This window comes from Adiantum capillus-veneris, chromosome 13 (assembly GCF_014529385.1).
Source record: "Adiantum capillus-veneris isolate H3 chromosome 13, ASM1452938v2, whole genome shotgun sequence".
In the NCBI taxonomy this organism is placed as follows: Eukaryota; Viridiplantae; Streptophyta; class Polypodiopsida; order Polypodiales; family Pteridaceae; genus Adiantum; species Adiantum capillus-veneris.
In genome coordinates, this window is record NC_140943.1 from 63950578 (window position 1) to 64076989 (window position 126412).

At 44.7% G+C, this 126412-nt stretch overlaps 1 protein-coding gene across 3 annotated transcripts; it reads left to right on the top strand.

Moving 5' to 3' along the window:
• The first annotated feature begins 28824 nt into the window (after nucleotides 1-28824).
• Nucleotides 28825-102909, top strand: LOC147444145 (golgin). 3 transcript variants are annotated; one of them, XM_086526861.1, is made up of 14 exons: nucleotides 28825-29035; nucleotides 29117-29159; nucleotides 77311-77437; nucleotides 77597-77632; nucleotides 83379-83480; nucleotides 83565-83651; nucleotides 83760-84299; nucleotides 86419-86835; nucleotides 101382-101446; nucleotides 101598-101688; nucleotides 101773-101852; nucleotides 101958-102034; nucleotides 102113-102308; nucleotides 102405-102909. In XM_086526861.1, the coding sequence occupies exons 3-14, from the start codon at nucleotides 77375-77377 to the stop codon at nucleotides 102457-102459; spliced, it is 1809 nt and encodes a 602-aa protein (XP_086382987.1). In that variant the 5' UTR covers nucleotides 28825-29035; nucleotides 29117-29159; nucleotides 77311-77374; the 3' UTR covers nucleotides 102460-102909. The 3 variants fall into 3 exon arrangements, 2 of the variants coding, with proteins under 2 accessions (XP_086382987.1, XP_086382986.1); XM_086526860.1 differs by having other exon boundaries at nucleotides 77381-77437; XR_015190029.1 differs by lacking the exons at nucleotides 102113-102308; nucleotides 102405-102909 and having other exon boundaries at nucleotides 77381-77437; nucleotides 101792-101852; nucleotides 101958-102033.
• Nucleotides 102910-126412: the final 23503 nt, after the last annotated feature.

Genomic DNA, 126412 nt, shown 5'->3' on the forward strand with positions numbered 1-126412 from the left:
TTGCAACTGTTTGCTGCCTCTAGACTCCATGGTATAGATCAGCTGATGTAAGTGTAAGAGTATCAAAAACACAACTTGAGTGTCACACTAGAAATATATAGTGCAAAAATGACACCCTAATCCTCCGAAATGACAAAACTCTTGCTCATCCATTAACGTCGATGTATCGATGTGTACTTCACTGGGAAGATCTGTGCAATCATAAGAACAATCACCCAAGGAATGCCAATAGTTGGGTCCTACCCAAAATCTGACAATGGCTCTTAGCCAACCTGTGTGTGGCTTCTAACTATTACGAAAATTAGTGTTCAATCTATAAACCGATGAAAACTAATGTGAATGGCATCATGGCCAATTTCTAACTGAGAGTTAGAGCACCTTGGCTCATATTGACTCCGAAACAAAACATGTATCAAAAGCTTCTTAGAAAGTTTTCATTATTCTTGAGAGAAATAAGAAAAAGAGAGAGAAGAAGAACATGCTGGGCTGAGGAAGTTTTAGAGTGTGTACCCAAGCTATGTGCTCTTACACATCTTATGCCTAAATTGCAGCTTATCAGATAAGCATTCCACAGTTTTCCGGTATGACTCTCGCATTGAGAGAGGTAACTGAAAAACAGAAAACTCATTGCGACCCACCTACCATGCAGGGGTCGTGATTTAGGACGACTTAGCATTGGCACTTTGCCCATACAATAAATCCTTGATTTAGGTTCCTGTTAGTGTTGGTGTGTGTTGATAGCAACCAACAAGCATATTAAACAATCCATCCTTACTCTGTCCTTGACAGAGTTGCGAGTGTGATAGTGGAAGCGTAATGCATGAAGTGGTAGAATTGAATCCACCTACTAGCATGGGTTGCATGCAGAATTGTAAGCCCTTGCGGAGAGTGATGGCCTCAACCGTGAGAACCAAACCATAAGTGCCTTGCACAGTGTAGACTGGTAGGGATTCTTAAGTGTCTTGCACAGTTTAGACTGGTAGGGATGCTATGAGGAGATATTCCAATGGTTGACAAGCATGAAAAATGAAGCACATCTTAACATAGTTTTAGGGTTAAGATGTCTTTAACTTGTGAAGGTCGAATCCGACTCATAGCCAATTCGAACGAGCAAGAGAGATTTGTCACGTGTATCATATACACTCTCATATGGCATGCATACCCTTACGGTATGCAATGAAATATCATGCAAGCATGGTTAAATACCTTCCAAGTTGGTATGCTCATAGCATATTCCAAACATGCAAAGTCTCGATACAAAATTCAGTAATTATGAAAGCCGTGCTTCACATAACTACTTCTGTGCTCATAGCAAACAGATATTCTTGTCAATTTACAGAGCAAAAGAAAGTTGACCTTGTCGAGCATTTTTTGATAATTGACCTTGTTGAATTGGCCCCATGTACTGAAAAGCAGAAAAACTTGCAAAATATGTATTGTGTACCTGCTTGGCTTGATTACGTTGTCCTTGACCTATATGTAGATATGGACCCCTCCTTCTGGAATCCTTGCTTCCCCCAAGTCAGAGACCATGCCTGCCATGCCCTTACTTGTTCGGTAAGTTTGCCTTGTTGGAGCCTTGTTCCGTTGTGAAAACATGATGGAAACACCATCGTGTAGCTTATGACGGTGGTATACCGAAAGGAATTCCCACCAATTGTGGCGTTGTCGAGCAAAATGCCATACCCAAGGCATATAAACATTTACTGTTATGACACAAACAAATCGTAAAAAAATTAGTCGGCTATGCCAACATCTATATCGTACCAATTGCAGGCATGGCCTGTACTTTCCTGAATGCAATTGGATGACAGTACCAATTGGTAGCAACCTCGAGATCATTAACCATTCGCTAACCATTCGTGCATGTTTTGCCTGAAACTTGAGTCAAATACAAAAATTGTAAACCATATTGAGATGCGTACCTCCCTTGCATACCTTGCATGTTTCTTGCCTCTTGCGGAGTGTTGTGGAAAATGCGTCAGTGGCTACTACTTTGTATTCAAGAAATCCGCTGCAACCGAGATTCACACTCACTTGATAAGTGTTGTGAATTTCTATGGTTGGCAAAAAATTCTGCATGTTGAAGATCCGTACTGCTCCGTCCCCCTACGGTGGCTTGGTATGGTGCCGTGCAGCGTAAACGAAGAGGTGAAAAGGGGGGGTGAGCCGGTGGGTACCCTCCCTTAGTTTTTTTTTTGTAATTTCCCAAGGCCAAAGGCCTTAGGGCTTTTCTGTGTGAAAACAAAAAAAATCTCTGAGATGATGGCGTTCTCTGCCGCCTGCGCAAGGAAAAAAATGATGACCATGCGATGCAGAGCCTAAACTCGGGGCGGCCATAGACTCGAACCAGATGGAGCAGGGTAGGGCGAACCCATGGAGCCCATCTGCGACGCTTTTGGAGGTGGCCGACCTGCCTCGCTTCCCTCTGCTAGGGGTGCTTGCACACGGCTCTTGTCTTCGTCGTCCCCGCTTGTCAAGAGCTTATGCGCACCGTGTGCCTCGTCCCGCTAATGTGAACACCACGGCTTGCATGATATGCAAGACCATGCATGCCACGGCTTGCTACTGAAATCGAGAGAGAGAGAGAGAGAGAGAGAGAGAGAGAGAGAGAGAGAGAGAGAGAGAGAGAGAGAGAGAGAGAGAGAGAGAGAGAGAGAGAATGGGAGAGAAGAGCATGCTTCTTCCCCTTCTCCATGGCTGCTCCCTCCCTGAGCTCTGATACCAGTGAAAGGGCAAGGGAACTGGAACATGCTAATCTCCACCCAGCCATGCCCTATATAGGCCCTTGGCCTGCTAAATATAGGGACCCCCTTGACTGCATGTCCATCCTGGCCCTTGGCCGTGACTGGTCCTACCCTTGTCCTTACACTCTTAGTCTATTCATGTCATCTCATGAATTAGGTGCTTGATAGCTAGGCCATGCCTACTTGCTACCCACCCAAAAACTTCATCAATATTGGTTGCACCTTGTGCATAAAGCCAAGTGATGTAAAGTGCCAACTGTTGTATACATATACAATGGTCAAGCCAATCTAGCAGCCTCAATTCTTTTTTAACAGAGTAGCTGATGTTATACCAAAAGCGTAAACAATGATTTAATGGAATGAAGCCCACGTAACTTTCAGGTACTTACCTATTTTTTGTAACCACCGCCCTTGGTACTAGAAGTCGTAGCATTCTATGATATGATTGTCGACATTGGAATCAGCTGATAACTATGGCTGTCAATGTGCTTCGTCTACTTATTTTTCTTGACAAGCTGTAAATGGTTTGGAGTGACTATCCACCCAATGCATACAAAGCATATACATAGATATGGAGCCGTGTTCGTGGAAGCCTTTCTTTTTTCCCTTCGCTTGATAGCACAAAGAGGACATATCAAAAGAGATATTGATCAACAAGATCTATGGCCCAATTTGACTTACGCCCTTGCTGTAACTCAATGCAAGCCATGCTTGCCTTACATGTTTTGCAAACTGGAAAATAACAATGCATCATGGGATGTAGAAACCCAATTTTGCAAACTTCGAACATACTGCAAATGCATAATTCCTATGCATGTGCAATTGTAAAAGTAATGATCATTCCTATTCACAAATCCATGTAGACGAATGGAAATTGCTAAATCTACTCACAACCTTGTTTTGTAACGACGAACAAGCCAGGTTTTAGAAGCTTATGTACACCCCTTGGGTGGTAATCCTTGCAGAAACAATTCAAAATTGAAATTGAAATTAGAAAATGTGTACTTGGAGTTTCGTTGGATGCACCAATATTCCTCCCAATACACCAAAAAAACCCCAACAAATACCTTGAAGAATCCGACCCGATTGTGTCATACACAATTTATAAAAAATATTTGACTCTATTCCCCAAATCCTTCATCGAAGTGACAGCTTGTAGTGTACCTAAAAACGAGTTCAAAAATCAACTTGAATTCTCTACCGCGGCTGCAATCTTGCCATGCCAACATCTTTTCCGACTATGCATGCCAAGCCCTTAACCCCTCTTTGTAGAGATGCTACTTGATGGTCATTGCTCATGCAATTTGGTGCATGTTGACACTTTGAAATGTCATAATATTGGACCATCAAAGGCCTTGTAGCTCATGTTGTGCCTTGCCGAAATGACAAGACTAGTTGCCTTGCTGAAGCTCTTCGACAACATATCTCGTAGGGTGGAATTTTCCTAGTGGGATAGGCCCCTTAGGATGGCCTTAGGGCACCCATTGAACTCAAAACATAAAAAACAATGTGAATATGTACTAGTGGGCAATGGGGCCGGCTATAGGTCATGCAGGGGAAAGAAAGAGTCTAACACAATATGCTCTACAGACGTCATCCGTGCGCGCTTAAGAAGCGAAAAAGTTATACCGAGGCAGTGCGAGCACAATGAGCCTACCTGCATGTAGTTTGATGTTCGTCAACCACGGCCTCCCTTCCCTCCTAAGTGGCCACGCCCGCGGTTCCTTCGCCCTCTATCGAGCCCAAGCTTTATGAGAGAGATTTCCTTTGACACCATGTTGAGATGTTTCTTCGAGAGCAATATCCTTCTTACTCATGGATTCAAGCCTCCATGAATGTTTGTCCGAGAGAGCAACCACGCGAGAGAGAGAGAGAGAGAGAGAGAGAGAGAGAGAGAGAGAGAGAGAGAGAGAGAGAGAGAGAGAGAGAGAGAGAGAGAGAGAGAGACCATTCTTGAGAGATATTGAGAGTTCATGCACTACGCCTTCCATGCCGCCATTCCCTACCTCCATGGTTGCCCTGACCCACCTTGCTCTGATACCAATCTAAGGAGACTGTGAACTAATGCATGCAACTCGCCACCCAACCATGCTATATAGAGGCCCTTGGCATGTCAAATATAGTCCCCTGAATCACATCAGCATCCCGGCCCTTGGCCTACTACCCAGACCTACCTTAAGTCTGACAGAAATCTTCAATAACAATGCCAAGAGAAGGACTTGTCTCTGAATTCTCTTTGAAAATTCCATGAATAACAATGCTGTTGGAATGTTGCTCCCGTTCCTTCAACTCCTCTACATCCACATTCTCAACATTCTTTGTTTGGGCCATTACTTGCATGAGAGAGGTCTTAGGAACCACATTGCTACCACATACATCAACCCAAAACTTGTTTGTGCATATATTTTTTATGTCACATACATCGCAACTCATGGTGTCAAATTTCTCCTCTTTCAATACATAGCCACACTCTATTTTGCTCATGTGATCCTTCAAAGCATTCAAGTCCACGAGAGGACATTTACATTCTTTGTCTTGCTCTGTTAGTTGTATCAAATGTGTTCTATATCTCAAATATTATTTTGAGATTCTCATTTAGAACCCTTAGCGTGCCATTCTCCATTACAACTTCTCGGTAAGTCTTCACCTTGCTTATTTACAATTTGTTGCAACGATACCAAGTATGCCATAATCATGGTTTTTGATATTGTTGGAGTGGTTGTGTTGCTATCTCCATCTTTAGGAGATTTTGGATCATTTTCTACAATGGTTGTCGACCTTGCTGAAGAAGAAGAATCCTTGCAAGTGCCGAAAGACATTGTATGCAAAAGAAGAGATAAAAGTCATCTTTTTTAAACATCTTCACTCCAAAAATGTTGCTGCAAAAAAGCCTTTCATTGCTCAATTTTCTTTTTCAAACATCAATGCGTAAAGGCCGCTGTGCTCTTTGATTAAGGCCATAGATCACTTGAATCGGAGTTCAAATGAAGAAGTTATGATCAAAAGAGTGAACTGCTATCTACTAAGTCAAAAACGGCTCTGTGTGTGTGTGTGTGTGTGTGTGTGTGTGTGTGTGTGTGAGAGAGAGAGAGAGAGAGAGAGAGAGAGACAGAGAGAGAGACCTTTGAATGTATGTGTGTGGAGCGTATTCCAACACCCAAAGCACACCTTTAATCTTCATTCTCCTATTTCCTCCAAGTTCAAAACCATCCAATTCTCCAATCTTAAACCCTTTAACCTTTATTGATTCCTCCCTGTAAACTCTAAATGGGGTGTAGCTATACTAGTGGTGGAAAATTCGACTTTCTATTTGTTACTTTGGCAGATAATAGGGCTAGAAATAAGTTAATGTAACCTTTTTGGAATGCCACTAATGCTGTGTTATAAGGAGGGGGGGGGGGGGAGAGAGAGAGAGAGAGAGAGAGAGAGAGAGAGAGAGAGAGAGAGAGAGAGAGAGAGAGAGAGAGAGAGAGAGAGAACCATTGCCTCCTATTGGAATACAAAGACACCCATATAGACGCATGTGCATTAATCACATTGTTCAACTCAACCTATTGCAGAAACCCTACTTGTGCTACAGAGGAGACTACTACTCTCTATGTCTGCGCACGTACACACACACACAGATCTAAACAAAACAGGAACAATCCGTCCAAAATTTGTAAGAGTGTATTTTGGGTATTTCTAGAAATTGGTTTGGAATTTTCACAAAACACATGGGCATTTTGTTTGTACTTATGGTTAAACATTTGTTAGAGTGTATTTTGGGTATTTTTAGAAATTGGTTTGGACATTCCACAAAATACATGGGTATCTTGTTTGTATTTATAGTTAAATAGATAACTTGTTAGAAATAGGTAAATACAGTAGATGAGTACTAATTACTTCATTAGCGTAGGAGCCAATTTCAAAAATCTGGCCTCTCCGTAAGCTACTTGGCAGAGCTTTTGAAACAGCAGGATTCATTTAATCGTTTAATATAGCTCACACCACGTCACACGCTTTTCGTACTCAGAACGTGCTAAGCAACGCCTCCCTTAATCCAAGAACCTCTCTCTAGTGGAAGCAATAACGATGCAGTTCTAGCAACTGATGGGCAAGCAACTCCTCCTACATCCTCATGGGCCAGAAAGCTCTTCAGATGCAATCACCTATGCATCCATCTTGAAGGTCTACGCAACTGGATGCGAAGGCAATTCTCTAGATGCATTTTGCACCTTGAAGACCTATATCCTTCCACAAGACGTTGACATGGATGAGAGTATGTATGCTCGATATGTATGTATGCTCAATAACGATGCAATACTAGCAACTGATGGGCAAGCAACTCCTCCTACATCCTCATGGGCCAGAAAGCTCTATTGTGTTTTCAGTCCTCTCTCCAGATGCAATCACCCATGCATCCATCTTGAAGGTCTACGCAACCGGATGCGAAGGCAAGTCTCCAAATGCATCTTGCACCTTGAAGGCCTATACCCTTCCACAAAATATTGACATGGATGAGAGTATGTATGCTTGATATGTATGTCGAATGTGATGCCCTCACCAAAGCACGTAAGTTCTTGATGGGCATCCTTTCTGGGATGTCTCTTGTAGTGCTTTGATTGCAGGGTATACTCAACATGGCTGTGGCAAGGAAGCTTTGGGTTCTTTTCAGAAGATTCGAAGCATAGACCTGCAAGCACTTTAAAAGCCTCCCCCGGATGAGATAATTCATGATGAGAGTGCTATAGTCAAGGGTTGTTCAAAAAGTTCAAGATACAATGCCTAGCATTGTCTTGGGCAATATGTATGCCAGTTTTCGTGTGCTTGAGAAAGCAAGAAAACTACTTGAGAAGCTTTTGTCTAGAATGTCGTCTCTTGGAATGTACTGATTGAGGGATATGCCCAACAACCACCCAGCCACCAAGCTCTCGACTGTTTTCAGCAAGTGCAAAGCAAAGGCCTCCCGCAACCACATAAGCGTGCATCTTGAAAGAACACAAGACGCTGGTTTGGGCTTAAAAATTTACTCTGATATTGTTAGTAAGGGGCTGTTGCAAAAAAGTACCATGCTTGGCAATGCCTTGGTCGATATGTATGCCAGATGTGGTGCTCCTGTGTGAGATGACGTCTTTTGGAACGTACTGATTGCAGGATATGCCCAACAACGGTCGGGCCAACAAGCTCTGGACTGTTTTCAGCATGTGCAAAGCGAAGGCCTTTGTCCAGTCGCCGTCACCTACGTGTGCATCTTGCAAGTATCTCACTCTATGCAAATTGCTCTCGAAAAGAGATGGCGTGCTTGGCACTGCCTTGGTCAATATGTATGAAAAGTGTGGGACACTTCAGCAAGGGTTGTTTAATTTGTCGTGCTTGGGAATGCCTTGGTCAATACGTATGCTGAATGTGGTGCACTTCAGAAAGCACAAAATGAGCTTGAGGAGCTTATTGCCCCAGTGCATTGATTGCGGGATAAGCGCATCAGTAGCCGGGCCAGAAATCTCTCGGCTCCTTTCAGAGGATCCGAAGTGAGGGCCTCTCTCTAGAAGCAATCACAAACACGTGCGTCTTGAAGCCATGTGTGTGTACGCAAGATGCAAATATGGGCTTAAAATTTCGCTCTAATATTGTTAGTAAAGGGTTGTGGCAGAAACTTGTCGGGCCTGGCAATGCCTTGGTTGATATGTACGCCAAATGTGGTGCTCCTGTGCAGGATGTCGTCTTTTGGAATGCACTGATCGCAGGATATGCTCGACAAGGCCATGAAGCTATGTGTTGTTTTGAACAGGTGCGAAGCAAGGGCCTTTCGGCAGATGCTATTATCTACATATGCATCTTGTAGGCATGTGGCTCGATGCAAGATGAAGGCATATGTATGTACACAAGATGCCAATGTGGGTCTCTCTCCATATGGTATCACCTAGTGTCCACATTGCAGGCATGTGTCTCTATGCAAGAGGCTGATATGGGCACAAAAAATCAGCTTTTTATAGTTGTTCAAAGGCTGTTGAAAAAAGATGTCGCGCTTGGCACAATCTTGGTCGATAAGTATGACACGTGTGTTGCGCTTTAGAAAAGTGACGGCTTCTCACCAATCAAAGTCCTTGGAGTTCTTTTATATCCAGTTAGTAAGGGCAGGTGATGAAGCTCGAAAAGCTGTAGGCTATTTTCATCTTTCTATCTGCAGTGTGGACTCCTTGAATGCACTCAATGTAGGATGTGCACAAGAAGAGCAAGGCCAATGAGCGATACAAGAAAGAAGTGCTTGTCTTTGCCTGGGACTATGTGTACGTCACATATGGTGATCTTCAGAACACACGAAAAGCGCTCGAGGAGCTTCCTATGCGGAACGCCACCTCTTCAAACGCACTGATTGTAGGATGTGCCGCACATCAGCGGTGCAAGTAAGCTCTTGACTATTTTCAGCTGATGTGAAGGGACCATCTCTCCACATGAAGCGAGCGCATCTCTATGGATGCAGCATCTTGAAGGCATGTCACAATTTGCGACAAGCAGAAATGGGAAAAAGCCCTCAACTATTTTGAACAGATGCAGGATACATGCAACAAGAGCATGGCCAGAAAGATTTTGACTGTTTTCAGCAGATGCAAAGCGAGGGCCTCTCTCTAGATGCAATCACATATGTTGCTGTGGGATGTTGTCTTTTGGAATGCACTGATTGCAGGATATGCCTGACAAGGGTTGGGCATGGAAGCTGTCAAGGCTAGGGACTTGCTACGCGCCGTGTGCGAGCCACAAGGCTCCTAGCACACAGTCATACAATAGACAAGCTCACAAGGAAGAATGGTGTGTCACTCACCTTCCTGCGTAGTTGCGAATGAAGGATTCCCGCGCCGCGAAGAAGAGGGAGACGCCGCTACGCCGCGCTCAACCGCCTCGCCGCCGTCGTGCCGCCGCAACGCTCGATCACACACACACTCTCACACTCTCTCTCTCTCTCACAGACACACACGTACACACACACACACACACAAGGAGATGGTGAAGGAGAAGGTGGAGATGGAGCAAGAGCGGCTTCTATTGCACAATGAGAGAATGAGTAAAAATTAGGTTTAGTGGCTTTTATATGAGCTCACCCCATTCACACTTGGGCGCCCATACTTAGCCAACTAACTCCTTGAATATTCCAGTTAGAGTGCGCCTGTCATCGGCGATCACCCTTACCCTGCTCCTATTGGTCCGACAAGCCCGGTACCTAACTCTAAACAATACAACGTTTATAGATCATAGGGTGTCCGTGTGCCGTGAGGGTTAACATGCCCCCCTTCTTGATGTAGATTCCGTCCTCGGAAGCTATCCAGTTGAAGCTCGTTCGTCGAGATGGAAGAGCAGTCGACATGGATGTGCGTAGCCTTTTCAATCACTGCAAAATCAAACAACATTGCCACAGTAATTGCATTCTCATATACAATTAAAAATCATATGCAATTTTAGACAGACAAATTGATTGGTAACAGAATTTTAGACAATTTGTCAGCAATAAACATTAAATTGCAATATAATCAAATGCATAAACAGATGTAAAGGTAAAAAATTAAACAAGTCCGGGGTCGCTAATTTAACGGTCAAAAGGCACTAGAGCTCGACTATTAATACCATGGGTAACTTCTCAATTTTTTTCTGGTCAATTAAGTTGTTTAATCGCGAGAGCCAAGTATTTGATGTTCGAGGGCTGACTAGAGGCTATACCTAGAAGACCTTGTAGTTAAGCTACGATAAAAGGAATTTCTCATGAAATCATCGCCTGACTGATTACCTTTTCTTTGACCCCCCAAAGTCTTTTCACATTGATTCAATTTTGATATGTGTGCTTATTTTGTATGCCTTGGGTTTTTTTCTTTTCAAGGAAAAGCGCCCACACTGGGAACCTCTAGGGCTCTAGTACCATAGGCGATACATGTGAGTGAAGTACCAATTTAAGCAGGGATTTCTCTTCCAGCTTAAAATTTTACATTGTGGCACTTTGATTTTTTGTTTGTTCATTTTCAGCATTTTAATTTTGTAACTTTGGGGGGTCATATAACACTGTTACCCTCCCCAGGCTCATCACATTAGTAAACTCCCTTTATAATACTTAAGCTAAAGGTCAATAGGGTTAAGCCCACTAGAAAGCCCTAGTACATTTCACACAATGCTGCCTAAATCGGATTAAGAACCTAAGTAACCATTGCTTATTAGGAAGGCATTCCCCATGGTATTAAGAGAAGATTTCTAATACCTAGCTTGGTCAAACTAGCTTAGTCGGACTGCTTGATTTTTAAACCTAGACAAGTGATTATGACAAAACATTACATTGAATTAAATGTTTGATACTAAGCAAATGTGCTGAATATTATGCTACCAATCACAATCAAAGCAGACAAACATGGATTGCAAAAAGATAAGGGCAATGCTAGATTTTTTAGAGCGTGTCGTGGAATGGGCCGTTTGTTAGCTCGAAACGAGCGTATCGCTAGGAGGGACGCGCTGTGCTTTACAGCCCACCGTTTGGTTCTATTTTGCTCCAGAAAAGCCCGAAACAGTCTTTTCCTAGCTGGGGAACTAGGCTCCAAATAGCAAGTCCTAGTGTGCAATGAAGGAGAGGAGAGTGTAGGACTTATCCCACATTCCTCACTCCCTCCTTGTGAGTCTAGCCTATATATATAGGAGTGAGACTACCCTATATCATAAGACAGAGACAGAGCCTGTGCCTGGGATTGGGATTGGGATTGGGATTGGGACAAATGATCCCGATCCCGATCTCACTTTTATACAAACCAACCCGTCCGTTTTTATAACCTTCCCCTCACTCACGTTTTTATTTTTTGAATTTTATTATTATTATTATTATTATTATTATTATATTTTTTGTGGATATTATTTGGTACGCGTTTTGGTGCGCGTTGACCTACCTACTGACCTGCTAATCAGTGGTTCACCTATTTACTGTCTCACCTACCTACTGACCTGCTAATCAGTGGTTCACCTAATTACTAACCTACTTAATTAACTAACTGTGCACAAACCAGAAAACAAAGAAAATGCAGAAAATCGAAACTCGACAGAACTGTGCAGTGCAAACCAGAAAATGCAAAAAACGCAGAAACGCAAGAAATGCTAACTGTGTAAGCTGAAATCTGAGCTTAATAGAACTAGCAAAACAGAGCTTAACAGAACACAAAAAACTTGAATGCAGTCAACAACATTGTGTCTTTCTCTACTGTTTTTGCATAACAACAATAATCAAACTTAAGCCGCGCCTTTCCTACATAAAAAAATAGCTTCAATACAATTTACACGTCGCCATTGGAGCTTCACGCGCAGTAGCTCCCCGGCAGCGGCGCCAAAAATGTCAAGGCTAGGGACTTGCTACGCGCCGTGTGCGAGCCACAAGGCTCCTAGCACACAGTCATACAACAGACAAGCTCACAAGGAAGAATGGTGTGTCACTCACCTTCCTGCGTAGTTGCGAATGAAGGATTCCCGCGCCGCGAAGAAGAGGGAGATGCCGCTATGCCGCGCTCAACCGCCTCGCCGCCGTCGTGCCGCCGTAACGCTCGATCACATACACACTCTCACTCTCTCTCTCTCTCTCTCTCTCTCTCTCTCTCTCTCTCTCTCTCTCTCTCTCTCTCTCTCTCTCTCTCTCGCTCTCTCGTACACACACACACAAGGAGATGGTGAAGGAGAAGGTGGAGATGGAGCAAGAGCGGCTTCTATTGCACAATGAGAGAATGAGTAAAAATTAGGTTTAGTGGCTTTTATATGAGCTCACCCCATTCACACTTGGGCGCCCATACTTAGCCAACTAACTCCTTGAATATTCCAGTTAGAGTTCGCCTGTCATCGGCGATCACCCTTACCCTGTTCCTATTGGTCCGACAAGCCCGATACCTGACTCTAAACAATACAACGTTTATAGATCATAGGGTGTCCGTGTGCCGTGAGGGTTAACAGAAGCTCTGGCTATTTTCAATAGGTGTGAAGCAAGGGCAATTCTCTATGTGTGCATCTTGAAGGCATGTGGTTGATGACATGTATGCGAGATGTGGTGATTACAGGAAACACAAAACGTGCGTGAGGAGGTCTCTTGGAGCGCATGGATACATGCAACAAGAGCAGGGTTAGAAAGCTCAGATATGCTTATCGCAAGGGTATTAGAATCCACGATGTGATTGCTAGTCAGGGGTGCAACATGTTGGTTGCAAGATATGCCCAATATGCCTATCGCAAGGGTATCAGAATCCACGATGTGATTGCTAGTCGGGGGCTGTTAGCAGTACGATGTCATGCTTAGCGGTGGTTGATCAATATTGTGGTTCCCTTTTACGAAACATAATGCTTGGCACTAACCTGGTGAACATGTATGCCAAATGTGGCAAGGCCACGGAGCCCTGGGCTAGGCTCTTTCCAACAGATGCAAAGCGAGGGCATCTCTCTAGATGCAATCACCTATGATTTTGCCTTGAAGGCATGCGGCACTACCTTGATGTCCGGAATGTCATCTCTACCAGGAAGCTCTTGCTGGCTGTTTTCATAATGCAAAGCAAGGACATTTCTCCTGATGTAATCACTTATGCTTGCATCTTGAAAGCATGTGGCACTACATAGAAGCAATGATCATGTATGCGAGATGTGGTGTACTTGAGAAAAAACCAAAAAGTGCTTAAGGAGCTTCATGTCCAAAATGTTGCCTCTTGGAATACACTAATTGCAGAATGTGCGCAACAAGAGCTTGGCAAAAGCCTCTAAGCTATTATCAGCTGATGTAAATCAAGTGTATCTCTCCAAATTCAGTCACTTATACTTTCGTCTTGAAGCGAAGGGATGTTCTGTCTCTAATCGCAATCACCTACGCTTCCACCTGGAAGGCTTGTGGCCTTATACAAGATCTTTGAATGGGTGAAAGAATTCATGATGTGGTTGCAATTCAAGGGCTGTTGTAGAAACATTCAGGAAATGCTTTGATCCATATGTATTCTAGATGAGGTGTCTGTATTAAAGGACAAAACCAATGAGATTTCTATGCAAAATCTCGTCTTCATAGTGCGTTGATTGTTGAATATGAGATAAATGGCTCTAGCAAGGTGGCTTTGGGCTATCTTATCCATATGCAAAGACCCACTTCTTCCTAAAGTTTCTCCACCCAAATAGTCACAAGCCTATCTCCTTCATCCTCCATGGGATGTCATCTCTTGCATCAGCGGGTTAATGTCCAACATCGTTGATGCAAGGTGCATTGATGTAGACATTCAATCGCGCGGTGAGTAAGCATTACCATTTTGTAATTTTTGACATTTTTGACACTGCGAACGCAGTCCATGAACACACTGAAAATTGCACGCTGCCGTGGGAATGGCATATTCCCTTGTATTATAAAAATCGGGGAGGACTGTGCAAACTCCCCAATGCAAGGAAACTTGCATGTTTTGTTTTTTTTAAAACATAAAAATTAATAACATTGACAACTTGTATGATTATGAACATTGAGCTTGACAAACCTCTAATCCTGCTCGTGGTTTCCTGCAAAGTACCCCTCTGAAGCACTACAATCGATATCTCATTCTTGCAAGGTACACCTCTAAACCACAGCAATCGGTAGCCTCTCTCTCTCTCTCTCTCTCTCTCTCTCTCTCTCTCTCTCTCTCTCTCTCTCTCATCCTTTCGTAAATTTTTTCACTTGAGAAGTATTGAAATGGCATACATAGTTTCCAATATTTTGCTCAATCTTTTTTTTTTATTACCAAAACTCACAATTGTGAGTGAATTATATTGAACAACCCAAAAAATTACAAGGTCTTGTCATGCTCTTGTTGAGCCATGACATCATCCAGGGACTATAATTACATCGGCTATCACGGCAGCCACCCCCACCACCCCGACGCATCCTCCTCGATACACAAGGTCAAAAAACTTGTCCTTATGAAATATTTTATTTACCGATGGCCAAGATTTTCCCCCGCCCTAGGCATTCCATCTGCTGACAACAAGGCACAAGTAGTCCTAGACCAATCCTCTGAGTGTTGCTTCCCCCCGAGCGTCCATATTAGCACTTTGCTTTCTTGGGTAATTTCTGCGAAGCTTGCCACCTCCAAAACTCCTTCAAACACACGGCGGTTCCTTGTCTGCCATACATTATGTAAGAAGAAGTATCTGACGATTTGAGTGCTGACGAGGAGGGCAGGACTTCCTGTATTCTTGCCTCCAAGGAACAGGTCAGTCTTAAAGAAACTAATTTTCCATGTTCTTTCTACCCACTTGCATATTTTCCCTGTGAGGCCTTTGATAGTTGGGCAGTCCATGAATAGGTGGGCCAGATCTTCACTAGCCATCCTGCACCCCAATCATCAATCTGATCCAATCCCTCTCTCCTGAATCTTCACTCCCGTCGGTAGAGCACCCCAAATTACCTTCCATAGAAAGACCTTCATGTGTTGTGGAACCTTTGTCTTCCATATGTTCTCCATTACTTGCTCCCACCTTTCCTCCGGCCATTGCTTTTTCCATAGCTTGTTAAGGGGGCTAGACCAATTCTTCTTATGCATCATTGCCTGATATATGCTTTTAGGATGGGGTTTCCATAAGAGACTGCTTCCGGGCCATTTCCAAGAATTCCAATCAAACTCCGAATCACAGATTGGCATCACTAAATTGTCAAGCTCCTTCATCACTTTGTGGACAAACAATACCTCCAAGCTATTAAGCTGGTACTGGATAACCAAAAGGTCAATGGTTTTCCAACTCTTGTTGCCACTGTCCCAGAAGTGCCCAAGTCGCTTCAGACCCTTGTTATTCAGTTTCCTGGCTGTCTCAATCCAATAGGGAGTTTGTGGCAGATCTACAACTTTGGACAGCCAGGGGGACCAATGCAAAATGGAGTTCTTGAAGTATCCGACTTCTTCCCCCCACTTTAAGACTCCTGCTGCTCTATTGCATTTTCTTATCAATTCTCCCGAGTTGCCCCCCAGTCTTAAGGTAGACCACTCCGGGGCTAATAGTTTGTCATGAACCTCCACTCCTCTCCACTTTCCACCCTCCGAGCCAATTTTAGCTGCTTCTATCATATCTCTGACCATGATAGCCCAAACTTGATCCTGTTTAGCCAAGGAAACAACAAACTTGGTGCAACAAGCTTTTGCATGGGCCACAGGGTTGAGAATTCCGAGGCCTCCTTGATTCACTGATCGAGCAACTGATTCCCACCGGGCCCATTGCCATGGTCTGGAGGATTTCGTGTTGTTTTTCCATAAAAACCTTTTAACTGGTTTTAAGAACTCTTTCCAGTGACACTTAGCCATCTTGAGGAGCGGGCTAGTGAAGGCAATATAAGGAATCATAAAGGCATTCATCACTTTTATCCGACTTGGGAATGGGAGAAGAGCATACTCCCACCTACTCATTTTTGTTTTGATTTTTTCAAGCACCCACTCAAATCTTTGCTTGTGAGTTACGTCCACCCCCAAGGGGGTTCCCAGATGCCTGAAGATATTCCCTTTTGTGACAATCTCCCCCGACCAGACACAAGGGTCAAATGACTCATTTACCGATATGGAGATCAGCCTTGACTTCTCTACATTACACTGGGACCCGCAAGCTATTGAGAATATGTACAATCTCAAGAGCTTTTCTGATGACCCGTGGGCACACCTTCAAGAAGAGGAGAGAATCATCTGCAAAAAGTTTTGCTAGGAGTTGGCTATTTTCTGGCAAAGCAAGGCCTTGTACCTCCCCTCGTTCCACACTAGCTTCGAGCGTCGTGATTAAAGGATGTGATCGTATGGCGAAAAGTAGGGGGGGCCAGAGGGCATCCCTGCTTAATAGACCTTTTGACCTCAAAAGAGCCCACAATTCTATCTTTGAACAGGAGCTCTGACTGGCTTCCAGCCCCCAGTACGCGTACCAACCGACATGGGCGAGGCCCAAAGCCTAGAGCTTCCATGACAGCTTCTATATATGTCCATGTTATTTTGTCATAAGCCTTATCCAGGTCCAACTGTAGCAGAATGCACTCCTGCTTTGTGACAGTTGCGTATTCGATGCCCACCATTGCTGCCAAGATGTTATCATAAATCAACCTTCCTTTTATGAACCCATGTTGATGGGGAGAGATGATCTTGTTTAGTACGGGGGCTAGTCTGAGGGCTACTGCTTTAGCTATAATTTTGTAGGCCACCAACATCATCGTTATAGGGCGCCAATGTTTTAGTTGAGAACAACAGATCTATTTTGGGATGGGTTTGATAAGCCCTCTCTTTACACTTACCTCCAACGACCCTTCGACCATAACTTTATTGGCCAATCTTGTGATTGGGGCCTTGAGATCATCCCAAAATTCTCTATAGAATTCCACCGTCATCCCATCCCAACCAGGGGACTTTTCCTTGCCAAGGGCTTGCAATGCTAGTGAACATTCGTCTTCAGAGAATGCCCGTTCCAAGCAATTAGCTTCTGAGTGGGAAATTTCCTTCTTCACACTCTGCAGTACGGTCCCTTTGGCTTCTTCCACTTATTGGGACTGGATCTCTGGCCGTCCAATGATTTGACTAAGATAGCTCAACATCATAGCAGCCATCTCATCCTGGTTATGAACTGTACTTGTCCCTTTCTCATCATAGAGCAAGCAGACGTGGCCCCGGCTCTTCTTGATTTTTAAATCTCTAAAAAACTGAGTTTGATTGGAGGCTTCAGGTTGAAGGGAAGTCTCCCTCGAGCGAAGCCTTGCCTTTCTGATATCTTCTAACTTCTCATTAGCAAGGTTAGATTTGGCTTCGAGCCATCATTTGTGCTCCTCCTCAGTAGCATGCCCATTGGCTTGTATGGAGGTAAGCAATTGTACCTCCGCTGTAAGATGCGGAAGGTGTACCTCCCTAGCTTTCTTGAATCGGGGGCCTGAGGTTTTGATTGCTTTCTGGATGCTCCGAGAAAAAAGGTCCTACGCATTGTGCTTGTTGAGGTCGACATCTTTTTTGAGCTTACCCAGTGCTTTCTTGGTTAGATTCCTGAAAAGAGGGTCTTTGAATAGGTGTGCCCCTGTTACTAACAGTTTTTTCTCACCTCTTGGGGTCTGCTCCTCCTCTTTATTCTTCTTTAAATGTATGTGCAGATGAATGTGATCCACAGGCTTTGCTGGGACTACCTTCATCTCCATCAACGACGGTATCCAGTCAGCTTGGTGTGAGCAATAGCATTTGTCCAGCCTGGAGGCAGTGCAGGCATACTGGAGGCTTGTGTAGGTGAAACCAGATGTGCTATTCCATGGGCCGACTTCCCATAAGTTGATCATCGCCCACTTTTCACACAAACTTTGCCATTTAGACCTTTCCGAGACAGCCAACATACTAGAGGATCCTGTTCTATCCCTTCTCTTTTCTACCATATTGAAGTCGCCAACCAACAGCCACTCCCCTTCAATAGGAGTATCTCTAAGATGCATCCACAGTTTAGCTCTTTCTTTTGCATTGCAAGGGCCGTACACATTCACAATGGTGAAGGGATGCCCTTCCCGTCTGTTTCTAATCCCCAAGATTCTGCCGGATGGGTGGTTAAGAACCAACTTTGGCTCCAATTCTTTGTCCGCAATGCTGAGGACGCCACTGAAACCGTGACTTCCTTCTCCATAGAATACCAGTTTCTTTCCTAGCACCTGTTTTCTCTTGCTATGGGCATCTTAGTGGTGTTCTTGGATGGCCCAGCAGTTGGCTGTCTTCTCCTTTTTTATTTCCTCCCAGAAAAGGGTACTCTTCTTACGAGTTTTCAACCCCTTTACATTCCACGATTGGATAGTGAGAGACTCCATCATTAATGAGGGGCTCATTGGGACAGAGGAACAAATTCTTCAGCATCCGAATCATTATCCCCCCCCCCCCCCCCCTCCTTGATCACAGGAGAATCAGGGGTTTTAAGTCAAGGGATTTCTTTTCTTGCAGTACTACAAATGGATTGTGTAGTGGGACAGTGAACCCCCCTCCTTTCGAAGGGGTGGAGAATGAATTAGATCCTTTCACCTCAAGTGTTCTCACGGATTGCAGCACTTTGGAGTCTCTTGCCACTGCCTTCACTCTTCTTGCTCTTTTCAGAACAGGGACTTGGACAGCTGTCACCGTTTTCATTGTCATAAATTTGGGGGTAGCAGCGGGAGTAATGACCCTACTATTATTGTCTGCACCTTCAGAAGTTCGTTGTATGAGAATCGATTCTTCCACAATCTTATCGTGCATCTTAATATCCATTTTGTCACATACCATACCTCTGTCATCCTTCTTTGCATTTACCCCTTCGTTAATGCCTCCTTGCTTCTCCAGCCCTTCCATAGGGGATTCCATTTTACTGGGGGCCTGCGCTGCTGGAGTTGCAGTATCATTAGACTTCAAGGGGCAGTCCTTGGTGAAGTGTCCAAAGTTGTTGCATTCAAAACATGCCCCAAAGTATGTTCCAAAGTTTAGCCGAATAGTAACTAGCCCTGCTCCGACATTGATAACCATGCTCTTAGGTGGCGTTTTAGACACATCCCAGCCTATACAAACCATGTTTGAGGTTCTGCCAAACCCTCTCTTGCTAGGTATAAATAAGGGAGTGCCCAATTGGCTAGCAAGCATCCTGAGATTTTTCCACAGCCAGCTAGGCAGACCCACAAGTTCAACCTAGACCGGATGAAACCCTTGTAAAGATTCACCTGAGTCGAACACTGGCTCCCAAGGCACCACACAAACTGTAGTCCTATTAAATACTAGGGGCCCTTTTTCAAGGATCTTTTCCACATCGGAGGCCTCTTTGAATCTCACCGAGCAGAATCCTTTAGCTAGGTAACAAGTACTTTCAACTACTCCTCCATGACAAAGAATTTGAGGGCCTTGAAGCCATTGAATCATCTCATACCTGTTCGGGATTCTTCCACTGAACCCAAATACAAGCGTTAGCTTAGCTTCACTACAAGAGGTTGTGTGCTCTTGTGACGCTTATAGCGACGAAAATACACTGGGTTTTTTAAACCCCCGGCGTCGCTAAAAGTGTCGCTATTAGCGTCTATAAGAGAACGTTGCTATAGTAATCGCTATTGACGTCACTATATAGAGACGCATATAGTGACGCTTATAGTGACGCTGCAGGGCCATAGATAGCGACGCTGCAGGGCCTAATATAGCGACGCCCATAGCGACGCCCGAGATTAAAATTTTTTGGGGGCAGGGCATTGGATGCCTTGCCACCCATCAACCATATTGAATGTTTCATTGGTCTATTTACCTTTGAAAAAAAGTGCAAAGCTAAATATAGACCCAAAATAGTCACCCACAAGACAATATAATCATTAACTCCAACATCCATAGTACCTATTTTTTGCAAAATAAAGATACAAAAATGACAAGCGTGAATCGATGGAAGTAAATAAATGACAATTGTACACAGCAGCAAAATCACTTGATTGTTAATCATTGCAAATGTAATAGTTACAAACCATTGTCATTATTTAAAAAATATACATGGTTTTCAAAAATACATAGTTACATGGTCTCATGATACATAAGCTAGGACAAAAAGAAACTAATGCTATCTAGCTATGGCTAAACTGACGTCGTCTAATCAGACGTCTCATAGCGTCCAAGCGGCGTATCTGTCGGATTCTGCAAAAAAAAAACAATAAGATAGCCCATTGTAAGTATAAACATATAGCGAGCGACGTTTATAAAACAATACAATAAATAGAAAAGAATAAACCCTAATACTAACCATGCCGCCGCGAGAAGTCAGGATGTCTATAAGGGCGTTTAAGCCCTTCCTGCCTGCGTACTCACGCTTGTACGGAGTGGGATCACGTCCTGTAAACGAACACTGTCAAAACATACAAAGAATCCATTATGTTAGAATTTCAAATCCCATAAACCCTAAACTATCGAACATAGATGAGAAAACACTTACAAAATCGGCCTCAAATGATGCCCACCCGCCGCTCCCCAAGTGGTGCGAGCTCCCTGCCTCTACTCGCGCTCTGGCTGCCTCCTTTTGTTGCTTCCACTTGTCGGGATTCTCGTGCGCTTCTTTCTTTGCATGCTTCCAATCTTCTTTGGCCAGCCAATCTGGTCTGTTCCATCCATGCTTGATTGCTTTTTGCACTTCGGAACGCTTATGCTTGCAGTATTCGCGCATTCGAACCTTCATCACATCTTCATTGAAGCGGTCATCCCGTGTTGGAACGGGAAACTCGTCATGAAGCATGCTGATGACTCTGTCTTTTAATTCATTCGGTACTTCACTCCAGGTGTTTAGTATGTAGTGTCTAAACACCTGAGAGCAAAGACCGTGCATGCGCGAAATCACCTTCTTGCTGTCATCATCCAAGATGATGCCGCCGCTGAAGTCGACGGGGTAAGGCAAGCCCTCTCGCCGCTGAAGCGTGAACCTGGGTGTCTTGACAGGGGTCTCTAGCGGCGTGTCAATGGGGGTACGGATGTCAGGTGTCTCCACTGGAGTCTAAGCCCCGAAGCGAGGAGTGTCCAATGGAGTGACTCCTTGAGGAGTAGCTAGTGGTGTGTAGCTGTGGGGAACGACACTCAGCCGCGCAAAACCTGGTGTCGATGGCGATGCCGTGGCTGGTGTCGGGACGAGCAAAGAAGGGGAGGGTAAAGAGCCTCGTCGAACACGAGGCGGTGTTGAAGCATCGGTGGCGCCACCCCCACAACAACCGCCACCGCCACCACTAGAGCGTCGGTGCCTAGACGAGTGTGAAGATCGTCTCGTCGACACCGAAGCTTCGGAGCGCACTGAGGACTCCGAAACAGAGGGAGATGCGGATGGAGTAGGAATGCGCGATGGTGCGCCAGAGCGATGACGCTCCACGTACCACTGTCTCTGTTGGGGTGACAAAGAAGAAAGAAACTCGTCATCATCCATACCTACATTAAACACACTAACATTTAAACTTAATATTGAATGAATGGAGTAGAAAACATGGACAAGTAGAGAGAGAGAGAGAGAGAGAGAGAGAGAGAGAGAGAGAGAGAGAGGAGGAGGTGCTTGTCGTCTCTGCTAATGAGCACATACCTAGAGCATACGTACCTGGAGTGGACGCAAAGACCATTAAATACAATGACGCAATGACGCATATAAATACAATGACGCAATGATGCAAATACTTAAAGAGCCGGAGAATTGTACAAGAACTTGAATGTGAATGTAGCTTTGGAATGTTCAAAGGCTAGTAGCAACAGAAAGCGTTCTTCTTCTATTCAACTTGAGTGATGAAAGAGGCAAGTGCATAACTCTGAATTTACAAAACGGAGCCATCTTGTTCAAATACAATATTTATGGCTTTAAGAGATCTCTCTCTCATCCTCGCATAGCTCAGCATAACTTCTTATATCTATATAGAGCTCTCTGTTTAAACAAATGTCCTCTGTTTCATTTTGTAGATCCTCTGCATGCACCCCATAGAGAGTAGCAGCTTGATGTTCGTCTGGCACCACCTCCATGGCTTCTGACTGGGCATCTTCTCCGATCTCCTCCATTGATGCCGCTGTGATTGGCACATGGTAGCCTTCATACGTCCGTGCACTACGAGGGGCTACCTCTATGACGTACCACCAGTTTGATGCAGACTTTGTGGGATGAAATATCACCTGCCAGAGCCACATAACTTACATGAGAGCTTCGAAGCACATAAATTCTAAAACACACGTTAACTATTTACATACTTACTTGTTCACAATGCTCGGGTAGTACGAAAGTGTCTCTTAGGTCAGTCCATTTCTTAGTTGAATCCACCTCAAGAAAACCAGACTCTCCTCTACGTACAGTAGCGTTGCGACCCTCCATGATTATCTTGAACCATTGCACGTCGAACAAGTTGACAAAAAATCCTCTATAATCGATCCTCAAAATCTCTTGGAGCGTGCCGAAGTAAGTGAGTTCCGCCACCACAGGATCTGCATCAGAGGACCGTCATCGACTAGACTATTCAAATTTTGCCATGATTCCACAATCTTGAGTAAAACGTTTTTTGTCAATCCGTTCCACCCTAAAATGTTGACCTTTACACCATGCTGCTGTGTATGACGTATACTACAACCAACAAAGATTATGAGTGGCCGTTCAAACATCTAGAAAGTTACTAGTCATACATTGCAAACTTACCTTGGTCGCGCAACCCCTAGAGTACTCCCACTCTTCCTCAGTCACTTCTTCACCGCACTGTTGTGCGCTTTTCAGTTGGTTGTGCAACCATCTTAAGCTCATGAATGTTAGTAGGCTCTCCAGACCCGTCGGATAGTGCATCGGTGGTCGTCTTCCCCGTCTCCACTCAATTCTTGCCCTTTATCGCTCTTGCTTTGCATCCTCATATTGTGAGATCCACTTCTGCATGACTGGATTGTGAAGCATGCAAAATCGGTTGATTTTAGCCTCTAGATCTTCCGTCATCTTCTTCTCAACACCGAGATTGCACATGACAATTCCAGATATGCGCTCATCATCTATGGTTCGCCATAGCGTGTCCCGGGCTTTATCAAATCCGTCTAGCCACTCTCCAATGTACACTAGGGACTCTGATACCAGCCAACCTTCTGCCATACTACCCTCCGGACGTGCCTTCTGACGCACATATCCCTTGAGCGTTTTCATGAAACGTTCTAAAAAGAACATCCATCTAGAATGTACTGTGCCGGCTATTTCCACCTCATCAACTATGTGAACAAGAAGATGCACCTGAATGGTTAGCATGGTAGTAGGAAAATGTTTCTCAAGCATACACACAACCTCCGCAGCGTTTAGTTTGGCGAATGGTATGGAGTCTACGTTGATCTCCTTTTGTGAGATCCATTGTACTAACTTCACAAGTTTGTAGATTGTGTTACGGACGTCAAGAGACAGACATCCCTCAATGGAAACCAGTAAAATAAACTGCAAAACATGTGCAACAATGATATTAAAGTACGTCCACACACGAATTTGTTACACAATTCTCACTATGATATACTCCACTATGAACATACCTGACACATTTTATACCAGTCGTGTGACTTCAAACCGGTAAGCTTTCCTTCTTTACTAAAACACGTTCGGAGCGAGTGCATTACGCCAGTGGGAGTCCGCAAAGATCGAATGGTCTCTTTTACTTTGCGTTCTTGGGCTCCTGTGAAAATCCATGGTGCTTTAGGGAGTTTTATCGATCCATCGGACGCTGTTTGTGGCCAATATTGCTCCATACAATCCACATTTCTAAGGTCAACTCTGGCTCCCAAAGTATCTTTCTTGCTGGTCAGATGGTCCCATAGTAGATTACCCACATTCTTGAATATGTGCATTGGATCAAGCAAGTGATTGATCATGAGTCGGGGCCAGTATGGTAACTCGTACCATAGAGATAGTCTCTTCATCCCTGGGGGCAATCCGTCATCACACATCTCCTTCTGCTCTAACCATGCTTGTGCAGACATCCTCGGTGGCTCTCTTCCCAAAAAGCCGTCGTGTAACACATGATTCTTTGGAAGATACGCTTGATGACCTTCGTAGATTTGCTTCTTTAGTGAGGGCGCCCTATGTGCATTCAGTCTAGGTCCACATGTGACACATGCTCTGTATCCGCTTGTTTGAAGCCCTGCATGTATACACATGATAATAGATCAATTTGAGAAAAATCAAGATTTGCAGTGTCTGAGTGAGGAGTGTAAATAGATCACCTGAGCATTCTGTTAGTCCGGGATAGTCATGCATGGTCCACATTTGAATGCCTCTGATCAAAGCTTTCCGTCGACCTGTGTGTCGGCTCATATCCACCACCTCTATGCCAATCCACTATTGTTGTAGCTCTTCCAATAGTGGACGAAGATACACATCCATATTCTTCACTTTATATCGCCCCGGCACAATCAAGCTTAGCCATAGGTGCCCCTTCTTCGTAGTCAACCACGGGGGAATGTTGTAGTTGACGATGACAACGGGCCATACACTGTAAGATGTTGATCTTTGACCAAATGGATTTACGCCATCCATAGCCAGGCCTAAGCGCAAATTTCGATCTTCCTTGGCAAAATTCATCCATGTTCCATCTATATGTTTCCAGGCTGCACAATCTGCAAGAATCCGTAGCACACCATCCGAAGATTTATTCTCCTCATGCCATGATGCTAGGGCGGCCATGGACTTACATTCGAAGAAATGCTTGATGCAAGGAAGCAGAGGAAAATGTCGCAAAACCTTTTGTGGAATTTTTGTTCCGTGGAGATCTACTCGATATCTTTCGGAATCACATTTCGGACACTTCTCCATGTCTATGTATTCCCCTCTGAAAAGAATGCAGTCATTAGGACAAGCGTGGATCGAATTGTAATCCATCCCCAAGTTTCGCAAAATCTTTCTTGCTTCCTCTCGAGAATCTGGCATCACATTATCAACTGGTAGTATGTGCTCTTTGAGCAATCTATATACAACATAAAAATACGGTACAATTGTGTAAAAATCTATCAGATCATTATACATTTAGAGTTTTATTAAAGTAAACTAATTGTAATAGATCACCTGAAAAGTGCTGTGACGCTAGTGTCACTCCATCCAAACTTTGTCTGCATGTTGAGAAGAACCAGGAGCGCTTTCAATCTAAACACACGTGCTCCATTATACAATGGCGTATCGGCTTCACTTTTCATATCATCATAGACAAGCCTTTCTGAATCCATGATCGTCTCAATCATTTCATCAATTTCGGGCTCAAACATTGTCTCGTTGGGAATGTGGTCTGCATGATCATCCCCCGAGCTGTGTGAGGCTACATCTTGTGGCCTCACATATGCTGCTTGACCAAAGCGCCTGCGAACACGTCTATTGGGTTGCAAGATTGCTGCCTATTGGCCAGCGTCAGAGTCCGACGAGTTATAATTGGCAACAACTCGATCTATAATAGATGGATCGAACTCGTCAAATTCGCAAACGTGCTGCAAAGAAACGCGTCTTGTCCGTCGCACAGCATGCTTGCAATGGTTACAAGGACATAAGATCCTCGTTGAGAGATAGGTGTTTCGGTTGGACGGCCCCACATCCTCGTCACTACTCATAATGAGGGCAAAAATCTTATAACCTAGACAACAAATTTAATCTTCTATTGACATTTAGAATCTTATCTCTCTCTCTCTCTCTCTCTCTCTCTCTCTCTCTCTCTCTCTCTCTCTCTTTGTTCACACTGTAAACTACCTCACATTCTCTAGTCATGTCCAATCCGCGCACACCTCGGTCTAGAGGTGCACGGAGATCAGAACCACCGGGTTATAATCTCGTCTTTATTGGTCAATGCCTATATTTGTGGGTACAAGAAATCTACACACCCACGTCTACATGATACTGCATGTAGTGGACAAAACCCCTTTGCCTCTTCTCTAGCTGTAGCATTTCACATCATCTTAACATCTTTTCATAGCAGATCTTTGTTTGTAGCATGCAGGTACGTCATTCTTGCAATGTAGCTGATGTCTGCTCAAGGTACTTAATTCTTATTCTAGATTTGACGGGATGTGCGTGGTGTGTGTGTGACCCTTGAAATCGTCATCTTGCATCACTAATTTCTGTGTATGCTCAATTTGCTCTTCCATTAGCTGAACATGACGGCTTATTGTATGGTAGCAGCAGTCGAACATGCAGGTGGAATTGCTAGTCCGCATGGAGTGTCGAGGCTGTGAGCGCAGGAAATTTTCTCGCCATTTTCTCGCCATTTCTTCTAACCTTATCTTAAACGATTTCCTCGCCATTTCTCCTAACCTTAATTAAATAACCTAAATCTAATTTAATATAACAACCCTAAACCTAAATTAATAAACCTAAATCTAATCTAAAATAACATAAATTTAAATCTAACGTAAATAAACCTAAATCTAATCAAACATAAATCTAACTAAAAATAAACCTAAATCTAATCTAATTTAACTTAAATAAACATAAATCTAATTTAACGAAAGTCTACATCTAACCTAATCTTTAACGTCTTTTGGGATAGTTTCCTACGACGTTAAAACTCTCTTCTCTTTGTGTGTGTGTGTGTGTGTGTGTGTGTGTGTGTGTGTGTGTGTGTGTGTGCCAATTAAAAGAGAAAAATGGTATAACCTTTCTATCACCCAAGTGTGGTAGATTGGTTATGCCATTTTCCTCTTGAATAACAAATCTTGGTTTCAACTCCTCGTTGGCTAGATTTTTAGGTCTCTTTAATTAGTTTCCTACGACGTTAAATTAAACTCTCTTCTTTTCGGGTGTGTGTGCACGCCAATAAAAAAAAGAGAAAAATGGTATAACTTTTCTATCACCGAAGTGCGATAGATTGGTTATGCCATTTCTCTTATGAATAACATGTCTTGAGTTCAACTCCTGTCGACTAGATCTTTAAGGTCTCTTGGGATACTTTCCTACGATGTTAAGACTCTCTTCTTCTTCTTCTTCTCTCTCTCTCTCTCTCTCTCTGTCTCTCTTTGTTTTATCTCTCTCTCTCTCTCTCTCTCTTTTCCTCTCTCAATGTGTGTGCATTTTTTGATTATTCATGTATGTGTGCGTTTTTTTGGTTTATGCATGCTCTCTCTCTCAATGTGTGTGTGCTTTCTTTGATTATACATGTGTGTGTGCACATTTTTGGTTTATGCATGCTCTCTCTCTCTTTTCCTCTCTCAATGTGTGTGTGCTTTCTTTGTGTATGCATGTGTGTGCGTTTTTTTTTAATGCTTGTGCTCTCTCTCTCTCTCTCTCTCTCTCGCTCTATCTCTCTCTCTCAAAAACACAATGTGTGTGTGTGTGTGTGTGTGTGTGTGTGTGTGTGTGTGAAAGAGAGGGAGAGAGAAAGAGGGGAAGGGACCATGAGAGTGAGGAGAGGGAAGGAGCATACCTGGCTCTCCTTCCTCTCCTCGTGTGTGTGTGTGTGTGTGTGAGAGAGAGAGAGAGAGAGAGAGAGAGAAGGAGAGAGAGAAAGAGGGGAAGGGAACATGAGAGTGAGGAGAGGGAAGGAGCATACCTGGCTCTCCTTCCTCTCCTCGTGTGTGTGTGTGTGTGTGTGTGTGTGTGTGTGTGTGTGGAGAAGAAAGAGAGAGAGAGGGAGAGCGTTACCTTGCTTGCTTGAGCGCGCGTCGAAAACTCACATCTGAGATTTGAGTTTTCGAACGCTCTCGGTTATTTTTTTAGCCCTGTCGGCGTCGTTATATGCGTCGCTATGTTACAGGTAAATATAGCGTCGCTATGAGCGTCGCTATGTTACAGGTAACATAGCGACGCTCATAGCGACGCCGTGCATTTTCATGTTTAAGCGTCGCAGTATGAGTGTCGCTAATGTTAAGCATAGCTTGTAGTGCTTGACTGGCTAACTGTTTTTTGATAATTGCTAGAGGAATCGCTACAGTAATAGCCTCGACAACCTCCACCTGTTGGGGCAAAGACTTTTTCAAAGCGGAAAAGACCCGATCTGCCAACCCGTCTTCCACTAGCCCACTGCAATCTGTTTGGAGCTAGTTCTTTTGTTGGTGTTAGGGCCGGATTCAATCATTTTGTTGACTTCCTTAAGCTCTTGCTGAAGTCTAGCTCTTGTATTCTGCAGTTTTTCGATATCTCCTTCACTCGACAACCCTTCTGCTGAGTCTTTTCCACAATCCTTAGAGTTAGGCCCCTTGAGTATGCTGGCAAACGAGATGCCTGGCCTACTGCTCTTGACGCCTTATTTATGTTCGTGCAGATGGGACCCTGAGGAACCCCGTCTTTGAGGGTTTTAACCTCGAATTTGAACCCTTGAGTTGAGCCCACTTTCTCTCTTATTTCCTTAGAAGGCACTTTTCCAATCGATACCGGTTTGTTCTCTTTCATGGTTGAAGCCTTTGGCGAATTGGGGCTCGATATTTCTACGTCATATAACGGTTTCAAAACCGAACCGTCGTCTTCATCCATTGACACTGCTAACTCCATTTCGGGTAATTTGCTCGCCGTTAACATCTGTGAAAATTTATATCTTCGTCGCCTACTAAAACGTCGGGTTCCATTACAAAGTGGCTCACAAAAAGAAAGAGCAATAATCTCCCCTTCCAACCGCAATAAAGAGTGGTAGGCTTAAGTTCCAAAAGAGAATAATATCTCAAGACTAAGGTCACCTAAATCAAACCAAACATTGCTAACTAAGCACTCTAGTTAGAGAGTAGAGCCCCGTGGGTGTCGTCGCGACAATTCGGAGACCGCTTGCAAGACCACCATCTGCAAATGCACACATCTCACTTCCTCATGGATAGGGGCACCTCCTCTACATGAGAGTCTTGCTCTGGAGGCATGAACGAAAGGTAACGACAAATGTGTACCCGATGGAATGAAAGGTAACGGCATGAACTACTTGCAGAGAAATACAACAAGCTTTGTTCACATCAAAATTGCTCATGTCCCTTCTCACTTTGCAGGTGTTTTATTGGGAACCTGAAATCAATACTTGACGCTTTTCTGGTAATCATCTGTTTCCCACCTTGTGACAAATTGGGGGCATTGTTTTGTAGTGAATTACCAGCAAGAATTTCATTTCTTTTCCTAGGTCATGGTGGTTCGGATTGATCAAATGTTTCTTGTAACACATGACCAAAATTTATGAAAGCCCAATGACTATTTTGCAACATCTCCAGTTTTATGCATATTATGATATGAAGTACATGTAGGTATGGTTCTAATTCATGATGCCAACATATGCCTCTGGCAATCACTTCATAGTTGATGGCAATGATCTGAAAAAGGAATCAATTTTTTAAAGTTTGTTGAATGGACAGCGAGCGAGCGCTAACACTACATTGACGTCAGCTTCATGTGAAATTAAAGAAGAATATCAAGCGATAGAAAAAACTTAAGTTAGAAAGATTAAACCTTAAGTTAGAAAAGCTGAATATTGAAGAGAAAGGGACCTTTCTTCTTTGCTTATCAGTTGTGCATTAACCTTGTTAAGCGTAGCTGCTTTGATGCCCATTGAGGTTTTGAATCTCACTATCTATTAGAGACATGGCACTGTCAAAATAGCAGAATGTGGACGCGTACACGCGAGACACTTGCAGCAACAGATATTCCCCCCCCCCCCCCCACACACACACACACACACACACACACACACAGATTGCTCCAATTAACTCGGACTAAACCGATACAAAGTGATAGTCTGAGGGGCCCTTATATACTTCTCATAGAAAATTGCTGAACTTGATCCAAATAAATCATGTCAAATACATAAATTAAATAACTTATAAATAGGCTAAAAACTGGGCAGTTTCACTTGAGATGCATAATTTTAACATCTCTTCTACAACTCATAGTGGACTGAAGTTGGTGAAATAGTTTAAGCAAGGAGCGACCATGGACACCCAACCCAATGTTACAGGCTTGGACACTCCAAGTGAGAAATCAATAGCAACGCACGAACAAAAATTACAAAATCATTGAACTTGAATAGAGAGAGAGAGAGAGAGAGAGAGAGAGAGAGAGAGAGAGAGAGAGAGAGAGAGAGAGAGAGAGAGAGAGAGAGAGAGAGAGAGAGAGAGAGTGTGTCAACGTGGCACGGTGGAGTTCCGAGCCAAGACGCACTGGCCCCAAAGACTGGTGTCCCTTCCGGTATTTCTTTATTATTGCTTTGCAAAGGTAAGACTCCTGAGGGTCCAACTCTCTCCAAGACTGTGCATCTAGATTCTCTCCAAAGAGTGGCCCTCAAGACACTTACAAACTTACAAGGGATGCCCAGTAGGAGCCCCAAAATTTTCATCCAAAAGCACTTAAGCCCAAAAGCTTCTGCCCTCAAAAAGCATGTGCAAAAACTGCCAATTGCCCGCGTCATTCACAAAATTCCATATAGCAGTGCCACATCAGCCTGTTAGCACAAATCACGGAATTTTTTGCTAGTCCTTACGCATTGCATTATTAGGGTTTAGGCCCCTCAGCCATAATCTTCAAGTTGGTAGGGGTTAGAGTTTTTAACTTTAATCCTATGGTCCTCTCAGCCACACTTTCTGGGTTCAACTCCTCTTGTCCTCTCGGCTAGTTCTTTTCAGTTGGGCCACGTCATCACTTTGTGACATTCCCCCTCTTCAAAGAATTGTAATCGCCCTTGATTACACTTGCAAAACAGGCGAAGGACAAAAACTTTCTTCAATAGACACCGATTCTATGTACCCAATGCCCATGCACTAGACTCCATAAATCCAACACTTTTACAAAGACATCAGTCGCTAATCACTCACAATTCTGTCGAGGGTCTCAGATACAAATCATGATCATTGTAACCTATTTAGCAGTCACATCCAAACCATGCTGATCTTTTCACGTTGTCTTGATGTGATGGGTTTTAGGGTTTGGGTTTCTGTGTCGAGGTCATAGACGCATCAATAAATGCGCGTTTGGCCCGCCCGAGACTCACTTCCCCTAGAAAGGTGGTCCATGCCAATCTCTTGGTCAAAACCGGAATCCTCTGTGCCATGATTAGTTCTCTATGTGTAATTTGCATCTAAAGACATCTGCATGGTGCTAGGAACATTTGTGTGACCTTAGGGTCTTGAACTAATTTGATTGAGTTTTGCAGAAATCGGCCGAGAGACCTAAAGGTTAGTAGAGAAGAAGAAACTGAAGAAATTCCAACTTATAAATACCCGCCGAATGGCCAAAAGTAATAAAGGGCTAGGAATTAATAATCCTAACCCTACCAACTTATGGAGCACTAGTCAAGGGGCGCAAAACCCAAAATGTTGAAATCTTGAACTCTGGGTTGGATTTTCATAAATCGCGTTGACTGCCATGTGGCACTGTTGTACGGATTTCCGCGACTTGCGCTGGCTACTGTGGACAGATTTTGGCGCTTGCTTTTGAGAGTAGATGCTTTTACAATCAAGTACTTTTGGGGCCCTACTTTTGGGCATCCCTTGTAAGTTTATAAGGTGCCCAAAGGGCCACTTCTCAGAGAGCATCCGGACGCATATTTTGGAGAGAGTTGGATCCTCCGGATTTGTACTCTGTGAAGCGTAATAATACCAATGTAAGGTGCATCAGAAGTGAATGTTGAACTTTGCTCAAGATGAGTGCTCCGAACTGTGCTCAAGGATTCCTTTTACTTACGGAAGAGAGAGCCTTCCGTTCCTTTACTGAGAGAGTGCAAATGATTGCGGTACGGAGTCTGACCGGTGAAAATGCAAAACGCTGATGCTAATGGGGTACTTGTCGCCGGGAATCTGCAAACGCTGATGGTAGTCTGTAAATGCAAAAAGCTAGGCTGATCTGTTGTCTGTTGCAAAAATGCTAGGGAATCTGCTAACGCCGGGCTGATCTGCAACTGCAAAACGCTGGGGCTGATCTGCAATGGCTGAAAAACCCTGGCTTTTCTTGATGGCTGAAAACGCTAAGTTGTTTCGCCGGGGTCTTGCTGGGAAGGTGCACTACCAGGCACTTGGTCCCTGCTGCCTCTTCTGCCAGAAAGTGCTAGCGCTAGGTTTTCTTATATATATCCTTAGCCAATTTGCCCTACCCAGTTTCCCAACAAAGTCACTTATTAATAATAAGTGAAAAATGGCTAAAATAGGAAAAATAGGTTCTGTGCACTGTAAAATGCTCCTGATGGAATCTGATGGTAATGCTGATGATCATGCTATGTGCAACCAGAGGATATGCATCTACTCTAAGTGCCTGGACATGCACGACTTGCGAACAGACTCACAAAGGTGCCAGAACACTTCCTAAGCTAACTGAACCCTTGTCATGAAGTAGCTTGTCCACATACACATATGGTTAGATGTGCACGTGACAAAAGAAATACTGAAAGGGGCGTTAGTCTTGGCTCGAAACTCCGCCATGTCGTGTCAATTATTGTTTCTCTCTTTTTTCAGTTGTTTTGAAGTACTAAAAGTGTTTGTCACGAGCTTGGGCACCCCAAGTCGAGAATCTGGCATGACACACGAGAGAATCACTTAAAATACTTCACAACTTTAAAATCACAGTTCAATTTGGTTGACACATCTCGACGTAGTTTTGTGCCAAGAGAGATTGACCCCAAAGACTGTACCCCTTTCGGTATTTCTTTTATATTAATGCTTGAGCAAAGTACAACTGCCGAAGGGGTCCTCTGCTCTTAAGACTCTGCGTCCAGATGCTCTGAAGAGTGAGGCCCCTAAGGGTCCTTTTATTCTTACAAGGGATGCCAAAAGCAGAGCCCCAAAAGCAGTTAAACTCAAAAGCAAACTGTCCCAAAAGCAACTGATCGTCAAAAACTACCAAAAAGCACCAGCTTATATTGCGGAAATCCGTACAGGCTGCCACGTCATGAGCCAGCATAAAAGCCGGGTTTTCGTACCGTGCCACGTCAGCCTACCGTATGGTCCTGCCACGCCATCTGTCACGTTGGCGTGCCGTACTCATCTTCCACGTCATCTGCCATGTGCGGGCAGTACTGCTACGTCACCATTTTGTGACGTACCCCGCTCTTGAAAGAATTGTAATCGTCCTTGATTACGCCTGCAAAATCAGACATAAGCCATAAACGAGTTCAGTAGACATTGACTCTTAAGTTTTTCTAAAATCTGTTCTGGAACGAGTATCTCCTTGCCCCGTTTTATTTCCAATCTGTCAACCAATTTCATTCTTGGGCCTTCTTGGGGCACCTTGCAACAATATGTCCTTGTTCTCCACATTCAAAACATTTTCCTGCTTTGAAATATTCCTCTCTCTTTTCTTCTGTCAGTCGCTGTTCTTCTGTCAGCCGAGATCGTATCTCTTTGTCGTCTGTTTTTGTTCTGACTTTTTGAAGGTTCATCTGGTCGGTAAGTCAAGTTACCTGAATGTATAGCATATAGACTCAGACTTCTTTTCAAGACAGTAGTCTCGGATCTCTAGGAATTCCACAGCAGAACCGTTTAATCTGTTCCTTAAAACTGATCTTCTTAAAGGATGAGGCAAGTAAGAAGACATCCCAAAATCTCTTACAAAAAGAATCCAAAGATTCTATCATGACCATCCATATATGGTTCTAGTCAGTAATTACGTCTCGTTCGTATTCTTGTGTGAGCCATGAAGAAATAAAGAGTTTCTTAAATTTCAACCACTTTGTCGGTGCTTGTTTCCTTAACAAAAGTGTGGACAACCATGTCCGTGCATTGCCTTTCAAAAAGGATGATGCTCGTTTGATCTTGGAGTGCTCTGTATAGCGGCCTCTAGAAAATGCTATATCAAACTATTGGATGAAGGCTAAAGCCTTGGGAGCATCTCGAAACCTTGGAAAGTACTCAAACTTTACTGCCTGTCCTCCCTCTTTGAATTCTTTGGCCTTTTTGCCCTTGTCGTCGAGGACATCATACTGATTGGCTCTGGAAAAGTGCTTCCTTTTTGCATAAAACATGTGATCTTTCCTTTGTTTCTTACCCTTTCTGTCCTCATCACTTGAGTCAGAAGAAGATGAGCTGTCAGAAGAAGATGAGGACGAACTGGACAATCCTTCGAAGCGTACATGCTTCTTGTCGTAGAAATGAAAGCATGATATTACACTTTTAGATCTTATTTACGATTTTTCATTAAAAAAAAAACTCTGCACAATAGTAAATTGAGAGAAAAATGCAAGAAAATTGACATAGCACTATGGACCAGAAAATGGGCTGGTCCCCCCCTTAGAAGGAGATTTCTGTTAATTTTTGATAATTACAAGCGCATAAATTCAACACAGCATACACTGCTGCTGTCCCCGTCACTACTCTGATGCGTAAGAGCACATAAATTCATAAGCCTAGCGGCTGAAATTTTCATACTTGTAGCCGTGAATGGCTAATTCTACTTTGTACTTGAGGTTTCCTTTGCACTGCCCTTAACTGTTCTCATGCGCTTCGTGACCTCTTGTGAGCTCTTCATGGACCGGGAGCAGCAATTCGTTGGAGAGAGAGAGAGGACTCTGCGCGGGTGGAAACTGTTGCAAAGGGCCCCCAATTGCTAGCGCTTGTCACGATTGTGACTATGTTACATTATTACATCTACTCCTAGTTGCAGATACGCAAAGTGCCATGCCAAGGAGAACCCTACGCTTGGATGGTGACGACCCTTCGCTCAAGAGACGTGGGAACGCCCCCTAGCCCCCGTTCCGGCGTTCTGGGGGGCAGTTCCCTTCCCTAACGTTCCGAAACATCCCGGAACGTCTAACGTTCCAGGTGGCCAGTGCAAACCGGAATGGCCGTTCCGGAACGTTCCGGAACGCCCCCGGAATGTTCCGGAATGCCCCTGGAACGGCCAACGGCTACAAACAAATTTGGCAAAAATTGGAAAAATTGAAGTAAATGTTTGGGCTTCTTTTTGAAGTGTGCAAGGCCTCAAGGACTCGTAAAATGCACCCCCCTCCCCCTTTCTCTCCACAAGCTAATCCTCAAGGGTCAAGCTCTCTCCCTCTCACACTCTCAAGATCTGTCCCTCTCAAGACTCACTCTCTCAAGGCTCAAGGCTTCAAGCCTTCAAGCTCTCTTCCTCTCCCTCCCACTCTCTCAAATCTCTCCCTCTCCCTCTCACTCTCTCGAGTCTCTCCCTCTCACTCTCTCAAGCTCTCTCTCTCTCTCTCATCTTCATCTAGTCATAGCAAGGTTGAATGGTCTTCAAAATGAGTTTTTTGTGAGTATTAGAGTCAAAGCACTCTAATACTCCTTGTGTTTAAACACAAGGAGCTAAAAAATGCACTATTTGGGTGTTTTTTAACCTCCCGTTCCGCGCCGTTCTCGTTCCGGACCCCTAGCCATTCCCCCGTTCCGCGGGGATCCCGTCGCCGTTCCCGTTCCGCATTCCGGGTAACTATGGCCTCTTCGCCAAAAGCCACACTCCTTCGACGATTGGTCACACCCCTTCGTTCTACGGTTGCGACTCTTCGTCCAATGGTTGCAGCTCTTCGCCGAAAGGATGTGTCTTTACGTCTAATGTCATGTCTCTTCACCATGAGACGTGTCTTTTCATTTGTGTCTCTCCGTCTACGTAAGGAGCCTATTGTATTCAATTTTCAAGGATTCATTCAAGCAATTAAACACACATTCAGTCTCTTGAGTCTTAGTTTGATCTTAAGTATGAAGTTTAAGTCTTAATTATAGGATTAGCACCACTAATTCACACAGTGGTATCAGAGAAAATTTTTTCCCAGGACCCAAAGGTTGTGAACCTCTCACCCTCATCGCTACGCGCTAATTCTTTTCCTGGAGTTGTATAAAAGCAGCAGAACGGTGGTACGCACACCCAAACGAGCATGAAGTACCTTAAATTTATTCTTGCTCCAATTCTATAACTACAAGACAACAATATGGCCGTGTGTGTGGCTTACCTGATGAATTTTGGGATCGTTTGTGCTGGTGCCCCTTCACGTGCCCTTTCACTGGGATATACCCCTTTGTTGGTGTCCCTTCGTGTAACAAGGTATTGAACCAGCAGGCAGCCATCAACTCTCCGAGGATCACACCCCTGCCCAAGCGATGTGTCTTTTCGTAGCGGGTTCGTGCCCTTTCACTTGAACAGAGACCACTCTTGGCTCTCCCCTTGCTGCTGGCTGCCACCCACTAACTAGATGAGAGCACCTTTTCGCGGGAAAATTCCTTCACGAAACGACACGAGCAAGCGCATCATTTCCCAAAGCGCACCCTTTCACCAAGCGGCAGAATCTTCTTGGGCTGGCCTTGATTTTTTTTACGCTGGGCAGAGTTTACGATGGTAGCCAGTAAGTTCTATGGTATTAAAATTGACCTCGATTTAAATAATTGAGTGGCCGAACAATCCCCATAATTTACCCAAATTTTTTAAAACCCATGTGAACTCACTCTTATATCAATTAAAACCCCCAAGTAAAATAACTTAACCAAAAGAAAAAAAAACTCACCAAATCAAAGTGAACTCTAGCATTCGTTTACAGTGGGCATCACCCTCTCTTCCACTCTCCCACGTTGGCCTTGTGTGCGCTTTGCGCCCGCGAAACTTTTTGTCGTCATAGCCGAAGATGACTTCCATATTCCGGTCCCATTTCTCTTGTCCATAGACGAGATTCCTGAAGAAATGTTGCCGGAATGTGAAGTGCGTCATATCTGATACTCCAGAACTTGAGATTATTACCCGACCCCAGAGCCGGATAGAACTTGCATCTGTTCCAGAGTTCCCTTTGAGGCGTAACCATGCTGAATTCTCAAGACGGAGGTGGTCAATCTGACGACGCTCTTACTCTTATCAACGAGCAGATGGCCACACTTTCCACAAGCGTCGCATCACTACACACTCGTTTGGATCAGATGTAGACGCAAAACACTTCCCGGAATCGTCCTATAACTTCTCGGACTACACATGCTGATTCAACACCTTCGTCTGAAGCTTCAGTGGACGAACCGAACGAACCAGATCCAACTGAAGAGGTAGACATGTTAGGGAATAATGTTTATAAAGGCATTTTAAGCCTTGACTCCAAGGGCCCAAATGTGAATACCCCTTTGACCCTTAGGTCACTTACTCATAATAAAGAGAGAGCCCCAAAACTCAAAAACGAGCTCTTCTCCCAAAAATCGTACGCTACTCTCTCTCTCTCTCTCTCTCTCTCTCTCTCTCTCTCTCTCTCCCCACGCCTGCTCTTGCTTCATGCTCCTCTCTTCTTCTCCATTGCCATCACAAGAGGCACCAAGTAGGCTTCTTCTTCACCTCCCCCACACGTGGTATCAAAGCCTAGGGTTTCCCAGAAGAGCCATCTCGAGAGCACAGATCAGAATTTCGATTTTACTCGTTGCACGCAGGGATTTCTGCCAATTTGCCTCAAACTTGTCGCGAAGGAGTCTCCTCATTGTGTAGAACAGACCCACGGTGAATTAGGGTTTCGAAAACTGGCGAACAGCAGTCAATTTTCGCTGAAATTGACCAAATTCGACGTCAATTCGACACAAATTCAGTAGGGCGAGTCTCACAGGTCATTCTTACAGGCATTTCCACTAGTACTGGTCTGAAAATTCAGCAAAACAGGTGTTTACAGTCTGAATTTTGCCCTAAAACAGTGAATTTCAGCAAGCAATAGATGTATTACACCTTGTGGAAACCTTTGGTAAGGGTTTGGCAGTGAATGTAAGCCGTTGTGGACTGATTTTCACTGAAAATCGGTTGCTGTTTTTCTGGTACAGCAGGCTGTTTTTGGCCTATTTGCGCACATTTGGGCGTGTTTAAGTCGCCAAATCAGGGTCTTAGCATTTGCACTCACTTGGGATGGCTTCAAGCAGTGAAAGTGGCAATCTTTTGCACATTCGGAAGCTTGAAGGGGCCCCATAGCTTTGTGATATGGAAGAAGCAATGTTATAATGTGATGCTGCAAAAGAAACATGCAAAACCGATTAAAGTGCAGGGACAAAAACCTATTGACATGTCGGATGAGGAATGGGAGGAAGTGGACGAGTTAGCTCGTTCCACGATTATGCTTTCAATGTCTGATAGCTTATTGTTCAATGTTGAGAACGAAAAGTCAGCTTGGGGCATGTGGAAGAGATTGGATGATTTGTATGCACAGCAGAGTGCGGCTAGTAAGGTTTACTGGCTTAAGAAGCTTATGGATCTCCGTATGAAGGAGGGCACGCAAATGTCGGTGCACCTCAATGAGTTCAACTCAATTTTCAGCCAACTGTCAAGTCTGAAATTTGAGATTGACGACGAGTTCAAAGCCACTTTTCTGCTATGCACATTGCCCGAGAGTTGGGATATTTTTTGGACAGCTCTAAGTAGCTCGAGTGTAACACTTACATATACGGATGTAGAGAGTTCTCTCCTCATGGAAGAGATTTTCCCAATGTCCTTCGTTACGAGACAAAGATAAGGACATAGTTGCAGATTCCAAGTCTGAAGACGAATATGCTCTTTTTGATTCTTTATTGGATGATGATATGCCAATTGCAAGTCATGAAGTCGCAGTTTTTGAAGATGATTCTGAAGAATTTTGGGATTCATTATTGAAAGATGATTACAGTCTTCATCCAAAATCCTTTCCAGTGATTAGCAAAGTTACCCTATTTGAAGAGTGCCTTGAGAAGATTTCCTCTTTACCAAATATTTTGCAGTTATTGAAAAATCTTAAACCAGAAATCTTACATCGCATGAAGGATTTTGAAGATCAACCTCTTGTTGCAACCAACCTGATTATGCCAGATTCCTCTAAAAAGTCTTTGAACAATTCAATGACATGGGATTTAGCAATCAAAGAAAAAAGGTTTCGCAAGAAGCAAAGGTTCAAGACAAAGGTTTCAAATAACTCAAAGATTGAAGATTTTCGGAGATTCAATGCTTTTCCGGAGTTCTATCAACATCAGAAGTCATTTTTTTGACATGGGCTCTCATTTTAAATGGGAGGGAATGTCACGATTGTGACTATGTTACAATATTACATCTACTCCTAGTTGCAGATACACAAAGTGTCGTGCCAAGGAGAACCCCTACGCTTGGATGGTAACGACCCTTCGCTCAAGAGACGTGCCTCTTCACCAAAAGCCACACTCCTTTGACGACTGGTCACACCCCTTCGCTCTACGGTTGCGACTCTTCATCCAATGGTTGCAGCTCTTAGCCGAAAGGATGTGTCTTTACGTCTAAAGTCATGTCTCTTCACCATGAGACGTGTCTTTTCAATTGTGTCTCTCCGTCTCCTATTGTAAGGTGCAACGGAAATGAATGTTGAACTTTGCTCAAGATAAGTGCTCCGAAGTGTGCTCAAGGTTCCTTTTACTTACGGAAGGGAGAGCCTTCCGTTCCTTTAGTGAGAGAGTGCAATGGACACAAAAAAAGTGGATGAACACTGTGAATGAAGGTGTATGAGACTGAGAGATAGAGAGAAGAATACGACACCAGAAAATTGTCAAACCCTCCTCCGAAGGCCCCGCTCTCTATGGCGAGAGCGGTCTACTTATGATTGCACAAATCTCTACAATGCTTGGACTTGCCGACGATGTCGACGACGATGAGACGGGCTTAAATCTGAAAATGCTAGTGGTTGAAATCTGCATCAGATGCTGAAATCTGCGTTTTCCGGGCTGAATCTGCAAACTTCACGGGATCTGACCGTGTAGCGATGATCTGTTGCGGGAAGGTGAGATCTATGAGGTTTGGGGGTTCTATTGCGATGTCTGACTGCTGAAAACTGAAAACGCTGGTCCTAGGGCTGAATCTGTCGCGATGAAATTGCAAAATGCTGAGGCGGATCTGCAAACAAAAAATGCTAGGCTGAATTCTGCTTCTTGCGGTGGAAATCTGCTAACGCTTGGAATCTGCTGTCTTCTTGGGAATCTGCTAACGCTAGGGTTGATCTACTGTCTACTTTCGTCGGGAATTTGCAAGTGCAAAAACGCTGGCTGATCTGATGCAAAAACTCTAGGCCTTCTGGTGAGTGAAAACGCTAGAGTTGTTGCAGGGGGGGAGAAGTCTTGCTGAGAAGTTTCCTGATGAACACCGGGTTCATGCTGCATCTTCTGACAAAAAGTACTAGCGCTAGGTTTCTATATATACTTGCTTAGTAAAATTGCCCTACCTAGTTTCCAACAAAAGTCACTTAAAAATAATAAATGAAAAATGTCAAAAATAGGGAAATTAGGTCTATGCATTGTAAAAATGCTCCTGATGGGTTCTGATGGATTCTGATGGTAATGCTGATGATCATGCTGTGTGCAACCACAGGATATGCATCTATTCTAAGTGTCTGGAAATGCACGGTCTGCAAACAAACTCACAAAAATGCCAGATCACTTCCTATTCTAGACTTACTTGACTGAACTGAACCCTCGTCATGCTGTAGCTTGTCCACGGATACATAGGGTTGGGTGTGTTAGAGTTTCATACTTTTCTGAAGTCCTGGTTGAAGCCCCGCTTCAAACTCGCGCGTCTTCTTTGCATCAGAAATTTTCATGAGGGAGTGACTTAAAGGAGGACCGCACAAAATTTGTCAACGTAGCCTGACACAGCTTCATGCTCTCTTTGGGAGAGCCAATCCCATTCTTTCTTCACATCATCAGCCAATTCGGGAGGAAGGAACTAAGCATAAAACTCCTGTTTAAACTCCTCCCAATCTTTGGGTTTGCGTTTCTCGAGAATTGTAGTAAGCCACCAGTTGCTAGCCGTATCTTTTAGATACATGCTAACAGGGCGGAGTTTAGAGCGTTCTGAGAATTTACTCTCTGCAAAGGCCACCTTGAATTGTCGAATAAAAGCGAGAGCCTTCGTATGGATCCTCTTTCCATTATAGCCTTCGAATTTAACGTCTTTATCTCCAACTTTGAACGTCTTCTTCTTTTTCTTGTGGTGTCGGGACCGCTTCTTGGCGATGGCTTTGAAATCTTTGTCCATCGGAATTCTGTGTTGTTTCTTTTTATGACCCTTGTCTTGCTTTTCTGTTTTTGGTAGCCTCGTCTGGGGGCAACTCGAGTTCCGTATTAGGAATGATGTTTTCCAAGTTCTTAATGAAAGAGTAATTTGGCGAGTAAGTCGGCAAAGAGATTTCTTCTTCTTCTTCATGCTGTCGGGAGGTTCCTACTGCAAGGTCCCTTTGAGGCCGTGTTGGGGCCCCGGTCTGAGGTATTCCCTGAGTTGGTACTGGGGGATTTCGAGGTGGCTCTTCCACCATCTTTGCTTTCCCTTTTTCAAGGGTCTTAAGCACTTTCTGCACTTATGGCTGAGCAAGAGCATTGCAAATTCTGCCATCTGCTGCCTCATCCGCTCAAGCTCTTCTGCTTGTCCTACCATTACGGGTATTTTTTTTCTGCCAAAGATGGTCTCTCCTTAAGAAAGGAAACGAGACGACATGGCTTTGATACCATTGTCACAGAAACATAAGTGGGATCGTACTTTTTTAGATCTTATTTACGATTTTTCATAAAAAAAGAAACTCTGTACAATACAAAGTTCAAAGAATAATGCAAGAAAATTGACACAGCACTAGGGACCAGAAAATGGGCTCGTCCCCCCCTTAGAAGGAGATTCGTAAGATTTTTAACCTTTTAACTTAAAAACACACGTAAAAGCCCAATGTTTTTGACCAAACTCGAGCACAATTAGCTCGGTCGTTTTCATGCCTCTCCTGACTCAACTGTGTCCGGCTGGCCACTGTCGTGGGCGGCCACGGTGAAATATTTAATTACGACTTTTTTGAGCCCTTTAGGGACACCATCTTATTCATGTGCTTGTTCTGATCTGTTCTACACTTCGTCCGGCTACTGCCCTACTTAACATACTATCTGGACCGGGATAAATTCCCAAATGGCACATTGCGCTAGGAAATTACCCGTTCATAATTTATTGTCACCATAAATTCATATATTCATCCTGTGTGCACAAAAATCATTTTCATTTAACTGTAGCCGTAGCTAAAAATATTACACCTTCTGTTTTTTGGCGTTTTCAAAATAGGATTTTTGGCCCAAGTAACCGGGAAAATCAATTCCCTTGTTTTTGTTTCTTCAATCGCTTTTCTTTTGACCCCAATAGTTGGCTGACTTGTTTTTCAACAATGTACTTGAGTTCATCTTCAGTAAACATTCGTGGAACAGGAGGTTGCTTGAGGGCTGACTTGATTTGGGGAATTGATGGCTTTTTGCCAATGAGTATGCACCTCGTCAATCGGGTGCTGCGTCAAAAATTTGCAAATTTGAGCATCTACCTGCTGTTGACGTTGCATCTCCATTAGTTGATTTTGCGTAGGCTGAGGTGACCCATATTCGTGTCTTGCTAATTCATTCGAATTTTCCGTACTGCCTCCCGTTTCAGAAGTATCAGGAGGGTTCGTCAGATTCTTGCAGGATTCGTCGTTTGAACCCATGTGTGTCACGGTAAGAGGATCAAATTTCCCGGCAGAAGAGATGTTAGGTGCAGCGGAATGAATGTTTGAACTTTGCTCAAGATGAGTGCTCCGAACTGTGCTCAAGGTTCCTTTTGTTCTTATGGAAGGGAGAGCCTTCCGTTCTTAATGAGAGAGTGCAATGGACACAAACAAAGTGAATGGACATTGTGCGTGAAAGTGTATGAGACTTAGAGATAGAGAGAGAAGAGAATACGACACCAGAGATGCTGTAAAACCCTCCTCCGAAGGCCCCACTCTCTATGCCGAGAGCGGTCTATTTATGATTGCACAAATCTCTACAATGCTTGGACTTGCCGACAATGTCGATGACGATGAGTACGAAGACGAGACGGGCTGAAAACTGAAATCGCTAAGGGCTGAAATCTGCAAATCTTTATCTGCTGAATTCTGACTCTTATGTTGATGACGATGTTGATGGCGACGATGCGACGACGACGCACTGAAAACGCAGATGCTGAAATCTGCGTTTTCCGGGCTGAAACTGTAAACCTTGTGGAAACTGACCGTGCGGCGAGGAACTGCTGCGGGAAGGTGAGTTCTGCGAGGTTCGGGACTTGGTCTGCGGTGTCTAAGGGCTGAAAACTGAGAACGCTGAGGTTTCTTGATGTTCCGTCGCGGTAAATCTGCAAAACGCTGAGGCTGATCTGCAAATCAAAAACACTAGGGCTGAAAATGGTTCTGCTGTCGTCGGATGGCCTGCAACTGCAAAACGCTAGGTCTCTTGTTGAGTCTTCTGTCGCCAGGGATCTGCAAGAGCAAAAACGCTGGCTGATCTGGTCCAAAAACGCTAGGTGGTTGTTGTGGAGCAAAAACGCTAGGGCTTGGGGTTCTGCTGAGAAGTTGCCTGTTGAGCAATGGTGCTCTTGCTGCCTCTTCTGCCAATTAGTGCTAGTCTAGGTTTGCTTATATACAAACTTACTCAATTTGCCCTACCTACTTTCCAACAAAAGTCACTTCAAAATAATAAGTGAAAAATGTTAAAAATAGGGAAAATAGGCTAAATGCATTGGAAAATTCCCTTGAAGGATTCTGATGGGAATGCTTATGATCATGTTGTGTGCAACCAGAGGATATGCATCTAATCTAAGTGTCTGGACATGCACGGTCTGCGAACAGACTCACAAAAGTGCCAGATCACTTCTAAATCTAGACTGACTGGACTGACTGAACCCTTGTCGTGCTGTAGCTTGTCCACAGACACATAGGGTTGGATGTGTCACGTGACATCCCCTCCTTTCCAAAGTGAGGTACTGGTACCGAACCGTATGGTGTCGAGGGAGATCGCCAACAGCATCCGGAATCCTGGAAGGGACTCTTCGCGGGCCCACTCTGATGTGTGGGTCGTGCGGTACTTGAACTTCATAAAGGTCTGCAAAGCTTGCTTCTTTGGGCCGCGCCGAAAGCGACAATGTCTCCTGTGGCTCCTTCAATGCTTCAACTTCGTCTAGAGTCATGCTTCTTTCTTCTTTAAGAATCTCCATGGTTGAAAATTCGTGAAACCATTTCCAACACAAAAACATGAACATACCCATTCCATGTAAAGTGAGTGGAAAAAATCTTGTCTTCCTCAAAGACTGTGCATGCAATGTAGATGAACAATTAGACGGAGTGCCAAACCATTCACCACGCACATGCAAACAAATAAGATCGAATCTTTCTCTTCTGATCTAGAGCAATCAACTGTGGCAATTCACAACGGAAATGCCCATGCTTGGTGCTCATACTTTCATGTGCTCTTTCTACAACTTTGTCGTGCCAAGGAAGAGACATGGAATGTGACGTCCTTGAATGCATACTTTTCAGCTTTTCATGAACAATCCGCATACATTCGTGCTCATTCATGAGTGAAACGTGCTCAACGTACAATATGTCATGCGTAGGAAAAGGGATCACATAAAGACGTTGACTAAAATACAAGAAACGATCATGAATGAAACCCTCGAACAATGTGTGCGTATGAATCATGCGAACACATAATACTTCCTGTGAGGGTTCTTTGGACGTCGGCTCGAGAGCCAAGATCGGTTCTTCGTGTTTGATCGAATCTTCCTGTGGGGGTTCTGTGGACCTCGACTCGTGAGCCAAGATCGGTTCTTCGTGAGGGATCTAGTCTGCAATGAGGTTAGCTTTACTAGAAAAAGCATCAACTAAGTCATCATTCTTGTGAACAATCACATCATCTTCATGCAAATCATCGTGCTTATGAGAAATCACATCTTGATCATGCAAATCATCATGCTTGTCAGTGTCATCCAAAGCATGATGCAAATCATTGGCATTCAAATCATCATGCTCATCATTATCATTCAAATCATCATGCATATCATCATGCAAATCCTGTGTGTCATGCTTTGGAGAAGTTGAGACTGAGAGAGTCTCCTTTTCTTGATTCTATTGCATCTGTGCTTGAACTTGAGAAAAGAGTCTCAATGCTTGCTCATGCTCACGCTCTATGGCTGCCTTTCTTTCTGCGTGTCTGCGATCCATTTCTGCTTTTCTTTCTTTGCATTCACGATCAAATTCTGCCATTCTTTCTACTCTTCTTGCTTCACGTTCTAACTTCCTGTCCATAAACATCTGCTTCAACTCCTCCATAGGAGTTAGTGCAATCCTTGGCGTAGATGGGAAAGGGGAGGGTCGGAAAAACCTCCTGGTAGGAAAAATTCTTCTTCGCCTCTCATGCTCATCACCTCCAAACGAAGTATCCATTCCGCTTCGAGTGATGACCATCCACTGAAGTCGTGGGTTCCTGTGGTCTTGGGTTCTTAAGTTCACGAGGAACTTGGGTTCTTGGGGGTCTTGGTTCTTGGGGTTCTTGAGGTCTTGAGGTTCTTGCAGGTCTTGAGGTTCTTGAGTTCTTGAGGTTCTTCTTTTGCTTGCAATCTGTGTTAGAGAAGGATCTTCGCTTCACCAGAGTTCTACTCTTTTCCGCGGGCGCACCCCTTGGCAGCCTTGCGCTCACACCAAGGTTGCTTTTTTCCACCTCACGTCGATTGGCCGGCCGCTAAGTGCACGGTCCGCTCTCAATGAGTGAAAAGAGGCACAAGGGGAGGCTGGACAAGCCCTTTTTTCCTGGGATTCCTGTCACTCTTCAGAAACACGATTAGGAATCGACACGCCCAAGCGAACTTGGTTCATGCGACCTCAACAAGCAAAAAATTTCTTGTTATTCTTGTGGTTCTTTCTGAGTGATACAAAACACTGCCAAAGCTCTGATACCAATGTTAGGTGCAGCGGAATGAATGTTTGAACTTTGCTCAAGATGAGTGCTCCGAACTGTGCTCAAGGTTCCTTTTGTTCTTATGGAAGGGAGAGCCTTCCGTTCTTAATGAGAGAGTGCAATGGACACAAACAAAGTGAATGGACACTGTGCGTGAAAGTGTATGAGACTGAGAGATAGAGAGAGAAGAGAATACGACACGAGAGATGTTGTAAAACCCTCCTCCGAAGGTCCCACTCTCTATGGCGAGAGCGGTCTACTTATGATTGCACAAATCTCTACAATGCTTGGACTTGCCGACGATGTCGACGACGAAGAGTACGACGACGAGACGGGCTGAAAACTGAAATCGCCAAGGGCTGAAATCTGCAAATCTTTATCTGCTGAATTCTGACTCTATGTCGATGGTGACGATGCGACGACGACGCATTGAAAACGCAGATGCTGAAATCTGCGTTTTCCGGGCTGAAACTGTAAACCTTGCGGAAACTGACCGTGCGGCGAGGAACTGCTGCAGGAAGGTGAGTTCTGCGAGGTTCGGGACTTGGTCTGCGGTGTCTAAGGGCTGAAAACTGAGAACGCTGAGGTTTCTTGATGTTCCGTCGCGGTAAATCTGCAAAACGCTGAGGCTGATCTGCAAATAAAAAACACTAGGGCTGAAAATGGTTCTGCTGTCGTCGGATGGCCTGCAACTGCAAAACGCTAGGTCTCTTGTTGAGTCTTCTGTCGCCAGGGATCTGCAAGAGCAAAAACGCTGGCTGATCTGGTCCAAAAACGCTAGGTGGTTGTTGTGGAGCAAAAACGCTAGGGCTTGGGGTTCTGCTGAGAAGTTGCCTGTTGAGCAATGGTGCTCTTGCTGCCTCTTCTGCCAATTAGTGCTAGTCTAGGTTTGCTTATATACAAACTTACTCAATTTGCCCTACCTACTTTCCAACAAAAGTCACTTCAAAATAATAAGTGAAAAATGTTAAAAATAGGGAAAATAGGCTAAATGCATTGGAAAATTCCCTTGAAGGATTCTGATGGGAATGCTTATGATCATGTTGTGTGCAACCAGAGGATATGCATCTAATCTAAGTGTCTGGACATGCACGGTCTGCGAACAGACTCACAAAAGTGCCAGATCACTTCTAAATCTAGACTGACTGGACTGACTGAACCCTTGTCGTGCTGTAGCTTGTCCACAGACACATAGGGTTGGATGTGTCACGTGACAAGTGAAATCGGCCGTGCTTTGATATCACTGTCACGGGCTTGGGCACCCCAAATCGAGAATTTGGCATGACACACGAGAGAATCACTTAAAATACTTCACAACTTTAAAATCACAATTCAATTTGGTCGACATGGCCCGACGTAGTTCCGTGCCCAGAGAGATTGGCCCCAAAGACTGACGCCCCTTACGGTATTTCTTTTAAAGTAATGCTTGAGCAAAGGACAACTCCCCTCTGCTCTTAGACTCTGCGTCCAGATGCTCTGAAGAGTGAAGGCCCGAAGGGTTCTTTTATTCTTACAAGGGATGCCAAAAGCAGAGCCCCAAAAGCAGTTAAACTCAAAAGCAAACCGTCCCAAAAGCAACTGGTCCTCAAAAACTGTTAAAAAGCACCAGTGCAAATTGTGAAAATTCGTAGAGCCTGCCACGTCATCAGCCATCACAAAATCCGGGTTTTCGTACAATGCCACGTCAGCCTGCCATACGGTCCTGCCACGTCATCTACCACGTTGGCCTACCGTTATATCTTGCCACGTCGTCTGCCATGTCCGGGCAGTACTGCCACGTCATCATTTTGTGATAGTGTTGCCAAGTGTGTACGTTGCGATTATCTCTGTGTTTCCATTCGATCCCTTGCAAGAAGTGAGTACAAATGGTATCAGAGCTCAACTTGCTTCCTTTCCCGCTACGAATCGTTGCACGATTGTGTCAACATGGACGGAGCACCGAGAGATCACACTGCCGAAGGAGGAAATCCATCTAGGCCTTCCACCTAGAGGCAACCTGAGGAGACACATGCCCAGTACGTGGTATGATAATTAGTATATTTAGCTGAACAACAAAAACAGAGACTGATGGATGACAGAATTAACTTGGCACCTTGAATTCTCCTTCTAACCGTGTTATGCCCCCCCCAACCTTCTCAGATTCACTCTTCTCTTCCTTTTGATCCTTTCCGAAATTACACAGCTACCTCTTCACGACAGAGCTTGGAGATGTCTCTCAATTTCTGGGAGGCATTTTCAAGAATATGGCTTCCGGAGAACGACCACGCATGGCTTCCAAAGCACCACTACTGTTGCCTTCTGCACCTCCACCCTATGTCCCACCACCATTCATTAGATGGGCACCATCACCATTACTACTATTGCTCAGCACCTCCGATGGCAGATTTTGGTCCAAAACCCTTTAAGGATGGTGGTGCTACAATTGAATTTTTCACCTTCTCAGGCGTCCAAGATTCTCACAATGCTCTCAAATTCCTACAACAGTTTGATCTCCCATTCAGTAACGAGAACTTCACAGAAGAATCCAAGTTACTACAAGTCACCTCCTTCCTCAAAGATAGTGCCTGTTGCCAAATTGGCTTTATCCGACAGAAAAATAATTCTAAATGAATTATTGGATTTATAAGTGAGAGGGTTTTCTCGCTTGGAACACCAAGGAAAAATAATTCTAAATGAATTATTGGAATTTTAAGTGAGAAGGTTTTTCTCACTGGAGACATCCGAGTAGAGAATATTCCTAGTGTGTCATTCAGAGTAATGACGGGAGCACTGTGAAAGGGAATATCTGGAAGGCCACCAGGAACGGGTACTTCTGATGCGTCACATCGGATGGGTGACAGGGAGCATCGAGAAGAAGTATCCGACCATCCGGGAACGGACATCTCTGATGCGTCATAGGATGGGTGACATAGAGCATCGTGAAGGAGATTGTACCGTAAGTTCGGTAGGAAAGGACTAGGTGATGGGTATTCCTGATGCGTCACAAGGTGGGTGACGGGTGCATCGGAAAGGGAATATCCATAGTCGGGAGGAAATTCCGAACTGTGTTAGAATTGTGCACAGGGAAAAAGCAAGCACTTGAATGAAGATGGGTTCAGAGGAAACTTTGAGGAAAAACAGATGCTTTTTGAGAAAGCGGGATTGCTTTTCGGGAAAGCAGATGCTTTCCCGCGAGGAAGTCTATGTCTGCATTGCAACTGTGCATGTGATTGCATCTAGGGACGCCTGGGAAGTGCTGTGAAAGCATTGTTTTTAACTTATAAGGTTTTATTGAGTTTTTGGGTCGGTTCAGACTATTTTTTAAAATACGCCAGCCGCCCACTTAATAAGTGGGCAGCCATCTGATAAATAAGGCAACAGATCAGCCAACGTTTTCTCTCTCTCTTTTTCTGGCAAAACAGAAAAAAAAAGAAAAAAAAAAGCGGAGGTTTTCTGCAGGAACAGGACTCTGGAAACAGAGTCGGAAAAGAGTTGCAGGGATGCCATGGCCTGAGTCTGGAAGGTGAGATCCAGAGGCGAGAACCTTGATTCTCGAGGAATTGGAATAAGGAACGGAGGTTCCTGGGAATAGGGTTTTGCCCTAGGAATCGGAAGCTGAGGCTTCCGGGAACCATCAAGTCTTATTCTAGAACGAACGTGGTAATACATTCGGTTCAAGTGCTTGTATAGACTTCTCCTCAGTAATAAAGATACTATTACGGGGGGGGGGACCAACCCATCGTCTGGTCCCCAGTACTGTGTCGATCTTCTCACTCTCTATTTATTTCTCTCTATATCCTGTGGCTTCGGTAATAAGTGATAAATCCTATTTATCCGAATGTATTTTATATTGTTATGCGCTCCCGTTTGTGACAGTGGTATCAGAGCATGGTCTCCTCTCTTTCTTTGTAAAGAAGGACGACTCTGGGAAGATACGGGAAGAAGCCATGACAAGCCAAGAGAGAAGCAAGCAGGCGGAACCCTAAGCCCTGCAGGAAAAGCTCGCAGAGTTGGAAATTTTTTTCTCTCTGCAAGAAGTCGACACAAGACTTGGGATTCTCTGAGAAGGCGACAAGAGCATGATGCTCTAGATCCTAGAGAATCCAAGGAGCGGAATGCTCAAGATCCTTCAGAATCTAGAAAATATCCATGAACATCAATCCAAAACCATAGCCAAGAAATCTCGTCATTTCGGGAAGGATATGAAGAAGGTCTTTAGACCTCAAAACACTCTGGTCAAGCTTGATACTTTTGACGGAAGGGAAGATGTCCTGAAAGCTACTGCTTTCATTCGACAGTTTGAAGTTGCCTTTGCAAACGACAATTTTTGAGAAGCGTCGAAGGTGAGGTATTGTGACCAAACACCTCAAGGGGATTGCAAGTACTTGGTGGTATACCAAAGCTCTGCAAGGAACTTACAACAAGACTTGGATTCAATTCAAGGCTGAATTTTTCGACAAATTTTTTCCCTCTACGCTTTGAGGAAGGCATCCAAGAAGATTGGGATCGGTTTGCCCAATAGAAATACGAGCGAGTCCAAGCAAGTAGTGGTTCACTCTTGCCAAGGTAGCTCCACTCTTGATCCTCTTTGAGGAAGGAAAGATGAAGAAATTTAATGAAGGACTTTTGCCCAAATATTGTAGACGCATCTGCAAGATACTTTGCAGCGGATGGTGGAGTCAGCTATAAAAGCTGAAAGTGTAAACCTTAGTGTACATAGACTTTAATCCCCGCAGTGGGACGGGAACCATTGAACACAGTAACAATGAATTTTTGTTACCTCTCCTCGAAGGAGACGTTGCTATCTGGAGAAAGTTTGGAGTAAGGGAATTCAATCTAACTCCCAAGTTTTTGAATAGAAGACCCTCAAATTTTAAGTGAGAGGGCAGGTCTTTGATCAAAGTTAAATCTTTGAGGAACTCATAAACTGCGTATTGCTTTTGTGCACGAGATATGCATGTGTCTAACCAGGACAATCACTCTCGAGTGTTTATGAGAGTAGAATTGAGTTGAAACATTGCTTTATGCGATGGATTGGTTTGCTCAAATATCCGGAAGGTCAACTATTGATCTCGTATACGGTAGTTCACCAACAAATTACCTGCTATTGCGGGTAGGACGGCAGAAAGGAAGGAACCATTCCGAGATTTCAACCAAGAACAGCTTTCACTAAGCTTGAGTACCTTATGAACCAACACCCTCTACCCGGTAAGGGAGAACATGGTAGTGCTTTTCGCACAAGTGAATGAACACTCTTTATGAGGGAAGGAACAAGCGACGACTACGGACTGTGCTCGAGAATCCAAGGATTGAAATCCTAGTTTGTTTAATGAGTGGGTTTTGCTCTAAGATCGAGCCAAGGGATCGTCAGGTTGAGCGTCTTCGCTCTAAGGATCTTACGAAGGGAAGGTAATTTCCCAGGTTCATCAAAACTCTAACACAGCTTAAGAATTATGTACACCTTTGGGTACATGGATAACACACGAAGATGCAGACCTATGCCAAGGTGGGTCATCTACCTATTGATTTTTTTTCTGCTGAACAGAATGAGATGAACCAACTTCCTTTTCAGGAACTGGACGGGAGTTTGTTATACTCTCTTGAGCTCCTTTTTACGCGCAAGGATATTCCGACACGAGAATCTCTATTTGAGATGTGTTCGGTAGAAGGAATTTGAGTTTCTCTACGGAGAAGAGGTTTTCTGATGGTCGTTGATCATTGAGTACGCTATGTGCTTTTACCATTACAGTAGCAACTTTTGGTTGCGGTATATGTTTCTCCATGAGCAGGTCAAGTAGCATTTACATGCTGCTGGAATAAATTCGAACTATTCTGTTCGTAAGAATATAATTCGCCAACCGTTTCAAAATGGTAAGAATTACATATGGGAGAACATCCCTGAGAATCAAAGAGGGTTCGCTCTATTGTGAACTAGGTTTGAACGTACGTTCAGAAAATGCTATGGTTAGAATCCTATCTGCCTGAGATTTTGCAAGGCGTCATTGATGCTTGCAAGGAGAAAAAGATTGGAAGGAAGTGCACCGTGCACAAGGAATCTTCGGATTGGAACCGTCCGCCTACGTTGAGCGACGGCCCGAAACAAGAACCTTCTTTAAGGTGATCACACACTTTGTTTGTGAAGAAAGACATCAAGATTAATACTCTTATGATTTGGGCATTCCCTATGTGAGAGGACACAAGAGGTTTAATACCCTCTGGACTAACAGTGGAGGATTATGCGCAAGGACAAATACCTAGATTGATTTTTAGGAAGATTATTCTTCTCGAAACAATTGGCCTACCCAAAGCAAAGGCCCGAAATAAGAACTTACTTTGGTAAGATGACACACTTTGTCTGCCACAGGAAGATTCACAGGAGCTTAATGCTCTCGACATATCCTATGCGGGAGGACAGAAGAGGTTTAATATCCTCAGGACTAATAGCGCAAGGTTATACGCAAGGACATAGACCTAGATTGATTTCTAGGAGGAATTATTCTTCTCGGGAATGAGAAGGTGGAATTGAGCTAACAGATTCTCCGATAAGGAAAACTTCCGATCTGTTGGAAAGATGTGAATGACGAGTTCTTACATGGCTCGTAAGTTTGATGATTGGTGAAGGATATCCTCGAGGTACTAGAGGAGGGACATGAACCGGTAAGCTAAGTATTGAATTATTGGATTTTTGAATTTTTGTTTAATTTAATTTTTAAGTTCTCTTTTGAGAAAGGACTAGCTCAACTCACCATTGAGCAAGATTTGGAATTTTTCCGATTTCTCCTTGGCAGTTCAGTTGGACCTCTACAGTTGAGGACAACTGTTTATAAGTGAGAGGGATGTTGCCAAATTGGCTTTATCTGACAGAAAAATAATTCTAAATGAATTATTGGATTTATAAGTGAGAGGGTTTTCTCGCTTGGAACACCAAGGAAAAATAATTCTAAATGAATTATTGGAATTTTAAGTGAGAGGGTTTTTCTCACTGGAGACATCCGAGTACAGAATATTCCTAGTGCGTCATTCAGAGTAATGACGGGAGCACTGTGAAAGGGAATATCTGTAAGGCCACCAGGAACGGGTACTTCTGATGCGTCACATCGGATGGGTGACAGGGAGCATCGGGAAGAAGTATCCGACCATCCGGGAACGGACATCTCTGATGCGTCATAGGATGGGTGACATAGAGCATCGTGAAGGAGATTGTACCGTAAGTTCGGTAGGAAAGGACTAGGTGATGGGTATTCCTGATGCGTCACAAGGTGGGTGACGGGTGCATCGGAAAGGGAATATCCATAGTCGGGAGGAAATTCCGAACTGTGTTAGAATTGTGCACAAGGAAAAAGCAAGCACTTGAATGAAGATGGGTTCAGAGGAAACTTTGAGGAAAAACAGATGCTTTTTGAGAAAGCGGGATTGCTTTTCGGGAAAGCAGATGCTTTCCCGCGAGGAAGTCTATGTCTGCATTGCAACTGTGCATGTGATTGCATCTAGGGACGCCTGGGAAGTGCTGTGAAAGCATTGTTTTTAACTTATAAGGTTTTATTGAGTTTTTGGGCAGGTTCAGACTATTTTTTAAAATACGCCGGCCGCCCACTTAATAAGTGGGCAGCCATCTGATAAATAAGGCAACAGATCAGCCAGCGTTTTATCTCTCTCTTTTTCTGGCAGAACAGAAAAAAAAAAAGAAAAAAAAAGCGGAGTTATTCTGCAGGAACAGGACTCTGGAAACAGAGTCGGAAAAGAGTTGCAGGGATGCTATGCCCTGAGTCTGGAAGGTGAGATCCAGAGGCGAGAACCTTGATTCTCGAGGAATTGGAATAAGGAACGGAGGTTCCTTGGAATAGGGTTTTGCCCTAGGAATCGGAAGCTGAGGCTTCCGGGAACCATCAAGTCTTATTCTAGAACGAACGTGGTAATACGTTCGGTTCAAGTGCTTGTATAGACTTCTCCTCAGTAATAAAGATACTATTACGGGGGAGGGGGGGGGGGACCAGCCCATCTTCCGGTCCCCAGTACTGTGTTGATCTTCTCACTCTCTATCTCTCTCTCTATTTATTTCTCTCTATAGCCTGTGGCTTCGGTAATAAGTGATAAATCCTATTTATCCGAATGTATTTTATATTGTTATGCGCTCCCGTTTGTGACAGTGCCTTGACATGGTGGGCTGCCCTAACGAGGAAGCCTGATAGTCCCAAAACCTAGCATGACTTTAAGCTCTCTTTTCACCCAAGCTTCCTGGATGAAACCTTTGAAGTAGACATACTTGCAGCCAGAAATCGCGAACAATCTCTGTTGGTGGCACGGGGCGAGCCTCAAAGATGCGGAAGCAGTGGGCCCGCCAAATGAACCAGAGTGCAATGATGAGCTCCCAACACTCCTCTCTCTCACTGCACCACTCCTGTGAAGTAAGCTCTGTACAAGGCTGGAGTGTAGGTCGCCCCTCCTGCATCACTATCATCCTGCTGGTGGAAGATAGCTCAAACTGAAGTGCCGGGCCTGAGAGGGTGGACCAAGCCGTTGCTCCCCAAGTGTACCGTCAAGCCGTGGAGAGAGCAGGCATGAGCCGAAGAACTCGTAGCCACACCTGCTGGGCCGAGGGACAGTCCCAAAGACAGTGACGCTGACTCTCCACAAGGTGGTCACAAGCTGCACATTCGGCCGAGAGACCACTATGCACTAGCCAGCTCCCGACTGCTGTAGCTCTGTGTGCGACCAGCCACTGAAACAAGGTGACTCGCCTCGGCTATCTGGAGTCCCACAACCTCTCCCAAAAAACTGCCAAGAACTCAGCTGTGAGCCCCTCCTCCTACCAATGAGGTGTTGCGGCGGGGCGGGCCTCTCTGTGTGCTGCTAGTATGTGACGTCCCAGTCGAACAGTGTACTAAAAGAACGGGACTCCTGGGTGGTCTGCATAAGAGAAGGGATCCCTCCATAGCCACTCACCAGGATCCCACTGTACTCGTGCCAGTGGACAACACTCCCAAGCTCACAGCCTCCAGTGTCCAGTCTCGAGCTGCTGGGTTAGGGTCTATGACAACTTTCCTCCCACAGATGCCCACTACTCGGATCCTCTGAAAACAGCACTCTGCTACGTGCGGGGCCTCTACTGCAACTCTTTGAAGGCGTCCCCCACCCTGAAGCTCGAAGAAAAGAGCTGGGATAGTCTCTGAGCAGGCCTTGACTGAGATGAGAACCTCCAGTCGTGTGAAGGCTCCCATCCACCGGGGTGCTACTGGCTCGAGGGGCGTGAGCCACTCAACTGGAACCGACTCTGAGATGTCTTGGCACATGCTCTGTACCCCTCTCATGCCGTGTAACTGAAGGCCCTGGACCTCCTCTGACAAACCTGTGAACTCTAACCAGTCACCTAAAAAGCGCGTTGGACCTGCTGCCATGGGATCCCAGGAAACATGAGGTCGACTACCAACCAAGTGGCCTCTCTGAGTGCTAACCATGGGGTTCCAGACGAGGGGCTGCCGCATGCGCTCCTCCGTGCACGTAGGCTGTCTCTGCTCCAGGCCACGCCGCAAGTGCTCCCAAGAGCGAAGCAGACTCACAGCGAAGCGGTCCTCCAATCTCCTGCTCAGACCAACTCTGCGCATCTCTGTAAAGATCCATCTGGTCTAAGGCTGCCAAGGGCCTCCTGCCTAAGGCACCCTAGCACGTAGACGACGTAGCAAGAACTCCTTCCAGGGCTCCTCACCTGGAAGAAGTCTTCTGACGATGAACTTCCCAAGAAGGGCTCTGCTCTGCTGTGATGGATCAATGATCCCAAGCCCTCCCTGTGAACAAGGAAGAGTGATGACCTGCCAAGCCACCTTGGCTCGGGCTATCTGAGTGTCACGTCCTGACCAAAGGAAGTTCCTGATTAGCCTCTCTACCTGGTTGATACAAGAACTTGAGAAGATCCAGCAGGAAGTGATGTACCACATAGTCGCCAACAACACCTGGTTGGCAACTACTACTCTGCCAACCAAAGAAAGTCGTGGTGATCTCCAGTGTAACAACTTTCTCGTGATAGACAAGAGAAGGGGAGCAATCTGCTGCTCGGGAGACAAGTCCAAACCAACCTGACAGCCCAAGTACCGAACTACAGTCCTTGGGGGGATCCACCTGAAACCCTCTCCTGGCATCCAATCTGGCACATGAGCACTACCAACCGAGAAAGCCACTGTCTTTCTCTAGTTGATCAGTGCGCCCGATGCACAACAGGTCTCCAGAGCCTGCTCACATCTGTGGAGGTTGGCCTCCTGGCCATCTAAGTACAAGGCTGAGTCGTTCGGCAAACTCATCGTCCTGTAGCTCATCTCCCCGAATAGGGAGTGCTAAGCCCCGTAGACCAACCTGCTGCGACACCAAAAACCTGCTCATCGCCTCCGCATAGAACAGAAAGAGGAAAGGGGCAAGAGGACAGCCCTGTCTGACCGAGCGTATAAGCATGAAGCGATCACCTCTCCCTCCTGCCAAGAGTACCTGACTATGAGCCTGTCTGTACAAAGCTGACACCCCTCTTCAGAAGCCCATCCTGCGTAGAGTGCCCTCTAGAAAGTCCCAGTCAACTCTGTCGTATGCCTTCTCAAAATCAAGAAGAAGGATCACGAGGTCCTTGCCACGGAGCCGTGCCAGGGCAGAGGCCTCCCAAAAGGTAAAGATGTTGTCTAGGATACTGCGTTCCTTGACAAAACCTATCTGAGTCCCATGTATCAGACTCTCTAGAAGTGGTTGAATCCTCAAACTCAGAGCCTTGGCAAGAATTTTGTAGGCTGAGTTGAGGATGGTGATGGGGCGCCACTGTCGAATCTCATCCAAGGAGCCACCCTCCTTGGGAATGAGGTAGATCAGGCCCTCACTCATGCTGTCAGGCATCACTCCTGTGTGCAAAATGTACTGAAAAGCACTGCAGAGATCTGGGCCAAGTAGGTCCCAGTACTCCAAGAAAAATCTGGGAGTCAGCCCATCCTCACCTGGACAACTACCACGGGGGAGGGCCCTAAGAGCCGTGTGCAGCTCCTCAAGCTGAAGTGGCAGCTCAAGCCTCTGACGCATCTCCTCAACCACAGGACAATGCATTTGTGCCCAAACCTGCTCCTTGCATGCATCCTGACGCGCTGACTGGGACTCTGCAGACAGTAACTCACGGTAAAAGTCAGTAGCAACTGCACGCATATCCTCGGGCTCAGAAGCAACTGACCCATCGGGCCTCCTCAACTGACTGACCTTGGCATGCGAGTGCCGAGGTCCCACTGCCTCAAAGAAAGCACCAGTCACTCTGTCGCCCACCTGGGTCCACTGAGATGCCTGTCGATGGAAAGCAAACTCATGTCGCCTCTCCTCTGTGCTAGCAAGCTCCTGTCGAGCCTGTTGTAACTGCTCCTCCAACTAGGGATTGTGTGGATGCTGCTCCTGCATCCTCTGTAACGAAGCAATGCCACGTCTGAGACGCTGCTCCTCCTCTCTCGCTGCAGCCCGGCGAGCCAAAGACTCCTGGAGAAAAAAACGACTAATCTGTGCTAGGCCTGCGGCCACTCTGTCAACAGGAGAGTCCTGCCTGTCCAGAGGGCCTCTACCCTCTCTCTGAGTGCTGAGTCCAACAAGACCCTCTTTGGGATGCGAAGCATCGTGCTCCCACTCCTCTCCCTGTGTGCTATTGTGAGGATCACTGGTGCATGGTCCGAGAAGGAGGTCCCTGCTAGGATGCCCACTATCCCTCCCAAGTCACTGAAGTGGTCACTAGTGTAGAAGCGATCTATCCGTGATAGATTCACTCCTCCCACTCTGCGGTCCGATCGAGAGAAGGCAAGGCTGTCTGGGGGCCTCACAAAACTAGAGTGCTGCGAAGCATGTGAGACCCTCAAAGTCATACAAAGCCTCTCCCAAGCTGCCAACTCAACTCCATGCACAGTAGCATGGCTACCACCAATCCTGTCAGAGGGGTCCTCCAGCATGTTGAAGCCCCCCCCATGCACCAATGCTCTGCCTGTGGCAGAGACTCAACTATCTGTGACCAAAATGCTGCACGAGCACTCGCCACATTGGGCGCATAGATGTTCAGGAAACCCACTAGGCCACCCTGAACCTGCATAGTAATCCACTGAGCCCTGCGTGTCACAACGATCCCTCTGTCCACTATGGCCTGCTGCAAAGAGTCCGCAATAGTCATACACACCCCACCCTGGATGCCCCCAGGTCCAAAAGTAGCTGACCAAAAAGTAGCATATCGTCCACGCAAGAGTTGACCACAACGTCTGATGCGGCTCTCACACAGATGGTGCTCCTGAAGCATAAGGAGATCAATCTCTCCTCCCACAAGACAACGCTGAAGCTCCTGATGCAGTCGGCCCCGCTGGCGCTGAAACTGGGGCCCACCTAGTCCCTGCACGTTCCATGAGACGATCCTCATGGAGAACGAGAGAGAACAGATGCTGCCGCCGCAGCAGCTAGATGGGCTATCTTCGAGGCTGGCTTGGATGGGGAGTAATTCGCATCCGAGCGTCCTCTAGATAGGCGTGACTGCAACGAGTGCCTGGCCCAAGCCCAAGCAGAGCGAGCCGTACGTAAAGCAACCTCCTTTGTCCAGGAGTCCTCATGAATGTATACATAGCATGGCAAGCACTGTGTATCGGCAAAGAAGTAAACCACAATGTGTGTACATCCTGCTGAGTCTGGAGGTGTCACCGCAAACTTGGCCAATGGCCACAAAGTCTGGAGCAAATCTGTAACTCCTAGTTCTCCCATGTGGTGAGAGAACTCTAGTACCTGTGTGTGCAACCATCCCAGTCGAGAGTCCACTCTGTCTGGTCTCTGCCGCAAAGGGGGAAGGAGAAGCCAACTGCTGAGTCCAAGGCCTCTGTCCCCCTAGTTGCAAGGAACAGAACATGGATCTTGAAGCAGGCTGCCTCATGGTCTGCTGAGGGGTCGCCGAGAAAACGAGTAAAGCCGTAGTCGAAGAAGTCCCATCGGCGCCGGATGTCAATGCTCGTTAGACCACGAGGGATAGCTGCAAGGGAAGATGTCTGTACCTGCAGAGGGGGCCGTAGGAAAGGCTGTCCCTCTCTCACTAAGCGACTTGTGGCAAAGGTGTTGCCAAGAGATCTCCTAGCCGCAGGAGAAGGCCCTGCCCCCTGGGTCGAATGTGGAACTGTAGCAGGAGGGGGGGGGGAGAGGGAGATGGGGGGAGCGGTGGAGAAGAGGGGCGGGAAGGAGCGACAGAGTTAGAAGGGCGTGGGGAAGAGGCGGCGGGAGCAGGAGGCGGGGGGGAGGATGAGGAAGATGGAGGGAACTCTGGGGGGGGGGAGGGGTTGTCGAGGGTGAAGCTGGAAAAGGGGCTGGGGCAGGGACCTCATCTTGCTCTAGAGGACCAAAACGGTTCCCCGTGGGAACCCACTGCTGCTGAGTAGGTGCCTGAGAACCACTTTGAGTGCCAGTCTGACGCTGTGGCCCCTGTCGACTCTACCACGGACCTGTTGCCAGCCCTCCTCCACTGGAGCCCCAGGCTCAGAGGGTGGCTTTGCCTGTGTGCGCTGTCTCTGGCTGTCTGCTGGCCAGCCCTTGCAGGCTGGGGCTGAGGATGTGGTGTAGGTCGAGGCCTCCTCCGTGGACAGGCCTTCGCTAGATGGCCCATCTGTCGACAAATGAAGCACTGGTTCGGGAGGCCCGAATACTCCACACTCTGTCTGAACCACCCGAGGCAGAAGGATAACCTTCGGGAGCGTGTGAGTGTCTCTGACCAAAACGCGAACTGAGGGAATGTCAGCCGCCTTGGCAGCTACTGAGGCTGCCGTGCGAGGTGTCTCTAGGACAGTCCCAATGGCTGAGCCTATCCTGGACAGAGGTGGTAAGTACTCCCTCCGCAAACCCGGAAAGTAGACAGAGATGGGGATGTCTTCCTCCTCTACTAGAACATCCGAAGCAAGGTTGAAACCATGTCTCCACTGTCGAAAGTGGGCACGTGCTGCTCGGATGGTCAGTGGACTCATGGCGATGACCTTGGACGCCATCTCGGAGGTCTCAAACTCGATCTTGTGGTAACCGCGTCCGAGTATCTATACGTCCAAGATCTTGCCCACCTCTGCGAGAAGGCGGGCGTGGAGAAGGTCACGCAGCTCTCCTCTGCTAGGTCGAGTGCCCAGAATCTTGCAGATGACAGAAGTTGCCTGCAATCGCTCTACCTCTGCGGCTAGGCTCGCTTGCTGTGTCGGCGAAAGAGCAAGTCGAATGGTGGGCTCAGCGAGGTCGGGCGAGGGGGCTTCGGACGAGTCCCTCTGTGGCGGAGCTGGAGCCTCCATCTGTGTCTACTGTTGTGGCGGAAGAACTGACGGCAGGGAGAAACTGCAAATAGGTGCGCCTAGCACTGCCCAAAGAGGTCAATGCGGCTCAATCCACAGTGCAGAAAACTTCGGGGGAACAAGGAGAGCGGGGGGGGGGGGGGGTGTATAGGCGGGAGCTGCAGGCAGCGCGAACGGGGAGCTGCAGGCAGCGGGCGGGCGAGCGAGCGAGCGAGCAGGGGCAGTGGTCGGGTAGCGCGAGCAGGGACAGCGGGGGGGGGGGGGGGGGGGGGGAGCAGGGACGGGGGGGGGGGCAGCAAGCGGGCGAGCAGGGACGGCGGGGGGGGGGGCAGCGGGGGGCGATGGCGCAGCAAGGGGGGGGGTGTCGAACAGCAACAACGAGCGCATTGGCTTCCTCCTTCTAATTTACAACCAACGATTTTGGGACGCTTATCTATCAATTCCCACTTTTCCAGATATTACTTTAGTAGAACAGATTGTGAAGTACACTATGGACTTATCTTTTCCATTGCGGGATTACTTGTAACATGCATATGTGAGCATTTGTGCTGCATTGTGATGTGCCAACCACTGAATATTCCTGATTGCCTGGGTATGTAATTTTATGCATAGAGACACCCGTTATAGATAAGCGTGGTTTGGGTGTGATGGCTAAATTTGCTACGCCAGAATATCAAGAGCTCCAATCTAGAAAGAGAAAATTGAAAGTCCCTTGGAATGAACCTTGGAAATTTTCGAGCTAACTGAGTTGTTTTGCAGATATACTGTAATCGCGGACATTACTCTTCTTTCAACAAGAAGGGATGCCACAAATTGTTGACATGTCAAGCCATTGAAGAACTGAGCCAACGTGCAGATTCGGTCGAGGGGCTTAAACCGTAGAAGTAGTAGAAGAAGCAAGAGCTCTGGCGGCTAGAAAGAGAACGTGAACTCAAAAACAAGGTGCCTCAAGGTTGGAAGATGGGTCACCGAGAAATTGGGTGAAGATGTAGTTAAAGAAATCCCATCGTCGGCCAATGTCAAAGTTGGGCAGCCCACGGGGGACTGACGCAAAAGGAGAGACCGGTACCAGAAGTGGCGTCCTCAAGTAGGGTTGTCCCTCCCGAGCCAGATGGCTCCTAGCGAAAGCACTACCAAGAGAGCGTCGAGTTGCGGATGAGAGTTAAAGTCCCATGTGTCGGAGAAGTAGTGTGATGGGTCGGGTGATGAAGCTGAGGGCCCAGCGGGAGAAAGGGGGGCAGTGGGAGGTGGAAACGGGGCAAAGGAGTCAATAGGCGGAAGAGAGGGGGGGGGGGGGGGGGGGGGGGAGGGGGGAGGACAAACCTTCTCTAAGTGGCCCATCTGTCTGCAAATGAAGCACTGGTTTGGGACTCTAGAATATTCCACCCTCTGGCGTAGTCACCCACCACTTACCCTAGGTAGAAGGACTACCTTCAAGAGGATATGAGTGTCTTGAACCAAACTTGTATTGTGGGAATACCTGTAGCCTTGGCAGCAACTGGTGATGGCTCATCGAAATGACCCTGCAGCCATCTTGGGAGTCTCAAACTCAATCCAGTAGTACCCTCACCCGAGAAGCTCTATGTCGATGATCTTTCCCACCTCTGCTAGGAGACGGGTCTGTAGGAGGTCGCACACCTCGCCTCTGCTTGGTCGACTGCCAATGATCTTGCAGATAACAGAGGTGGCTTGTAGGCGCTCCACCTCTGTTGAAGGCTCGCTTGCTTTGCTTGTATTGAATGGTGGGCTCGGCGGGGTCGGACGAGGGGGCTTCATCTGAGTCCTTGTGAGGTGGACCTCGAGCTTCTATCCGTGTCTATACTGCAAATGAGGACGGAAAATGTTCCTGCTGGGGCGAAATTCGACGACAAATACGAGGAGCCGTTGACGACTCCCGACGAGGAGAGGACGCAGTAGGAGAGATGAGATGGGAATGGGATAAGGCGGAGGGGGGGGGGGGGGGGCAAACGAGGGAAAGGGGATATGGGGGGGTGTGTCACCAGGAGGTGTATTTTTCCTGTTGCCTTCCGTAAATAAGTACTAGATATTTTTATTTATTTTTATTTTTACTTGTTTTCCTCGGAACCCTTGAAAAGGTGCAAGTGGACATTGCATGGCCAGTGTGAAACGGCTCCAGCCAAATGGGTTTCTCACATCGGGGATCTAGGTCGGTCAGATAGGGACTGCCCGGGCCAGTTAGCACTGAATTCTGATGAGTATGGAAGCTCGTGTGTGCCAAACTGGAATTTGGGCCACTCGTCAAGTCACTGCAACTTTATAAGTTGAAAGGGGCCAGTAAATTAACCCACATTGTAGATGTTGGTCAAATGGTAGTCTTCAATGATGGTCAGGAGACCGATAGGGACGCCATGGAAGCATCTCCTAAAATTTAGGGAACTGCTATTTTTGACCGGAAAATGTGTTCGCGTCATTAGCTCTGGAATGACAAGGGGAACATTCTATTGCTCTGCTGCCAAGTCAACTGACACACCAGTTGAGATATTTTTAGCAGGGAAAGCCCAAACTCGGAAACTGGGCGACGTGTCAGCCTGTGAGCGATTCTGCCACTCTGGGAGGCAAAAACGAGCTGCATATCAACAAAGGGGGCGCCATTTTCAGCCTAAGGTGGATTGTAGCAGGTACAGAAGCTACGGAATGCTTACCTTGCCCTCTATGCACAGTATGGTGACGGGAGTGATGTCCCGCACGCTACATACTGCTCTCTTTCTCCCCTACGTACAGTATGTTATGCCCCACTAGTGGGCTTCTCATTTGACCTATGTACAATTCTGGGGGTTTATGCGCGCTTGCCAAGGCAAGAGCCTTCTGAACAGGAACCGGATTAGCTAATTGCTAATCCCCCACAGGTACGCACAGTTCCATCACGAAAGATTGCGAGTTTGGAGAGTTTTCTCGCGTGAAAACTCGTCCAATTCACAGGGGAACTGTCCCATTGCGTGCGGGAGCCCTTGGGACACGCGTAGGCGTGTTCGCTCCGCTAAAAACGATCCGAAACAGCGAATTACAGCTTGCTGTGTTTTTCTGCAGGTTTAGGGTTTCGCACCTAAACTTCAAGGGAACACCGGGGGAGCCTCGTGAGAGCCTTGGGATGCGTGTACAGGCTTTTGGGCACCTGGCAGTGAAAAACAGGGAATTACAGCCCGCTGAAATTCTGTGACAGCTCACCAGAAAGCTTCCAGATAGCGAGGGAATCCGTCCTAGACAGGTGTTTTTGACCTACAGGGGTTTTTGCGCCGTTATGCTGCCAAAATTAGGTCGAAAACCTGCGTTTTCAGCCCTCGCCAGGTTTGGACAGCTTTGTGAAAGCTTGTGCGAAGTGGTCGGATCGTCTACTTTAATTTGAATAAAGAAATACCGAAAGGGGCGCCAGTCTTTGGGGCCTACAGGGTGTCGGTCTCGTGTGCGCAGTGACATTCTAGTCGCTGGACGCAACTGTGTTCTCTTCCCTTCTCAGTTCTCTGTGTAAAGTTAACAGGTAATTGAAATAGTACCGCCCTCTACGTTGTATAGGGGTCGGATCGTCTACTTTAATTTGAATAAAGAAATACCGAAAGGGGCGCCAGTCTTTGGGGCCTACAGGGTGTCGGTCTCGTGTGCGCAGTGACATTCTAGTCGCTGGACGCAACTGTGTTCTCTTCCCTTCTCAGTGCTCTGTGTAAAGTTAACAGGTAATTGAAATAGTACCGCCCTCTACGTTGTATAGGCCGGTTATAGGGGGGGCAATGGAGATAGATAGATAGAGAGAGAGAGAGAGAGAGAGAGAGAGAGAGAGAGAGAGAGAGAGAGAGAGAGAGAGAGAGAGAGAGAAGAAGAAGAAGAAGAAGAAGATTTTAACGTCGTAGGAAACTATTCCAAGAGACCTTACACACACACACACACACACACACACACACACACACACACACACACAGAGGTACTTTGGCTATGCTACCACAGATTGCTTGGCAGGGGGATTCTGAGACACGTGATGAAGTTTTTTCAGTCATCACTAGTATTACACTATGGAATGTTTGGAGAGCTCGTTGTCTCCACATTCTATGTGCGGCTCCACAGCTCCTTCAGGATACCCTCACTGCCATTTGGCTGGACATCATTCATACCCTGATTTGGCAGTGGGATTCATCCTCAGGTAGATCTTGAGCAGCCGAGGCACGTCGATTTGCCTTCCTTCGGTGTTGGGCTCGATCCCCACTCTTCTTCACACTTACAGGTGGCCAGATTACGTGGCATTATGCCCCTCCTCGGTGGTTTCTCCTCCACTCATCACACCGACCACCATGAGATAGTTCTAGTCGAGTTGTCACTATAGTGGCTCTCCTCCTTACATTCATCTTGTACACCCCACGTGATAGGCTATTTTGGCATCCGTTGGGGATTATATTGTACTCAGTAATATACAGCCCTGACTTTTTCCGAGAGAGAGAGAGAGAGAGAGAGAGAGAGAGAGAGAGAGAGAGAGAGGGGTAAGAAGAAGAGAAGAAGAAGAGAGTCGGCACGAAACGACAGAGTTCCATCACCAAATGCACTGGCCCCGAAGACTTGCACCCCTTCCAGTATTATTTTATTGTTTGCCAATCATAAAGGTACAACTCCCTGAGGATCCAGCTCTCTAAGACTTTGCGTCTAGATGCTCTTTGAAAGAGTGGCCCATAAGATCCTTGTAAATAGTAGAAGGGGTGCCCAAAAGCAAAGCCTTAAAAAGCTCTCATCCAAAAGCACTGGTCGCCAGAAGCATCTGCTAAAAGCTTGCGCAAAACCAGCCTTCTCTACAACATTTCCACATCAACACATGTCAGTGCAAGACGCATTTTCTTATTGTTATCAGGAACAGGTCACATTTTCCTCGGCCCAGAGAAAGCTTCCATTATCAGATTTAGGGTATAGGTTTCACATGATGACTCGTTTTTGACGAGAGAGGCTGTCTATGATATCTTACAGAAGCAGGCAATGGTTGAGGTCAATTACTTTATGGATATCAGACAGTTTGCGTATTTTTCTGAGAGTCAGTTCAGAGGGGCCTTAGGGAAGTTGATTTGGTGAGAGAGATGTGCATCTTGGTACCTTTCCTTGGCTTTTGAGGTGGACAATGAGTGGGTCCCCCCTCCCTCTCTTACAGTTTGGTTGTGCTTTAGATCCACATCATTTTTTGGAGTTCATCATCAGGAAATGTTAGAATGGATGCAGATGAATTTGGAGGCACGGTCTAGGGGTTCATAGTCCCTTGACTTTTGTGAGCTGCTACAAGAGGTTTTTACAGCGGATGCTTTATGTCAGTCAGATAACCAGCATTGGACTAAATGGTTCTCGCTACATCGCCCGAGGTGGACAGAACTATGGGCAGAGTTGTGTAGACTTGATCACTATCCATACAACTACACTTCACCACCTGATTAAAGTATTTTTATCACCCAGTTGTTTCGTGTGGTTTATTATGGGATTTTTCCCCATGATTTCATTATACAAGCGTCAGGGGTTTCCCCCATATTTCTTGTATATGGACTGATGGTTGATTGTTACGTAATGCAAAGGGCCCCTCTTTTATTAATTTTATATATATATATATATATATATATATATAGAGAGAGAGAGAGAGAGAGAGAGAGAGAGAGAGAGAGAGAGAGAGAGAGAGAGAGAGAGAGAGAGAGAGAGAAATGAAATGAAATGTTATATTAACGTCTTCAAAAGGCCATAGTGACCGATGAGACCAGAAAGTTACAAGGTGGTGGATCTGATACAAAGTCAGAGTAACAAACTAACAACAGTACAAAACAAAGATATACACTATGGGATCCTAGACTGGTTGATGTGAACTAAAGCAAAAAAGGGGCGGCTTGCTGGGATAGCTGAATCACAGGAGATCTAGCATCGGTCGTTGGCGGATCTCATCAATCTCCTCCATGGTTAGTAGTCTGACCGGGCGTCGTGCATGCTTGGCCAGAGTGCTCCGAATCTTCTGACGTAGCCTCCGTCGATGTCCGCAGTCGTGGGCGCGTGGATTTCCCCAGTTCAGTCGCTCGGTCGATCAGTGTGCCTCTGGTGTGAGACGAGGGGGATCTCTGCTGTGGGAGTGGCTCTTGCGGCTGTCCCATGTCTGCTTTGAAGAAGTCTGTGATCCGTCTTTGAGATTGGCTAGCCTTGCCACTCATCAGGCTATCTCTATGTCTGCGTAGCTCGAGCAAGAACAGACCCAGGCATCTCTGATCCTCGTATCCCATGACTCTTGAGAGTGGTCCAAAACCCTCTCTGAACAAGCAATGGAAGCGACCTCGTATCACGTAGTAGACGGGGCAGCGGCATGTATAATGCAGTTTGTCTCAGGCTCCATGTCGCACAAGGGGCATGTCCTGGCCTCTGCTGGTACTCCGCTGTATCTCCCAGTCTCAATCCGCAACTGGTGAGAAGATGTGCGTAACTGGCCAATAGCACATCGTATCCCATGGGACAAGTGGGTGTCCATGTATCTGGGTCTCGTCACAAAACCATCCTCCGTAAGCTGGAGAAGGTGATCTCTGTAGAAAGCCATCTTTGTGCCCAATTCCTGTGCTGGCTGTATCCATGTCCTCTTGGTGTCTAGCTGGGTCAGGTCTTGGCGGATGAGCTTGGTGATCTCTGACTGTGTAAGAGTGAGAGATGGTGCAGCCAATGAGTACTGGAATGGTGGCAGCCTCTCTATGCTGAACCCATGCGCCTGAAACCATGATGCCATCTCCCCATACCAGCATGTTGTATCTCCTTGCATGGCTAACTGTCGAGAGGACTCAAGTGCTATGCGAGCATATCTGTCTCTAGGAAGTTCCCATGTGTGGTTTATGAAGGAGACTGATCTGGTGAGCGTCTCCACCACTAGTGGGGGGGCCGCTAGTTCTGCTCGGATAATGGCCCGTGGTACTGATGCCTTGGCTCTAATGAGCCGTGAGATCATAGAGACGAGAGGTTTCTCCATGTTCCCCCAATCATCTGTGCGCCCCGGCCTCCCGTGGTGATCCAATGAAGGTCCCCATATCTCAGCTCCATAGAGCAATGCTGAAGCCACCAAAGTGTCAAAGAGCCAGAGCTTCGTCCGGGGCTCCTGAAACTGAACCTGCGAACACATCTTCTCTAATCTACCCAATGCTGTGTGGGCTCTAGTCAGTCTGGTCTCTGCTGCTCTTCTGAGTGAGAATGCAGGTCCGCTAAAAAGCACTCCAAGGTAAGTGTAAGCCTCTCTGTACTCCACAGTCTCCTGGCCGTATGTGAATGTAGGTGCTGACCTCCTAATCCACTGTGGGGTGGTATTAAACACCATAACCTTGGTTTTACCAAGGTTGACAGCCAAACCACTTTCATGGGCAAACCTATGCAAAGCATCCAATTGACGTTGCATTCCCTTTGGAGATTCGGAGATCAACACTATATCATCAGCATATAACAAAAGTGGAATCCATGTCCCTGCCAACTGTGCACCTCTATCACCATCGCTCTCAATGTAGTCAGAAACCTCATCCACATACATACCGAAAAGAGTAGGAGGGAGCGGGCAGCCCTGCTTCACCCCAATAGTGGAGTGAACCGGTGTAGAAAGTCCTTCAGGGGTGCGTACATGCCCTACTACTGATCTGTACAATGCCATGATCCCACAAATGAGCTCTGTGGGTACTCCCATTTCCTGTAATCTGCACATCAATCTGGCTCTGGGTATTGTGTCAAAAGCTTTGCAAAAGTCCACAAAGCTACAATAGATCCGTCTCCCATGAGATCTGCCCTCCTCGATGATGGCCTTGAGTGTCAAGATATGGTCAAGAGTAGAGAAGCCTCTCCTGAACCCTGCCTGCCCAACTGCATGCCTTCCTTCCCTCTCTGCCCATCTACTCAGCTGTTGCTCAAGAATGGATGCATACAACCGTGCCAGTGTGTGTCCAATCATGATAGTGCGATAGTTCCCAGGCTCCATGGGGTCTCCTGACTTGAAGATAGGTATGATCGTAGATAGGCTCCAAGTGTCCGGTAGGCCCTCACACATGGCACGGTTAAACATAACTGCTATAAGCTCTGCTAGTAGGTCTTTGGCATGCATGAAATGCTCAGCGACTAAGCCATCATGATCATATGCTCTCCGAGTCCTCATCCTGTCAATAGCTTTCTTCACCATCTCAGCGGTGAAAAAAGCACATGTGTGTGGGCATGGATCGGGGGGGTTGGGAAGGGGCGGTTGTCCGTGTACTGTGTACAAAGATGATGCGTACTGACCACAGGTCTCCGTGGAGGAAATAGCAGGGGGGGGGGACTGCTCATGAAAGAGCCGCCACGCCTCACGTGAGTCTTGACTCAAGAATAGCTGGTATAGATCCTGCTCGAGTCGAGCCAAAAAAGCCCTCTTCTTCCGCCGCACCATGCGTCGGAAGTCAATTTGTGACTGTCTGTGAGTGACGTCCCCCAAAAGCACCTCCCTCTGAAGTCTGGCTCTAGTCTGGTGGCACTCCTCATCGTACGAGCTGTTCTGAGGCATGCTCCTTGATCGGCGTCTCTGCTTAGGCTGGGTGTGTGGGTATGCCTCTGCTGCTGCATCATGTAATGTCTGTGTCAGTATAGTAGTTAGCTGCTCCAGAGGTCGCCCCGGGTCCTCAGTGCATAGGCGTCTGTAGATCCCGTCTATGTATACAGAATCCGTCTCCCGTGTGAAGGTATAGCGATTAGGGGCTGCTACTCGTGGCCTGTGTGCTACACTGAACAGGAAGGAGATGGTCATCGACACCAGAGCATGATCCACTGCCACCCCGACCGGTCTTGGCTCAACTGTGAGATCTTGGATATTAGAGATGAGATTCGGCTGTGCCATGATATAGTCCACTGTGCTGGCTCCATGTCTGTGTGGGAAGCATGTAAAACCTCCCGCAGCAGGAAATCTTTGAAGGCCATTCAAGATGGCCAATCCATGTGCGGTGCCCATGTCTATCAGGTGTCGCCCATACTCAGTATATTCCACATCGTGTGACTGTGTGGACAGGCCCGTCTCTACAACATCTAGCTATCTTAGCATCTCCTCTGAAGTATCATAAAACATTGCTTGGTGATGGGCAGTCCTAGCATTGAAGTCCCCTAGGATGATAATGTCACCATCTCTAGAGAACTCCGATATGTCATCATCCAAAATAGAGAAAGGGGACTGTCCTCTGGGTGATGCATAAACTGATGTACTCGGGGGAAAGTAGCAAATAGCAAGGTAGAGATATCTGCCTGTCTCTGCTTTCAATCTCACCCACATGTACCTAGCCTGCTCATCCCTGCGGGCTATATGTATCAATGGTTGCAGATCCTCTCTAAATAACACTGCCACTCCCCCCGATCCCTGTCCTCTGTGCTCTGAGCGTGTCTCCTGTCTGTAAGCTGTCTCCCACCTGTATCCACTGATGTGAGGCATGGATTGCCCAGGGGCCTGGTGTGTCTCAGAGTAAAAGATGATGTCTCTTCCAGTAAAGCTATCCTCAAAAGCACCCACATCAAGACGCATAGATCCATTACAGTTCCAGGCAGCCACTTTGAGTGTGGTCCCATAAGTCTCGCACCGTCATGTGGAGTGTCGCCTAGTATTACCACTCTTCCATCTTGGTAAAAGGCAATCTTGCCTTTTCCCCTTGCCGCTCTAGCATTTCTTCCTGCATATGAGCGATCTGCGAGAGGGTGAGATCATCCCCGAGAGAGATGCCAGTCTCTTTAAGAGTTGGTCTTTTCTTCAAGAAGGACTTCTTCGCTTCCATGGAGGGAAAACGGAGGATGAGTGCTCTTTCTTTTGAGGTTTCCCCACTGCTTCCATTTTTCTTTATGTTGCCCACTCTGCATGCTCTTGTGTGCGTCGGCTCATGAACCCCCATCAAGGCTATGAGTTCTTTTACCTCTTCGTCCACATTGCCTTTGTCTTTAAGACCGCAAATTCTCACATGTAAAGCGCGCACCCATCTTCTTTGCTCCTCCTCTAGTGTCTGATTAATGATAGTGGGTGTGGACGTCATCTCCTTGCCTTTTCCTTTCTTGGCCACCTTGATCCATTTCTCGGCTTCATCCGCCTTCTGTTGAGTTTTGATAAGAACATCCTCCCAAGAAGTCGTCATTTCTTTGTGTTGCTCTTCTCCCTCTTTGATGGCCCGTACTTGCTCCTTGATCGTGTTGATTTCTTTGATTACTGAGGGTTGCAGTTCGCCCTCTTCCAGTGTGTTTCTTGATCGTGCTTCAGCGAGATCTTTCTTGAGTTACGCAATCTCTTCATCTTGAGTCGTCACTCGGTTTTCCAGCGTATTTATCTTGCTCTCTTGGATCAGCACGCGTCCTTCGAGCATGTTTATTGTGCCCAAGAGATTGCGGTTCATCTTGATAATGGTCTCCGTCATTTCCTCTTTGCACTTTTGAATAGCATCCTCTAGGGGGTCGGCTTTATCGTTCAGCTTCCTCATGCTTGATCGCCGTCCGAAAAAGAGCCACTAAGCGCACGTGTGCATCCACAGTAGCAGCGGGTGTGGTAGCTGGGTGAGTGGGGGAACTCGTGGAGGTATGGCAAGGGAGGGGCAGCGATAGAGTACGGACGAGAGAGAGAGAGAGAGAGAGAGAGAGAGAGAGAGAGAGAGAGAGAGAGAGAGAGAGAGAGAGAGAGAGAGAGAGAGAGAGAGAGAGAGAGAGAGAGACACTATGGCAGAGATCTTGTTGGCACCCTTCACACTTGCAGAGCTTCATGTTGCTATCGAGAGTCTAGATCCATCCTCCTGTCCAGGAGAGGATGGCCTCACTAGAGCTTTCTTTTTGACTTATTGGGATGTATTGCATATACCACTGCTTCGTGGTTGTCAGGAAATCTTTGCATCAGGATATATGCATCCGGATCTTTGTTGAGGTCTCATATCTCTTATTCCGAAAGGGGGTGACACCACTCAGCTCCGCCAGTGGAGACCTATTACCCTACTCCCTTCGGTCTATAAGATATTAGCGTTACTGATCAGTCATCGCTTGCGACCGTTCTTACCAGATATTATTCATACTTCTCAGACAGGCTTTGTCATGGATCGATGCATATTGGATAATATCTTCACTTTTTATGAGGCAGTAGAGTGGGCCAGATCATCTTCTGAACCTCTCGCTTTTTTCATCCTTGACTTCGAGAAAGCATACGATCGTGTTGAGTGGGACTTTCTCGAAGGATCATTAGCCAGGATGGGTTTCCCTGCAAGATGGATCTCCGGCATTTCCGCTTTCTTCAGAACTGCCAACAGTGCTATTACTATTGGTGGTCGTGTCAGTCGCAGTTTTGAGCTTTCTCGATCTGTCTGTCAGGGATGTCCTTTAGCAGCATATCTGTATCTATTTGTAGGAGAGACTATGTCCAACTTTCTTCGTGCTCAGAGTCATGCATTTCGTGGCTTGACCATGCCAATACCTTCAGCTTCGGACCTTATCGATAAGGAGGTTGCTGATGACACTATGTTGATGTTGCGCTATTTGCTAGCAGCTCTTGATGCCATGCGGGAGGCCCTGGAGGTTTTCTGCATTGCCAGTGGTGCACGCATTAACTGGCATAAATCCTATGGGTTACTGGTTGGTAGTGATGACATACCTACTTGGGGGGTAGCTGATGGTTTCACATGGCTGCAGTCGGGTTAGACATGCAGATATCTGGGCTTTCAGGTTGGATTTGACGTTTCCTCACAGCAGCAGTTTGCACCTGTACTACAGTCTATTCGCAGGAAGCTGTGTCATTGGTCTTCACGTCATCTGTCGTTGGCTGGCCGTGCATTGGTCGCCAACCAGGTCATTCTGGCTACAGTATGGTATACGGCCTCTTGTTGGATGATGCATTCTGGTGTGATAGCTCAGCTCCGCTGACTAGTGCGGAACTTTTTATGGAGTGGCACAGATGGGACTATTGATACTTGTGCTCGAGTTCGCTGGTCCACCATTATTCGTCCTAGGTCAGAGGGAGGCCTTGGCATTATTGATCCATAATTACAGAGCCGCGCCCTTCTTACCAAGCTTATTGTTCGGGGTCTTTTTCCCGGCCAAGAACCTTGGAAGATGCTTCTTCAGGCCGCTCTTTGCACAGCGACTCCACGCCTCGGCACTAGAGATGGTCATACTTGGCATACAGGGTATCGTTTTCTCTTTACGGATGCCCCCTTGTTCACCAGCACTCTCTCACCCTTCATCCGATCGCTCCTTCAGATTTGGGTTTCCATGCGACGGGCTATCATACGCTCACCTCCCTCATGTCGTGAGGAGATTGAGCGCCAGCCTCTCATTTGGAATGATGCAGTTCTTGATTCTTCGGTTAATCCACCCCGTCAGCTCGGAGAGAGGACTCACATTGATTGGGCTGCTTGGGACACTGGCCCTGCTGCCTCTATGCGGTTGTTTCATGAGACACGTATGCTGGATGTAGATTTTGTGGCAGAACATTATGACATTGGTCGCGGGGTGACAGACAGACTGCTTGAGATTGACTCCGCCGTTCCTTCACAGTGGGACGCAGTCATGCGCGGCACGGTTCAGATGCCTCCACATAGTGGCTGGGAAGGTCTCTTTGCTCAGAGCACTCTCTTATTAGTTCGTTTAGACACCATGCTGTTCACAGTTGATACTAACTACTCTCAGGGGATTCATGCTAGATTGACATATGATACCACCTCTCCGCACCTTGTCTACCCCGGCGCTCGATGGGAGGCCATACGAGTAGTTGGCTCCCGCGGGAAGCGTCGTTGTGTTGACCCCCGTTTCGCTTCCGCTGATGCCGCACTTTGGAGGCTTTGGGTGTGGGAGGGTCATGCCCTATCTCAGCTCTATTGGGACCCAGGAGAGTGGCATTGGCCTCACTCTAACCCCACCGGTGCACCTGTATCATTCTTTGAGTACACTGTCAGAATTGGAAGATTAGCATTGATGAGACAGCACCCAGAGCAGCCCACTCGTATGCGTTTCTGGTTACATTGAGGTCTCTCCCATGCCTATCTATAGCAGTTTTGGTCAGCCATCTGAGATTTACATGCGGCTCGTCGTATTTCTTTTTTCATGTGGATGATTGCACATGCAGGACTTCCAATTGGGACTTGGCTAGCTACTATGGGTCATGATCCGTTATGTACTCGCTGTCCTTTGCGACTACATGAGCTACCTACACACTATCTTTGGTCATGCTCATCTTCTCATGTAGTGTGGCTAGCAGTTTGCTTTTTACTTAGCAGAGCTGGTGTTCAACATGGATTTCTCACTTGGGGATCTGTCTCATGGTTGATGCCGATGCCCGGACCGCATCTTTTCTACGAGGGCTTAGACATAGATCCAGCTCTTATGCTTACCTCGACTGGTTATCGGCGAGGGACTTTGGCTATGTTACCACAGATTGCTTGGCAGGGGGATCCTCAGACACGTGATGAAGTTTTTTCAGTCATCACTAGCATTACACTATGGAATGTTTGGAGAGCTCGTTGTCTTCACATTCTCAGTGCGGCTCCACAGCTCCTTCAGGATACCCTCACTGCCATTTGGGTGGACATCATTCACACCCTGATTTGGCAGTGGGATTCTTCCTCAGGTACATCTCGAGCAGCCGAGGCTCGTCGATTTGCCTTCCTTCGGCATTGGGCCCGATCTCCACTCTTCTTCACACTTACAGGTGGCCAGATTACATGGGATTATGCCCCCCCTCGGTGGTTTCTCCTCCACTCATCACACAGACCACCATGAGATTGTTCTAGTCGACTTCTCACTATAGTGGCTCTCACCCTTACATTCAGCTTGTACACCTCACGTGATAGGCTATTTTGGCATCCGCTGGGGATTATATTGTACTCAGTAATATACAGCCCTGATTTTTCCACAAAAAAAAAGAGAGAGAGAGAGAGAGAGAGAGAGAGAGAGAGAGAGAGAGAGAGAGAGAGAGAGAGAGAGAGAGAGAGAGAGAGAGAGAGAGAGAGAGAAATGAAATGTTATATTAACATCTTCAAAAGGCCAAAATGACCTATGAGACCAAAGCGTTACAATGTGGTGAATCTGATACAAAGTCAGAGTAACAAAATGAAATGACAAAATGATAAAATAAAAAGTACTGTGGGATCCTAAACTGTTAGGTGTGAACTAAGCAGCTAGTTGGGATAGCTAAATCATAAGTCACAAGAAATTCAGTATCAGTCGTTGGCGGATCTCATCAATCTCCTCCATGGACAGTAGTCTCACTGGGCGTCGTGCATGTCGGGCCAAAGTGATCCGAATCCTTTGATGTAGCCTCCGTCGATGCTGTGTAGTCCTTCGCAATCGTGGGTGTTTGGATCTCCTCAGCTCAGTCGCTCGATCGATCAATGTGCCTCTGGAGAGAGAGAGAGAGAGTTAGTTTGTTGAACCAACTTGACAATGAATTAGCTTATTATACAATTGGTTGGGGGGGGGGGGGGGGGGGGGGCAAGCGCAGAGGTGTTACGTCTCCAGACATCAGCATGGGCACCTGCAGTATGTCCGGCGAGTGTGAACCCGGCCTTTTGGTCATGAAGTCCTGTATGTTACAAGCTTGGAAACTCCAAGCGAGAAATCAATAGCAACACACGAACAGAAACTTCAAAAATATTGAACTTTAATATATATATATATATATATATATATATATATATATATATATATATATATATATATATATATATATATATATATATATATATATATATATATATATATAGAGAGAGAGAGAGAGAGAGAGAGAGAGAGAGAGAGAGAGAGAGAGAGAGAGAGAGAGAGAGAGAAATGAAATGTTATATTAACATCTTCAAAAGGCCAAAATGACCTATGAGACCAAAGCGTTACAATGTGGTGAATCTGATACAAAGTCAGAGTAACAAAATGAAATGACAAAATGATAAAATAAAAAGTACTGTGGGATCCTAAACTGTTAGGTGTAAACTAAGCAGCTAGTTGGGATAGCTAAATCATAAGTCACAAGAAATTCAGTATCAGTCGTTGGCGGATCTCATCAATCTCCTCCATGGACAGTAGTCTCACTGGGCGTCGTGCATGTCGGGCCAAAGTGATCCGAATCCTTTGATGTAGCCTCCGTCGATGCTGTGTAGTCCTTCGCAATCGTGGGTGTTTGGATCTCCTCAGCTCAGTCGCTCGATCGATCAATGTGCCTCTGGAGAGAGAGAGAGAGAGTTAGTTTGTTGAACCAACTTGACAATGAATTAGCTTATTATACAATTGGTTTGGGGGGGGGGGGGGGGGGGCAAGCGCAGAGGTGTTACGTCTCCAGACATCAGCATGGGCACCTGCAGTATGTCCGGCGAGTGTGAACCCGGCCTTTTGGTCATGAAGTCCTGTATGTTACAAGCTTGGAAACTCCAAGCGAGAAATCAATAGCAACACACGAACAGAAACTTCAAAAATATTGAACTTTAATATATATATATATATATATATATATATATATATATATATATATATATATATATATATATAGAGAGAGAGAGAGAGAGAGAGAGAGAGAGAGAGAGAGAGAGAGAGAGAGAGAGAAATGAAATGTTATATTAACATCTTCAAAAGGCCAAAATGACCTATGAGACCAAAGCGTTACAATGTGGTGAATCTGATACAAAGTCAGAGTAACAAAATGAAATGACAAAATGATAAAATAAAAAGTACTGTGGGATCCTAAACTGTTAGGTGTGAACTAAGCAGCTAGTTGGGATAGCTAAATCATAAGTCACAAGAAATTCAATATCAGTCGTTGGCGGATCTCATCAATCTCCTCCATGGACAGTAGTCTCACTGGGCGTCGTGCATGTCGGGCCAAAGTGATCCGAATCCTTTGATGTAGCCTCCGTCGATGCTGTGTAGTCCTTCGCAATCGTGGGTGTTTGGATCTCCCCAGCTCAGTCGCTCGATCGATCAATGTGCCTCTGGAGAGAGAGAGAGAGAGAGAGAGAGAGAGAGAGAGAGAGAGAGAGAGAGAGAGAGAGAGAGAGAGAGAGAGAGAGAGAGAGAGAGAGAGAGAGAGAGAGAGAGAGAGAGAGAGAGAGAGTCAACACGGCGCGGCGGAGTTCCGCTCCCAGAAGCACTGGCCCCAGAGACCGACCCCCCTTTTGGTATTTCTTTATTATTGCTCACATCAAGGTACAACTCCCGAGGGTTCTCTGCTCTCAAACTTTGCGTCCAGATGCTCCGCAGAGTGAGGCTCCAAGGGTCCTTATAAACAGTACAAGGGATGCCCAAAAGCAGAGCCCCAAAAGCATCAGGTTCAAAAGCATAGTACCCCAAAAGCTAGCATTGAAAGCTGTAAAAGCTGCCAACGTAATTTACGAAAATTTGTACAATCCTGCTACGTGAGCACAACAGCGTAAAACCCGGAAATCCATATAGTCTTGCCACATCAGCAGTCCGTACAATCGGCCACGTTAGCATGTCAGCGCATTTTACAAAAATCAGCATCAGACCTCAATCTTTGGGTTTTAAGGGTTTTAGGCCCCACGGCCGATGTTCCAAAGTTCTTTAAGTTGGTCGGTTCTATTTCTCTTGTCCATTCGGCCATTTCTCTTTCAGTTGGTCATGCCACGTCGTCACTTTGTGACATTCCTTCCTCTTGAAAGAATTGTAATCGCCCTCAATTATGCCTACAAAAACAGCCAAAGGTTATAAAATAAAATTTCTTCAGTAGACACTGACTCTATGTACTCATGCATGAGACACCACCAATCCAACGCTTCTACAAAGACATCAGTCACTGATCAATCACATTTTTGTCAAGGGTCTGAAATACAAATCCTGATCATTGTAACCATTTAGCAATCACATCCAGACCCCACTGAACTTTTCCCAGGCTCGGGGGTGAGCCCGTATTGGCTCTATGGCTGGGAGGTGAGCGTGATGTCCGCTCACTACGTGTGTTTAGGTGTGAGTTTGGCTTGTATCATGTCATGTGTGCAAGATGGATCCGGTGAGGGACTAACAAGAGGTGCCTCTTATACAGCACTTTGGGGGCCTTATTTACCCCTCAGCAAATTTCCCTACCCAGAATCTTGTCAAATGAGTAAAATAAATACCTGCTAGACAATTAACCACTAGGACCACATTAGGCATTCACTTGAGATGCATAAAATTTATCAGGGGGGTGGGGGCGCCACTCTGAGGGTGAAGGAGGGAGGAGGCCCCAGCAAGGGAGTGAGGAAGTGAGGGGGCAGTGATGGCAAAGGGAAGAAGCGCAGGCAGCCGCATGTCTTTGGTCCTTGTCAACTGATGCTCAACGCAGTGCCTTTTTGTAGCTGAAAATTTGGTTCTTATCAGGTTTCTATGGCCATAGCACCAAGGTGTTTTCTAGTCATTGCAGCTGTGACCTAACAGATTACTGATGCAGGAAGATGGTCAATGCCAGGAAGATAAAAATGGGTCTTTAAATGCAGCACTTTCCAGGGTAAGAAGCAAGCTTTTTTTCATAGCTATGACCATGCAATTGATGTAGATTGAGCATTCATCATTGGGGATAGAATCTGTTGTGCATGATTACTTTGAAAATGCATTAATTTCCATTGTGTAAACAGCTTTTCTAATTGACTCAATTGTTTTTTTGCAGGTACAAAGAGGTCTAAATTCAAGGTCTGTGTTATTGGTAAGGGTCCAATTCCCTGAAGTTTGTATTCTTCAGTCCTTGAAGTTTGCAATTACAATGAATGGTTTCAAATACATATGTCTGTCTCTCTTTGCCTAATGCTTGGTCAATCATTATTTTTTTGTTGCACTACTTTATATTGGACTAAGTTATTCAAGCGTTCTTATTGGTAAAGCCTTCTGATGTAAGCGCCCCCCAGGCTCTGCGCACTGCTGCGTCCCCCCCTTCGCCATTGCTTCCTTCCCATTCGCGCTCTCGCGGCATTTGCAGGCAGTGGTTTCCGTGCCCTCCCCGCCCCCTTGCAGCCCTCAGCATCCCCTGCCTCCTTCCCGCTGCCCCCTCCTTCCACCTCCACCCCTCTTTGCCCCCTTCTCCTGCTGCCCCCCTCCCATTACCCCCTCCTCCTGCCCCTGCCTGTGTCATCCTGTCCTCCTGCAGCCCCCTACAACTATCCTCACCTCACTCCCTTTGGTCATACCTCCTTGTCGGGGTCTTTTGTTGGGGGAGCTTGCCCCGCTCTCGGCCTTGTCTTCGACTTCTTCTCTCGTGTGGACGTAGCAGATACGGATGGAGGCCTTTGCTTCACCTCAGAGGGGCTCAGACGAAGACCCCTCGCCCGACACCGCAGAGCTTACCATCCGATATGCTCTCTTGCCAATGGAGCAAGCGAGCCTTGCATCGGAGGTGGAGCGCCTCCAAGCAACCTCTGCTATCTGCAAGATTATCGGCACCCTACTTAGCAAAGGCACAGGTGCGCGATCTCCTCTAAGACCGACTTCTTTGGGAGGTGGGAAAGATCATCAATGTGCAATTCCTCGGGCTTGGCCACTACAAGATTGAGTTTGAGACTCCCAAGATGGAAACCTTTTGGTCTGGTCAGCTACTTTTGGGCCTGCAGGCATTCAGGGAGGTGTATGTATGACTATTGCGGACTCATGGAAGCAGGCCATTGTGAGCAGAGGTATTATTGTGCTAGGCAAGGCCCTATGGGTCACTATACAGTGTCAAGGTAGCCTTGTGGGTTTCTTGAACATTTATGGCATAGTAACAGGGAATGGCCGTTTTCAGGTCTCCGTTCCCTGTTCCCATTCCAAGTTCCCGTTCCGAATCCCCATTCCGTGTTTCAAACGTGAGTACTTGTAACAGGGAATGGCATTTTGTTCCGCGTTTCCGTTCCTGTTCCGGTTTCCCATTCCTGGTAACTATGATTTATGGGCCCAACCATGTGAGTGCACGGGTTGAGTTTTGGTCACATATTGTGGAGTCTTTGCCTCATGCAAAGGAGTGGTGCATTGGGTGGGACATCAACATGCTTGAGGACCCTTCGGATAGGAGGCAACCATGCTACTGTACGTGAGAGCTGAGTTGGTTGCTTGGAAGCGCCTATGTATGACTTTGAGATTTCGGATGTATGGCAGCATGCAGACCTTGTACGGCCTTCAGGCAGCCTCTCTTTCTCTCGGTCCAACGGCAAGATTGGAGGGGTGAATCTATCCAGGATAGAGCATTTTTATGCTAGTGACCACATCTGTGACATGGGTGGTTCAGTTTGCATTTTTGCAGGGACTACTTTTTCAAATCATGCGATAGTCATTCTTACATTGTCAGATAGACAACGGAGTGGTAGTCTCAAGCTACGTATCCTAGAGAGCATTTTGATAGATATAGAGTTGAGAGAGCAGATTGTGGCGCTTTGAACAGCTAGTATGGACACACTAGGCGATTGTGCTACTAGAGCTGCCACTGGCCTTGTTGAGCTTAGTCGTTTCTTCCTCAAGGAGTAGGCAGCCCGCGGCTTAAGCGAAGGAGAAGTGGCTCTGGCGGGGCATTGCTTCTTCATAGTGGATGCCGGAGCGTCACCCAGGTAGCCTTTGGAATCTGGATGGAGGAGCAAATGTAGCAGGCGCGATGGGAGCTAATTACCATTGAGGAGTGGTCCCTCCGTCCATGAGTTTGCCTTCTGCCACCGAGCATCTCAGTGGACTCAGTTGAGAGACAAAATTTCTGGTGAGTTTTTTGAGATGGAGGGCTCTCGTCATGCACATACCAGTGTTTGCGAGTAGAGGAGAGCGGATGGTTCTGTTTCCCCACAGCCCAATGATATGCGCGTAGTTGCTACTGAATTTTACTGTGAGTTGCTTTCAGCAGAGCCTCAGTCAAAGCACCGAGATGCATGCAGAGAGCACGTGTGGGCACAAACCCCCTGTGGTAGCTGCCTTGGGGAGGATGGTTTGACTCCCAGCTTCTTCTTGAAGTATTGAGAGGTTCTTGGTCCAGACTATGTAGTGCATACCGGCACATTTTGCACGAGAGCGTTCTTACTCCAACGTCGCAGAAAATGCCTGCTTTGGATTAGCCCTAGGTGGGTTACTAGTCCTTAGAAATTCTGCATCTCGTGTAAATTTTTTAAGTTCTAACATTGCATCCGCTATATAACTCTAGCCATGTCAACCCCCGTGATGTGCTTATTGCACAGTTGGAGAAAATCCACCTCCTCCACTTGGTGGAAAAGCTCCTTGGAGGCCACCACACACCTCAACATCGACATCTTCCAAGAAATTACAAGCTACATGGAGACGTACATGTCGGAGTATGTGATCAAGTTTGAGCATCAACTAGTTGAAGAGGTTGATCATAAGCTTTTTGTGGTCAGGGTGAGACATGCAATCTGCTCAAGCCAAAGTTTCTTGGCAGGTCATTACGTTACCTTGCTCAGGGAGGGTCGGGGGTCACTGACCCAGCACGGCAGAGTCCTTGGGAAAGCTGATTGTGAGAGGTCTCCTTCCAAAGTTGGAGCTGTTGCTTCACCGGATTCGTGCACGGGTCCCACAAATGGGCGGGCCATGGAGCCCTTCCTCTCACTGAATTTTCACAGAGATGCGCAGAGTGGGCCTGAGCAGGAAATGTGAGGACCATTTTGCTTGAGTATGCTTCGGTCTTGGGAGCACGGAGTGGCCTTGAGCAGCACTGGCCCACATGCATTGAGGAGCGTTTGAGGCAGCCACTTACATGGAACCCCTTGGTCAACACACAACCAGGTCACATGGTTGGTAGCTGACTTCATTGCAGAGGGCCTTGCCTGCACTTTGGGGACTGGCTATAGTTTACAGCACTTCTTGAGGAGATTCAAAGCCTTCAGCTGTGAGACATAAGGAGTGTGCAGAGCATGTACCAATATATGGTAAGAGGCCATACCAGCAGTCGCACACCCCTCTTGAGCTGGCGGCTCCCTGTTGGATGGGGGCTTTCACTTGATTGGAGGTCCTCATTGCAGTTAGGGCTTGCTTAGACACAGGTTTCTACATGTTCTTTGAGGTTCAGAGAGAAGGATGCATCAACATAGTCATTACCGAGGTACCAAAGGTGGCCGGGTGTTGCTTTCAGCGGGTCCAAGGTGTGAGCATCAGTGGGAGGACTTGTGTGATAGACCCGGCCCCATCAACTCTTGAGTCAGGACATTGGAGGTTATGGGGTTGGGAGAGCCACCCTCTGGTGAGTGCAGTGGGAACCAGGGGAATGGCTTTGGCGGGATCCTTTTACTCCTATTGACTACCCTAGGGACCCCCTTTTTTCAGTACATAGCATGACTGGGATGTCACATACTGACAGCACGGAGAGAGGCTCGTCCTACTGTAGCAAACCATTGGTAGGAGGGTCTCACGACAAAGTTCTTGGGGTTGCTTGTGGGAGAGCAGAGAACCGTTGAGAGTCACCATGTTCTAGTGGCTAGTTGCCTATCAAGCTACTATAGTTGGGAGTTGGTTGGTGCACAGTGGTCACTCTACGATATGTACTGCCAGTGACCATCCACTTGAGACACAGTGCCACTGTCTGCGGGGCTGTCCCATTACGCATAGGTTTGGCTTCGGATTCATCGGCTGATGCTTGCAATTTCGACAGCTTGCTTGTACACTTGGGGTGCTGTAGCTTGGTCCACCCTCATAGGCCCTGCACCTCGTTTTGAGATGGCTTCAGTCAGCAGGATGATTGTGATAAAGGATGGCCGGCCTACACTCCAGCCCACTACAGAGCTCGTACATCAGGCATGGAGCAGAGACAAGAGAGAGTTGTTGGGAGCTCATGTGCAGCCTGACACTTCGGTTCATCTAGAGAGCCCGATGCTTCCGCATCTTTGAGGCTCGACCGTCCCATTGGTGGAGACTGTATGTGACATCTGGGTGAAGCTGATCCATACACTCAGGGGAGAGTTTGAGAGGCTTCAGGGAAGCTCCGAGACCTTCTTGTGACTTTGGCGACCAAGACCCTTCTTCATCATGGTTCATGGGGCGCCTAGATGGCATTACCGCCCACCAGTATGGTTGTTTTCTCCTCCCATATCTTGATTTAGCTGTCATTGTACATATCCTACTTTTCATTGGGAGAGTGCCCACATTTTGATGTAGCCCTCTCTATCAGGGGCAGTTTGTAGCCCATTGGGCAGTTTTCTTGGAATGATCTTTTTCTCGCAAAAGAAAGGTTTTCATATTGGTAACAGAAATTTTGGGGATACGGTAAAGTCAGAGCTAGTGATGCTACTTTGATATGAACCCCTATTACAGTCAACAACAGTAATGGTCCATGCGGATTTGATGATGGAAACTTCTCTTGACTGTCAGCATATTTATCAACTGCCAATGCGTCAAGTGTTATACAACATAGAGCTAACCACCCCACCTGTGATGGCTTTTACCTTGGCTGTAAATTGGGTCATTTTTATTTGTAAAGTAGCCTTTTTACAAGTTGGTATTTGTTCCCATGGTCTCCTTCAACGCCATATTGAAGCATACAACTGTGTAGAAGCGGAAGCTCATTGGAAGCAAGGGCTGGGGTGTAAAATAAGGGTGAGTGCATCATCGACAATTTCTTGAAGCTAGGGAAATGCTGTTCCATCTTGTGAAGCTGTGTTATTTTTTTGTACACACAATCCACTTTAGTAAACTAACACCATTTGTTTAAATGAATTTTCCGGTCTTACCAGGAAAAAAGATGAGTGGATTGGGGTTAGGGCCAGGGTGTCAAGAATTGCAAGCACACATCGACAGAAAAAGCAAGAAATTTACGAGTACACATAATCATGAAGATGCATCAACTAACTGATTGATTATGAAAGATAAAGTAGCGTAGTTGAGATACATGTAGAGGGAAAAACTTTTTAAGGTGCCCTTATTGTCTTAGCATGTTCAAACACAACAACCATATTAAGATTATAACCTGCCTTGTGCCTACTATGCTAAAGCCCAATTTGTATGTAGAGCTAGATTTATGGATGATTGAGTTCATACGCAAATAGGATGCAAGCTTACTGCATAGGGATAGCAACAGGTTAACTGTTGTCATCACTAATTAGTGCAGTTGCAAGGCCGTGTAGGCTGCTAACATGCCAATCCTTCTAGAGTGGCACTTATGTGTGTGTCTATGCTACAATTTGATGAACTCTGATATTATCTCATCTAAACTCGTATACAAAGCAAATTTCAGGTTTTTGGATATTCTGATTTGTGATATGGTTCATCATTTTCGACTTGGACCATTCATGATCGGTCATGTGTGACTAGGCATTGTTTGTGGTTCAATTATGATGAGCATATGATATTAATATATCATGATTGATCTTTTGAACATTGATTCACAAGTTCTGAACCACCATTTGGGGAAGTTGTCGTCCTTCTGTTTCTGCCATGCCTGGCTGTGGTATGTTTGGCGTTCTCTAGTGTATTGAGGTTTGATAGCCACGTTTTCCTGGCAGGAAAGTGATAAGAAGCTTCAACTGGAAATTCAGGATTGTGCTGTTTCAGAAGGTGTGGCAAGTTTCTGCAAAAAGGATGTCGAGGGGCTGGCCAGCAACCTGGTGCCATTTAAATTACAAACAGACTCATCTTTCCATGTAGCTTTAGTTTTATGTGAGCTTCTTATATTTTGAGTTGTTTTGCAGATTGTTCTTTTGGCTTCCGAAAACAGTTTCACAAGACATTCAGTGAGGAAAACCTTTGTGGCTCTTTTCAGCTATCTACATGGTTCAGTGAGTGTCTGCATTATTTAGACCAATGCTTTTTTGCATTGGTTCAAGTTTATATCATATCGTCAATCTGCACTGTTTTTATTATTTAATCAGCTCCTTTTACAACAGGTGTCTCTAGGTGTGTTCCTCACGGGTTTTTTATGGAATGCTTTAAAGGGCTGCTTTTTTGGTGAGAGAGAATTCAAGTCTATGAAGAGAGGTGTTCATTCCTCATGTCTTGCTACGAAATATGGATACTCTATTTCTGGATTGAAAATTGGGATGCCTCTGCTCCAAATTCTTCATGACATCCTCAGGAAGTTTAAATCAGAAGAGTCCTCTAGCTTGGAAGGTTTTGTTGCTTGCACTGAAGCTCATATGGCTGAGGTATTTGTGGCCTTCAGCACTTGTTTCAGATGTTTGATAAATAACTCTGTAGAGAGAAAACTTGAGGTCGAGGATGACTTGATGCTGGCAGCTTTATTGCGCTTTTTGTGCTCATTTATCCATTTACTGTGCATTCATCCCGGTGCTATCAACATGGCAAGGATATTACCCAAAAATCACATGATGGCCTTGTTTGTTCCTTTTCTGGAAGGAGTCTCACAATATTGCTTGAGTCCTCACCAAACAGGCTTTCTTTCTCATTATCTATGCCATAAGTTCTTGGTAATTATCTCGCTCTTACTTACTTCCAACATTTTTTAGCACTCCTTTCTAGATTGTTGTGGGAGCTAGACTTTAAGTTTTTTGTTGAGTTATGAGCAGAAAATTCTTTTTTCTCTTTGGTCACATAGATTAGAGTTGCTCTTTTCAACCCTCGTATCACAAATTGTTATCATAACTTGGGGTTTACTCCATAGTTACAGGTGGAAGACCATAGCCAGCAGTCAGGGACAGACAAAGCTCCACTGGGGAAATGATATCGATTAAGTGGGTCTCACCTTGTAACCACCCTGACATTGTTCCACAGGCTGTGGAAATGGTCATGCCTACCTTCTTAACTCTGAAGAGTCTTGGTATCAATGGCCAAAACCTATAATTATGTGAGATGAATATCTTTGCAATAGTGTGTCTTTGCAATAGTAAGCTGTGCACTTGAGAGAATTTGAGAGCAGTAGGCCTAGACTGTCAAGGAAGCCAGTGCTTTTGTATGAATGGGGCTTCCTATTCCATGCAATTACTCTGATATAGCATGTGTATCTTTCTCTGGGCAGCAGTGGGGGCTAGCAAGTATAGCTGTCTTGGGGCTACCAAGTACAGCTATCTGGATGCCTCGAGAGCTATATGAAAGTCTAACCTGTGATAGCTCCCTCACTCTCTAAATGAAGCACACGGTCTGGAATAGGGCCGCCACTAGCATAGGTGACATGGCCAGCTCTGCTCCGACAAAATCATGAGGGAATGAGGGTTTTCTGCGGATGAGGCATGGTGTCATCATAAACTTTGGTTTCTCAATCTAGGTCCTCCAGGAGGGTGTGGTCGAGGTGCATCATGGCTGCAGTGACTAGTGTGTCACAAAGCTACCCCTTTGTGGGGGTTCTTGGAAGTGTGCCTTGTGGCAGTTTCAGTCTAGCATTGCAGCATATCCTCTAGTAAGCCCATCTCTTGCTGTGCTCGCCATGGCAAAACAGCATGGTGAGGAGAGGGGGCACCCTTGCTTCTTACCAATCGTTCTAGCAATAGGCTTTGAAGTTCCACAGATGCAGGGCGCTCGTTGCCTGCTTGTATAGAATCTGAAGCCGGCCTATCCTTGTGCTCTAACTTCCTCACTCTCTGCAGATGCACCTTCTCCATAAAGCTTGGCTAGAGTGTGGCCAGTGGCTAATCATGATAGTCCCGTAGTTTCCGGGGTCAAGTGCATCCCCAGACTTGTGGAAGTGCACGATGATTTGCATAGTCTACTCTGTTGGAGGTCCCTCTGTGAGTGCTCTGCTGAAGAGCAGTGCAATGAAATGGGAAATGGTGCTAGCTGTGTACCGGTACGATCCATGAACCGGCCGTGCTGTAGGTGGCGGATAGCCTTCTCTACCATCTCAGGTGAAGAATGTTGATGTCGTAGGATTTGGGTCTGGGGGCTTTGAGTGGCTGTCCAGTAGCGTGGTAAAGTCCCTTGTGCCTAGTCATGCCATCTTTGGGGGCTGTCGATGGGGGTGGGCGGGCATGGCTCTTGTAGTCTGCACCATGCAACAACTGGATTTCTGTTCATGAGTACGTGAGTACGCGAAAGAGCTCTAGATCCTTGACCTCCTCAAACTCCCACTTTTTACGGCTGGTGAGGGTCCTCATCTCTCTGCAACTTCGCGCTCTATGATCTCTTGGAGTGCGTGTGAATGGTGGGGGAAGTTACTCATGGCTCATGTATGTAATGTAGATGAGATCTGATTAGTGAGTGTCTCTAGAGGTGCAGATGGGTCCAGCTGATAGATCCCCCCTTAGACATGTCGAGCATACATATGTATGTATGTATGTATGTATGTATGCAACGTGTTTAACCATTTAGTACCTTGGATGGTTGGTTAAGGTATGGGACTCAAGTCCCACCACTGTCCCACCTCTATCCCTATGTCAATTCAAAAGAGTTAAATTCACTTTTAAGCCTTAAGGTCTACCCTTTTTGTCAAAGAGTCGTAACCCTGTTGTTTGCCTCAACTCTTAGTCTTTAAAAGAGTATTTGTAAACCTTCTGTGTTTTTTTAGCTGAATCTAACAACTTTGTGATAAACGAACTTAGCTATGTATGCAATGCCAAAACCCTCACTGAACAAGCTACCTTGATGCTTTTACAGATGCTGATGTTTCGACTGCATAGTTGGTTTATTGAGTGGCCTCCTCTGGCATCAACCTGCTCAGAGATTTTGAGGTCAAATACAAATAACTTATGTCCTTCATTATTTGTGAAACAGACATCACCACCAGCGCCTTTATTACTCTCCCCTTTTGCAGCATGCCATGCTCAAAGCAAAGCACACCTTTTTCCCTTCTCAGTAGCCTTCTGGCCTGAAAAGCATGCAGTTTTCTTAATCTTCAAACTGGAATTTTCTTCGGCAAGAATACCATATGGCAGTAGTACAAGAAAAGGCGATGTTTGGTTGCTCAAATGGTTGTTGTCACAGATGAGTCTGCCAGGAGATCCATCAATATCTGGCACTGCAGTGTTAGCAAATTGGCTTGCATCATCCTTCCTTCAGATTTTTATCGATGAGGTGGGAATTAATTAGGCTTTTTCTACAGCATTCACCTTAATGCAACTTCTATCATAGAATGTAATACCGTAAAATCTTGCCACACCTCGACAGAGAGGGTTGATTAGTCACCAATAGTTAACTACTCTGTCTTTGTTTCCCTAGAGCTCAGTTGCTTTTTAATTCTTGTATGAATTGTAGACACTTAAGTGCCGTAAGAATTTTATTTTGTTTTTGAAAAAAGTTTGTAATGTCTTTGTGACCCAGTTGCTTTCTTTGTTTAGACTTTTGATGCCTTGCTCTACCACATACAGAAAAATGTCCTCGTATCTGTGTAAATAACAATAAGCTCTGCCAAAGTCGAGGGAATTCTATGCTAGAGCTGAACTAACCCCGTCTGACGTCTCAAACTGATCCTGTAACATCTCCTTCCCAATGGGGAGACAATCACAATCTTGGGGATACACATGTCGAGAAAGGTAGCTCTGAAGTAGCCCAAAAGCTCTATAGCTGACAGCTTTTCTCCCACCACATTGCCTACCAAGCAACATGCCTCCAATGAAGCCACCGAAATCTGAATGGAGCTGAGAGGATGTGCAGAAAGTCCAACTCCAAGGAATATCTTATCAGCATCCGTAATGAAGAGAAAACCAACCTCTGATGAGCACTACCAAATGCAACTTGAATGCTGGCGTTGGTGATCCAATGAAATGCCCCGCCAATAGAGCGGCTTACCATGGTTGGATCTCCGAAAGCTTATTACCACCAACCCGAGTATTCTCTGATAATGACCACCACTAGTGTGAATTCTCCTTGTGAAGCAGCTGATATTGGATGCTTTATCCAGTTGTATACCCTGAATAATTGCCATTATGTGAGGGTATTCACCAACTGAATTGAGCCTGTTGTAGATCCCCACTTGTTGGAGTAAATCCAATGCTGACAGCTGAAAAGAAGCTGAGAAAGGGATTGAATGCCTAAAGGCGAAGGGGCTAAGGTTACGATGCCTAAAGGATAAACCTGGTATGGCTTCTATGGGCTTACTGGTAGGAGAGAATCTATGAATGCTAACGGCTTGTGGGTATAGCTGCCATCGGCTGAGGTGAAACGTAAGCTGCAGCAGGAGCGCAGATGGATAGCTATGTGGCTGAGTACAGAGGGAAACAAGCGGCGGGCTGTGCTGCGTGAACATACGACCAAAAGGGCTGAGACGGTCAGTAATGATTCGTCGCCGCGTGGCTCATGGGGGGGTTGTAGGGGCCGCAGCAGGGCTGACTGAGTGAACTCGAGGTATGATACGCTAGCATAGACGGAGCTGCTGTGTGCAGAGGGAAACCTCTGAGCAAGGTAACACGCAAGAGAGGGGATTCCAGTACTCGCTGGATGCACCCTCTTGTCCCTCGCACGGACCAAGATTACCCGCCTCATCAGACAAGATTTGATTCAACTAGACACCACACGCCTACGGGGGCGACCACGACATTGACGGAGGATCGACTAGAGAATCAGGACTATCCTAGCGCGGCATGGGAGACGCCTAGTATGACTATTTACAAAGGCGGACATTGACGAAGCTCTTCAGCGACCGATGCAATACTTTCTCGGACTACGGCCGATGCCGGGCATCCTCGGGCGTGGATGATGATTTTCAGTCTGACGATTTTAATCTTTTAGTTTTAGTCTTTCACTTTACTTCATTTTATTTTTGTACCCAGACATTGGATTAGATCCACAAAGATTGTATGAGTTTGGTCTCATAGGTCATTTTTGGCCTTTTGAAGACGTTTTAATATAAGATTTCTCTCTCTCTCTCTCTCTCTCTCTCTCTCTCTCTCTCTCTCTCTCTCTCTCTCTCTCTCTCTCTCTCTCGGGATAGTTTTCTACGATGTTAAAATTCTCTTCTTCTTCTTCTTCTCTCTCGGATGGGCATGCATGCCTAGGGTGCTCAACGCACATGAAGAGGGAAAGAAGGCATCATACCGCAATGACAGGGTCATCATTAACGGCAAGATCATTGCATAGGGACTCACGGCCTATGGGACACATATGCGTAGATTCTGTCACAAACTGCTGACATGTCAAAAGCCCTGAAAACTTACGGATGCCGGCCGAGGGGCCGAAACCCTAAGAAGAACAAGCAACAGAAGAAGAAGTCCTACCAACTTATGGGACCCCGTCCAATGGGGCCCAAGTGACATAAAGGAATTAAAATAAAGCAAAACCCACCCACACACACACACACACACAATTGATGACGTGGCAGCAGTACGGACGCTCCGTAAATTACACTGACAGTGCTGACGTGGCAGGCCGTACGGATTTCTGTGTTTTGCGCTGACATGATGATGTGGCAGGCTGTACAGATTTCCGTAAATTACGCTGGCAGCTTTTGGGCATTGCTTTTGGACCAGATGCTTTTGAGTTTGAAGGCTTTTCATGTAAACTGCTTTTGGGGCCTAGGGCCTTTAAATATGAGGCTAGGGCTCATTCTCTGGCATGCTTCCTGGAGAAGGTACAGAGTCTGGAGTATCGGCTTGTACTGAGTTGATGCAATATAAAGAAACACAGGAAGGGGCGCCAAGGTTTGGGGCCAATTCTCTCTGGGATGGAATTTCGACACTCTGTGTCGCGTGTCGTCTCTCTCTTTGAGTTTACTTGTTATTGAAGTGCTAAAAGTCTGTCCAGTCTGCTCTTTTCTATTGGCACGTGGTGCCCGTCTTGTGACAGTGGTATCATAGCATCAAGCATGTGCTTTTCTAGAAGCATACCGGTCCTACAAAAGAGCAGATAGAGCTAATGGAATTTTATTTGAAGTATCTTTGGGGCCGACTCCGGACTTACTAGCCACTCCCACCCTTCATACATTGCGCATCGGAATTTCGGGCGCGCTCCCGTCTTCACCGCTCATGTCTTACAAGGCATAAGCCATAAAGATCACTTGCAAGAGAAGGATCCAAGATTTGTTTCGAGTCACTGTTTTTCTCAAAAGCAGTGCCATGAGATGTTGGTGTATATAGCTACCAAGCAGCACACTCGAAGGACTTGGCAAGCTTTCAAAAAAAATATTGCCCAAAGTTATATGGTTTCTGACATCTTCCTTCGGAGTGCAACTTCTGGCAGAGTGGGGTGTCGTGAAATGCTTGCCATGGAAACCCTAGCAGATTATAACTTGAAATTTCTCGACATGTCCCAGTAGATGTCTCTTCACGAACAGATGACCTTGGAGGTTTACTGCGATTGCTATCTTGGGACTACCATCGCCTTTTCGAGCTCGATTGATGTCGAGATTGCTAGCTTGTGATGATGGCTACATAGCATATCTCCTCGAAGCTTTCGCCAAAAGCTCTATGACCTCGAATCACAAATGAGATTTTACATCAAAAGATGTATTGAGGTATAAATTTACACATAATAATAAGGATGGAGAGAGATGCATTTCATGCATTGCGATGCTTGTGCCCAAAAAAGAAAGTGTGGAGTTGGCATGTGTATGTGTGGGTGTGTGTGCATGCTAATAAATGGAGGAAAATGGTATAACCTTTCTATCACCCAAGTGTGGTAGATTGGTTATGCCATTTCCCTCTTGAATAACAGGTCTTGAGTTCAACTCTCCTCGTCGGATAGATCTTTAAGGTCCCTTGGGATAGTTTCCTACGACGTTAAAATACTCTTCTTCTCGGGTGTGTGTGGGTCTGGGTGTGTGTGTGCTAATAAAAAGAGGAAAATGGTATAACCTTTCTATCACCCAAGTGTGGTAGATTGGCTATGCCATTTCCCTCTTGAATAACAGGTCTTGAGTTCAACTCTCCTTGTCGGATAGATCTTTAAGGTCTCTTGGGATAGTTTTCTACAACGTTAAAATACTCTTCTTCTTCTTCTTCTTCTCTCTCTCTCTCTCTCTCTCTCTCTCTCTCTCTCTCTCTCTCTGTGATTGGTCTCATAGGTCATTTTGGCCTTTTGAAGACGTTAATATAACATTTCATTTCATCTCTCTCTCTCTCTCTCTCTCTCTCTCTCTCGGTCAGACTATTGTCCATGGAGGAGATTGATGAGATCTGCCAGTGACCGATGTTGGATTTCTTGTGACTTGTGATTTAGCTATCCCAGCTAGCTGCTTAGTTCACACCTACCAGTTTAGGATCCCATAGTACTTTTATTTTATCATTTTGTCATTTCATTTTGTTACTCTGACTTTGTATCAGGTTCACCACATTGTAACGCTTTGGTCTCATAGGTCATTTTGGCCTTTTGAAGACGTTAATATAACATTTCAGTTCATTTCATTTTCTCTCTCTCTCTCTCTCTCTCTGAAGGATAAGATCCAAGTCCTCATGAGATTTCAGACCTGCAAAAATACAGAAAATAAATTTTCACAGTTTCAGAATTTTTAGAATTTTGCATTTTCAGAATTCTCACAAGCAGGGAATTACAGAATAGCATTGATAGAAATTAGTAGAAAAGGAAAATCAAAAAATGTATGATTGATATGAGGAAAACATATGTATGCATTATGCGGGACATGGATGTATGCGTAGTGTGGATATATTCGGTTGGCCTCTCTTGCAGAAGTGCAAATTGTGTTTTTGTTCTTGTTTTTGATGGAGGCCATGAGCGCTTCGCCAATGTGTAAGCCCCATACGAAGGCAACCTTTGTGCTTACAAACAAGCGGATAACACAAATGGAAAGGGAGATGAAAGAATGGAAAGCAGATATGGAGGGATGGTGGAAAGAGAAGGCCAACCTTCTTCAAATGTTTCTCAACGAAGGCGCGCAATGGAAGAAGGAGAAAGAGAACTTGCACGCAGAGCTACAAGCACTTAAGGCGGATTCACAAGCACTTAAAGAAGAGGTCTCAGCCCTCAAGCGAGAGCTTGCTGATAGAGCAAGCAGTGGACTAGAGGAAGGGGAATTCCAGCCCTCGGTGATAGAGGAAATCAAGGTCATCAAGGAGCAGGTACGGATGATCAAAGAGGAGGAGAAACAAAAGGTGGTAAAGACGTCTTTGTGGATGGATGTGATCACGAAGATGCAAAAGAAGGCGGATGAGGCCGAGAAATGGATAGAAGTCGCTAAGAAAGGGAAAGGGAAAGAACCACGTGTTCCCACTCCTACAATCATCATGTCTCTAGAAGAAGAGCAGCGAAGGAAAACTAGAGCTTTGCATATAAGAGTAACCGGTCTAAAAGACAGAGATGATGTGGAAGGGGAAGTCGAAGAACTTCTCCGCATGATGGGTAGTGAGGCTACTCATACAAAGGCATGGAGGTAGGGAAGAAGATACAAGGCAATGGGGAGACTTCAAAAGGGAGAGCTTTAATCATCCATTTCCCATCCATGGAGGCAAAGAAGGACTTCTTGAAGAGGCGTCCTACACTAAAGAAAACGGGCATATTCCTTGGAGATGACCTCACTCTCACACAGCTTGCGTATATGAGAGAGGTAATGCCAGGGATTCAAGCGGCAAGGGAGAAGGAAAGACGGCCTGCTACAGAGATGGTCGGGTGGTGATTGTAGAGCGGCGCTCCACATGACGGTGCGAGACCTATGGGACCACACTCAAAGTTGCCACCTGGAATTGTAATGGATCTATGCGCCTTGATGTGGGTGCTTTTGAGGATAGTTTTACGAGAAGAGACATCTTTTCTACTCTGAGACACATCAGGCCCCTAGGCAGTCTATGCCTCACATTAGTGAATATAGATGGGAGACAGCCTGTAGACAGGAGACACGATCAGAGCACAGAGGGCGGGGCTCAGGAGGAGTGGCAATGTTATTCAGGGAGGAGTTGCAGCCATTGATACATATAGCCCGCGGGGATAAGCAAGCTAGGTACATGTGGGTGAGATTGAGAGCAGAGACAGGCAGATATCTTTACATTGCTATTTGCTACTTTCCCTTGAGTACGTCAGTTTATGCACCACCCAGAGGACAGTCCCCCTTTTCTATTTTGGATGATGACATATGGGAGTTCTCTAGAGATGGTGACATCATCATTCTAGGGGATTTCAATGCTAGGGCTGCCCATCATCAGACATTATTTTATGATACTTCAAAGGAGATGCTGAGAGAGCTGGATGTTGCAGAGAGGGGCCTATCCAGACTATCACAAGATGGGGAAAACACTGAGTATGGACGACACTTGATAGACATGGGGACTGCACATGGATTGGCCATCTTGAATGGCCTACAGAGATTTCCCGCTGCGGGGGGTTTTACATGCTACCCACATAGACATGGAGCCAGCACAGTGGATTATGTCATGGCACAGCCGAGCCTTATCTCTAGTATCAAGGATCTCACGGTTGACCCAGACCTGTTGGTGTGGCAATGGATCATGCTCTTGTGTTGTTGACCATCTCTTTTCAGTTTAGTGTAGCACACAGGCCACGGGCAGCAGCCCCTACTCGCTACACTTTCACGCGGGAGACGGACTCTGTATACATAGATGGGATCTACAGACGCCTATGCACAGAGGAGCCAGGGCGACCTCCGGAGGAGCTTACTACTATACTGACACAGACACTACATGATGCAACAGCAGAGGCATACCCACATACCCAGCCTGAGCAGAGACGCCGTTCGGGAAGCATGCCCCAGAACAGTTGGTATGATGAGGAGTGACGGGACACTAGAACTAGACTTCAGTGGGAGGTGCTTTTGGGGACATCACCCACAGATAGTCACAGATTGACTTCCGACGCCTAGTGCGGCGGAAGAAGAGGGCATTTTTGGCTCGCCTAGAGCAGGACTATACCAGCTATTCTTGAGTCAGGACTTATGGGAGGCATGGCGGCTCTTTCATGAGCCCCCCCCCCGCCATCACTTCTACAAAGGCCTGGGGCTAGTACGCAGAGTTCCTGAGCAGCCCCCCCCTTCCCGACCCCCCGATCCATGCCCACGCACATGTGCTTTTTTTACCGTTGAGATGGTGAGGAAGGCCATTGACAGGATGAGGACTGGGAGAGCATATGATCATGATGGCTTAGTGGCTGAGCATTTCACGCATGCTAGAGATCTACTAGCAGGGCTTCTAGCAATTATGTTTAACCGTGCCATCTGTGAGGGCTTGCCTGATACTTGGAGCCTATCTACTATTGTATCTATCTTCAAGTCGGGAGACCCTATGGAGCCTTGGAATTATCGCACTATCATGATTGGACACACATTGGCACAGTTGTACGCATCTATTCTTGAGCAGCAGCTGAGTAGATGGGCAGAGAGGGAGGGGATACACGCAGCCGGGCAGGCAGGGTTCAGGAGGGTTTTTTCTACTCTTGACCATATCTTGACACTCAGAGCCATCATTGAGGAGGGCAGATCACGTGGGAGACAGATCTATTGTAGCTTTGTGGATTTCCGCAAAGCATTTGACACAGTGCCCAGAGCTAGATTGATGCGCAGATTACAGCAGATGGGAGTACCCACAGAGCTCATTTGGGGGGTCATGGGATTATACAGGTCAGTAGTGGGGCATGTACGCACCTCAGAGGGTCTATCCGCACCGGTTCACTCCACTATTGGGGTGAAGCAGGGCTGCCCGCTCTCTCCTACTCTATTTGGTATGTATGTGGATGAGGTTTCTGACTACATTGAGAGACATGGTGATAGAGGTGCACAGCTGGCAGGGACATGGATTCCACTATTGTTATATGCTAATGATATTGTGTTGATCTCCGACTCTCCGGAGGGGATGCAACGTCACTTGGATGCTTTGCATAGGTTTGCTCAGGAAAGTTGTTTGTCCGTCAACCTTGGTAAAACCAAGGTCATGGTATTTAATACCACCCCACAGTGGATCAGGAGGTCAGCACCTGCATTCACATACGGCCAGGAGACAGTGGAGTATACAGATGCTTACACTTACCTTGGAGTGGTTTTTAGTGGGCCAGCATTTTCATTGAGGAGGGCAGCAGAGACTAGATTGACCATAGCCCATGCAGCATTGGGTAGATTGGAAAGGATGTGTTTATAGGTTCAGTTTCAGGAGCCTCGGACGAAGCTCTGGCTCTCTGACACTTTGGTGGCTTCTGCATTACTTAATGGAGTTGAGATTTGGGAACCTTCATTGGATCATCATGGGAGGACAAGCCGCAGTGATGGATGGGGGGACATGGAGAAGCCTCTGGTCTCTATGATCTGGCGGCTCATTAGAGCCAAGGCTTCAGTACCACATGCTATTGTCCGAGCAGAGCTAGCTGCCCCCCCACTAGTGGTTGAGGCGCTCACGAGATCCGTCTCCTTCATACACCGCATGTGGGAACTTCCCAGAGATAGATATGCCCGCCTTGCACTTGAGTCCTCTCGACAGTTAGCCATGCAGGGAGATACAGCATGCTGGTATGGGAGATGACATCATGGTTTCAAGCGCATGGGTTCAACATAGACAGATTGCCTCCCTTCCAATACTCATTGGATGCACCCTCTTTGACTCTTACACAGTCCGAGATCACGAGGCTCATCCGCCAGGACTTGACTCAGCTAGACACCAGGAGGACATGGATACAGCCAGCACAGGAGCTGGGCACGAAGATGGCTTTCTACAGAGAGCATCTTCTCCAGCTTACGGAGGATGGTTTTGTGACGAGGCCCAGATACATGGACACCCACTTGTCTCATGGGATACGATGTGCTATTGGCCAGATACGCACATCTTCACACCAGCTGCGGATCGAGATTGGGAGATACAGCGAGCACCAGCAGAGGCCAGGACATGCTCCCTGTGTGACATCGAGCCTGAGACAGAGTTGCACTACACATGCCATTGCCCCGTCTACTACGAGATACGAGGCCGCTTCCATTACTTGTTCAGAGAGGGCTTTGGACCACTCTCCACAGTCATGCAGTACGAGGATCAGAGATGCCTGGGTTTGTTTTTGCTCGAGCTGCGCAGACACAGAGAGAGCCTGATGAGAGGAGAGGCTAGCCAGTCTCAGAGACAGATCACAGACTTCTTTAGAGCTGCCACTGGACACCCGGAGGAGTCACTACCACAGCAGAGCTCGTCGCCTCACACCAGAGGCACACTGATCGACCGAGCGACTGAGCTGGGGAGATCCAGACGCCCACGATTGCGGAGGACTACACAGCATCGACGGAGGTTGCATCAGAGAATTCGGATCACTTTGGCCCGACATGCACGACGCCCGATCAGACTACTGACCATAGAGGAGATTGATGAGATCCGCCAGCGACCGATGCTGGATCTCTTGTGATCTAGCTATCCGAGCTAGCTGCTTAGTTCACACCTAGCAGTTTAGGATTCCATAGTATTTTATTTTGTCATTCTGTCATTTTGTCATCTTGTTACTCTAACGTTGTATCAAATCCACCACATTATAACTTTCTAGTCTCATAGGTCACTTTGGCCTTTTGAAGACGTTAATATAACATTTCATTTCATTTCATTTCTCTCTCTCCTTTGAGTTACAATACCTCTCAGGCCTCACTGGGTGGTGGACATCCATGCTATACTTTTACACCAGAGACTGACTCAGTCTATGTAGAGGAGTTACGTAGACTTTTATGCACATCAGAGCCAGTATACACAGTGGAGGAGATCACATCTATGCTGAAAGTGGCATTACATGGGGCAGCGACAGAGGCATACCCACACACTCAGCCTGGTGAGAAACGTCGTTCTGGGTACATGCCTCATGACAGCTGGTATGATGAGGAGTGTTGACAGAGGAGAGCTCAGATCTAGCGGGAGCTTGCATTGGGAGTGATCACCTATAGACAGTCTTGTATTGCTACACGATGACTAGTACGACGGAAGAAGCGAGCTTTCTTGGTCCAGATGGAGTAGGATTTATATCAGCTCTTCCTTAATAGAGATTTAGGAGAGGCTTAGCATCTATTTCATGAGCAGTCTCCCCCACCAATGATTACTTCTACAGAGATATGGGGGCAGTATGCAGCATCATTATACACTGTACCTGGACAGCCACCACTACCAGATCCACCACATCCATGTCCGGCGACGAGCACCTTCTTTACCACCGAGATGGTAAAGGAGGCCATTGACAGGATGAAGACCAGACAGGCACAGGATCATGAGGGTTTGGTAGCAGAGCACATTATACATGCTGGGGACTTGTTGGCAGAGATGCTTGCACAGTTGTTCAACCGTGTCATGTGTGAGGGCTTTCCTGAGTCTTGGAGATTGTCTACTATTGTACCTATCTTCAAGACAGGAGACCCCACAATGTCGGGGAATTACTGTTCTATCATGGTAGGACACACATTGGCACGGTTGTATGCATCCATCCTTGAGCATAGGCTGAGCAGTTGGGCAGAGACTATGGGCATACGGGCACCTGAACAGGCTGGTTTCAGGAGGGGTTTCTCCACACTGGATCATGTCTTTACACTCAAAGCTATCATTGAGGAGGGTTGAGCACATGGTAGACGGATATATTGCAGCTTTGTGGACTTCCGCAAAGCTTTTGACACAGTACCGAGGGCCAGATTGATGCGCCGACTTATGGAATTGGGGGTACCCACAAAGCTGATATGGGGGATTACGGCATTGTACAGTTCAATGATGGGTCATGTACGCACCCGAGGGGGGATATCTGACATAGTTCACTCCACTATCGGAGTGAAACGGGGATGCCCATTGTCCTCTACTTTATTTGGTATGTATGTTGATGAGGTCTCTGATTATATGGCAGAGGAGGAGATAGAGGTGCTCAGCTTGCAGGGACATGGATCCCTCTTTTATTGTATGCTGACGATATAGTGTTGCCAGAGAGTATGCAGAGACATTTGGACGCATTGCATAGTTTTGCAGGCGATAGTGGATTGTATGTCAACCTTGGTAAAACCAAGGTCATGGTATTTAATACCACGCCACAGTGGGTCAGGAGATCAGCACCTACATTCACATATGGTCAGGACAGTATGGAGTACACTGATGCATACACATATCTTGGGGTGGTCTTTAGTGGACCGAGGTTCACAGTGAGAGTGGCAACAGACACTAGATTGACTCGTGCCTATACAGCCCTAGGTAGTTTAGAGAGGATTTGTTCGTAGGTTCAGTTCCAGGTGCCTCGAACAAAGCTCTGGCTCTTCGACACTTTGGTCGCTTCAGTTATGCACTACGGGGTTCAGGTTTGGGGACCATCTGTTGACAGTGCTGGATGGAATAATATGGAGAGGCCCTTGGTATCTATGATTTGTAGGTTGATTAGAGCCAAGGTCTCAGTTCCACATGACATCATACAAGCGGAGCTGGCTGCCCCACCTATGGAGATTGAGGCACTTACCAGATCAGTATCATTTGTACACAGCTTATGGGACATCACCAGGGACAGATATGCTAGGCTTGCTCTTGAGTCGTCCAGACAGTTGGCATTACAGGGAGATACGTCATGTTGGTATGCACAGATGAGCTCATGGTTTCAGCATGGACAAGCTGCCCCCTTTCCAGTATTCTCTTGACGCACCACCTTTGGCTCTTACACGGATGGAGATTACTAGACTCATTCGGCAGGTTCTTATCCAGCTTGATACCAGGAGGACATGGATAGAGCCATCACGGGAGTTGGGTACGAAGAGGGCTTTCTATAGAGAGCATCTTCTCCAACTCACGACAGACGGATTTGTCACACGGCCCAGCTACATGGACACACATCTATCTCATGGGTTACGATGTGCCATTGGCCAGATATGCACATCTTCACACCAGCTTGGGATTGAGACAGGTAGATTCAGAGGCATACCAGCAGAAAGTAGGATTTAGCAGTTATGCCATGCAAAGCCAGAGACAGAGTTTCACTACATATGTCACTGCACAGTCTACTATGAGATACGGGGACGCTTTCACTGTTTATTAGGAGATGGTTTTGACTCGTTAGATAGAGTCATGAGATATCAAGATCAGAGATGTCTCGGATTATTTCTACTTGAGATACAGGGACATAGAGACTCTCTATTGAGAGGGCATAGACCGAGACAGTCGCAGAGACGCATCTCAGATTTCTTCAGTCCGAGTACCACAGAGGCAGAAGGGCCACCACCACCACAGAGCTCGGCTCCCACCCATACACACACCAATGGTACTCTCATTGACCGAGCTATAGAGTTGGGGAGATCAAGACGACCACGACTGAGGAGAGGAGCCACGCAGCACCGGCGGAGATTGCGGCAGAGGATCCACAAGATTCTAGCACAACACCCAGAGTGTCGATCAGGATAGGCTTCATGCTACTGCTATATTGTATCATGGTGACACTTATCCCCATTTTGTACCTTTGTGGCATTATACCATTGCTCAGCTTACCAACCACCCATAGGAGTTGGTAGCACTCCTATCTCAGTTTCTAGTTTGTAGTTTTCTTTGTTTGTACTTAGACTTGGTACTAGACTCACCATTGTAATCAGTTTGGTCTCATAGGTCATTTTGGCCTTTTGTAGACGGTAATATCTCATTTCATTTCTCTCTCTCTCTCTCCCTGGTACTATTATGGTTGGACACACATTGCCAGGGTTGTATGCATCTATCCTTGAGGAGCAGTTGAGCAGAATAGGCCGGTTTTAGGAGAGGCTTCTCCACTCTTGACCATATTCTGACGCTCAAAGCCATCATTGAGGAGGGTAGGGCACATGGGAGACAGATTTATTGTTGCTCTGTGGATTTTCGCAAAGCATTTGACATGGTGCCCAAAGCTAGATTGATGGAAAACTACAAGAGATGGGAGTATCCATTGAGTTGATTCAGGGGATCATGGCTCTATACAGATCAATGGTGGGACATGTACGTACTTTAGAGGGGATATCTGACTTAGTTCACTCGACTATTGAAGTGAAACAAGGATGTCCATTGTCTCCTCTACTTGGTATGTATATAGATGAGGTTTCTGATTACATTGACAGTGAGGGTGACAGAGGTGCCCAGCTGGTAGGGACATGGATTCCATTATTGTTATATGGTGATGATATCATGTTGATCTCTGACTCACAAGAGGGTATGCAACGACATTTGGATGCATTTATGGTGCTAACACCACACCGCAGTGGATCAAGAGATGAACTCCTACATTCGCTTATGGTCTAGAGACTGTGGAGTACACAAATGCTTGCACTTATCTTGGGGTACTCTTCACTAGGCCAAAGTTTCCATTGAAGAGAGGAGCAGAGACTAGACTGACTAGAGCGTATGCGGCCTTGGGAGGATTGAGAGGATGTGTTCGTAGGTTCAATTCCAGGAACCCAGAACAAAGCTCTGGCTCTTTGATACCTTGGTAGCTTCAACTATGCTCTATGGGGTTCAGGTTTGGGGACTCACTGTGGGTCAGGATGGGTGGAGAGATATGGAGAGGCCCTTGGTATCTATGATCTCTCGACTGATTAGAGCCAAGGCCTGCGTGCCACATGAGATCATTAGAGTGGAGATAGAGGCGCTTACCAGTAGATCAATCTCCTTTATGCATAGCTTATGGGATTTTCGGCCATTTTGGACGCAACCATGTGGTCAAAATTGTGAAATTCCATCTGGAAACTGTCCGAAAAGGTCCCACGTCAGTGTCGGACCCTTTGGGGCTGTTTCTGGACCTTTTTGGCTCGAAACCCTGTCTCCGGGTGTCAAAAAGACGCATAGGACAGTCGTTTCTAGGATTTTTGGACGTTATGCAATGGCGCGGTTAAAATTGTCAGATTCTAACAACTATAAAAATCTAGATTGGTTTAAAGCCTTTTGAAGCTTTTTACTTTATTTTGAGGTTAAAATTCAGTCTCTAAACTCATAATGAGACGTATGGATATTTACTTTTAACATTTGGGACATTTTAAATACAATGATATAGTCAAAATGATTAAATTTTCTCTCTCTCATATTGTTATGTATAGAAATATTCAATGAATTACTTTGTGTAAATATAAATATTTTAGGACAAGATTAGATCATTTTTAAGTTGAACATCTCTTACTTGGGTGATATGTGAGGCACATGGATGCTTCATTTCAAGTAAAAATTCTTTGGTTTTTAACTCAGATTTATGTTTTTGATATGCGTTCTTTTAATCATTTCATGTAACACTATCAAGATAGTGTTGTCTGTTTGTCTATTGGTGCTTGTAATATCCTATTGTTTGTAGAAATCAAGAATATGTAATTCATCTTTCATCTTTTGTGGGGGCACATTGTAGGAATCTTGTGGTCAATAGCAATTCTGTGATGGAACTTGTTAACATTTTTGTAGCAATAACACAGTCTCTCATCTCTCCAGATGTTTTAATCATACTTTGTGTGATTGTCTTTATTTCTTTTATGATGGTACAATATCAGAGTTTTGGTCATCTTTGCTCAAAATTCTACTTTGCTCGCTTTTTTTCGCTGGGGCAATGGAAATGCTCAAAAAAAGCTTACATGTCTCAAAGAGAACCTGTTCAGGAATGCTTTCCTTAAGGCCCCTCATTATGAAGGAAATTGAACAAGGGGGTAGACTTTGAAGTGGAAAAAATGGTTTTCATTATCAATGGACAATTGTATTGTTGTTTTTTTGTTGTGGTCTCTTGTGCAATGCTCTACATTTATAAATAATCAAATCAATCTGATTATGCAGGACATGTTACTCCTGGAAATTCTTTTACTTCTACAGGATTGTCCTATTTCTGACCTTTTCTCCAGGTAAAAAAGAATCGAGTACACGAAGAAGGCTTTTTGCAATTAACAGATATACTCATTCCATCAATGTGAACGAAAAAATAATCGTGTCAGACTTAAATAACCTTTATCTTGTTAATCATGGCAGACTTAAACAACCTTACTCTTGACACAGATCCTCAGATTATGATTCCTCACCGATAGCCCAGAAGCTGCTTGTGGAAGTTTTTAAGCCCATTCGACTATTTGCAGTGTTTCTATCACTGGTACTTCCTTTCATGTCATTTGCTAAACGCATATTTCTAAAGGGATAGTTCTTTCAGTTATCATTTGAAACTGATCTTATGCAGATCTCTTATGACCATTCAGTCATGATTGATTTTCTCATTGCAAAGGACACCGGCGTTGTGTGTCTGCAGTACCTCTTGCGGTAAGTTCCCTCGAAAGTGCTAGTCACATGCCTTCGTTAGGATGTCCTCATCATAATACAATTGATAGAGATAATTCCCATAGCTTTGTTTGTCACTGTCTACAGATCTATGCGCTTAGTGAGGAGTACATGGCCGGAGCTTTTGTCCTTGTCAGACACGCCCTCTACGCTTACTGGAACAGGTCTGATGTTCATTGGTTAATGGTCTTTGACTTCTAGTTTTATCTCTGTCCCCTAACCCGCTCCGTTTGTTTTTACAGAATCATTTTGTCAGGTTGATAACCAGGCTGTTAAGCAGCTACATTCCAGTGCATCCTTCGCACACAAGGCATCATGGCATGACAAAGTGATCGACATCAATAGAGTGGTGATCTCTATGATGAAATTAAAACACGCAATCAAGAAACTGCATGAAAAACATGCTTTTCCTTACAATCCTTCGCCACTTCTTAAGCAGTAAGAACTCCATGATTTTTTGGCATTTGCTCCCTTTTTTTGGGGAAACAATGTGCTTTCTTTTTGTTCATGGTTGTTTGTTGTGACTTTTTGCAGCTTGGACTTCTTGGAAAGCGATCCTCTAGTGAAAGCGATGTGTGTGTGTGATTAGAATAGTGTTGAGAGTGGAAAGAGTGCAAGGGTTAGTGGACAATCATCTCATTGATTGTATGTATGCTACATTACCTTACTCAAGGAGTGGTTGAAGCTTTCGTCACCTCTCTCATGCTCAACATTGGTAAGTAGAGCAGATACAAAAGTGATTAGGGTTGAGTGATGCAACTAAATTGTTAGGGAAAATGTTGATGTACATTGTGAGTAGAGCTTAGCTTCTCACCCTTCTCTTTTATGTAGAAGAGTGGATTTGCCATAGCTAGTGCTAGTGTTACTAGCTTTGGATTCACAAATCTGAGAACTTGGGTGGTATCCATTGGTGTCATCACTTGTGTTACATCATCCCTCAATTTTCCTTTTACACCTTTGTTGGGGATTGGTGCTCCTCAATGTCTGGCCACTGTGACGTTCTCACTAGCATAACCACAATCAAGAGATCATTGAGTGACATAGATCTTTTATGCATTTAAGTAGCTTTAGGGATTAGTGAATGTTAATAGTTGAGGTATTTTCATTTAGTATTGTAAAAGTAGATTTACATGTGTGCAGTTTTTTTGCATGAAAATAAGACGTTTGTTTTATAGATCTATAGTTTGCTTTGTTGTATAAAGGGAAAATTACCAAAATACCCCTATAATTTGTGGAAATTCCCAAAATACTCCTTAAATTTCAAAAATTCCCAAAATACCCTTGTATCTATTTTAGCTGGATTGTTCACGATTTCTTATCTTTATTCTTTTTTGACAATGTATATCCGTTTTTTAGTGCTTAGCATGTAATTTTTTTTGTCACAAATTACCTCCCAAAATAAGACAATTATGTCTAAAAATAATGAAGCAAATCATCTCCAAAGCCTACATAACTAGCTCAAATTCTAGTTTTAATATCTTGTATTCATAGACAATCAGTCTTCTTATGAAAAGCTATAATTTTTTAAATTTTTGGATAAATTTACTCTCACAATTACGGGTATTTTGGGAAATTTTGACAAAATACGAGGGGTATATTGGGAATTTTAAAATTGAAGGGTATTTTGAGAATTTTTGACAAAATACAAGGGGTATATTGGGAATTTCCACAAATTAGAGGGGTATTTTGGTAATTTTCCCTTGTATAAACTATCGAGCGGTTGTAGAAGAAATATTTTTCGATTTTGACCACGTCTGTCTCCACGTCTTGTTGATGTGAATGTCCCTCTAGTAGTACAGGACTTTATGATTGGGCAACTTGAGGATGATGCATTCAGGACTCAGTTAGTTGCCGTGGTGAATGTGTTTTTGTAGCTAGTGCAGAACCCAAGGTTTATGGAGTTCTTGCAAGCACCACCAATGCAATAGCAAAATAGGCAACCTACAACACACCTTAAATACTAAACCTATTTGGTCAACACTAAAAAATGATATTGTTAGTCAAATTGTTGTTCCATGGGTTTGACCCATCTATCCCATAGATGGTCTCCTAAGTTGATTGAAAAGTTTACATTATTCTTTTACAATTCAAAATATAGCCAAAGGTCGTTGATTAATGGATAGCTACTACAAGATTCACACTATTGAAACAAAGTATCCACATTCCAAAGACTAATCTGAGATTGTTGGAGACACATACAACTTCCTTTGTACTTGCAATTGGAACCTAAACCACATCCATTATATTTTTTTGAAAATGGAACCATAGAAGTAATAAAACATTGCATAGCATTGATAAATGCCTGATAATAACAATTTTGTGTGGTTGAATTGCAAGAGGTTCATGCATTTACCATCCACAGTTATCATTATGTTGTGATCATATTCTGCTTTGTATAAGAATTCAATGGATTTGAGTTGTATGGGTGCCGCCCCTTGCCTTGAACAGATAGGTGAGAGCGACAGCTCATCAAACTTGGTTGATTCAAGGATAGCTTGAAATGGATAGTAGTCTATGCCCATGGCTATTCTTCCAAAGGAGTCTCAAGAGGAGTGTGCAACAAGCCCAGAACTTAGAGACTCCCTCCCATGTATGCTACTTATTCACTACCATTAATGGGGCAAGGATACATGAATTACATATCAATGGGTATATAAAGGATGTCAGTCAAGTAGCTCCAAATAAGGATGTGGTCCAAACTTATAGCCATGGAGATTACTTAATGGGTCTGGTCTAGAAAGCATATAAGATACGCCAATGCACCATACACAAATTCATGGATTCCTAAAAAAGTGATGAATTTGCTATACTTGCTTGGAATCCCAGTAAAGAATTGGCTCTGTAGATTAATACACCCATCTCAAGTGCCCCATTGACAAGTTTTTATCATGATTCGACGTTTTTAGCCTTCCCTCTATCAAAAGATCAGCATTAGTGGTCCCAACCCCAGTGGAATGAGATTGTCTCTTTGGAAAGCGATTCCAGGTTGAGTTAGTAGAGTTAGCTAAATCAACTCAAGCAGACAGATTCCATACAACTAACAAGATAAACAATCATTACTCAGATGGAGATGATAAACAAACTGAAACTGGAATTGGAAATGGATCGTGTATTCAAATCAGTAAAAGTGGAATGGAGTACAACACCATGAGCCATTGCTCTGAGTTAATATCCAAAAGAGTATAAGAGCGAGATGAACTCCAAGAATGACACTAGATTCCATAGCACAATGATCCCAATGATGATAATAGCCCGTCAAATGAGTGATGGCTCTATTTATAGCTTTCGTAATGGGCCTCTGATTGACTATCCACTATGAAATTATCGCAATAATTGGGCTCAGTAATTACTAGTTCAGTCGCTAGTCTGAATTCCCGTATGGGGACTATTCCCACTGCCTACATCCCCCCCCCCCCCCCTCCTTTTTTATTTGCTATAGTTCCAAAATTTTAGATGTGCTTCTGACAATGATTGATTTCCACGAGGATGGGCCTTGTAAGCTTGCTCTGTTTAGAGTGATGATAGCCGACTAGGTTGATAGGATGCTTAGCCAATCGGACTTTTGATCTAACTCATCATTTGACTTGTGTGGAAGATATCTATGCAGACGGTGAATGATTGGACCAAATTCTTCTAATGGTCTAATGTACTGCCCTTGACCAAATTGCTCTCTTCTGATTTGTCGCTTGTTAGATAAGTGACTCTATCCGATATGATTCTTAGTTGACCAGGTTGTTGCGTCCTCTGAAACTACCAGATTGGGTGATGGTTTACAATAGCAAGCTGGGACACAAGCCAGGAAAATTGGAACTCTGGTTTGTAGGGCCCTTTCAGATAGTAAGGCTTGTGGGACCTAATACGTTTGTTTTGGCCGATGAGTCGGGACAAGTAATTGCTGAGCCAATAAATGGTTTCCGACTCAAACCATTTTTTGGAGAAATAAAGGGTACTTGAGTTGAGCATCAAATTAATGATGTGAGTGGGATTGAGATGTCTTATGCATGCAAGGCAGTGGACAAAGGCATCATTCTCAGGGGTGCAAAAAATACTACTTCGTTGCGTTTTTTTTCTCCGTTGCACTTTCTTGCTTGCTGCAGTATGTTGAGTCTTTGCAATACACCTATGGCTGCGGGGTCTAATTCGAGGATGGAGGAAGAAGAGCCCTTTGTCACGATGCGACCTCTACGCAAAACTCGTAACCAAAGGATGGTGGTGGATGAGTCCAGCGAGGAGGATGAATCAGAGATGCTTACACCCATCAAGGCTTTACCACCTTCAAAAGAGGAAGGAGTACACTTTCTTGTACTTCAAGTATGAATCAAATACTAGTGGTATACTTAAAGTATATGCAGGCCAATGATGGACATATCTTTGCAGAAGATTATTTGACTGAAGAACTGATTGCACAGGTATTTGATATACCTACTGCACATGAAAATGAGGTCAGCAAAGCAACTGAAAAAGACATGACAAAGGCTTTTGGATAGTCTCAAGGTGGGAGGCATTACTATCAGCTTTCAAGAATGAAGAAGCAGGTGAGACTGGAGGTGAAATGGTTTCTTGAAAGAATATTTTTGCTAGTAAAGACAGATTATATAAGCAGGGAAAACTATGGCATATTGCTAGCAGCTGAGAGTGGAAGGCAAATTGGATGGGCAAACATCCTATTTGACAGGATCAAGTTTGAAATTTACACCAAGCAAAAGAGAAAGGATAAATCTACAAAAGTTGGGCCATATTTGGCAGTAGTTTTTTAGTATGTGAATAACAAGAGCATTTTGCAAAGGAATTTTTTTCCAGGGGCCCAATTTAGTTGATCAAAGACTCAGGATCTGCACAAAGGAAGGAAAAAAAATAAAAGTTGCATCAGGAGCCGAAAAGCCTGCATATGACAAAGGATGTGCAAAATTTGGTTTCTGCAGGATATTCAACAAAGGAGTCTCTAGAAGCAGTGAAGGTGAATCTGGACAAAGAATTTGTGGAATTGTTTCCTGAAGTTGGGATGGAAACAAGTGAAAAGGCAGCAGCACCTGTGTCAGTAAAGACAAGGTTTAAACTTAGAAAGCTAAAAGGAAAGTCTGCAAGAGAGACACCTGTCATTACAGTTGGGGAATCTGCAATTGAAAAGCCAAATATAACCCAAGCAAGATTTTCAAATGTATCTTTCAGTGAGGTTCAGAATGCAATTGGAGTAGTGAAAGAATATGTGAAACAACAAACAATGTATTTTACTTTAGTGAAGAGGGATAATAAGAGACTGCACACTGAGTTGGAGTAGTTCAAGGAGGAAGCATTGAAAGAAAAGAAAGTTCAGATTGAAGAAGCAATTTTGCAGAGGAAAGGTCAGGAATTAACTGAAAGCCAGGAGTTGATGCAGAAGGAGTTAGCCTCATATAAGCAGTTGGTCGTATACAAACATAAGAGTTTAGCTAGAATTGCTGAATGGAGAGATGAGTGGTTTAGTGTCTTGCAAGGCCAATTGTCTGAAATGAGTACCTTGAATGCCACTTTGGAGAGCAGTAACAGGGTTTTGTTGAACAGGGTTACTGCATGCGGAAAAGTGGAAGAAAAGATCAGAGAAATGTAAGAGGAGGAGCTAGATGTAGATGGATGGTATCTTGCCTCGGTTGATGTGAACAAGATGAAGGCTGAAATGAGAGACTACATGAAAGGTGTGTGGGAGAAAATCAAAGTCAGAATGTATGATGTGGTCAATAAACCATATAAGATTTTTGCAGAAGAAGAAGTGAAGGAGGAGAATTTGTTTGTGCAGAAACAGTATGATGAACTGAAATAGCAGTATGAAGAATTGAAGAAGCAGCTGGAGCAGCAGAAACATCATCAAGTTGAACAACTGCATACTTAGAGTGATATTGTAATGTTAGAAGCAACTGAAAGTGAAATTTAGATGCATTCTATTGATGATGCAGTTACAGTTAAATCTGCATGTGAAGAGGCAAGTGGTGCAGGTGGACAACAGAAATGTAAAGATCCAATACTGAGTGAAGATATACTCAGTAAGGAGACTACTGAGGTTACAAAGGAAACAACTGAAGCTGAAGTGCATGCAAGATTTGGTGAAGATGGTAAGGAAACTACAATTGAAGAGGAAAGTTCAAAGCAACTTGAAGTTAAAGATCATGTTGATGTTGAAATTTTTTATCAAGGAATGGGTTCTCACAATGTTTGATAAACATTTCCCACCGAGTGTGCCAGGTGTTAGGGCCTGATCTATCAAGGTATTTATCTTTTTGGACTTTTAATAAGGTCTTAGCTCTAAAACCTTAAGGGCATGTTTATACAAGTACCTTTGCTTAGGTAGTTTGAAATACCCGAAATGTCTTATGACGTGTAGCAATTTTTGGGTGGAACGAACGAGCAGTTTGTAGTTCCCTTGTAGTCGTACTGTTGTTTTTCTCTGTAGTTTGATGGTGATGATGAATACACAGTGAAGCAGTACTTTCTTATCTTAATCATAGTGTTTCTTATTCATGTACTTTGTAGTTCTGTGATTAAATGAGCAATCTCTTCTAGTCATTTTCCTTTATACTGTATGTTTCTTGTACTTAATACATGTTAGGGCTATGAGCCCCTAAGAAGAGAGGTTCTTACTTGGCATTGAGATGATGGGCTTAGGCTGAAGCCTCATGGTGCTTCACATTTGTATAGGTTTGTACTAGCATAGGCCACTTGGGCCACTATGGCCTTCAAGTGGGAGATTGTAAGGGTGAATGCCATATTGGTCAGGCATCGGATGTTGCCCATTAATTTTACCTTATTCATTTACATAATATAAAAGAATAAGGGGGATATGGACTATTATCCACAACTTCTCCACCCACAGTGTTGCGCTCGCACTCCAACACTCACACTCCTGCATTTGCACGCTCTTGCTCGCCTCACACTGCAACACGGTGGAGTATGTGATGGCATGGTGCAAAATGTGCCTACGTGAAGGCATCGCCGGCTGTAGAGTTGTCTTCAAACCTGATAGGACTAGAAAATTGGATTTAAGTCAGGCTTTGGGTCCACCCAAGTTGACCAATATCCAAAATTAGGCAGAGAACAAAGATAAAATTCATATTGCATGTGGAGAGTTCCAAAAGGTATAGTATAGTTATTAGTATATGAGTTGTCCTTGGTCAAGGTGCTCACAAGCACACAAATCAATGCAAAGAGTCACTAATTATACCTCACATTCACTATCAAGCAGCCATAATCTACAGAGAAAACATTGGAGAAGTGGTCAATGGTGATGCTAGGCTTGATTCATGTTACCATATACATGTGGTAGTGATGTGTGTCAACACACTTAGGACCGTCGAGGCATTTTTTCCCTCACTAGGAGGTTTTTTCCCCCGTGCATTGTATATACACCCATCACTCTAGGGCTAACTTATCTTTCCATTCCACACTAAGTAATACACTCTCTATTATGTGCCTGGAGCTTCCTTTATCTTCTCCAAGTTGTGTGTGTTTTCCTGCAACCCTAATTCCAACAATTGGTATCAGGGAAAATTGCATCCCCCCGGGCTTAGTCGCCAACAACTCCATCACATGCCTGCTCACACCAAAGCTCACAAAAATCAAACAAAGTGAATGGCACTGACAAAAATTCTGCTCAGGCAGTAGTACGTAAGCTATTCATCATTTTGTGCAGAATTTTTGTCAATACCGTTTTTTGCATAACAGGTCCCTTACAGTCTTCTAAGGTTTGTGCTATATATCACATGTTGTTCCCGCTTTGTTTCTTCTCTTTTTGGGTAGTTTTAACATCAGGTGCAGACATTCACCATGGCCGACAATAACACATATGTGTTCAAGATGTTTGTTGTTGAGGACAGATTGGATGGGGACAACTACCCTATGTGGGCTTACTTGATGCAACATGTTCTTGTGTCAAAGGGTGTCTAGAATATTGTGCAGGGCATTGATGTATGTCCTGGTTCTGAGGATGTAGGCGATGTTGAGGATGTTGCAGGTCTTGCTTCAAGGATTTCTGCTGTTAGAGTTGTTTTGCCTACGGTAGAACAAGCTCGTTGGGATGTAAAAGGTGTCCAGGCTCATGCATCGATTAACTCGTCTGTAAAGTGCATTAATACTCTTCACATTTGTTCATCAAAATTTGCAAAACAGACTTGCGATATTCTAGCTAGTCTTTATGCAAGTTGCAATGAGGCTAAAATTACATTTCTACGTTGTCGAGAAATTTGCGGTCTTGCCGGGAAAGCACCGGGCTTATGGCTGTGAGAGTTTGTGAGAGAACTCAACAAAAACTATATGAAGGAGTTAAACCATAGATGCCATGAGACTAGGGTTTGGAAAGAAGTACAATCAAAGAAGCCCACCCATTCTCTCTTGCACTCACACGCACAAAGAAAGAACACAAAAGAGAATGTCAAAATAACACAAAGATGAAAACATCAAGGCTATGGTCATATCGTATCATGGGTAATATGAAAGGGTTAATAGATGAGTTAATGGCATTCAATCTTGGCTGACCAAATATGCTACGAATTGTTCTTTGGAATTGTAGTTTTGTGCTTACCATAATATATATATTTTGTCTAGTGATTTGGATTAATTGTGTGTACAAATACTCTTGGTTCATAGCAAGATAACTACGTTTACATCAAAAGAAAAATTATAGTCTATGAGAGGTAGTATGATGGGATCCGATGATAGAAGCATTTCATTGAGCCTTTCTGGGCCAAAGAGAAACACTACACGTTGTTGAAAGTGTATTTTACGGCTAATCCATACGTTAATTCTAATAGATCGTACAGAGTGAAAGCGATAGAAATTATCATCGTGTGGATTATTCATCTAGGATAGTATGTGAGAAATGTAGATATGAGAGAAGTGAAGAGATGAGAAGTTTCCCTCCCAAGCCCTATTCTTGCTCGTAGGCAATAAGGATACTGCGGGGAGAGATGTACCTGTAGCAAGGAGAACCTAAAATTTGTAGAGAGGATGAATTACTAAGAGTGAGAGAGATAGATTTGGTTAAGAAGATGATATTAGATATATATATATATGTTAGATTAGAGATGAAAAAGAAACAACAAGAAATCAAGAAAACATCAATGTAGAACACATCTTACTTGACAAACCGTTTGGCACCATTATTGATGGAGAGAGAAGAAGAGGGGAGAACTCCACTTTGATTGATACGCCAAGTGCAAGATCTTCTTTGATTAGAGTTGATCTTCCAAGGTTAGCTTGTTGCAAGAATGGCTAGTCTTCTTCTAGGACAAAGTGTAGGCTTAGGCTTATGTTAATGGCTAAGTACAATTTGGCATTACTACTCACTCCCTCATGAATTCCTCTCATCAATGGCTTGAATGCTTGAGTTCCTTTCAAGGAAGAAGAGGTCCCCTTTTATAGGTAAAGGGAACCCCCCAAGGGTTTACACAAGAAGAGAAGAGCCAGTGTGAACAGAAACTGGAAAAGTTGGAAATGAGTTGTCCCTGCATGATGTGGGCAGACTAGGGTCTAGTATTTTCATCATATCTCCTCAACCGTGGCTCCAAATAAAAAAGTAAAAATATGGGGAGAAAATTCAGCTCATTAGCTACGATTTTCATTTTAAAATCGTTCTCCAATTCGGATTGGAACCTTGTGTAAAAAAATAATTAAAATAGGGTCCATTTCTGGCAGCAAAAGTCTTCCTGTGGTCCCCTTAGCCTAGACTTTCATTTGATTCCAAAGGACACCTCATGCCATATGAAAGCATGACATTTCTCCTTGACAAAGTTTTGTAATCATGCTTACAATAATGCATTAAAATAAGTGTATCTTTGAAATCATGCCACCTAGTGTCCCGCTAGGATTTGATTCCCTCCTAGTAGCTATTTAAAAAGAAATATAAGAAAAATATGAAAAATACATAGAATATATATATATATATTGGAGTTTACCCTAGATATAGGATTTAGCTAGGGTGTGAGATGATAATGAGATAGTAGAAATAAAGAATCAATGCTTTTTGCCCAAGTTAAAGAGACGGAGCTATTGATGTTTTTTCCATAGTATTTTCTGATGGTAAAGTAAGAATAGGTTACCCTTGAGATAAATAATAGGATGAGATAGAAAGCATATTATTATACTTAAATATGCATATGTACATTATAGAAAATATAACTATGTATCTAAAAAGTTACAAGATAACTCTTGTAGGATGCGTTCCCACTATGTACGTGTCACAGCACGACATCCACCCCCTCTAAACCTGCACATCCTCCGGCATGTGCCAACCTCATGGTAACTTGTGAAAGCAATTGTATCCCCTGTCATCCCATGACCTCCTCCAGGATCATATGGGTAACTCAAAAACTTGTATTATACTAAGCATTGAGATTCTTCGCATCTTTTAATTCCTCTTGGATCAGAAGGAATTGTTATATACATCTGTCTCCAAAACATCTGTAACAAATATCCATTATGCGCAAAATCTTCATGATGAAGAGACATAAGTTCCTCATCCTCCTCTTCAAAAACACTTCTAAGCTTCCTGTAATATACTTGAAAGATTTTTGAAACTGCACTTCAACCTTCTCACCAACCTCTAAATCCATATGTACCTCTTTCGCATAGAAGTCTGAATCTGCATCTTCATTCTCAAAAGAATCCTCTAGATAGCCTTTCTCAACATCGAGAGAAACCTCAGAAATATGCATGGTAAACCTCTCATCAATTCTCTCACCTTTTACCAAATACCTCTCCAGCTTTACATCATAAAACTTTGCATACCTCTCAAATATGGTGTCTAATTCCCTTTCCAAATCATCCTGGTAGGTATGCTCCCGGTCACTTGTAACCGACTGCTCAAAAACCTCCTTGGAGTTAGTCTCTGACACAATATCTTCACCCCTTCTTCCTTTTTGACCCATCGCTAATTTATCTTCAATTGAATCATGTCTCCACTCATCTAGGGAGAACCCTTCTTCATTACATGACTCTGGTGTCAGCATAGAGCTAGCATCCTCTTCTTGCTTCAAGGAATCACCATGTATACCCTTCCTATCCATAGCAGATAGATGCTCACAAACCTGCTTGCAATTTATACCCTGTGACACAAGACCTAAATCCCTTTTATGCCTCAGATATTGTTTGCATACCTGTAGGCAACCAAAATTCTTAGAACCCTGTATAGTAGGCACTTTATGGCAAGCATCTTTATTTGCATCTTCACACATATAAGAAATATCACCCCAATCATAGACCATATCCGAAGAGGTTTCTTGCTCTTCTACTCTATCCTCTGATGTCACTTCAACCTATATAGCATTCCCAAACACTTCTCTATCTTTGATTTGTGAATCTTGAAGATTCATAGCTTCATCCGCAGAACCCCAATCCTCATGCAGAGAATCTGCATCTGTCATTCCTTCCTCTACCATGGAATTGTGAAAGCTTGCTGCATCTAACTCTAAATAAGGCACAATTTCATGAGTCATCTGCATCACATCTGCTACCCCATATATACAAGACATACATATTACTCTGTCAATGCACTCCTCTTCTTCCACCTCGTCTAACTGAGGTACTTCACAATCCGCAATGCTAGTAGCAGAGCTATACTCACAAAGGAAGAGATTTTCAGTCACCCCCTCTAAATTAGCACTTTCGCAGCTAGGTATATCCATTTGGGTAGTACCACATGCATCAAACTCGCATAGGAAAGCATTGATAATGACTTCTTTATCTTGGTATATGTCTTCAGCATAGGCATCTGGCTCTTCTAAACTTGGTAAAAGTTCCTGGATCTGCTCAAAAGTAGATTGTAGCACATCACTAATATAGCTGTCTTCCACCTGTTTTCCCTTCACATCCTCTGTCAAAACCATAGCATCCTCATCCTTGTATATACACTCATGTGCATCTTCAAACGAATCAAAAGGAGCGTCCAAATCATCTATCATAGCCGACGAGTTTGCATCATCCTCTAAGTTGCTTTGAGCCGTTTCAGGTGCTTGGATAGCATCATGAGAGTCATTATCTTGAGATACAAAGGTTACAAGACCCAAATGTGCATAAATAGCTTCCACTATGTCTGCTTCATCTGCATACAATAAATTTGCATCTTGCAAAAGATATGCATCTATTACTGCTTCTAAATTAGCCTGTATGGATGTGTTGACACTTGCATGGCTTACATCGCACGAAACTTGAAGGGAAGCTATAGGGGACTATCAGGAACATATCCTATCACTGTCACAGCATTCTGGATAGGTACAAAGATCGCGATCGTTTGTCCCAAAGTCAACAAACAGCGAACAGATGATCCTAATGGGTCGTTTTAGGGTCCCTAAAGCCCCTCCTAGGGTCAAAACAACATAAAACACGCATATAGACACTTAAAAAAGCAATTTAAGTCCTCAAACTCGTAGTTGAAAGCCTACACCGAATCTTGAATGATTACACTTGAATGGAAGAGCAAGGTAAGAGGAACACAATGCAATGAACAAATCTGAATTTGGATTACCGTAGCCTCAATGGCGAAGATTACAAGTTGGAGCAGGAAGGAGCTCTCAAACGTACGCTATCTTCCCAGTTTTCCATCAAAAAGATCATCTTCGAACTTACAAAAAATGACCTTTATAGTTTAGGTCTTTACAAATGGCTTGTCCGACCAAAAGTTCCTAAACTTCTAACTGGCTCTCTAATATACAATTGCTCCCAGAAGAATAATCATAAATCCTTTGACAAGTTCTCGCTTAGAGATGCTTCCTTACAAAGAATTTTACAAAGGTTTCTCATAAAAATATGATCCTTCTCTGGAAACGGCCGCTTGTCGCTTCATCCGCCAAACACACCTTAAGGCTTCGAAACTCACTTTACAGTCATCTTTGTAATCGTAGTCCTTCCACTTTTTTTTTCTCTCCTTAAAATAGTCAATTTTGAAAACAAAATCAATTAAGTAAACCAGAATTAAATTTGGTGATATTTCCTTACCCTTGGTCATAATCACCCTCCGCTATGCACATATATAAGAAAAGGTGAACTAGGTTTGTTGGCATATAGCTAAGGATCCACTTTTAGCACATTAACACCATTCCACATTCAATGATCAATCCACTCGACGCTTGGAGGGCAGGGCTATCACAAGCATGTATAATCATTATAGCTAACATTCTTTTTTGCAGTAGTAGATAGCAAGTCCACTCAATACTTATGAAATGCAACTACCACAAGTGTGTGTCTTTTTATATGCATACACTTTGAAACATGAATGAAAGCATTTAAACAAACAAATGACATAAGAGAAAACCTTTCTTTCATCTCCTTTTGCAAAATTTGCATCGATGATTACCTTTCATGCAATTCATTGTAAACTAAGTATATTTAATCCTTTAACTATGGCTTATCACCCATTTAGCAACATTGAAAGGATAAGTCAAGACCTTACCATTATGGAGCATTTTGTCTTCATTGTTGATACACTTTCTAATGAAAGTATTTCTTCTTCTTCTTCAAACTTAGGAGGAGCATTTTCTACTACTAGATCTTGAGAGGCATCCCTCTATATCTTTTAGTAGACTTAGATTGAAAACATTGTATCTTTGCCAATGGCCAAGTAGCTCAAGCTTTCAAGCGGCCACATATATTGGCATTTAAACCTGAAAGGGATATAGTACCTTTTTTCTCATTAAGCACACTTATTTTTATAACCCATGAGTTCTTCTACCAACTTTTGCTCATCATGTATTATCCACAAGCTTTGTGTCATTCTAAAAAAACTCAATCATTTTCTTTGAGCTTAACATTGCTTCTAAGCTTGTTAGTAGAAGCCTTTTGCTTTTGTTGTGCAACCTTCATCGCTTTGTTGGTCTAAGCAAGCGGCTCACATAGATCAACACTTTATTTATTGGTTTGTAAAGATCTTTCCATGCATCTTCAAGATGTGTGGGACTTTTGATCTTACCTCTAACATAATTTATATGTTGGCACATACAACATTGGGACACAAAGTGTTCAATATCCATTTTCATTGTAATCCATAAAATAATTTCTTGATACCATTCATAGAGGGTTCATAGATCCCTCTATACCCACCATAAGGTGTAGCATATGATCCATACATAACCTTCTATTGTAAACAATAAGTTATACATGATCGTTAGATAAAGAAAATAACCATCTTATAACATAAATGACTCTTCTTTCTATTGTAAATAATAAGTTATACATGACCGTTCCATAAAGAAAATAACCATCTTGCAACATAAACAACTTTTCTTTCTATGATAGAGCTATGAAAAACATATCATCTTTGAAACTAAAATTTGTTTCATATTCGTCTACCATATAGTGGTAAGATCATTGTGGTATATTAGTAAGACCACGATCTACATGAGAGGGCATTAAGTATAGAATAGTGTTCGCCATTTATATATTTGGTACAAAAAATAAAAAGGATTTCTTGCAATGTATATTGTGAAAGCTTGTAAATAATGTGAGAGTTTTCTTTTTGTGTGCAAAACTCACAGTGGTGAGTGAATTATATTAACATCAACAATAAAATGCATATCTTGGTCATTCTCATTTTAAGCCATGACGTCTCTTGGCAACACCAGATACATGAGATACATCGGCTGATAGGGGAGCCACCCTGTGTCACTGAGGAGGACCCCAAGGAGGAACTTGTCTAAACATGGTTGTACTAACCAAACACTAACCAAACACAACGGCCTCAGTTGCCCTAATCCACTCATTAGAGTTGATCCGCTTCTAAAGGCGATAGTCGTATCCTTGCTATGGATTCCAAAAAAAAAACAAGGACAAAGAAGGCGTACACGTAGATTGAGTTCAATTCACTCCTCTCTCATGAATACATTTGAATGTATTAGTTAAACTCAACCAAAGTGCTTTGGAAGCAACATGTGCATTGAGTCATTGTATAGAAGCATTGGTAAAGAGAGTGGTTGAGAGTGAGTAGAAGTAGAAGTAGTAGACATAGGCTGGGTTCAAACAACAGGGGCTCACAACAAAGGGAGGGAAAGGGGGATGCAAAGAAGATGGAATTTCTTGATTGGTGTTCTCCCAAATCTAATATTTTGGACCCACACTTTCTCCCTCACAATCTAAAACCTTCCACCCAATTTTTTTAGCAGGATACATGAACTTGGTGCCATCTTAGCATCAAATTAACTTTCACTCGTTGAGTGTAGGTCTTGTTAGCTATTTTATCTTAATGATTGAATGTTGCCAAAGCAAAATCTTCTTTGAATCAAGGGGAATATTTCGTAAGAACCAGTGTAAATTCATTGAATACCCTTCTAGGGACATTTTAAGTTCAAGATCGTGTAGAATTTTTCTAATGTGTAGATGCTTGGTATCCTTTTCACTTGCATTGGTCTAGTAGCTACTTCTTGACTACTTTCAAGCACCCAATTCTCATGAAACCAATGTTTTGTGCCACCTCATGCATCCCAACAATTGCATAAATGTTATCCATCAATAGATATGTTGCAGCATTACATTTATTTAATTCTATTGGACTCTTAAAAGACAATCATCCAAGCTCTAGATATCCTCATTTTTGACAAGCACATAGAAGAGCTGACCAAAGTAGACAATAATGAGATGACAACATCATCTTGATTAGTCTCATAGATTTGTCAAAATGCCTTGCTTTCTTGAAAAGGTCAACCACATAAGTGTAAGGCTCTTCTTATGGTAAATTTCCATATTTCCCTCATGCTAAAGGAATTTTCCCTTGTCAAGTAGACTTGAGAAACTACATGCATTGAGCTCACTAATGAAATTTATTTTAGTTGGGGAGTTCCCAAATCGTGTTGCAACACTCCAAGAGACTTTGAGTGAAGAGAAACCCTCAATTTACATGTACTTAAAATAGCCTAGAGCTTTCTTGCCACATCCATGTTGGGCATGTCCTACAATCAATACTCTCTAAGAGATGATGTTTTGCACAAAAAAATCATCAAGGACTTTGCACTTTGTTAAGCCCTGTTCTTTTTTGAAAGTGACTCTTGTAACAACAATGTACATAATGCATGAAATTTGACTGTTTGAGGGCTTCCTTGGGTCATTAGTCTCCAAGTACTAGCAAAAGTCTGGTAAGAATCATGCAATGCATCAAGAACTATGTGCACAAGTGAGCTGTCAAAAATGACTTCACCTGTAGAAATGAGTTGCTTACTAATATCGTTGATACCAATAAGGAAAGTGTCCATGTCATCTTTCTCTTGCAAAATCTTTGCCTCCAGCTCTTTATGCAACAATGCAATTTTAGCCTCATTGCAACTTTCATAAATACTGACCAGAATATCCCAAGCCTATTTTGTTGATTTTGATGAGCGAATGTGAGGAGTAATAGTGGGCTTCACAGATAATGCAATCAATGCATGAGCCTCCGCATCTCTAATATCCCGATGAGACTACTTAGTCATATGCAAAACCAATCTGGCAGAAATAGACCTGCCACCATACCTGAAACATCAATATCCAATCACAAAACAAGCCATCATCCATGGCTACCAAGAAAGCATTTGGATGCATAGATGCATTAAATGCATCTCCATCCAAAACATGAAAAACAGTCACATAATTTCCATGACTCAAGATAGCATGCATATGTCTATTTTGCAATCGGTTAGAGGATCAGCATCAGATACAAGGATTGAAAAATTAATGCTTTGGGGATTTGGGTATACATTACTAGCTTTTTGCTTACCCCGGTCCACCAAGCCAATTATTGTCCCCTCGGTTGACCCTCATGTGTGAGAAGTGTTAGAATCTAGGAGAATGATTCAAGTTTTGGCTACCACTTTTGAATCTATCCTTCCTAGTGCAGTTGAATGTCATGTCTTATGAGTGAGACGATCGCATCCAAATCATCTTCTCTTAATGGGAGTAGATTGGAACTTGATTTTTGATGAGCCATCTTCATGGAATAATCAGTTCGGTGCCGTGCCAACTCTTTTGATGCAGTCCTAACAAACTCCACCGGTCTTTCTTCTGCCATTGTAGCTACCTCAATTGCTTTCCAAGATTGATGTCACTCTTGTTCTTCACGATGTTATGATCCAAAAGTGCATGATTTGGTCCGATGTAACCTCTTTCCATTTTTGCAAGGCGCTTAGTCAAAGATCGGTTCTTAGCAGCAAGCTCCATAATTTGCTGCTTTTGTGCAGGTATTTCTTGCAATTGTTGCAATTGTTCCTATTGATCCTACCAATGTCTACTAACTTGGTATATAAATTGTAAATAGTCGGCAACATGGTATGATTGCAATTGATACCCAGGTTGAGACCCCAGGGGCATCCCACATTCTAACCCGATCTAGACTACACAACTGATGTAGCTCCACAAAGGACCCGTCTCTTTTGTCTATTCCTGGGTTCCTACAACACTTGTAGATGTGGCATGAGTAGCTCCCACCACAACCATAGTTCATACGAAACTAACTAGCACTCGCATGACCATCAAAGAAGTTAATATTGGAGTTGATAGCGGTACAAACACAGCCCGACTCGCATCCATGGTTGCCTTGTTGTTGTCACTGTAGACTGAGATGCAAAAAATGTCTTGAGTTGTTGTCTTTGCTACTGCAGAAACAATAACAATGTTACTAGTGGATGTAACAAAGGCAAACCTGGAGGTAGCACCGAAACCTAATGTGCCGGACCAACTAGACTCCCCTAGTTTAGAAGTGATTAGCATTGACGTGTTTGGGATATCCACCGCATGCAAGGCTACATATGTCACATCATGAGTGGAAACTTAAAGAACAAGGCCTTCATACCCCTTCCAAGGAAAAAGAACTTGCAAGATCTGGCCCACTTTACTGCTTGGCCTCTATCCATTGTGCCAACCACCCTTCTAGACTCTGTGAACAATCGTCAAATAAGGATTTCTGCCCCTCAACAATTTTGCAATAGCAATCATGGCATGAGCTACTCGAGGGATATTGTACACCTTTGCTATAAAACAAACTCCTTCTAACACCCATTTAAGACATTCTTTGACTTCCAAATCATGAGAGCCATGCAATCTAAACTCATTGATGATCGGCTTCCCATATGTTGTAATCATCTCCTACACGGTCGTCTTCTCAACAGGGACATGAACGACTCTAGGAGGGAGACAACACTTTTCTTGCACCAACTATGCCGACAACTCGTGAGGCTCACCATGCAGGTGAACAATGCCTTGGCTATCTTTTGTTGCTAACTCCTGTAGAATCTGAAGAGTGTGGGGGTGAGGCTGTACCTATGGTCATAGATCAATATGTAGTTCATCAAGCCTATGCGCTCTAGCCAAATATTCATTGCCTCCATCATTTGGTTGTTAATTGGTGTCAAAGCCTCATGCTCATCGACCCTACGAATGGATCCATCAAGTTCTTGTGTGCAGAGGGTTGAAGAAAAAGCAGTGATCGGGCTATGGTCTGCGCAAAGCAGAGTGGCGCAGAGACAAGCAACACACATACACATGAGGCAGAGAAAAAACAACAAGAAAAAGTGAACTTAATGAATTTGTCACACTTAAATATAAATCATTTTGCATGTTCAACACCACATAGCATGGATTGGTTCTTGAACTCACACATGTGATAGTGAATGAACCGCCATCTCTATCACAATTATCCCACTCATTCTAGTATCCATCGCATGATGCCTCGAATATCCCCCTCGAGAATAAATGCCACATTCAAAACCAGCAGGATTACAATGACAATCGGATCAGCCATCGTCATCTCCTCCTCATGAATACTGGGCACCATCCCAATGTAATGTTGTAGTTTGAACCCTTTTACCGGACTTGGAACCATAGTTCCATCCAGACTCTGCAAGAAAAATGCATTGGCACCAACACTTTCATAAACACAATACGGGTCCATCCACCCCAATTTCAGCTTTTCTTTATGTTTCCCTTGCTGTGAATTAAACATTAGCACCAAATCTCATGGCTTAAATATCTTAAAATGCATTCTTCGATCCATTTGATTCTTTTTTCAACTCTGGTATATCCATCTTCTTTCAATTGCAGTCACTAATCTATCTGATAAACTACCTAGTACCGAAACATTGGACAACAACCGCTCCAACACCGCAATGCGCATACTGGGTACCACAAATTCCAATGGAGAAATGGCTTCAATTTCTAATGCCAACTTGAATGGAGTAAACACCATAGCCACTTTGAATGAAGTGTGGTAAGTCCACAATGTCGTTGAAAGCTTCAAATCCCAATCATCACATTCTATAGATACCAACTTGGTCAACATCTGTATAATAACCCTATTGCTACTTTCTGCCATTCCATTGGCTTGCGAATAATAAGGAATACTCTTCTTATGGGAAAGTTTGCAACAACTCTCGTATCATCTTATTTAGGAAATGCGTACCCGAGTCACTAACCAATTTCCCGGTAAACCAAATCGTGGAAACACATCTCGATGCAAACATTGGGCCAACTCTCGTATCATCTTATTTAGGAAATGCATACCCCGGTCACTAACCAATTCCACCGGTAAACCAAATCGTGGAGACACACCTCGATGCAAACATTGGGCCATTGAAACCGCATTGTCTTCTTTTAATGCCCAGGCTTTGATCCACTTTGTACATTAATCCATATATATCAAAATATATTTGCATTAAGACCATTTTGTTGCCGGTTTGATAAGACTGATAAGACCTATAAATTCCAAACCCCATTTTTGGAATGGTTCAAGTGGCAAAATTAGATTCAAAGGTAATCTATCTTTATTAATTGGCTGCCCAATCCGTTGGCAGACAATGCATTGAGCTGTGAACCTCATTGCATCCGCATGAACTTTAGGCCATTGAAGTGCTTCTTGAAACACCTTATTTGCAGTTAATGGTCACGAAAAATGTTCCCTAACAATACCTTCATGGGCCTCTTGAAGAATTACTCGTTGTTTAGGTCCTGGGATACACCGATGTAGTATGCCCCAAAGATCTATGTAATAAAGCTGACCAATAAGATTTCAAACTTGTTACTTTTTAAATCTCTCTCTTCCTCTGATGGATTATCAAATGGGTAGACATAACTCCTTTGTGTAGAAAAATCGCCATCTTCTCGTACCATGTCCATGGGAGAAGTTCCAGATGTGAAATATCTCTCTCTACCGCTTCCGCTCTAAACAAACATGTATCTGACAACTCATTTCAACACCCATAGGTGCCTCTCTTGAATCCAACCAAGAAAAATAGTCGGCAACCACATGTTGCACACCAGGTTGATACACCAATTCAAAATCAAATTCCTATAGAAAGATCATCCATTTGGCCAGTCTTATTACCAGAGTCTGTTTCCAAACTAGAAAAAGCAATGTTGAGTTGTCCACATGAAAATAAAACAATCCAAGCGAATAATGTATGAACTTCTTGACCGAATACAACATTCTTAGACATTCTCTCTTCGTCACCAAATAATTCTTTTTCACTGTTGCTGAAAGTCGTCTACTAGCATAGTAAACTGGTATGAACCACCTAGTAACTTTCTCTTGCATTGTAACACTTTCAATGGTGATATATGACGTATCCACAAAAAGATGGAAATCCTTTTCCCAATCCAGAGGTAGAAGAACGGGTGCTCTGGTCAACAACATTTTAAGGTGGTGCTATGCCAAATCACATTTTAAAGTCCACTTGAATTCCTTCTTATCGATGTGTGCCATCGCACTCAATAGTACCACAATATGAGCCAAAAACCACAAGTGTCGACCATGCCATCGTTCTCAACCATCCCATGCAAACACATCCATACTTCGTTAAGAACTTGATAAGATTAGTCCGGAAAGATTCCTCCAAGTCCGCACAAATCTTGATAGCTTTGGGTTTATCATGTGTCCCAAGTTTTACATTTTGGATTGCATCCTTCTTAACTCGCGAAACCTTACTCATCTGCTTCTCAAATTCACGTTTTTAATGTAATAATTCCTTCAAGTCCATCAGCTCAGTGCTCGATTTACTATCATCCACCAATTCTAGAACGTTACTGTCAGAACTCAAATCAGTTTCTGCCACCATGGTCTAGTCGGGATATTCTCCGCATAATGCTTTTGAATTGCTTCAAGATCCACCATACAAATGGCCATCATATCAAGATTTACTTGTAGAAATTTGGCTTCTCCTTCATCCGTCAATCCTTCCATCATATTTACTATTTCAACTATAATGGGTTGTCTCTCTTCACAAACATGATTGGCATGTTGATACATGACCTTTACCTTCCTTGATCCTCTTTGTATACTTGATGTATGCTTGGACCAATTTTGTTTCACCTTGGCTTATCGCAACCATGGTCGGCCCAACAACATATGATAATAGGCTTACATCCCCTGAAGATCCAGCACCAGAAAGGACACCACAAAAGGTATTCCCCCAATATCAAAAGTCATACCTCTTAGTATGCCTCGAGATCAGACCCTTCTTTGATCCACCATGCGGACGAAAAACGAGACGGGTTCTGATTCGCATCATCTATACTTTTTACAAATATGATGTTGACTCCGTAATAGCCATTAACCAGTACATTTTTTATGTTACTACCCAAATGCCGCACCGTGATAATTGGGCTAGATTATCTTCCAGAGGTCAATGCTACCCTTGGACAATGTAATAAGTAGAACAGAAGAACAAATACTTCATTGCTGACAGGTAAGGTACAAAAGACCATAGAATATAAGAATAATAATGCTAGTCATCATCATCATCCAATTACATATATCAGAATAAACATTACATCCATACATCTCTGTACACATTACGTATGTCTCTTCTCTACATAGTACACAATGCGCTTTTGACTTATAGACACATCGATATAGACAATTGCACCGTTTCTAATCCGCATGTATACCAATTCATACTTCTATTAAGGTTTCCTCTAGCCTAAAACCTACCATATGACCATACATGAATCATAATCTTGTCAACACATCATGAGGTGTCCGATTATACATAACATCAACATAATTGGACTCTACAAGGTGCAATTTAACTGTAAACTTAGCCAATGCATCTAAATCATCCCAATCACCATAAAAAACAGGCTTAGGCTTTAATGACTTTGCATGCAAACAGATAAACAAGTCATGCTTAGTCAATGCATCAACCATGCGCTTTCTTCGCACCAATACTAGCAAACTTTGTCAAGGTAAAGAGCTCATCATTGGCTCAAATGATAGCTAGATGTAAGCACTATAACCAATCAAAATGCTCCAAAAATGGCTCCAAATGCAATCATAAATTATCTAATGTTTCTCATAATGGCCGTGTGCTTCCTAGCTCAAATCACATCACAATGCCACAAACTACATCAACAATGTAGCATACATCAAGGAACATACACAAAGATAGATGTTGTCATAGAATATCAACATATCAACATAGCCATAATTCATAAACATGTGGCAAATCATCTTAAAATGTCAAGTAGACCAAGCAATCTCTCATAATGGAGCATTTGTAAGAGCATACACATCAAGTACGCATGCCAAAATTCAACATGAACATGTCACAAAACCGCATTCCCATATGTATATATGAGTTAACATCCTTGGCACTAAGTGACACCTATATTTAATGTGGGGAGGAGTAATGGGATACGACGGAGCACTTACTTTTAAGGATTTTGGGCTTTAGCATATGCGTGTGTGTAACACCTCTAGTCTACAAGGATGCATAAGTGGCATAGAAATGGTTACATGTGGAAAAGCCACCCAAGGTCTGACGTCACATGTGGTCATATGTAAAAAAGGCACCAAAGGTATGACATGATCAATGATGCCAAATATGACACTTGCACTGGATCTATATAATAAGTCTTTTGTACATACTTGCAACACAATCAATCAATCAATCTATCTAATATTGCTGCCATATTTCACTCTATATTCATTGTGTAATTAGCATTATCATTAGTATGCAAACACCATGAATGCTTCTCTTCTCCATCCTCCCTAAGCTCTAGGGTAAAGGAGTCAATTTAGAGACACTCAAGAAAAAAAGTGTAATTTTGGGTGGGATTTTACAAATTTGGTCAGATTTGAATTTTGAAATTTTCATGAGATTCCTCATGCAAAGGTGGATTAGGTAATAACAAGATTGATATTTTTTTGATTTAATTTGGGCAGTCAATTTGAAAAAGTTTAAATTTTGAGGTCTTTTAGAGGTTAGAAACACCCAAGGCCCAGTAGTGGGACCGTTTGCAACAAATCACAAGTTGACACATAAGCAAGATTCCTAGCATATTCCAAATTTTTGTCTCTAAATTGGGGCGTGCATGACTTTTAAAAGGCACATGTGTTACAACTGGCTCCTTTACCCTATAATTGGCAATCTCTACAAATTGGTTGCTTCCATGTGGGGACGAGGGTTCGGAGCCTTGTCTACAAAAGACACTGAAAAGTACACGGACTTCTCACTCGTCCGATGGGGGAAGGCCGCTCATCTTGTTTGTACGCAAGAAAACTTCATTTCTTTTTCTAAGCTAATGGCGTTTTGCCAACTTTGCTATACACTCCTGCATAAGCTTGGATTTTAAGCAATATAAACCATGCCTTATAGTCTTAGAATGCCAACGTGAAGCTTCACCTTGTTAGGTTTGCACACCGGGTATGGCAGTGTTTTGCTAGCATCAGACTTCTTTGTCTTCATGGAGCAACGAAGCTCTCATTCCACCGATTGTCAATTTTGGCAAGTTGGACTAACTCTGCCAGTATCTCTCATCCTTTTTGCCAACTCTCTCTCATTTGCTCGCTAGTTTCAAGACAATCAAGAACATCTGCCAGGACTACTCCCGTCATTAGAAACGTTGTGTGCAAAACCGCTCTTAGGCCCCTGTCATACATAAGCGGATGGACATAGCGAAAACTGACTTGGACCAATCAGTATGGGCGCCATGGGCGAACTGCAGTCACATGTATCCGGTGGATGCACACAGCAAAGCTGAGCTGGCTTGCCAACTCATGACCGCTGCTCAAGAATGATGGGCGACCCCCCCACACTGCCCTCCTCAAGCCCAAAGCTGGAATCGCTTTGTTGATTGGTTGTGCAGGCTATGGATGCCGCGTGTGTGTGACTTGCTTCCCGGACTGCCCATCTACGCAAGAGAAAGGACTGCCGCCAAGAGGTTGCAAGCTCAGTCATGGCCGTCGGCCATGTGTGACAGGGGCCTTATACGATATGAGAGAGAGAGAGAGAGAGATGTGAAGCGCACATGACGCGTTCAGGGCGACGTTCGGTGAGAGCAGACACCGTCGCCACCGATCTCGAGTTTGCACACACGATAGGCGTTGGTCAACGACCGTTCACTCCAGCTGGCAATGACAGGCTTGGTGCAGGGAGGGAAGAGCTCAGCCATCTCCACGCAAGCAGTTCGCAGCTTTTGCAGGGCAGCCATGAGTTCAGTGCTCTTCCTGCGTTGCGAACGTCGCCCATCGTAGTGAACGTGATGAAGGGGGGGCCTTTCATTGCGGTACTACCAACATCGCAACCGTTGCCTATGTGCAGGGGCGTGGGGGGGCCAATCTGAGGTGGCTG

Bases quoted from the DNA above. Each gene is read 5' to 3' on its own strand.
- LOC147444145 (XM_086526860.1), top strand. From the start codon at position 29,013: ATGTGTACCCGATGGAATGAAAG. The intron at 77,438-77,596 runs GTAAGAAGCAAG...GTTTTTTTGCAG, and splicing joins TAAATGCAGCACTTTCCAGG to GTACAAAGAGGTCTAAATTC. The intron at 101,447-101,597 runs GTAAAAAAGAAT...CTCTTGACACAG, and splicing joins ATTTCTGACCTTTTCTCCAG to ATCCTCAGATTATGATTCCT.